The sequence below is a fragment of the Chamaea fasciata genome, unplaced genomic scaffold, assembly GCF_029207755.1.
Source record: "Chamaea fasciata isolate MVZ Bird 193981 ecotype frontalis unplaced genomic scaffold, bChaFas1.0.hap1 SCAF_17, whole genome shotgun sequence".
Classification (NCBI taxonomy): domain Eukaryota; kingdom Metazoa; phylum Chordata; class Aves; order Passeriformes; family Sylviidae; genus Chamaea; species Chamaea fasciata.
This window is the reverse complement of record NW_027094102.1, coordinates 9,328,089-9,462,989: the sequence shown is the minus strand read 5'-3', so window position 1 is coordinate 9,462,989 and position 134,901 is coordinate 9,328,089. Positions and strand designations below refer to the sequence as shown.

The following is a 134,901-nucleotide window of genomic DNA, read 5'->3' as shown; positions in this document are numbered from 1 at the left end:
GTGCCAGGACAAAGCTGGGCATTTCCTGCTGCAGCTGAAAGGGGAGGGTGCTGAGGAGCAAGGGGAGCGATGGGTGGAACTGTTCCCGTGTGCCCACTTGCCTGAGTGGAACTCAGGGACACACAGCCCTGAGGGGGTGCTGCTGCCAGGGGGGACTGGGCTGCCCAGCAACACTCGCAGCTCCACTCTGCTTTGTTTTGGAGGTGGGCACCGGCTTCAGGGAGGACCGGGGGTGGGGGATGTTAACCCCTAAACGGGATAGATGCCGCAGCGGAGCACAGACACCGCTGCGTGCCTGTGATGCCTCCAAAAGGCCCCACAAAGTCCCCGGGTTCCCAGGGAGGCCCAGGACGTGGTTTATCTTTGCCTGCTTTTCCAGCCGAAGTTTTGCCTCCTTCTGACTTGAGAGAAGGGGGAACGTGGGTTGCAGCCCTCTGGGAAGGCGAGGTGTTGGGGAGGAACAGAACCTGACAAAACAGCATTTTCCCTGCAGTTCGCCGTGTGTTAGAGCTGTTGAATAAAAGCGAACCGCGACCCAGCCGGGTTTCAGCCTCCTGAAAATCACTTTTGTGTTACCAGCTCCGGCTTCCAGGTAACACGTCAAGCCGGCCCGCCGGGGCGAGCGGCGCTGGGCTCGGGTGGGAGCACCCCTAGCCCCTCACCAGCGGGGCGACGCTCCCACGCGTGTCCCCGGCGCAACCAGGCGGTTCCCCCGCCGCGGGCCGGGACGCGCCGGCAGCGCCGGCGGCGGGGGCGGCCCCTGGCCCGTGCGCGCCCCGCGGAGCCCGGCTGCCCGGAGCCTTCTCCCTGGAAAAAAAAAAAAAAAAAAGCCACGGAGGGAGGGGAGGGGCTGCTGCTGCCTTTTCCCCCATCCTCCGTTTCCGGTTTGCTGCCATATTACTCTCTCTCTCTCTTTTTTTTTTTTTTTAATTTTTTTTTTATTTTCCCCTCCCCGTGGTGTCCCCCCCCCGCCCCGCAGAAGGGGTGAGCGGGGGCGGGCGAGGCACCAGCGCGCCGGGGCCGCGGCGCTGCGCGATGCTGCTGCCGGCGGCGCAGCCCTGAGCCCGGCCCGGTGCGGGGCGGTGCGGGCACCGAGCGCGGCGGCGGCGGCGGGGGGCGGCGGCCGCGCCCCCGGCGCGGAGACAAAGCCGGGGCCGAGCGCTGGAGGCGAGCGGCGGGGACGGCCCCGCTGCGCGGACGGGCGGGAGGTGAGTGCCGGTGACGGCGGCGGTGCCCCGCGGTGGGGCGGGCGGGGGGTCCCACGGGCCGGCAGCGCGGTCCGGCGGGGGATGTCCAGGGTCCGGCCGTGCGGTCCGGAGGGGGATGTCCGCAGTGGGGACCAGCGGGGCGGCGGGGGGACGCCCGCAGTGGGATGCCCGCAGAGGAGTCCGGCGGGTCGGCGGGGAAATGCCCGCGGCGGCGCGGGCTGGTTGTGGGTCCGGTCGGGGATGCTGGCAGGTCGGCAAGGAGGCGGTGGGTCCGGCCGAGGATGCCCAGGCTGCCGTGGGGCAGCTGGGGGTCCAGCAGCGTGGGATACCCGCAGCCCGGCGATCTGGCTGCGGGTCCCTACAAGGATGCTGGCGGTCTGGCGCCGGGTGTCGGTGGGGCGGCTGTGGGTCCAGCGGGATGCACATGGTGTGGTGGGTCAGCCGTGGGTCCGGCTGGGGGTGTCGCTGCCTGGCGGGGCAGAGCTGGGGACGCGGGGGGTCCGGCCGGGCGGCCCCGCCTGCCTGCAACTCCCCTTTGTTGTGCTCAGGGGCTGTGGGGGACCCCCGGGAGCGCAGGGCGGGGACAGCCGGGCTGTATGTAGGCCAGGACATGAAATATTCATCGCCCCCCTGCTTTGATGTCTCGTGATCCGCTTCCCTTGTCGTGTTTGTTCACCGGTGATTCTGGGGCCGGTGTCCAGCCCTGGTGGACCTGGCAAGTCGTGCCCCTCGCAAGTCGTGCCCCTCGCTGTGCCCCTCCCCGTGCCCCTCTCTGTGCCCCTTGTCATACCCGGCTGACTCGGCTGCTGGGGGGCTGCAGAGCCCCGGCTTCTCCAATTTAAGACTTCGTCCAGTCGGGAAGTTCCCCATTGCAGCCTGGGCGATCCAACCCCCATGGGTGGCTGCAAGTGGCGGCAGTGGCATGTCCCCACTGTCACAGCCCCCTGTGCCATGGAAGAGCATGGTGGTTTTTTGCCCTGAGCCACACTGGGGTCAGGATGAGGTTTTTTCCTGCTCACTGCCCAGACAGGCTGTGCTGCATCCTGGGGCCACTTGGGATGGACACAGGGGGTAACCTGCAGGGATGAGGCTGCTGCACAGGGCTGTGTGCATGGGGGCAGGTGTGGTAGGGGGCTGGCATCTTGTGGCAGCGATCCTGGCATGGTCCTCTCTGGCGCTGGGCTTCGTATCAGGGAGCTGTGTAGCCTCGTGTGTGACCTGCTGGACTGAGTGGGGATCTGCTCCATCGCCCTGTGTTTTGCTGGCCCTGCACTGTGCACTCTTCCCTGGCCCTTCCCCACCCCAGTGGCTGCTGTGGTGTGGCAGGGCTCAGCCCTGGAGTTGGTGCCAGACACTGGTCCTGGTCCTGGTCCTGGTCCCAGAGATGCTGAGCAGCAGTAAAGGTTGTAGGTGGCAGGGAGCAGGTTGCGCTGCCCTGTGTGTGCTATGGCCCATCCTCCTGGTGGCTCCTCAGAAGTGATGCAATGGAAGGGACACGATGTGATAATGCAGCCAGGGGGTCCCTCAAGACAGGTTCCACTGCACTGTGGCATTAGGAGCTGGGGACAGTAGAGGGTGCAGAGCACAGGGTTCCCTGAGGTGAGCTCCTGCCTGTGCAGCGGGGACAGGGACAGGACAGCACATATCCAGCAGTGCTCTATGAAACTGCATGGAGGTGGCAACAAAAGACTTGGCTTTTCTTTCTGCTGCCTGCCTGGTGTTCCCAGAGGAGGAGGTGCTGGGGGTCTTTGTTGCTGTTCTCTCAACCAAGGAGATACCCACTGCCAGCCTGATCAGAGCAAGAACTGAGTCATGACAAACCTTCCCGAGACCCAGCTATTAATGATGGGAACCCTTTTGTCCCTGCCAGGCTTGGAGACCCCTCCTCAGAACACAGTGGCTCAACACGTGCCCGGGTCCCCTGTGCAGCAGGTGTTGGTCAGACAGTCACAGGTCTGCCCAGGAGGGTGTGAGGAAGGGGATGTGGAGGAAGACATCAGCAATCTTGCACTTTAAAGCAATATCCTTTGTCATTTTCACTGTTGGGCTGCTCCTGACGCCTTTGCTGTAGATTTTGATCCTGGCTTACCTGTGCTAAGCCATCAGCTTCGGCTGGCTCCAGATCCAGCCAGAGTAAAACCGTGGCACACTCGGTGTCTGAGCCGAGGCTGGTGTGCTGGCTCCCTGGGGGGAGCTGTCTCTGTAATCATTAGCCAGTTAATGCTTGTATCAGGGAGGAACACCTTTGCTTAGGAGATCGAGGGTCAATTCTCACTTCCAAGCTTTGACCTGGGAGCAGCAGGGCAGGGGCTCCTCTAAACACCTCCTGGCTTTGCCAAAACAGCCCAAGACAGGGTTATTTATGGGCTGCGCAGCAGCAGGGAAGGGAAGTCCAATGTTCCCTGTCTCGATCGTTAGTGGCCTTGCAGTGCTCCCTGTGTGATGGAGATGCCCTAATGATAGCTCTGCCCTTTAATGACTTTGTGCCAGAGTGATGGAAAATCAGGGAGGTTCCGCGGGGAGGCAGAAGGGGCCGACCCAGCCCCTGGCTGGGGAGCAGGGGGATGAGACAAGGAGAGCACTGCAGTGGCCAGCCACTCTGGGGCTCTGCTGCAAAGACAAGAGGGTCGTTTTCTGCCTTGGTGGCACGGAGGGGACATCAGCAATCCTGAGGCATAGCAGCATGGGCAGCTCCTGTGAAGTACTGTCGTTTCACTGGACTCACTGAGACAAGCAGGGGATGAACCATGAGGCTCCCGCGCCTCCGAAATCCCATCTGCCTCTCCCTGTTACTGGTGTGGGATCCTGCCTGGCCTTTGAAGTCACCATGGAGCTAAACTCTTATCTAATGAGACATGAAGGACTTGGTCCCTAACCTCTCATTTAAACAACCAGCAAATGCCTGTAAGATCTTGAAAGAGAAAAGGTAGGAGTGAGCAAGCAGCCTGCACCTCCTCCCAGCATGTCTAAGCAGGGGGGAACCTGCAAGCACCCCTGGGAGGAAGCACTGGACTCCTAGCATGGCTGTGGGAAATTGGAAAGCCTATCTGAAGTGCTATTGTTTCCTGTGCTGTCTATTTTGCAGCTCGGTTTCCAACTTGTTTCTTTATCTCTTGGAACAATTTCCCATCTGAGCTCACTTCCGCAGTGCTCCGCGTCTCTCCCCGAAGCCCGCCTGGAGATGTGTCCAGTGTGCATCCCACTGAAAACAGCCTAGTCAGACAGCAGCACAGCCCTGCACCTCCCTGCAGGAGGGAGCCCTTTAATCCCCTGCCGGGAGAGCAGCTCGGACCTCTGGATGGAAATAGCCATCCATGCATAGCTGTTCCTGGGACAGAAGCGCGGGCTGTCACTGTTTCCAGCCCAAGCTCCTCTTCCCCACTGCCTGTAGCTGTGGGTGGTGCAGTCCAGCTCCCCAGGGCTCGTGTCTTGCTGAAGTTTCCACCCATCAGCAAAAAACGCGCCGTGTGTCACGGGGCTGTTTTAAAGCCTTTGGTTCCTCATCGCTTAAATGGGCAGCAGACTGGGAGATAGTCCAGTATCTCACAGAATCGTGGGATGGTTTGGGTTGTAAGGGTCCTTAAAGCTCATCTAGTTCCAGTTCCCCGTATCATCCACTTTCAGGCTTGCTCAGAGTGTGCTTAGAAGGAGCACCCAGGCCCCCAGCCTGGTCGCAGGTTGGCACAGTGACCTTGGCACTGGCTGTGTTGGGAGCCGGTGCCGCCGCGCACATGGCTCTGCACACGCGCGCTGTGCAAAGAAAACCCTGAAACAGATTTCAGGAACAAATGTGGTTTGAACCTGGGCCAGGAACCAGGACCTGCAAATCTGCGTGTTGCACTGACTTCCCTTCAGGCTATGGATGTGCTGGCTGCTCTCACTGGGGAGCAGGGAGGGGTTTTTGAGGGCTGGGGGCTGGCCGGGCTGGCAGGGGCATCGGCCGCTGGGCAGGGCAGGGCTGCTCGTTGATTTTAACTCAGCCCTTATAAACATCTGCCCAAGCCCCTTGACTCCATGTAGTCTCAGTGGAGAGGCAGCATCTGAAATACCCATAGGCTGGCATGTGGGTTTGGTGGGCTTGTCTGGAGAAATGTGGAGAACAGAACTGCCGGGGCATTTAAGGCAAAAAAATAATAAATGGGGCCCGTGCATAGCGAGCCTGCCCTCACCTCAGGGCCATGGGCCCCATGCCAGGAGGGCACTGGGGTGGCTTTGGGGTCTGCAGCCAAGGGGGACACATGGTGCAGGGACGTGTGTGACTTGGGCTGTGCTGTGGTTCTTTCCCTGAGCTGCAAGAGGCCCTGAGTTTCCCAGCCCATGCTTGACCTGTTGTGGTCTCACTCCTGTGGCCGTGAGGTTTCAACTGGCCCTGAGCCCCCTGTGCTGAGAATGGAGGGATGGATGGATGGATGGATGGATGGATGGATGGATGGATGGATGGATGGATGGAAACCTGACTGCAAGCTGTGCAAATAACTTCCACCCAGTGCAGCCCCTCACATCCTTCCTGACTGTGCTTGGGAACCTTGGCCACCAAAAACTTGGGCAATGAGGATAAAAGCCCATTGCTGCATTGCTCTCTCCACCATGGCAGAGGTTAACAAGTCCAGCCTGTCCTAAGCATTGTGTCCCACTGCCATGCCACGCACCAGTTTGGGGGCAGCATGAGAGGGTCAGGTTGGTGCTAAATTGATCCTAAAAATATCTCACCTTGGGGCACCCTTTTGCCGTTATTTTGGGGTTGGAGGTGTAGCACTGTGTCTGGGTTTCACTTCTCCACCTTGCTTTCCCACTGCATTCCTCAGTTTCCCCCCAGGAGCAGCTGAGAAGCTGTCGTTGGAGTTGGTGAGGTTTTACACAGAGTCTGTGCCTCAGTTTCCCCCTCTCCCAGCCCCAGCTGCACTGCTCTACCCCATGCACACACCACGGGTAAAGACTCCCCTTAGGCAGGGCAGATAGAATCTGATGTCCATGAAGCACAACCACCTTCCTCATCTTCATCCTCAGCTGCAGCTGCAGCCAGTGCCAGCAGCAGTGGGGTTGGGCAGTGCTCTCCATGGGCTCCCAATGTTCCTGGGTGGAACATATGCTTGCTGACTTATACTAAAAAAAACCGACACAGAAAGGCTGTCGGAGTCACTCCCTGCTCAGATGGGCCCTTTCCTTCCCCTGCCCATGGGGCAAGTGCTGGTAGGGCCCTGCTGTGCTGGGAAGGGGATTGGGAATCCTTGGAACAGTGGGAGGGAGATTCCAGTGAACTCCCTGCTGCATCAGGCAGGGAGGGTGACACAGGATCAGGAAGGGTGTAGATGTAGCTGCAAAATCACTGTGACCAGGATGAGTTCTATGCTCCAATGCCATGAACAGCTGAGCTTGGAAGTGTGTGGGGTGGGAAGGCTCAGGCTGCTGGGACCAGTGTGTGTGGCTGGGGCTGGGCCAGGAGGGCAGCTGCCTGCCCAGCTGGCTGCCTGCTGGTGCAGGTGTGTGTGGGGGTGTGCACGTGTGTGTACACACTCAGCTGAGCCCTCTGGGTGATTTGGGGATGGGCACAGCTCTCATGCTCCCATGCCATGTTCCAGGGGGGCTGCACTGAAGGCATTGTGAGCCACAGGTGATGGGAAGCAGAGGAGACGCCCTTCATCCCTTTGTCCCTGCATCCCTTCATCCTCTCCCTGTAGGAGGAGCAGCACAAGCGAGGGCTGGAGAGATGCCGCGGGAGGGTGCAAGGTCCACGTGTCACTGGTCACATCCACCTCACCCACAGTCCATCCCTGTTCCCTGCCCCGACTGCAGTGAGCGGTGCCAGAGGTGTGCAGAGCCCAGCTCTCTGCTCCAGGAGCGACAGGGATAGAAGACACCAGCTCAGCATTTTTCTTTGTTTTTCATCTGCTCCGGCTGTTGATAGTGAGCACCGTTGGGGGCTGCACCTCCCAGCTGGATCCTCTCTGGTGTGAGCATCCCACTCACCCCGGGAGCAGCTGGCAATCCAACGCAGCGTTTTGGGCTTGGAAAAGCTTTTTTGGGGCTGGCTGATCTCCGTTTGCCCCTTAAGACCCTCCGTGGTTGCTTCCTCTGACGCATCCTGAGCGATGCTTTGTTTTGGTGGTGCAGATGGGAGTGGCTGTGGGGACCAGCATCTCTCAGGGCTCTGTTGCCAGTGATGTCCTCGGTGTTCCAAGGCCAGAGGCACAATCCCGAACTGTGATCACTGGTACAGGACCTGCTCCCGCTCCCTTCCATGCCCATGGAGGTGAAAGAAGGAGTCGAGTGCACTGCTGGAGGCTGACCCTGATCATCCAGCCCTGACCTGCAGCCACATGTAGCAAGTGTACTTTAGGAGTGGTGGCCCCACAGTTCCCTAGAGCATGAGGCTTGTGCTGGGCATATGCCCCAAAGTCCCAAAGTAACCCAGGAAAATAATCAGCCTAAATTTGCTCTGTGGGATCCTGCTTATTTATTTGAAAATGTTCAGGGGTCTGCAAAGGGGGAAGTGTTTGAAATCTGCGACAGAAGAGCCTTGACCTCTGCTTGGCTTGTCCTTCATCCCCTCCCATTGCAGTGGACTGTATCCTGCCAAGTCCCTGTGGCTCCAGCTGGGAGAGGGGCAATTCCCAATTCCATGGGTTTGTGTCAAGGGTGCACATACCCACATATCCTCCCAGCATTTTCCCTTTTTTTCCCCATGAGTGTTTCAGTTCCTGTTCCACGCCAGGAGGGCTGTGGGGAGGTTTCCTGCCATGGGGGTCCCACAGGACCCCTCAGCAGGGCTGATGGGGCTGTGGCTCTGGTCCTGGAGGGCCAGTGGGGCCCCGGGAGCTCCTTTGCCTGGCTGGACTGGACGGGCTGGTTTCTCTGAAAGTGGAAATGTTTTAGCAGTGACGCCAGCGTGGCCAGGGGTGGTTGTAACATGCTCAGATCTGGAGCTTTTCTGCCTCCTGCGTTCCTTGCCCCCTTCCTCCCCCTGCCCTGGAGATTTGCCGCCTGCCTGCGCTGCTGTCTCGCCCGGGTCAGAAGGGGTGTGTCAGCCCTGGAGCCATGGCAGACACAGGTGGCACCACTGTTTTGTCCGGATCTGAGACACCTGTGAGTCACATCAGCCTCCTGCTGCCACCTGCCCCTTCCCCAGGAGCCGGGCAGGGCACGGGGTGGGCTGGGTGCTGCCACAGCCGTCCCCAGAGAGCACCCAGGGTTGATGTTCACTTCCAGAAAGCAGAAGGAAACCACATTTCCTGGAGCCTGAGGCTGCCTGTGCTGGGAGAGGCGCTGCAGAAATGGGGAACAGAAATCACCCCTCCTCCTCCAAGGGCCAGCTCGTGTCACCACGTCTCCATCTCCCCCTCCAGTGGGGCCAGTCCCTTGTCCTGGTTCCTTGCCTGGAGGAGGGTGGGAACAGCAGGGCTGTGATGGGCCAGGGGAGGCTGGAGAATTAACTGACAGGCAGTGGGAGCTCAGAGGTGCCAGCATGCCCAGGGGCCAGTGTTGAAAGGGCACATTTTGAGGAGTGCTGAGCCACAGGGCTGTTTTGGGGAAGCATTGCCCCGTGGCTCCAGGCAGACCTGATGGCCAAAAGCTCCAGCTCCTAGTGCCATTCCAGCTCAACATCAGAGTTTCCCTGCCCAGCATTGTCTCTTCCCAGCCCCACGGGCACTCCTGCCCTTGGAAGTATTTCCCTTCAGTTTCCTTCTGCAGGACTTGGCAGGAGGAGAGTGGTGCCCTCATCACCTGCCTGGGAGAAGCCAGCTCAGGTTAATACAGGTCAAAGGCTTTTTGTGCCTTGGAAAGCATTTGCTGGAGCTGGTTGGGCAATTCCTGGCTTTGGCTGGTGTCCTGATGGGAACGCTGGAAGTGGAGGCTTGAGTCAGGCTGGGAGGTGCTGGGAGGCATCCCTGCTCTGACCCAGTCTGGCTGCACAGCACCCAGCCAGCTGTGAGCATCTCCTGCTGGGGATCCCACCACCACTCTGGTCCCTGTTCCTGTGCTGGACCACCCTCAGGGGAAGGAAGCTTTGTTTTCCCTTCTCTAATTGTTGGACACCCTCACAGTACAGAAAGGATGATGCACCCCCGTGCTGGCGGATCCAAAGACGTGGTCCTGTCAGGCCCCAGGCTGCTGCAGTGCAGTGACAGGGATGTGACAAGGTGTGCCAATGGCCACCTTCCCTTCTCACATCTCTCAGTGGAGAAAAAGCTTAAAACTGAGTGCTCAGCTCAGCACCAGCGAGCACAACTTGCAGCACATTCTGCTTCCTCCATTCAGCTGCTTGCATTGTTTCAGGGAGATAAGGCTTGTGGCTTTCTCCTGCCAGCCTTATGGCTTAGGGGGTGCCCAGTGTCAGGATGCCCCTGCCCTTGCCTGGTTTTGGGGTGCTGTGGGGATAGGGGGGGCAGAGTCTGCAACTCTGTGGCCACTGATGTTGGTAGAGCCACTGCCCATCACCCCAGCAAGCCAAAATCTGCCTGTGGAGGGGCTGTGAGAGCTCAAGCTCCCTACATGCTCCCAGCATGCATGCTTGGAGTTTCCCAGTTTCTTGGCCACATGAACATCCAGAATGTGCCTGTGTGCATCTCAGGGTTTGTTTTGGCCTTTTAAACTCCCTGTTTTGACATGTCTTTTTGGAGGCGTTTTGCATCGCTCCTGACCGTGGCTCTCCTCCATGCTTAGGGGGAGTGAATTTGGATGGTTGATCTAATTATCCTTTCCCCTTTTGTGACGCACTGGCCTCTGCTGTCTTGGGCTGTGGAGCTTTAATTAAGATGGTCTTAATTTTAACGGGAGTTGACAGGGTCAGAGAGGAGGGGTTGGGACTTATATCTGTGGGGGTGTGTAGCTGGGCCCCGGCACAGCAGCTGCACTGCCCTCCCTACTCCAGCCATTCTTTCATCTGGAAGAGCTCTCCATCAGCTGAGGGGAGCCAGGGGATGGCTGGGCTGCCTCGGCTCAGATGCCTTCAACATGCTGTTACTGGGTGAAGCAGAGAAACCAGACAGGCACTGGGGACACCTGCCTGTGGCCTCTTCCATCCCCAGACTGGAGCTGAGAGATGAAGTGAGCATCCCTGCATTGTTCCTCCTGTTTTGGGAATCAGTGCAGGTGAGAAATGAGTGTCCTTGTGGAGGAGAAGGGCTGCAGGCACAAGCCAGACATGCCCTCACTGCGTCAGCTGGGCAGGGAGAGGGTCTGCAGCCTCACACCCCAGCTTGTGGGGCTGGGGCAGCAGCTCCCCCTTTTCGCAGCTCCTGGCACTCATTGCAGTGGGGCTGGTCCCAGCCTGGCAGAGACGAGCCCGTGTTCCCTGTCTCGTGTTCCCTGTCTCGTACTGAGCAAAGCCTGATGGCACAGGACAGGGGACAGGAATTGTCACTGGCTGGACACAGTGTCAGGCTGTATTCGGGTGGCAGAGGGGATGGTGGGCTGAGCCGGGGCAGCCAGGCTGTCCCCAAAGCACCGGGGGCTGTGCTGCTGCTCACTGGCCCCCAGCTGTGATGCTTGCCGTGGGAAAGGGCAAAACCAGGAGCATCCCCTGGGACAGAGGGGGAAACTGTTGTGCGAGCATATCCGGGGCTGTGTGTCCTATAAAATGTGGGGAGGGAGCAGAGAGCGAAGCGGGGAAGGGGGCAGGGTGCCACCTTAAGACCACCTCGATGTGGTTATGGCAGCACTGGCCAAGCTGGGACATCACCCGCAGCACTGGCCCCGCTCTCTGGGGCCACGCTGGCAGGGACAGCACTGCTGCCACCCAAGCAGGGGGACACGGGGGACGGCAAAGTGCCCTTTGGCTGCCTCCAGCCTGGGACCTCTGGACCTGGGTTTAGTGGCAGCCCTTGCAGGCAGCTTCCATTGATCCTGCACGGCTCTGCCCCGGCTGGCCCTGCTGGGACGGGGTTGGTTGTGTGCCGAGGGGATGGAGGGGCTGGCCGTGTTTGGGACCGCTGCCCTGTGCCTGTCGCTGTCCCCGCTGCCGGCTGCCATGGGCTGGGTGCCGCCAGGCTGCTTTGTCTCGCCCGCCGTCCCGCACGCTTCATTTTTCAGTCTGGTGTGAGACAGTTGCCGTGATTAATCTCACCGGGGCTCTGCGAGCTGAGGGCACGGCTGAGCTCTTCTCTCTCCATCAGTGGGTGGGTGCTGGTGCTCCCGGCCCCTCTCCCCCAGCACCCCCATCCTGCCTGCCGGCAGCGCTGCTCAGCACCCCCCGGCTCTGGAGCAGCTCCAAGGACACTGCCTGTTTTGCCAGAGACCTTTCCCTCCCCAAAGCTCGGTGTCTGCTGTTGGGCCCCAGCCCGTCGCGGCATTTCCCAAGGTTTCTGCCTCTGCTGTGTTTTGTCTGCTCCCAATCAGTGTCTTTTGTTGGTGTCTTTGCAAAGACGATAAGATCGCTTCCCCTCGCCGCCAGCCCGCCGTCAGCCCGCCCGTACCGCGGCCACCGCATCCTTGAGCGATCCGGGCAGCGCAAAGCAGCCGCAGCGGGGCTCGCCGGGGAGCTGCCGCTTCCCCTCGCTGCTGCCTTTGCGACAGCATCTCTCCACAGGGAGGTAGGGCAGAGGATGGAGCCTTTTCCTGCCACCCAGCTTGCCGGTTAATTTGGGAGACAGCCTGGAGCGTGGGTGTTGGGGGCGTGGGGATGCTGGGCAGTCCAGGTGGCATTTCCAGCGCCGGCAGTGGAGGATGGGGATGCCGCTGTCTCGCGTGCCGTGATCTGATCCGAGCTGAGGTGTGCAGCCGAGTGTGCTTCATTTTTAATTGCTTGTTGGAGAGGGGAGGACGGGGTTGGCCTCTCCTTGCTGCGGCCTCTGCCCCGGGCGAGCTGCGTGGCTGAGCTCAGCCCTGGCACCCTCCCCTCTGTCTGGGGAGGGATGGAGGCCGGGAAGACCCCAAGTGCAGAGCCAGCAGCACACGGAGATGGGTGGGGGTGGCAGCGCTGGCGGCTGTCTGAGTCTGGCTATGGCCGTGGCAATGATGTGCTGGTCAGGATGGCAGCCCCACTGCCAAGAACAGAACTGTGCCAGACGTGCCAGATGTGCAGGGAGTGCCAGGCTGCTGCCACAGAAGCCACCTTCAGCCACCAAACAGTCAAATCTGTCAGCATGAGGTTGCTGGTGTGTCCATCCACCCAGGGACCCGCCCTTCCCCATCCTCGGACCTGGCACCCGACTGACCCCAGGCTGAGGCGTATTTGGATTTTCCTCGTGGCTTTTTTGGCTCTTCTTAGTCTAATCATTGTTGTGGCCCCGCAGCATGAGCCGGTGTCACAGCGTGCCCGGGTGGCAGGGACGTGGGCACCACGTGTGTACACGGCACAGCTTTATTTGTATGTGCTGCAGCCTGGAGTTGGGGCTGCAGCTTCCCCCCTCCATCCCGCTGTGCAATCATTACCAGCCAGTATTTGTCAAGTACAAATTACAAACCATTCAGCGTCTTAAAGAGCTGTCAGTCAGCTCCCACTCATTATCCTAATCAAATGCACTAAAAATAGTGACAAAATTTATTAGCAGGGGGAAGGGGAGGCCATGAAAACAAACCTGCGGTGGGGCACGGCCCCTGCATGCAGACGCTGGGCTATTCCCCTTATATGAGGTGTGAAACCCGGGATGTTGCCCTTGGATGAGGTGTGAAACCTCGGCTCCAGCTGGGACAGGAGCCTGTTGAGGTGCTGCTTGGGGCCTTCCAGTAGGGTCTGAATCCCCTCTGTGCAGGAGCAGGAGCCCCTCGGGGGCGGCTGAAGCCTCTGCCCAGCGCTGGGTGAGCAGGGCTGGTGGGAGAGAGAATTTCCTTTCTTTAGAGGAAGAGGGAGCAGCTCCTGCAGGAGTTGGGGCTGGGAAACTGTTGCAAAGGCAGGTGAGGGGCTGCCCTGGCTCCGCAGGGCCATGTCCTGCTCTGCTTTCCACCTGAAGCTCTGTCCTGAACTGCTGCTGCTGAGAAGGGTACCCCCATCACGCACATGGTGACATAAAACTGTCCTTTTTGAAAAATGTAGCTAAAATATGCTTCTCTGGATGAGTCGGGGCTTGAGCAGCACAGGTTGCTCCCATACCTTGTGCACGGTTTGTGCCGTGGCATTTGTCTATGGAGTTGGGGATGGAGCAGATGACTCATCCCGGGGGACGAGGTCTCTGGTTGGTGGCCGGCCATGCTCAGGGCAGGTCGTGGCTGTCCGGAGATGGAGCAACAGGGTTGGAAATGCTGCTGTGTGTGGAGAAACTGGCTTTTCTTGCCCCCGGAAAAATCCCTCGCTGGGCTGGGGGTGCCTGTGCTCCCCTTCCACTCTGGGACATCGCTCGGGGCTGCTCCAGCCGCCTCCTCTCCCATCCCCAGTGGAGTTGATGAAGTGGAGCAGAGAATCATCCCCTCTTCACACATGAGAGATCAGAGCGAACGGCTGCGAGCTGCCGGCCCCACGCCGGAGGGATGGCGAGGAGGAGGAGGATGAAGGCAGCCCTGGGCACTGGACCGTGCCGTGGGGGCAGAGGCTGTCGGGGCGCGGGTGCTGCCGCTCCCTGTCCCCGCAGGCCGCGGCGGGAGCTGAGCGGAGTTGGCGGGCAGCACCTCCCCACCCCGCGGCGGTGAGACATCGCCCGTGGCCGGGGAGCTGGGGCTGCTGCGCCCTCGGGGGCGCTCAGAGCTGCTGCACTGCGTGCTCTGCCGCGGCCGGACTGGCCCTGGAGCATCCCTGGGTGGGCTGGGGGCTGCGTGCAGGTGGCACAGCCCTCCCCGGGTGTTCCCCGCGGCGTGGCCGGCCCGGGCGGCGGAGCTGAGGCCTCGCGACTCGTGCCGGTGATGGTTTGGTGATGTGCGGCTGGCGCTGCCCCCGGAGCGGAGTGCCGGGAGTTCCCGCAGGCTGCGACGTGCCCGGGGTGCTAATCCCCGCCGCAGGAAAGCTGCCTGTCCGCCGCCTCGCATCGCTCAGAGCCCAGCGCTGGCCCTGCTCCAGCCCTCTGCACAAGCCTCGCGAGGGGGAGAGGGGCAGTCCTGCTGGAAACCAAGGCGCTGGCCGGGATGGAGCGATGCTGAGCCCCCCATCCCGGCGTTATCAGCTGTGAAAAGCACGGCAGCAGGGCAATATCCCACTGGGCATCAGCCGAGCTGCCCTGGCTGGATGTTGGTGGTGCTGAGCATCCCTGCAGTCCGCTGCGTGTGGAAATGCTGTATTTATTAGACATAAATTTATTAGACATGTACGCAGCGTAGCTCCTGGCAATGGGTAGTTTTTGCAGTCTGGCTGCTGTCCCACAGCTCCCAGTGATGCTGCTGGGGTGTGCTGGGTGCCACCACACTTCCTTCCTTCTGCCCTTTGACTCCGGGGGGGTTTCATTGACTGTGCCAGAAACGGGGGGGTTGTCTCTGCCTGATGCCTCCCGAGGACCTGAGTGCACAGCACATTCCTGCTGTCATTAATCACTCCTTTGCCAGGCTCTTGCACAACCCTGCGTTCTCCCAGGGGAATCTGCACCCTTTCCTTCCCCGCTGCCAGGGGGGTGTGGGAGCTGCAAGGGTTTTTTCAGGCCCCTCTCCCTGGGGGCAGGTGGAGAGCCACAGGGCTAAAGCCACATGGTCGTGTTGGCTGAGTTACCTGGGACACAGAGTGGGGATGGTGTGAGGCTGCCAGTGCCTCTGGGCACAGTTTGGGGTTGCCAGTCTGTGTTTTGCACTGGCCAGATTGGAGTCATTGTGCAGTTATGTAGATGCAAAGCAACAGGAGAGCTTGGAGTGGGGCTCTGCAGCCCCTTGCCCAGAGAGCTGTGGGCGCCTGCCTCCTCCTCCTCCTCCATCTTTGGCTCTTGCAGCCAAAGTCCTGAGAGCTGGACTGGGCCCTGTCAGAGCATCATGTCCCAGTGACCAGCTCATCCAGTAAAGCCCTTGCCTGGGAGGGTCAGCACCCCAGTGCAGGGTGGGAGCTCTCCCTGCAAACTGCTACATGAGGAGGGATGAACTCACAGTTCGTGGTGTTCCTGGCCAGGACATGCCTGGAGGTTGTACATCCTGTGCCCACAGGCTCACAGGTGTGAAGGTGAGGATGCCTCTGTTTCAGGGAACTGCCTGGGGGATCCCCTGTCCCCTCTCTGTGCTCTGCTCCTGGCTAATCTCTGGGCATAGTGACTATTTTATACCTTGATTTCCTCAGCACACAGATAAATCATTTTCTGACCCAGGCTCAGAAAATGTGCTTGGGGGACACTTGTGTCCCCAAAGTGCTGCTAAATCCACCACCCTGGCTGGGGTGTTTTCCTCCCTGGGGAAGTACTGCCTCCAGGGGAAACTCTGAGCAGCTCTACTCTTGCTCATGGTCCCGTGGGGAGTCACAAGCCACACGGTCACGGCCCTGCCATGCTCCCACTTTTCTCCCTGCACTGCCACTGGCATCCCAGTGGGTGCTGGAGCCCCAGGCAGAGGTGAGCAAGGGGCTGGCTGGGGACAGGGAGGTGGGGGCTCCTTGTCATCACTCCTCAAGTCTTGCTCTCCCCTGCAGTTCTGCTTCTACTGCAACAAGCTTTTAAAGTGCATTTATTTATGGGACAGAGTCCTTCCCCTTGGCTGCAGGGTCTGCCTCTGGATTGCCAGAAGTGACCATTTGCAAGTTCAAAGCTTTTGTTTGACCCTTATTTTCTCTGGGACCCCCAAAGCCTGGCACAGATATGGGTGGACTGAGTCCTGTGGCAGATAGAGGCATGGTCCCTCCTCATCACCTGCATCCACAGGAGGAAGGACAGCCCTGCTGCCCACTGGAGTAGCTGCTGGAACCTTACCCAGCACAAAAAAAAAAATCAGTTTATTACATTTCCCAAACCATGGCAGGATCTGAGGCTGCCGGCATGGGTCACGCAAGGACACTGCCGGTCCTCTGTGCAGTGTGGGAGCTGGAAAACAGTAGATGGAAATTGTGTCTTTTGGGAAATAAGCCCTGATCGTCAGTCAAAGCCCTTGCTGTGGGAGGGGAGCTGAGGGGGACAGGGAGCAGCTTGTGCCTGGCACCCCTAAGCTTTCCCACAGCCAGGGCCAAGGGCTTTGCCCCAGTGCCACTGGGGCTGTGCAGGCTGCTGGGGCTGCCCATGGCTCTGGGGGGCTCGGCCCGAGCTTCTCTCCAAAGCTGGGCTACAAGAACCCTCTGTTGGATGAGGCTGAGCCCTGCCAAAGCCTCATGGATGGCTGTGTCCAGGTCTGCACCCTGTGGGCAGCAGCTGCCTCCTCTGCTGCTTCCCTGCTTGTTTCCTTATCAGAGGTACTCTCCTCCCTGCTTGTTTCCACCTCCCCTTTCCCTCCTGCCATGCGTGATCTAGCCTAAATATTTCCTTCCATAGCTTCAGGACACTGCTGGGTATCCTGCCATCTTTGGAGACTGCAAATAATTCCCTGCCTTCATTTATGTCATTACCTTGAAGGTATTTATAGAGTGTGGTCTTGAGTGGAAAGGAAGGCTATATATAAACTATTTGACTAAATATAAAGGCGAGATCCCTTGGTCCTTAGCTGCAAACTGCCTGGAACTGCTCCTGATTTAAACTTTTATCCTGTTGGCTGCATGGTTTGGACTTCAAAGGTCCATCTTCAGCACTTAAATCCCCATCCTGGTGGAAACTCATACGTAGGAGGAAACGTGTGGGGACTGAGCTGTGTCCCACGGCAGATGCCTGGCCCCAGAGCTGCCACAGACTCAGCACAGGTCCAGGTTCCGTGCTCAGCATCTTTGCTCTGCGCTCCCACAGCTCAGCGCGCTTCCCTCTGCTCCCAAAGCATGTCCTGGCACTTTCTCTGGCTGCTGCAGCCACACAGGAGGTGTCTCCATGTTAATGAGGGGCGATGGTATCCCAGGGCAAGGGCAGGATGGCCAGACTGCCCAGCAGCTGCTGCTTGAACAGACCCCAGAGGTTGTTTTGTTTCCTGGTGGGCAGGCATCTGTCACTCGAGCCCTAGGAAACAACTTCTTATTGACAATAATAATTGCAATTACAATAATAATAACAGTAATAATAATAATTATAGAAGCCCTCTGTGTGTCTGTGTGTCCTCCAGGCCGGGACCATGGGGAGCAGCAAGAGCAAGCCCAAAGACCCCAGCCAGCGGCGGCGCAGCCTGGAGCCCACGGAGAACACCCACCATGGGGGTTTCCCAGCCTCGCAGACACCCAGCAAGGCGGCTGCTCCCGACGCCCACCGCACCCCCAGCCGCTCCTTCGGGCCCATGGCTGCTGAGTCCAAGCTCTTTGGGGGCTTCAACACCTCTGACACAGTGACCTCGCCGCAGCGTGCCGGGGCGCTGGCTGGTCCGTGAGGGCTGGGGCTCGGTGGGGTGGGGGTGGTGGGTTTGTGTCCAGATTCTTGGAGTCACAGGCTTTTGAGGGGCTCTGGGCTTGGGGGAGAAGCAGGTGTGTGTTATCAGCCAGTGGGAGGGTGGTGGGAGGGGAGCGTGCTGGGTACTGTGCCCCTCCTGAGTGCTCTGTGTCACAGGGGGAGTCACCACCTTCGTAGCCCTCTACGACTACGAGTCCCGGACCGAAACGGACTTGTCCTTCAAGAAAGGAGAGCGCCTGCAAATCGTCAACAACACGTGAGTGTCCCTGTCCCTGCAGCCAAGCCCACGTGCTGAGCTGTCACCTCTGTCCCTCCTGTGGAACCCCCAGCCCAGCCCGCAGAACCAGCTGTCTGGATGCTCAGAGAGATGTGCCGAAATGCACACAGACGCAGTGACTTGTCCAAGGACACTGTCACTGAAAGCGGTCATTTGCCTGCTTCCTCATCCTCCTGGCCCTGCTGCTGGTCACTGTGGCCTCACAGCCTTGTCACCAAGCCACATCCTCTCTTTGCTGGCCATTCTGTGCCCTCAAACGCAGAGCCATGTCCCCACCAGCCCTGTCCCATCCATGCTCAGCTCCCTCTTGTCAGCCTGGACACATCCCTCAGCTTCATGGGTGCTTTTCCCTGGGCTTGTACACTGTCTCTGGTCTCAGCTTCTCTCTTGACTCTTCTTTCTCTCCCTCCATGCTGTCGTTTAGGAGAAAAGTGGATGTCAGGTGTGTATTGCACTTTCTTACTGTTATTATAAACGACCTAAATGATCAAAGCCTGTCTGCTGCCCACTTGAGGGCAGGTTGGGTGGAGCAGGGCTGGGAGGAGATGGTTTCCAGATGGTTTTGTGGTTGGTTGCATTTGTCCTTGGTTGCATTTGTCCTCTCTGAGTGACCAGAACAGAGCAGGGAGTCCCTTCCCATGCTGGGGAAATGTTCCATCCAGAGCTGTGTCTGCACCTGGGAGCTCTGAACCCATCCCCTTTCCTTGTCCATGTGTGGCTCCCCTCTGCACTCTCCCTCCAGTTGGCTCTCCACTCCCCCCTGCCCTTTGCATTTTTCTTTTGCATTTTTAAATTTTACTTTTATATTTCATGCATGGCTCTGGTGATTCAAGTATTTCCTTAGGGGTCTGACTCCCTGGTTTGCTCCCCATCCTGATCACCACAGCACATTCATCACATGCAGGGCACCATGGCCAGCTGGAAGATGCTCCTAAAAATGATCCTGTATTAACCCCATGTGTGGTCTGACCTGACAGAAGGCACACACAGTCCAGAGCCAATGCCCCCAATGTCCCCAGCTATGGAGCTGCCACAGGGTCCCGAGGGTCTGCAGCTCCTGCTCCCCCTCCACTGCTGCCTTCCAACATGGGCACCCAAAAGTCAAAGGGTGGAAAGACAAGGGAACATCCCAGGAGTGAGATTTCTCCTGCCATGCTTGGGCAGTGTGGCACAAACATGTTTTCAATCTGATCCTTGTTCTCATTGTTCTGATGCTGTTTATTAATGGTGATTTGTTTCATCTATGAAGTCTGGGATGTGCAGCATTTCAGTGTTTCAGGAAAAGCCTGAATTTGGGAGTTTTGATGCTTCTTGCTTTCAGTCTCAGCAGTGTGTGAGCTCCATGCTTGAGTTCTGCTTTCCAGCTCTTGCAGAGTGAGCTCTGTCCATGGGGGTCCAGATCAGGCCCATATATGAGGGTTTTTTCTTAACACCTTCCATCAGTTCTGGGGTTTCCACACATTTTTTCCTCTACTGCTACTTGTCAAAGGCTCAGTCAGAGGGAGGGGTCAGTCTGTGATGGGCTCTGCAGTGTCCTGGGGAGCAAAAGGGCTTTTTTTGGTGACACAGTCCTTTGGTGGAGGGTGCAGGATGTAGCTGCCAACCTTCCCAGTGCATGTGTGGGTGAGATGTCCTCAGGGAGAGAGGTGGTGGAGGAAGTTGGGCAGATTGTGCAGTGCTCAGGGGTGAATCACTCTTCTCCAAGACCTCCCAGAGATGCTCACACAGTCTGGGAACAGCTTGGGCTGCTGCACTTTGGGGACAGCAACAGACAGATGTGTGATGTTCCCTTCCTCTCGGCTCCCAGGCAGGACAGTCAGTGCCCTGGAGCTGCAGGGAGGGGACCTGGCTTCAGTCCAGGAAGGGCCGGCAGGTGCTGGGCACAGCGGGAGCCCATGGCCAGGGTGGCTTTGCGGGGGGGCAGCAGGTTTTGGCTGCTCTGATGGGGTTGGGGCTGCTCAGAGTGAGACAAGAAGCCTCCACATCACTCACCTCCCTGCTCTGGGTCATGCTACCAATCCACCCACTGCAGAAAGGCTCCTGTGGCACCATTTCCAGTGGGAAGAAGTCTCCTCCCAGCCAGCCAGCAGCCAGCTGGGATGTGGTGGGATATTTTGGGTAAGATTGTGCAGAGAATTGTTGAAATGCTTTGTTTTGATGATGATGATTATTATTATTTTTTTCCCCACTGAGACATTTTTGGAATAGTTTGTTTTGCTGAATTCCCAGCTTGCAGCCCAAGCTGGAATAAAGCCACAAGTCAAAAGCTGGGCATTTTTCAAGCAGATGTTTGCTCTGATCCTGTGGGAAAGGAGCCCAACCAGCCTCCTGTCCCCTTCAGAGCCACCTCAGTGAAGGTGACTGGGGCAACAGCCCTGGCTGAGGAGCACGAGCTGCCTGCCATGAGATGTGCTGGGGCTGGAAGAAGCTAAAATGTCATCTAGGGCTGCTGTGAGGCTGTTCCAGGGGCAGAGCCTAGCTCTGTGAGTAGGAAGAGGTGCCTGGAGGGTCTCCACCATCCCCACCACATGACACCATTGCAGGGAGCTGGGGGCCATGTCTGGGTTATCCCAGAGCTTTGAAGCATCACTGGTTTAGCTGGGAAGAGCACAGGTCACAGGCAGCTGGTGAGTCTGGAGGAAGGATGGAGGTTTACACGTCTGCAGGGTCAGGGATGGGTCTGGATGCGGTCTGGTGATCCTTGTGGTGGTGACTGAGGTTACTGGTGTTTTTCTGTGGCATGTTTGCAGTGGTTTTCCTGCCAAGTTCTTGTATCCTTACGGTGCTGTTCCCACGAATCTGCACTTTTCCCCCAGCCTCGTCTCCCTTGTGGTCAGGATGAATTCAGTGACTGTCTTTGATGGGCAAGAAGATGCAGGTGGTGGGAGGAAAAGCCCTGCTGTCTGCAGGAAGGGGAAGCCACCTCCTGCTGTCCTCTTGTTCTTCTCTATTTGTTGTCCTTTCCAGCCCTGTCCGGAGCAGGAGCCGGCGGGAAGGAGGGCAGAGCACCCTCCAGCTCCTGGGGACATGCCTGGGGCTGCTGTGCCCAGGGCAGGAGGGATGGATGGTGGCTAAAGCAAAGGGTTTTAGGGACAAGGAGCCTCACTGGTGGCTGTGCAGGCACAGCCCTGGCTGGGGCAGCAGGAGGCTCACTGTTGGAGCCACAGCCTTGCAGGGGCTGTGAATGGGACACCCGGGCTGGACAGATCCCGTTGCACCCAGGCTGGACACCACAGATGGGCAGGGCTCAGCCCCTGCCCAAACCTCAGCCCTGTCCTGCTGCTTCTCTGCAGCCTGTGTTTAACTAACTCCCTTGGGTTTTCCTGGTTCCTTTTTCAATCGCTGCCATCATTCTGTCGCTTCTCCACGTTTCCTGTCCCTCCCTTTGCTGCTCCCTGCTGCCAGGAGCCCCAGTGCCTCCCAGCCTCCAGCCAGATACCTTTCCCATTCAGGTGACTCCAAAGGTATTTTGGCTTGCTGCCTGCCTGCCTGATTCAGGTTTAAAGCATTCCATATGTGGATGGGTGGCCCCAGTAACAAGAGCTCATCCAAACAGAGCCACGGGCAGGGGCTGGCAGCAGGAGCTCTCCTGGCTGGGGTCTGGCTGTGGGGCTGCACCTTTTCTCAGTGGGGCTCTGTGCTGGCTCATCCTCCCCCGGTGCCTGTGGGCGGGTGAAGGGCTGGCCGGGGGGCTCCTGGCTTCACACTGAGTGTGTTTTGGTTCTCTTGCAGGGAAGGTGACTGGTGGCTGGCTCATTCCCTCACTACAGGACAGACGGGCTACATCCCCAGTAACTATGTCGCGCCCTCAGACTCCATCCAGGCTGAAGAGTAATTGCCATCTTTTAGACAGTTTATAAACAAGGGATAGCAAACACACCCCCAGGGCTCCCCCTCCACCTCTGCCCCACTCCTGGGAGAAGCCTCCAAGTCCTCTGTGGTTTTCCTTTTTGTTAGTTTTCCCCTTTTTATGCGCAAACCAGCCTTTCTTTAAGGCCCTGAGTGCAATGCTGCAGCATGCTTGCATGGTGGAGGGGTGAGTGGTGGCATAGCAGGGCTGTGGATGCTTTTGGTCTGGTTTTTATGGAGAGCCTGGAGAAGGCTCCAGGGGAGATCTCATTGCAGCCTTCCTGAACTTAAAGGGGATTCTAAAAAGGAGAGGGATGTTTTACAAGGGCAGAGAGGCCTGTGAAAGGACAAGGAGGAATGTTTTTAAACTAAAAGGAGAGGTTTATATTAGATGTTAGGAAAAAATTCTTTACCTGTTGGATGGTGAGACACTGGCACAGGTTGCCCAGAGAAGCTGTGGCTGCCTCATCCCTGGGAGCATTCAAGGCCAGTTTGGATGGGGCTTTGAGCAGCCTGGGATAGTTGAAGGTGTGACCGGAAGGTTCCAACCCTGATGGCAGGGAGGCGATGCCCAGCCCAGGCTGTACGGGGATGTGGCACACACCGAGGTGCCCGAGCCCAGACACAGCCCCTGGTCTCCCAAACCTGCAGTGGGTGGGCCAGGGCTGAGCCCCCTGCTTGGGCAGGCAGTGGAGGGGGGTAGTGCCAGGTGCTGAGCTGCTGCCTTTCTCCTGCAGGTGGTATTTTGGGAAGATCACTCGCCGGGAGTCTGAGCGGCTGCTGCTCAACCCCGAAAACCCCCGAGGGACCTTCCTGGTCCGGGAGAGTGAGACCACGAAAGGTGAGCAGGGCTGGGGGGTTGCTGGCCTGGAGGAGACCCTCTCTGGGGGCTGTGGGAGTACCCTGAGTCCTCTCAGTCTCTCCTGCTGGTGCTGGTCTCCAGGGAGCCAAAGCTGACGTGGCCATCACATCACCAGTGACATGTGTGTGCCAAATGAACTGTTACACCACTGAGCCTGTGGGCTGGAGGGATGTGGCCACTTCTCTCCCACAGCTACCTACCCAGTGAGTGCCCTTCACAGAGGTGGTTCAGCTCATGACAGGGTGGAAACCAGGGGGCTCACCAGCTCTGGCAAGAGGATGGTCTCTTTTCCTGTTTTTTTCTGTTGTTGGTTCATTTGACTGGGTTTTTGTACACCCCCAACTCGATGGGGGTTTTTTTTGTTTTCCCTGGTCCCTATATAGTGACAAAATCTTGAACATGTTCTTCCTGGGCAGCCAGGCTGAGGGAATGATGAACTTTAGTCCTTTAAGGTTTGACACTTTTTAAAGTGCAAGATGTGATCTTTGAGGTTTGACTGCCTGAGGATGATGTTTCCTACCTGGTTTAGTTTGGCTCCAAATGCACCTTTGGGAAAAGCCCCTTGATGCTCCTTTCTGGTTTTATGCCTTGAACTTATCACTATTGGTTTTATTCTGATGGAAGCAGCTTCTTCAAACAGCAGCATAAGTCTTCCCCATAGCATAAATCTGCTATCTGTGGCCCCAGCAACACCACGGTGTTCTCATGTGGGCAGAGCAGAGCCAAGCTCCTGAAGCGATGCCTATGGCGGGATTTGTGCAGGAAGGAATTGGGCCCACCAACCCCTTAGCTCCTCCCTGAGACACTGAGGAGTTGTTGGTCAGCAGCTCCCCCCAGCCTGGCTCTGCTCCTGCCCCCTTTGTTAGCACATCCCATAGGATGGCTGCTGGCAGAGCTGCTGTGCGAGCAGAGGGCAGGTGGAGGTTGTGATGGGGTGGCATGGCTGTAGCTGGGGGTTATGTGCCGTTCCTCCCTGGCACCTGATGCCAGCTGGTGTAGCCAGGAGCTACTCCCCATCCTCTGCTTTTGGGTGAAGGCAGCACCTCCATGCCCAGTCCTGCCTCCCCCGTGCCCACCCACAGTGGGACCCCATGGGGAGCACCCATCCATGGCACATCTCCTGCAGCCCCTCTGTCCTGCCCACAGGTGCCTATTGCCTCTCTGTGTCCGACTTTGACAACGCCAAGGGGCTCAACGTGAAGCACTACAAGATCCGCAAGCTGGACAGTGGCGGCTTCTACATCACCTCCCGCACCCAGTTCAACAGCCTGCAGCAGCTGGTGGCCTACTACTCCAGTGGGTAGCCATGTGGGTCTGCTTGGGGTCTGGGGGGCACCCTGGGTGCTGTCCCTGCCCTAACTGCATGGGGGGTGCTGCTGGGAAGTCACTGCTGCACTGGGGGACACCAAACCAGCTGTGTGGGCCTGGTGAAAAGCTGGGTTATAGGGCAGAGGATGAGGGTTTGGGTCTCCAAGGTGTTTACAGGAAACATGTGGGGTAAAGACATCACATGCCTAAGTACCCACGTGTCACCCTGCTGTTGTCCCTTCCTGTGCCAGAACATGCTGATGGCTTGTGCCACCGTCTCACCAACATCTGCCCCACGTCCAAGCCCCAGACCCAAGGCCTTGCCAAGGATGCCTGGGAAATCCCCCGGGAATCGCTGCGGCTGGAGGTCAAGCTGGGACAGGGCTGCTTTGGAGAGGTGTGGATGGGTAAGGACCATTCCCAGCCTGCTGTCCCCTCTGTGTCACCACCTGCATCCTGTCCTCAGCCATCCGCAGATGCCTGAAGCCTGTGGGGGAGCTGGGGAGGGACACAGCCCCCTGCCCCATACATGTGTCCTGAGCAGTGTGTCCTGTGCCACAGGGACCTGGAATGGCACCACCCGGGTGGCCATCAAGACACTGAAGCCTGGCACCATGTCCCCAGAGGCCTTCCTGCAGGAAGCCCAGGTCATGAAGAAGCTCCGACACGAGAAGCTGGTTCAGCTCTACGCTGTGGTGTCAGAGGAGCCCATTTACATCGTCACTGAGTACATGAGCAAGGGTGAGCACGGGAGGGACACCGAGGGGGCAGCTGAGGGGCTCTGCTCCTCCGGATTGCTCTGACCATGGTCTTCCTCACAGGGAGCCTCCTGGACTTCCTGAAGGGTGAGATGGGCAAGTACCTGCGGCTGCCCCAGCTCGTGGATATGGCTGCTCAGGTGGGTTCGCACATCCCTGGCCCTCTCTCATTCCTTGTGGGGACACAGGCTGCCTGAGCCCCTCACTGGGCTGTGGTGGCTGTCACTGGTCAGGCAGAGGAGTGCTCTGCAGCCTTGCTTGGGTGGGTGCCACTGTTGAGTCTCAGCCCAGAGCAGAGTTGCACTCTGGGACCATCGTTTTGCCCCTTCCTCTTGCTGCCAGCTCTGGCCAGCAAACCCAAGTCTGCACGGCATTTCTTGAGCAACTGGTGTTTCCCACACCTCAGCTGGGTCCTGCTGCAGGCCTGCTCCCCTTAGTGGTGCCAGGCTCTCCCCGGGGAGCCTCGTGTCATCCTCTCAGCTGCACATGCTGGTCCCCACAGATCGCATCCGGCATGGCCTACGTGGAGAGGATGAACTACGTCCACCGGGACCTACGGGCAGCCAACATCCTGGTAGGGGAGAACCTGGTGTGCAAAGTGGCTGATTTTGGCTTGGCACGACTCATCGAGGACAACGAGTACACGGCTCGGCAAGGTGCGTGCCCAGGGCTGCTGGCACCGGAGCAATGGCCACTGGTCCCCACGGTGTCTTGTGCCTGGAGCCAGCATGTGGCTCTGGTTGCACGGGGCTCCTGGAGGCACCCCCTTACCCTGCCTCTCCATCCAGGTGCAAAGTTCCCCATCAAGTGGACGGCCCCCGAAGCAGCTCTGTACGGCAGGTTTACCATCAAGTCAGATGTCTGGTCCTTTGGCATCCTCTTGACCGAGCTGACCACCAAGGGCAGAGTGCCATACCCAGGTGAGGGCTGGCACTTGCTGGCAGAGGCCCTGTCCCCACTGTGGTGTCCAACAGCAGCTGTCCATGCCCAGTGCTTGCCCCTGATCTGCCTCTTCCCAGGTGGGTCCTGCCCCACGGGGGTGAGCAGATATTGGCCAGGATGCAGCATCCCAGCCACCCTGTCCCACTCTAGTCCCTGAGTAGGGTGACAGGGATGAGTGCTGCTAGGCCAGGGATCCCTCTCTCCCTGGGTCACTGGGATTGCCCCTGAGGCGTGTCCTGGCACAACATCCTTGGTGTCCCCTCTGGGACAGGCAGGGTGCAGGACTGGCCCAGCTCTGATCGATGCCATGTCTCCTCTGGCTGCACGCAGGGATGGTGAACCGGGAGGTGCTGGACCAGGTGGAGCGAGGATACCGCATGCCCTGCCCGCCCGAGTGCCCCGAGTCCCTGCACGACCTCATGTGCCAGTGCTGGCGGAAGGACCCGGAGGAGAGACCCACCTTCGAGTACCTGCAGGCCTTCCTGGAGGACTACTTCACCTCGACAGAGCCCCAGTACCAGCCTGGAGAGAACCTATAGACACGGGGCTCCTCCTGGCACCAGGGACACTGCTGTCCTCACTGCGGGGCGCCGAGGGTCGGCCTCCCCACTTGAGGGGCTGTGTTTGTGGAGCAGCCCTGGAGCAGGACAGGGCATCACCTCCAGATGCAGCCAGGGGAGCTTCCCCCATCGCTCATTAAGACTTGTGGCCCGTGTTTAACGGAGCGGAGCTGTTCTGCTGGCGAGAGGAGCCTGTGGGCACCAACGAAGCCCGCTCAGGAGGGCAAGCAGAGTGTGTCCTGCTGAGAGACTTGGGTCTTGGGAGACTTTTTCCCCCCACAGCTCTGGGGTGAGCCAGGAGGAATTGGGGGACAGCATCACCCCACCTCAGACACACAATCCCAGTCTCCTGCAACCCCTTTCTAAATCAGCACAAATTTCCCTGCCCCTTCACCCTCCCCATCTCCCTCTTGGCTCTGGCTCTCCCGAAGGTGCCGGCAGAGATGTTTTGCCACAGGGATGTCACAGTTCCAGGCTGGCTTGAATGGGGTGATGTGCTGGGGTGGTGATGACAGCAGAACTCTGGTGTTCCTTCTGGCCCCACCATGACCTTAATGGCTGCTGGGTTCTGGGACTCTGAAATGTGACAGCTCCAGGCTTGGGTGACCAACACTGTCCCATCGGAGCACCCGGCCACACGATCAAATCTTCCAGATATGTCTGTTCCCTCAAGGGAGCATTTCACCTCTCTGTGGAGCAGGACTGGGGATGTTAGCAGAGCCCTCACCCTGCTGCCCTTTCTCCCACCACATGCTCCAGGTCTTCCAGCCAGACCCCAGCTGCCCTCCCCAGTTCTGCCACCAGCTTTCCCACCAGCCGAGTCCCCTGGGCTGGCCCTGCCACCAAATCCAGTGCCACTGTGGTGCTTGGGTGCATGGCCCATGTAGCTGTTCCAGGTGTGGGAATGTTTTGGAGGAAGCACTTGACTTTCACAGATGGTTTTGTCCACCTGGTATGTTTTTAGCTGCCTTCCCTCTACCCATTGTGTCTCAGCTTCCAGGCAGCAGTCCCCATGCAGCATCCCCAGCCACATCCCCCATCTGGAAGTGCTGTGCCACATTTGCATCTTCATCTGCCCACTGCTTGCTCCCAAAGGCCTCAGCCATGTCTCACCCCATGGGACTGATCCCTGGCATTGGCAAGGCAACACTCATTCCCTGCCCTCTCCCACCCAGCACCTGCTTGTACATAACCCCTGAGTGACCCCTGCACCATCCCAGACCTTGACTTCATTGCATGTGTGTCGGTTTTCCCTCTCCTGTGGCTGTACCCAGCTGGAAACCATGGTGGTTCACAAAGCTTCACTCCTTCACCTCCTGGGTCTCAGAGAAACCCGGGGCTCTTTGGATGCTCTCCTGGAGCATGGTGGGTTGGGGGCTGTGGGATGCTGTGGGGCAGGGGTGCTGGAGGGAAGGACCTGGAGAGGGGAGGCCAGTGCCTGTGCCTTCCTCTTGGTCCTCAGGCAATAGGCTTTCTGTGCCTCCCCATCACCTTTGGGATGGTGTTTGCCTCTGGCACAGCCTCCTTGCAGGCAGCAGACCCAATTCATTCCTCACCAGCCCCTGCCATGGTGCCACTGTCTTACAAAAGCTGGGTGGGACTCAAGCATGGGCAGGAGGTGGGCAAAACCCCTGCCCAGATCTCCACCAGAGCAGGACCCAGGCAAGCCACTGCCACTCACTCACTCACTCACTCACTCACTCACTCACTCCCTCTCACAGTGCCCTGGTGTGGTTTGACCCAGCCACTTATTTATGAACCAGGTACATGGTTGGTTGTTTGGTGGCTGCTTTTTTAACGAGTAAAACATTTAAAATCAGTTTGAACAGGCTCTTCAGCAGTATGGAGAGATCATGCTGGCTTGAAGAGCAGCAGCTGGTTTAATGGATTTTTTTAAAATCATTTTGGGAGTTGGAGCCTTTTCTCCCCCCCCCCCCCCCCCCAGCAGGTTTGCTGTGTTGGCATTTCTGTGTTTGGGCAGGGAATTCCCAACCCTCAGTGTTCTCAGTCTTCCCATGTTTGCAGCCTTTAGGGATGGGCAGCTGCCACAAATGCCCTGTCCCTTGGTAGCTGTTCCAAGGGCTGGCTTGTGCCATAGTTCTGCCTGAATTATACAAATCCCTGTCCCTGGGAGAAACCTTTTACAAATGTAACATGAGGAAGCCAGATTTGGTCTGGAAGCTGGGGAGAGAGAAGGCAAGCACACGTGTTAAGGTTTGGCCTTTAGTGGCATGTGCAGGGTCTTGGGTGCAGCAGGACAGGAAGGGATTTACCTGGCGAGTTCAGCCTCTGGCTCTTTCCAGAAGGCAGCAAGTGCAAGGAGCACCCCAGGATGGCTTCATTCCCCAAGGCTTTCAGCAAGATCTGGTGAAGGAGATGTGTTGGGGACACTTCAGGGCAGAAGGCAGTAAGGCAATCCCAGAGAAGCCCTCCTCCATGGGGCGCTATGTCCACATGTCCGTGCGTCCATCTGTGTTTCTGTGCAGTGCCTGTGGTGGGACCCAGTGTCACCAAACTCGCCACCACAGGCAGCATGGCCTGGAGGCCCTGGGAATGCAGAGCTTCCCCTCCATCATCATCCTGTCTGCCAATTTACTTTTACAGCCAATAAACTCCAGAGGGGAGCCCCTGCCTGAGGATGCTCTTTGGCTTCCTGGGGTCCATAAAACCCTACAAGTCATTCTCCTCTGCTGTTATAATTTTTTTACACAGTCTTTTGTAAGATCTCCAACTGACTATGCAGAGAACATGTGGATCTGTGTCTCTCTCCCCAGCTCCCCTCACTTGCCTTTTTTGGTGTCTAAGTAAAATATTTAGCTTTTTCTTTTTTTTTTTTTTCTTTTTTTTTTTTTTTTCTTTTTTTTTTTTTTTGATAGTAATAAAACTTTGGAAAAAAAACCTGAAAAGGTCCAGCTTTGTGGGTGGTGGGGGGGTGGAGATGCTTTGAAACTCTAACATTGATGTAAATACTTTGCTATTTGATAATTAAATACAAACAGACCTCACAAAACGAAAGTGTAGCTTGTGTATGACAGGACTTGTTAGCACCTTAGCATACCTGTTAGAGGAGCTGATGCTACCTGGAGCAAGTGCAGTACCCATGTGAAGCTCCTGGTGCTTCAGACGCATTTTTTGGAAGATGCTTCTGGGATCTGGTGGGGCTTCTGTGCCACTGGAGCCATTCCCCAGACAGGCTTGTTCCATGTGCCCCCAGCCTGGGGCACGCTGGCAGAGCAGGACTCTGCCAATGTGTGGCCCAAGGCAAGCACAGGGCAGGACAGGTGTCTGTGCCACCAGAATCCAGGGCACAGCATCCCTGAGTGATGCCACCCAGGCTGGGCTGGGGGGGGACAAGACAGGGACAGCAAGTCTAAGAAACAAGCCTGCTGTGTCAAGGTCATTAGTGGGTACTGATTGGGATCCCTCACTCGGTGATTAAGTAATTGACATACAGCACAGTGCTGGGCACAGGGGGTTTTCTAAATTCAGAGTGGATGTTGCTGCTGTTCTTCATCACTACCATCATCACCACAGTCTGGGGTGGCTTTAGTGCCTCAAGCCCCCCAGTCTGGCTGCTCCCTCCTCCTCAGACTGGTAAGTGACTCAGTCTTATCACCTTAAAAGTTTAATGCTTTATGTTTTGTTTGTCTTTAAAGCAATTAAGCGATTGAGGGATTATCTCTTGTGTGCAGGTCCCCTGGTCTCCGTGCAATGTGTGGGCTGGGGGTGGGCTAGCCAGGTCACCCCAGGAGGGAAACTGAGGCCCTGGTTCTGCCAGCCCTTGGATGTGCACCTTTGGTGTTGCTGTTTGAGAGTGGGATGGCCGTGGGGGGTGAAATGGAGGAGGAGGTGGGTGCTGGGGGAGGCCAGGGGGCTGCTGACCAGCCTGGCCTCTGGGGAAGTGCAGGGGGACTGAGGTGGTTTGCGTACAGGGGATGAGCGGACTGGATTCAGTACTCCCAAGCCCTGCCTATGGCACTGTTTGCTTCCTCCTCTCCCTGTCTTGTCCTCGGCCTCAGTAGCAGCTGAGGTATCTTAAGAGGGTATTAGGGTGGGGCTGTGGCTGCCCCTGAGCAGCTCTGGTGAGGGGGCAGGGGTCCTGTGCTGTGCAGTTTGTCTTGGCAGTGGGCTCTAAAATGGCGAGGACGAGTTATTTGACTCGAACATCCCCTTCACTTACCCAAAACTCAGTGGTAGCACTCCCCAAGAACCTGGAGTCCTGGCTCCCACAGGATAAATGCTTTTGAGTGCACAGGGTCAGGCCTGCACTGCAAATCCTGAGTTGTGCTGAGGGCCTGGGGTCCCTCCCACAGCCTAAATGCTCCAGGAGATCTCCTGGGGCAGGAGCAGGGTGCTGTATGTTAAAGGGTTGGCTCACAGCAGGACTGTCCCCATGTGTCAGGCTCTCAGGTTTTGCTGGCAGTGCCACCAGAGCTCCCACAGTGGCTGTTACTCACTGGTAACAAGGGGTGGACAGGAGGCTGCCAGGATGTGTTCACTCAGAGGACACAGCCTGTTGTCACTTGGATCTCATCCCCTCCAGCAGCAGGTCTGGGTGGCACCTGAGCCATCTGTCCTCCCTTGCCCTGTTACCAGAGGATTTGCCTTTGCAGGAAGAGAAGCAAAACCCTCTTGCCAAGGGTTAATCGTCAGGCTCTGGAGGGGAGGGCTAAAGTCCTTACTTGACTGTAGCTTACCTCCCACGGCTGGGAAACCAGCTGGTGCCAGAGAAAAGCTGCAGGGCTACCTGTGACCCTGAGTGATGTTTGTGGTTTGCCTGGCTCAGGAGATTGGCTGGACCAGCCTGGGTGACAGCATGAGGGGACAAGGCTGGTGCTGTTGTCAGTGGGACTGTGCCTCTGGACTTGGCAGCCTCCCTGGTGCATGCTTCCAGCCCAAATGGCTCCTCCATGGGATCAACCTCTTTCCTCTGTCTGCTGCTGTTTGTTAAGGCCACGTTGTGGGCTTGTCTCAGGGTGTGCAGGAAGAATCCAGGCAGGCGGCACTAATCACCCAGCAAGATCCCTGGATGAGAGGCAGATGCTGGGAGAGCAGGCTGATTCCTACCTGCACTCTGAGCAGTGCTGGGGAGCTCAACTGCCAAGTATCAGATCCTAAGCTGATGCACTATCGTGGATATCAGCCAGATCTAAAGCTTCAAAAACAAGGCAAGGCTTGTGGTATTCCAGCTGCTCATCCTGGGGATGTTCCCTCTCCCTGAGAAGGGTTGAGGAGTATGAAAAGGCCCTGGACCCTAAGGGTGTACTGAGGAGTCCAAGGACTGCCTGAGTCAAGCTGCATTTCTGTTTGTAAGGATTGGAACCTGGGCTGGCTTTTGTTTTGTTTTGTTTTGTTTTTTCCTTTATTGACCCTGCTGTGTCACTGATCTGTGACCTAGAAAAGAAAATGATCTCTCCCTCATAGGGAAAGACAAAGGAACAGCTTAAGGCTCCAGCTCCCTGTATCCAGGGAGCATCAGGCAGATGGACACTCTGTAATTCAGCAAGGTGATGAGACTCACTCAGCGCCAAAGTGTCAAGTGACACTGTGGGCAGTGTCCAGGCTCAGTGGAGCCTGGCACAACACAGTGGTTGTGTCCTAAACCCCACTGGTGAAGCTTCCCATCTGTGCAGACCCCACACAGAGACCCCGTGGTGGCCCCAGCATATCCAGGGACGGAGGCACCCCACTGCTCTTCTGGCAGAGAAGGGCAAAACATCTCGTGTGAGCATTTTTCCATGCAGCTGCAAACACCTGGCTGAGCACTCTGGCCGTGTCTGCCCAGGCTCATCCCCATCTGTGCTGCACAGGCAGGGAAGCTGTGATGCTGCTTTTCAGAAGCCATCGGGTTCGACCTGTTCTGCACAGGCTGGTTTTTCACAGGTTCTTTATGGAGAAGGATGAACCAGGCATTAGCATGGGATGTGAGACTTTGTTGGGTGCCTCCTTCTGCCCGAGGCTTCCTGTCTGACCATGACAAAGTTGCTTTACTTTTTTTATCTTTGCAATGAAGATGGTATCTCAGGGCCCTAAAGAGGATAATAGAGTGTGCTGGGGAAGGCTGTGTGCACATCCAAGAGTGCTCCTTCTCTGCAGTAGGGGTGGGAGGCTTCTTACCGCATTGAAAGCTGTCCTGCAGCCTCCCTCTTTTGCTTTTTTTCGAGCTGGGTTTCATACAAGGCAAGAGCTCACAGCTGTACCTTGTCTTGAACCCCACGTACAAACCATGGCCTACTCTCATCCAAAGGGTTGCGTGGCTTTGTGGCTAGCATTTATTTCAATTGCTGTTAAGTGCAACTTGGCTAGTGAGCAACAGAAGTGTTCTCTTGACAGAACAGAGTGCATTCGCTTAAATACATCGAAACTGAAAAGTTGCTCAGAGCACAGCTGCACCATGGCTTGCAATGAGTGCCTTCCCCTCTCCTTTCCATTTGTTATTTATGCCTGAGCTGATGTGACAGCTACTGGGATTTCCCTCACCCTGACAGGTGACGGAGCTGTCACATCTATTTTTGATGTGGCACATGCTTTTCTTTAATCATGTAAACAATACTATGCCCTGAACTCTTTCCAAAGCCTGTCTGAGCTCCAGCAGCACAGCTCCCACAGCCTTTAACACTCTCAGGTGTTTCTGGGCACTGTTGGATCCCACAGTCTGTCTCTCCCCATTCTACACAGGGGCATGGCCAAGGCTGGGGAAGGGCTCACACCACCATGCGTGTCCCCCGGGATGGCTGGTGGCAGCTGGGCCGCCCGGAGCAGAGGGCCAGGCTGGGGTGAGGTGGTGTCATGGGATGGTCTGACACCACGTGGCCACTCAGCAGACACTTTTACTGTCGGCTCTGGGGATTAGCGGCTTCCAGGACACAGCTCCGGGGGTTAATTCTATAAGCAGCAAGGAAAAGGGGAATCTGTCACGTAAGTGCAGAGACACACACAGCACAGGAGGTGCTTCTGGTTGTGAGATGAGGCTGTTTAGGAATTGCCAGTCTGGCTCCCAGTCAGCCAAGGTCAGCTTAAACAGTCAGGAGGAGTCAGTGCTGGGAGCTACAGGGCAAACAGGCTCTGCCTCTTGCTGGAGACTGTTTGGGGTTGCTGTGCTGGGAACAGCACAATGCAGAGACACGTGATTGCTGGGCAAAGGCATCCACAATGAGCAGCCAATGCATCATGCTGGGCAGGAGGCCACAGACCAAAGTTTATAAAGCTTTATTAAACGTTTTGAACAGCTGTGCAATGAACAAACAATACTCTGGAAGTTTCACAACCTCATAGCTTGAACAGCCTCAGGACAGCAACAGCCACTTCTGCTGCTCTCCACCAGAAGACTGAAGGAAAGACAAACGAATGGCAAAGGGGAGGGAAACCTTCAAAGTTTACAGGTGTTTTGTGTCAACCTCTAAGGCTTCTCAAAAAGCAACCTCTGCCCCAGGCTGTAGGCCTGACCCACCACCACCCTGGATTTTCGACATCCCTCTGCCAGGGAAGCTGGAGACACCAAGCATTTTTCCAGCCTCTGCCCTTCTCCAGTCAGTAGCACCAGCACCTTCAGTCACCCCTGGCCCAAACCCATTATCTCTGAAAATGGCTGTAGCATTTACTGCTTTAAGCCATGCCTCCACCTCATGGACCCTCCCCTGCCCTGCCCACACCCAGCCTTTTGGGCTAGAGTGAGTTTTGTAGGGTAAAGCTCACAGTGGCTTCCAAAACCCTGTGTCTTGCAGCACGCTGGTTCTTTCTCCCTACAGTGAATACCTTGGTAAACCCAGGACATGGAGGAGGAGGGGAAGAGACAGTCTCTACTGCCTGTCAGGCTTTATAAAAGCAGCAGCATAACTGAGGCTTTCAGGCTGGGATCTTGGAGCATAGAGTTCAGAAAGCACTTCAGCAGTGCACACATCTCTTTGGCAGGCTGAGCAGGAGGAGATGACTCAACTGCCTCTGACTCCAGCAGCTTTTGGCCAAGTCCATTTGTGAGCTGTTGCACTCGCCCTTGATCAGCAAGGTGGGAAGGCTGGCTCCCCACAAAGAGAGACTGAGAGAATCTTGTAGCTATTCAAGCAGGATCAGAGGGCCAAGAGCCCTGAGTTAGACCACGGTGGCCTAATGCAGACAAGTGACACACAACTCCAGCACTCCCAGCTGGGCAGGGGCCAGCGGCTCAGGCTTCCAGCAGTTCTCAGTTGAGAGGGCTGGTGTCTGTTCCCGGTGATACGGGAAAGGAAAAAAAAGACTTCTGCTTCTAAAAAAGCAGGTGGTGCTGCCAGAGTTCACACAGTAAACGAGTCGAATTTCACAGGCAGAGTGGGAAGAATCTGCCACTCCAGTCCACGCACAGTTACAGGAAACAGGTTGTCCTTACTCCAGTCCCATACCCAACACCCCCCTCCTCCCCAGCCCCACCCCCTTTTTAAAAGCAAAACAAGAGCCCTCAGCAGACTGGAAGATTATGATTTTCTAGGTGCCCACTATGTTGGGATCGTGAGCTGATTCCGGCAACTGGGATCCTGTGCAGTGATACAAGAAGCAGTTCCCCCAGCAGCTGTAGCAGATGAGGAACAGAGCTGCCAGGAAGACCAAGGCACAAATTGTGCAAGGTTTCCGTTCCAGGAGAAAACTGAGCAGGTAGAATCCCATGAACATTGAGTGACTGAACCACAACGCTGGGTTGAGGGGCTTGGGTATGAGCAGGACAGGTAGCAACCACTGAAGGCAGTACATGGTGCCTGGCTGGGGCCTCGTAGGCAGTAGCAGTCAGATGTGCTCCAAAACAGGCCCCAGCAACTCCTCTGGAGGGCAGGCTGCTCTGTAGGGAGGGGAAAATGACAGACTGTCAGAGAAATGCAGGGAAAAAATCAACTGACATTCTTCTAAAGCTTCATTTACTCCCAAGCATCATATGCTGATTGAACTCTCAGTACTAAATTGTGGTGTGCCTTGGAGCTGGTGGAAACCTTCCTGCACCACTCAGCTGGGGACAGGATCAGCTGATGCTGGTATAGAAGTATGTCCTGTGTGCTCTGTTCTCAGGCCTTTATCCAGACTAACAGGTGAGACCCTTACAACATAGTGCAGGAACAGAAAGGGAGAGGTGGAAATGGGAAACAAGCTGCCAGAGCCTTCCCTCCACACATTGACCCAAGACAGTCCAAAGGCTTGAGTGATGATATAAAGAAATGCAGTTGAGGAGTAATCATTATTTGGTGCCACAGAGAAGCGTTAAGGAAGCGTTAGTGTAAGGAATTGTTCTGCAAACAAATAATAAAGTCTTCCAGCAGGACAGCACCAGACCAGCTACACATCAAGCTACCCAGGAAAGCCCTGGCAGTGTCCAGGCTGTAAAATAAAGGGGAGGACTGTCCCTTGCTTAAGGATTTATAATCCTGGCCAAACAGCTGAAGTCAGATAAGACAAAGTATGTGAATAAATCAAATGGGGGGACAGGCTCCAAACGGCAATTTCCGTAAGTGCTGTAAACACAGGATTTCCTCACTTGGATTATTGTAAAACCCTCTGGAAACTGAGCTTTAAGGGCCTTCCTTGGCAGGGATGGCAGCACACCCAAGTCCAGAAAACCTGCTCCTACCTTTAGCAACCACCTTAAGGACACTGTGTGCTTTTGTTTTTTTCCTTTGAAGCACTACAAACACCTTCAGGAATTTCAAAAGACTTTAGAAACAATAAATGCCTCACTCCCACTAAGAAGAGACTGGTGGGGACAGCTCCTTGCAGCAAGCCTTGTATCTGCAATCACTCAATGGAGCAGTGCTCCCTCAGAAGGATGAAGGGCTCAGCCGAGGCTGTAGGATTACAGCTGGGGGGTGGGAAGGTTAGTAGGATGAAGGAGTGAGAATGTAAACAAACAGCACATTCCACTGGCTCCTGTTGGCAGAGGGATTTCCTGGCTAAGGGAGGGAGAATGAGGGATTGCAGAGAAAAGCCAAGAGAAAACCACACGTGGTTCTCTTCCAAAAGAGAACACTGAGGTCAGACTTGTCTCGCAGGTACCAAAGGGCTCTGCTGTAGGCAGCAGGAAATGCCATCACCATGCACAGCACAATCTATTTTAATGTCAGAAGGAAAACACAGGAAAATATCTTCACCAGCACAAACATTATGTGGGGAAAGCACATTGTGCTGGTGCTCCTGCAAGGGAATGTTCTTCAGCAGGGCAGCTGGGGTTCAATTAATAAAACTAAGCTGCAGCTCAGTAGCCAAAGAGTGAGGAAAAAGTCATTTTATGCTGCAATACAGATAAAGCCAAGTCACAGGAATAAAGCTCCCAATGTTAGTCCAGCTTTAGACAGGCCACTCACTTTAAGGGCAAGTCTAGTCCCAAGCCTTTTCCCCCATCTATAAACTGGAATTAGCTGTTACTCATTTCGTAACAAAACATGCCATCTGCTTGCCTTTGTGAATTGCTCAGATGTTTCTGGAGTAAACAATACCACAGAAGTACTAGAGAACTTTTTTCCAAGGGGAAGAATGGGGAGAAAAAGATCTAACAACTAATATTCGAACAGGAAGGTAATTAAATCCCATCACCCAACTTTTCAGTTCAGATTGCATTGAATGCAACAAAGTTGTACTGAATCAATGATCTGCAGCTGCCTTAATTCTCCTTGAATGTTCCCTTCTTGAAGTTTCCTGCAATTTTTTTTTCTCCCAAGTGCTCCAAGCACTGAGCATTAAAAATCACTGCCTAAACACCATGTCATGTTTTTGCTAGATCCAGCCCTAAATTGTATCAGCTCGACTTCTGTGGCAATTTGTGTCACCTGTTCTTGAAGCTTCAGTTTAAAATGCCTAGGTTGCTTTGGGTTTTCTGTCTCTAGAGTAAAGAAATGGGTAAAGAATTTGTCTTGTTACGTAGCACAAGCCTGAAACAAAGAACTGGAATTTTTCAGAACTAATGTCACAGCTCTCAGCTTTAATAGGGTCATGTATCACTATTGAGCCTTTAGACCCAAACTTTACAACTGACTACAGTTAGAAAATTATGATAATTTGTGTTGTAGCTACACTTTGTACTTTATGGTCTGGCCTCCTCACTCCTACAATGCTCTGAATAGTAACACTCTAAGCATCTAAGCTTTGCTTGAGCACTTCTACAAACACAAAGCCACCTCAGAACAAGTTACTCGTTTTTAAATATTACTATTTCCTGCAAGAACCAGTCACATGTAACAGTCAATGCAACCACTGCAAAATAAAGAATCATTTAATGGTAGTTATTTTTACTATGAAGTTTCAATGCCAATGCCCTTCAACCTACAAACCTCTTGAATCTCTGCCAAATGCAGCCATTCAAACAGTTGCTCTTTGTATCTGTAGTCAGTCTGCCTGTATTCTCACCTGCCCATTCACTACCAACCAGTTCAAGGTTGAGGACCCTTTGCTGTATCCCACAGCTGATCCTAGACAAAGTATTTACTACTAGAAGTTGCTACAGCCCTATCTCCTCAAGGGACTTTCCACTAGCAAGGTAAGTGCTCTTCACTAGAGATTCTTTGTACAGCTGGCATTGAGACTGAGTTTTCTTTACACTCCATTGATCAAAGAGAAACAGCAGCTCCTGCTTATCAGCTCTTTACTGAGCAGGGAACATTCTCCTTCATGCCCAGGACAGGAAGATCCTTCTGGAAGCCACAACAATGTTTGGTTTTGCTTGGTTTCTCAAGCAAGGTGAAATTCGCAAATTAAAGCTTCCTACCTTGTCTTTGTCCCCTCCTCACAATCCAAACCAAACATTACCACGTTCCAGAGCAAATAACAACCTGTCACCCAACAGGACTGGTTTCACAACTGCATCCTGCTTTTCCTCAACCAGTTGCTCTCGTCCTCCCCTGCCTGACTCACCTCTTGCCTCAGCCAGCCCAGGGTCCCGCTATCCCCAAACCTGCTCCTGTGCTGCTCCTCCTGTCACCTGATGTGGTGGCCGCTCATCTTTACCTGACAGCTCCTTCCCACGTCCTCCTTTTGCCCCTCTACAGCTCTTGGAGCCACTTGAACTCACTTCAGACCCCTCAGCAGCAGAGCTGGTGATGCTCCCACTGTGGCCCAGTCTGATCTCCACTGCCAGAGCCTCCTCCTGCCAGTTCCTGCAGGCAGAGGAGCAGCCAGGGGAGGTTCCCTGCACACCTCAGTAAACAAGCACCAATATTTTTCCACATGCTTATTAGCTGGCTTCCATTGCATTCCAAGCCCTCCCTGCTGTCATCTTCCCTCCCAAAAACATTCAGGTCCTACTGGTGTAAGTTTGTGCGAAGGATTTTGGAATTCCAGTGCAAAGGCAGCAGCAGACTTTTCCCAAGCAGAAACAAAATTTCCATTATGACAGGTCTAGAGTGAGTAGCACAGTGCTTTGCAACGGATCAGTCACGTTTTGGAATAAACCCACCTGAGGAGCTAGCAAGCTGTTTCTTCATATTCTACAAACTCAGCAACTAACACACTGAGAGCTGTTCCTACACCATAGGTTTGACACATCAGAATGCCAATACCAAGTCTGTACTTTCCTAAAGAACGTTTGAATTCTTTAACAGTCCATTACCCTGGAAAAAGGAGAATAATCAGCCAGCTTTCCCTAAGCACATCAAGGGTAAGCTTGTTCAGACCTTACTAAGGCAGCCTTTAAGCCAGTGCTGTCCACACAGAACTCCCCCAGCAGATGCTATAGAAAGTCTCCCGGGCTGAGAGCTCAAAGGCCTGCAATAAAACACTGAGTAACCTTTTTACTGGGGCATGCTGGCATCATCCTCCCCCTTTCCCAAGAGCTGAAGTCTCTGCTTGTGATGAAAAGCCACACTGGTTAGACAGAAGTCTCTCAAGTTATCCAGTGCACATAAACTGAAGAGTAAGCCTCAGGGATGTGTTTCTTACCTCCAATGCTCACCTGTCTGCTTAAAATTGTTTTAACCAAAAACCCTGTCACAACTACTAACTGATGTGTGTGGGCAGTGCTTCACCCTGCCAGCTTGTGTTCAAAACCAACTCAAATATCACACGGCACCCAAAACAGCTGCTGAAAAATGCACAACATCTAAAGCACTGGGACAAAAAGAGAGATGAAGAACTATCAAGTGACAAGTTTGAAGAGTTCAGCTAAGAAAAGCAACAGTAGAGCAGCTTCCCAGATGCCAACCCTCTGTCGTAAATCCAAGAACCATAACTGCTCAAACTTTAAAACCTATTTGCAGCAGGGATTAACTTCTCTTGGGGTTTTTTTTCAGCCTTGCCTCCATTATTTCAATTTTTTTAAAAGCTTTATCTGCTGGTATGACTCAGCTGGAAAGAGAGAGTCTATAATTTTTGGCAAAGGCCTTACCCTAGCCTTGACTCATGCCTTGGACACTTGATGTAAACTCAGAAATGGTGCAATGTAATCACAACAGTTTCCAAAAGGAGCAACAAATCCTTTATTAACCAAGCCTTGGGGTGAGTGTTCTGATTTCTCAAGCTAGACACAAGCCAAAACAACTCACTTGGTGAAAAGTGGAGGCTCTCTGTTGAGCCACCACCTTCAAAGCTGCCCTCAGAGCTTCATTCTTGACAGGGGATGGATTAGCTTTTGTCCAGAGGCAGCACCCACTCCATCTGGGCTGCAATGCCCTCACTGCACCAGGTGAATCCTCCTCCACCCACGAGCAGGAAGGCAGAGGAGAGATCCAAACTAAAACTGTTTTTTTCAGAGAGCTTGGAATGGGCCTGGAAATCATCAGGAATCACAGGAGCAGAAGCTTAAGTCAGGCAGTTCTGTGGTGGGAAGAGATGTCAGCAGTCACAGTTGTCATCTGAAGTATTACTACTTTCATTTGGACTAATTCATTAATTTTCAGAGGTCCTCATTCCCACCTTCTGCCTTTGCTTAACTGCCAAAGATCACAACTTCCAGGCCCATTCCAAGTTCCCTGAGAAAAGTACTTTTAATTTGAACCCCTTATCTACCTTTTGTGCCGTCAGCAGGCTTCAGAGGTCCAAATACAGCCTGCTAAGGGTGAGTTTTCTGCATGTCAGATTAGGAAAGGCAAAAATGCTGTTTGGGCAGGTATGAGGAGTTGTGACCTATAGTTTGGAAAGACAAAGGTTACTGCACTATGACAGGACTTGCAAGGTCCATTGAAATGTTTCAGTACCAGGGAAGAACGGAAGAGTTCAGCATCTTGCGGACCACATTTAAGAGCTCGTTTTGGCTCTTCTCTTGCACTTCCATGTGGGGTACCACGAGCAATGCTCGTATGACAGAACAGGCTGTAAACTCACTTTGTAGCTGGCTCAAAGCACGTACGGGGGGCTCGGGGAGGGTGCCTGGCCGCTGTATTCATTGCCTATCACAGAATATCCCTGGCTGGAAGGGACCCACACGGCCCATCCCAGTCCAGCTGCCCGGACAAAAGCCACGCAGAGCATTGCGCTGCCCTGGAGAGAAACCGGCCCGGGTTTCCTTTCCGAAGGCGCTAACGAGAGCTCCGGGAGCAGAGGGAAGGGAGGGGAGGGCACACACAGCGCTGTTTCTTCCACGCCGACACCGAGCTCAGGGTCGGATGAAGCCTTTTCCACCCCGGCGCACGCAGGGCGGCGAGCGCGCGGCTCCTCCGCGCCGGGGAAACCTTCCCCGCTCTCCCCGCGAAGCTCGGGGGTCCCCCCGCCGGGCCCCGGCCCGTACTCACCGCGCGGTGCCGCCGCCTCACGCCGCCATCCCGGGGCCGCCCTGAGGAAGGAGGGAGAGGCCGCCGGGGAGCCGGGGAACGCCCCGCAGGCCCCACGCGGCCGGCCGGGTGTCGGCGGGAGCGCTGCCGGCCCCGGAGCTCGGCGGCTCCGGCAGCGGGACGGGACGGGACGGGACGGGACGGGACGGGACGGGAGCGGCCGCTCCTCAGGCGGGTCCGGGCAGCCCCGCGCGCCGGGAGCGGAGCGCGGCCCGTGCTGCGCCTGCGCGGAGCGCGCTGCGCCTGCGCACGGCGCGGGCGGCGCTGGGAGCCGGGCTCGGCCCGCGGCTGCGCCGGGCAGGAGCGATTCCTGCGTTTGCGGGGTCTCGTCACGGGCCGCGCTGCTCACGGCTTCCGCACGACGGGCAGCTGCCATCTCTTCGCTCTCGTGACCAGTGACAGGAATGGCCTGCAGTTGTGGCAGGGCAGGGCTGGGCTGGATATTAGAAAAAGGATTTTCATCCAGAGGGTGGCCGGGCACTGGAACAGGCTCCCCAGGGCAGCGGTCACAGCACCAGGCCTGTCTGAGTTCCAGAAGCGTTTGGACACCGCTCTCAGGCACAGGGTGGGGTTCCTGCGGTGTCCTATGCAGGGCCGGGAGCTGGACTCGAAGATATTCATGGGTCCCTTCCAACTCAGAATATTCTGTGGTTATTATTGAATTGTGTTTGCACGATGCATTGCGCCTTGTGCTGTGCTGTCTCACAGAGCCATGGAGTCCAGCAGGGCTGGGCAGGGAGCACTGCAGGCCGTCCAGCCGCCCCCCTGCTCCACTGAGTCCCTTCGAGCACAGTGCTCCGGATCGTGTTCAGGAGGCATGGGAATATCTCCAGGGAACGACCTCAGTGGCAGCCGGAGGTCACCCATGCAGTAAAATTGTTCATGGTCATGTGGAACTTCCAGTGTTCTTGTTAGCTCATCCCACTGTTCAGCACCACCAGGGAGAGCCTGGCTCCATCCTCAGAACACTCTCTGCAGCTGCTCCCAGGCATTGATAAGGTCCCCTCTCAGTTGTCTCTCCTCCAGCCTAAACAGCTCCAGCTCCCTCAGCTTTTCCTCCTGAGAGAGATGCCATCTTCACAGCCCTCCCCTGGGCTCGCCTCTGGGAGCTCCATGTGTCTCTCCTATACTGAATAACCCAAAGGAGCCCAAGGGAAAGAAGAAAGATAGTCCAGGAAAAACAAAAAAACCCCAAAGACCAAAATCTGGCATTTTCACAACCATTTCAAACCCACACAGCCACGGTTGGAGAGCCACCCACATTTCCCACGGTTTTCCACTTGGCTGGCCTGTGCATTTGATGGTTATCATAAGACCTGCTCTCCCAATGGCTGGCGAGCGTGTATCCAGCCTGGAATAGTTTCCCTCTGTTCTGCCATTATTCTGGTCTGACCTCTTTATGGGATGTTTAAAATTCCTGGTTTATGGCACTGCATAGGAATGACCCTAAAGCCTTTGGCTGATGCCAGCTCTGATGGTTCATAGCAAAAATAACTACTAGATGGCAGCTGATGATTCCCATGGCACTCCATGACCACTCAGGGGACTTCAGGATCCCACCTAACACCAGCAGCAGGCAGGCTTCATCTGGGGAACTGGGCTGCTCCCATCTGCTCCAGCCCATGCTGCTGGCTGCAGTCTGCAGGACTGATCTTGGATCCAACCTGACACAACTTCAGGTCTCCAAATCGTTACTCAAACTGCAATGTGGACCCTCATGCCTAAGACAGCTGTGGGAGCTGTGTGCTCACTTGGGTTCTGGTTGTAGTTTCAGCTCTCTATAAAGAAATGCCATTTTGCACTTGAAGCCTGGCTGGCAGAGCTGTAGCTGGAAGCAGCATGAGCTCCCAGCCCCACAGCACCTTTTTCAGCGGGCAGGAACAGAGAGGGATCGTCCAAAACTCGTATTTCAGCAGGCTCTGCAGGCTGCATGGAGCCATCCAGTGGATTGGATCTGTAAGGAGCCGCAGAGTAAAGAGCCTCTCTGGCATGGAAGGGAAAGGTAATCTCAGGCCAGTGGGAAGAGATTGTTCTGTGCAGGACAGGAGGCCATGGGTTTTTATGGCCTTTCTGTTCCAGCAGAAGCTCTTAAAGGACCTCTGGCTGTGCTCTGCTTTGGTTCTGAGGAATATTTCTTCCGAAGATTTCCCTGTTCTTTGTTTAGCTGATTGTGAGCAGTGTCTGTTCCAATCACAAAAGCCACATCTGAGATGGAAAGGGCGTACCCCTGAAAGCAGCGCGGTCAGAGGCCAAGCAGCACCACCACTGACCTCCTGCTGCTGTGTGAACCACGAAAGGGTGGTAATTTGTGTTTTGAGAAAATAACTGAGGAGCACAGTGGTGCCAGTGTTCCTGCACTCCCAGCCCAGGGCTGGCTGCAGCTCAGCATTTGGGGTCTGCTGAGCCAAGGCTCCCCAAAGCCTCAGGGGCACTGTGGATACAGAGGAGAATCTTGTGCTGTGGCAGAGGGGTGAGCAGGTGGAGGGTTTCAAAATCCTGCAAATAGAAGTTGGGAGCAAGAGAATCTTTTTCCTGTGAAAGAAAATAAGCCTTTGCTGTTGGTGAGGGGGCAGACATACACTGTGCCCAACAATTGATTTGCAAACTGATCCAATGTGGCCAAGTGTGACAGGACACATATAGGTGAAACATGGCAATTGTGAAGGGTGAGATGTTAGAGCAGATGAATCCCTCTCTTTGCTGCAGATTAAATCCCCCTGCCTGGTCCTGCCTGCATCAAATCCCAGCTGATCCAAGCAGTGTGCTACAGACTTGGCAGCTCACAGTCTTAGAGGGTCAACTCTGCTTGTGAGCTGAGAAAGAAAAAACAGCCAGAAGCAGCACAAACGTACAAAACACTCAAGTTTATTTCCAGCACCATTCCCAGCATGTAAGTAATGCCTCTCCCAAACAGAAGTCATTTACTTTTCCCAGTCCCATAGCAGTGCAGTTCAGTAGTCAATGGGCTTAGAGCCATTTCCCATCTTAGCAATGGAAGTGGTCTCTCAGCTTTTTGGATCCAGGAGAGATCCAGGCAGCAAAACAGAAAAAGCTGCTTCCAGCAAGACAAGAGGCAGCAGTGCTCTGCTCTCTGTGTCCCCACAGAGCCCTGCAGGCAGTGCTGGCTGCCCTGGTTCGTCTCAGAGTGGGGGTACCCCCCTGAATTTTCGGATGACGTTGGCCAGCCGCTTGGCCAGCCCGCCCCGGCTGGGCTCCTCCACGTGGAACGTTCTGGTCAGCAGGTTGTAGAAGGAGCCGTAGCACACGGCCACCACGGTGCAGGTGAGGCAGATGACGTTGTAGGGCATGCTGAAGTCTGGTGTGGGCAGGTTCACCAGCAGTGGCTCTGTGTACAGGCGCACAAAATAGCTGGAGCCATCGGAGGAAGGAAACCTGGAGAGTGGAAGAAGGAAAGGCAGGGTCAGCCTGCACAGGACAAATGCCTCATGCTCACCAGAGAGGATGAGAGCAGCCACAGCCTGCAGGTTGTGGCACAGCCCCACTCCCCGGCACAGGCACAGGCACACTCACAGCGAGGTGAAGAGAGGGCTCTGCTCCACATCCATGTTCTTCATTGCAGTGACACTGGGCACCAGGGCACTGAGCACAGATGAACTAAGAGCAAAAAGAACATGTCAATGTCAGTCCTGACAGCAAAGACATCTCCTGGGCAGAGACCTGGGCAGTAAGTCCTATGCAAAGCCCAGAAAGAGATGAGGAGCTGAGGAATGTCCTTACCCAACATAAAAGCCGTGATTGGGGTCAGGTGGGTACTCTGTCCACTTCAATAAGGCCCTCTCAAACTGGATTGTGATCTTGGTGACAGAGTTGGCTGGCAGCTGGATCAGCATTTCCAAGAGGTGAGGCCGTCTCCGGTCCTGGGCTGGCTGGTAGTGGATGTAACCTAACCCCAGAGAGATTTCAGCAATGGCACCAGGGGGACCTTCTCCAATCTCACACTGCCTAGACAACAACCATGACGTGGGTGATCCTGCTTCCACTGTCCTGAGAGACTGTCCTTGTCTTTTCTGGGCAAGTGAAGATGTACCATAGCAAAAAGCATATGTTAAAGTTAAATTTACCTGGTCTTTAAAGCTAGTGACCCATAAAAGTCAGGTATTCATAAGCAAAGGTATAAATGCAAAATAAAACCCAATCATCAGTTTTAAATTGAGCTTCCTGGGCTACAAAAATTAATTCATGTTGGTTTAAACCCTTGTTGGATAATGAAATACCATCCACGTGCCTCTTATAAATAAAACAGACTTAAGGTTTTCATCGGCTGTGAGCACTGAACTTGGGGCGAGGAAAACATCCTAAAATGTTTTTGTTTTGTCCAGTTCCCCAGTGATCACTGGGGCCCGAGGGAGGGACTAAACCATCTTTGGCATGAGCTGCTCATGCCAAGGGAATCGGGTGGCGTGTGCTGCTTGTGGGCTTTACTTACTGGGCTTGTTTTCCTTCCCTTTAGTGATGATGGTGAGGGTGTCCACGTAGAGCCGCAGGTACCAGGGCACAGTCTCCAGCAGGATCACGGGGAAGGCTCGGTAAGGGTGAGTGTTGTAGATGAGGGTGCAGATCTCCCCGGTCTGCAGCCCGTACCCCCCCACGTAACGCTGGGCGTGCAGTGTGGGAATGGGCATTTCCGCTGTGGGAGAGGGAGGACAGGAGTGGGGTGATTCTCAGCCCTGCAGCCCTGGCCAGTGGTGCGGATGAAGTGAAGCTCTGCTCACTCACAGCTGTCCTGAGGCCGCTTCCACTTCAGCTGCACGTTGAGGCTGCGAGATGTGTTGAAGAGTGAGGGGCTCAGCAGGTCATAGACAGCATAGGTCTTCTTGTCCCCCTGGACAATAGCTTCGTGTACTGATGTTGGAGGGGGGGACACTTCCAATAGCTCCTTTTCCTGAGGAAAGGAAATGGACTGTGAAAGGAAAAAGTGCCCCTTGAAGAAACTGGCAGCACTGGGTGAAGTCCCTCCAGGTAGCCCTGAGCTTTCCCACCCAACAGCCAGCTCTCTGCTCTTGCTAACACCAGCAGGCTCATCCCCTCAGCCCTGCTCAGAGTGAGGAAAGCACCTCCCTTTGTTAGCCCCTGAGGGACCAGGCATGCAGGGGATGGAGGTGAGGACTGTGGGAGCAGGGCATGCTTTCTGGCCCATGAGCTTACCTTGTTCTTAGGGGAAATGTCAACGTAGACTTTGCTCTGAGATGCCAGAGGACATGTGTCAGTCAGCGTGCGAGAGAACATCTTAAAGAGGGACCAGTCTGTGGGAAGCAAGGTCAGGTGGCAAGTCAAGTGCTGCAGGCTGGGAGCGCTTGAGCACAGCCACCAAGCTTACCTTTCTTTCCTTGGCCGCTGGCAAAGAAGTCAAAGACCACAGTGAGGGTCTGTCTGAGCTCCCAGGACATAGCCAGGCAGGAGGCATCCTGGACAAGAAAGAGACAAGCAGCTCTGATCAGTTTCTGGAGGGGGAGGACACCAGGATGGAGCTGGAACTCCACCAGGATTGCAAGATTTCCATTGGGGCTACCAGAGAAGCAGGATGACAGCTGTGTTAGACACAGTGAACCCATCACAGGGCAGATGGGCACACCAGCATGATACTTGCAACGTGACAAAGTGGCTTTGGATTTTCTCTTGGGGTGTTCAGGGAGGGAGCTGAGGCCAGCACTTACCCTGCAGATGGGGCGGATGTGCACTGCCTGGGAGTGGTAGCTGCTGTGGAACAAGCGCTCGGCCTTCAGCAGCACAGCGAGCCCGGCCTGCAGGGAACAAAGGGGAAACTCAGCCCCTGCCCTGTCCTCTGCTCCCACCGAGAGAAAGGCCCTGAGGGGACTTCCCAGTGCACACTCCCAGATTGCTGCTGGGAGCCCAGCTCCATCAGGAGTGACCCAGTTAGGCAGCAGGACTTGTCTTTACCTTTGAGCCACACGGCAGCAGCTTCTTCCAAGGGGTGAGGTTCTCTGTGCAGACGACTTCCCGGGGCAGGACAGCGTAACGCAGGAGGTGGTGATCCGTCCCTGGGCAGGGACAGGGAGGTTAGCAGGCTGATATTGCTGCAGCCATGAGGGACAGCAGCAGACCTCTTCCACCCCCAGTGTACCCTACAAGCCACCACCCTCTCAGTATGCCTGAAATGCCATGAGCTCCACCAGAAGTAGATCCCACTCTGTTCAGAGTGATTGCAAAGAATAAGCAAGAATATATTCTAGTGGATTTTTTTTGTGAGTGCTTTAAATCCTGTAGTCCTCATTGTTTTGTAAAACACTTTTCATAGAGACAGGTAAGAGCCTGGGAGCATCTGCCATGTACTACTTGTGGGTTTCCTCTGTTTAAATCCACGCCTTGTTTATTGGGAGAGGAAATCCTTCCAGGAAGAGGTTAACAGATGCTGTTGAACACACCCAGACCCAGAGTTATTGCAGGATCTGCACCTGGAATGCTGGCAATGGCACGAGGCAGAACTAAAGTGAGAGGCAAGAATGAGAGGGCAGAGCTAGGCTCACCATTGGCTAAACCCAGGGGTTTGAAGGATGCTGTTGGAATCACTGTGTTGGTCGAGTCAATGAAGTTGAGAGAAGCACAGAATATTCCTGAAAGGATGTTACTCAGCTCTTTCCAGGCTTTGTCAACACTGTGTGAGAACAGACACCAGAGATTACTCAGCAGCTCAAATCCTTGAAACAACAAGTGGTAAGTCAGTAACATTCAGTAAACACAGGGGGGTGACCACCCTGGGTTACCAAAGCTGCATGGAGTGTGCAGAGAGACAGCTGGGCTTGCACCCCCCAGCTCTCTTGGTATTTTATTCTGACACATCAGATTTGAGGGACAGCAGGGACACACAGACATCACACAGCCAAGGGACGTGGCAGTGGGCACAGCTGGTATGTGAGGAGAGGGGCCAGGGGAGCAGGGAGCATGCAGGAGGTGTGTGTGAATGGGGAAGGGGCTGTGAGACCCAAAGCAATGCCTTGGTGCAGCTCCAAAGGCTGACCCAACCAGCAGACAAGGAACATGACACTTGCAGGGAGGAGAGAGCTCTGTGAGTCCCCACAGGGCTGCTGCAGCTTGAACAGGGGTGGTGTGCTAAGGGAGATGGTGGCAGGTATTGGATGGGAGTCAAAGGAAGTGAGTCACAGATGAGAGGTCAAGATATAGCCCCACTGTATTAGCACAGCAAGGGGTTTGTCATCACAGAGCCCACAAGGGAATTCCTTGGGCCTTTAGTGATCAAGGATTTTCCCTCAGCACCACATCCTGTCCTGTGAACAGACGGGGTATGTTCCGGGTTTTTTTAGAGCTACTCCTGGGCTCTTCTTTCCAGCAGACATTTTTCAACCCAGGAGGCCCGCTCACACACTGTGGCTGCCTCATGAGAGACGAGCAACAGCTCCTGGGAGCAGCAGCCACAGAGGGGACCAAGAGGGACAGATCCATGGCTGGGGTACCTACTCGGTGACCGTGGGCTGGAACCAGACCCAGAGCTCAGCGCCAGCGGGTGCCTGGAGGGGCGGCTGCCCCCAGTACCGGGTGCGCCAGAAGCCCTGGGTGAGCGCGAGGTGGAGCTCCCGCACGCCCAGCGCGGCCACCAGCCGCCCCAGCGCCTTCGGGAAGAGCCTGTAGTGAGAGACTGTGGGCAGCGTTAGTCCCTGCCCATCTCATCCCCCGAGGCCTTCCCCTGACATCACACCACGGCCTGCCCAAACATGACGTCACCCGGACACCGCCTCTGCCTGCAGCATCAACACAGCCCTCTTGCATCACGGCCCCCAGCCCCGTCGTGTGATGTCACCGCAACCCTCCGTCACCGCAGCCTCGCTCTGCCCGGTCCTGCTCACCTCACCCCCGCCTCTGACGTCACTCGCACCGCTGACGTCATCGATCCAGGCAAACCATCACGTCGCGTGGTCCCTCCGCGATAGCCCCGCCCCTGCGCCGCGCCCCAGCCAATAGCGGCGCGGTCCGCCCCCGGGCCAGCCAATAGCGGCGCGGTCCGCCCCGGCGGGCCCGCCCTACCTGAGCCCCGCTGCAGGTCGGCGTCCCAGCGCGTGCGGAACTGGAAGGTGGCGGCCACATCGCCGGTGGGCAGCGGGCTCAGCAGCAGCTCCTCCCGCAGCGCATCCCGCCGCTCCCGCGACGCGTCCGCCCGCCCGGGCCCTGCCGCCGCCAGCAGCAGCAGCAGCAACAACGCCGCCATCCCGCCGCCCACCCCACCCCGCCCCGCCCCCCCGCTTCCGCTTCCGCCCGCGCCGCCAATGGCGCCGCTTCCGGGGCTGCCATGGAGACGCGCAGCGCCCCGGGCCGCGGGGCTGTCCTGGCCTGGCACCGGGAGGTGCTGAACCGAGCGAGCCGGGAGCCTCCGCGGGGGGAAGCGCCGGCCTGGCTGTGCCTACGCCCGCCCCCGGCCCAGGAGCGAGCGCCAGCGCTTGCACAGAGCGGCAGAATATTCTGCGCCGGAAAGGAGCCACAGGGATGATCGCGGCCGACTCTGGGGGTTTGAGAGGGAATCAAGCGGCTCCCCAAGGGCTCCCTGCCACCACTTTGAAGTTGGTGCTGCAGGGGAAGCCCTGGTGCGCGCTCAGCTTGGGTGGTTCCCTGCAGGGCTTGGCTGTGCCCCAGGACGCTGCGAGGACTGTGCCTGTCCCCCAGGTGACTTCCACTTCTCAGCTTTTCCCTGAGAGAAGAGCTCTCCCTGGCTCCTCGTCTCCTTTGCGGAGGGCAGCGTCTATCTCCGGGTGCAGCCATCCGGGAGCGCTCCGCTTCCAGCATCCGCCAGCCCGGGGCCATCCCCGGGGAGGGAAGGGCAGCCACGGCAAGGCAGCGCCGGCGGTGACGATGCCATGGAGCTCACACCATCTCCTGTTCTCCCGGTGATGATTTGAGTGTGGTGATGATCTGCTCCAGTAGGAAATGAGCATAACAATTATAGCAACTTGTGGCTGTCACTTACCAGCTGCTATACCGTGTTGATTACCCACTTACCTGCTCAGATCTAAGGTCCTCATGCAATGTTAACTTGAAGCTGACAGCGTGATTCGGTGTTTGTCAAGAATAAGGAGTTACTTTATATCTTTTTTTTTTCCCCTCTTGCTAATTAGTGGCATCACATAAAACCAGAAAGTCAGCATGCCCAGAAAAAAAAAAAAAAAGTCATATATACATAATTTTGTTGGTTTGGTTTTGGTTTGTTTTTTCTGTTTTTTACAATGGACAACTCCTTGCAACAGGATATGGTAGGTAATAGAGGTTTAGATGCATTTTGGGAGTGATCAGCCAAATTAAAGGTAAAAACATCCATCCAGACCTGTTAATTACCCTATACCTAGGTAGGGAAGTCCCTGTGCTACAACCTGAAAAGTCATGAAGCCTGGCCCTTTTTTCTTGATCAGTTTCCCGACTTAAGGAAGCAAATGCACACATTTGTGCTGCACTCAGATACGGAGCACTCTAGCTGGTCCCACAAAGTGTTGGTTGACACAGGAAGGGTGCAGTAATGGCTCAACACCAGCTGGGAAACAGCCAGGATAAGGAGCTTTCCCTGGCTTCTGTTGCTTATCTCCCAGGCTCCTTTCCCCGTGGTGATCACGGCTGTGCTGATGCAGGGGCAGGGACAGCGCTTTCCTGGCCTGCAGCCACTGATGATGGCCAGGGGCCTGTGGCCAGCTTTGTGCCTACCTCCTCTGGCCTGGCCTGCAGGGACCAAGGACAGTGGGCTGTGAAGTGGCCTCATGGTGGTGGTTCCTTCACTCCTGTGGAGCAGCTGCTGGTGTTCTCGGCTCAGCCCATTGCGTGGGAAGTCCCCACGCTGCTCCTGGCTGGTGGTTCCAGGTCACGAGCACCCCAGCCCTGCTTGGGCCAGCTGTGTCTGTGCTGGCTCTCTGCAGAGCCTGAGCTGCTCACCATCGTGCCCTGCTGTACCAACAGCCCTTCTCTGCCCAGGTCTGTGTGCTGTGTGGTCCTGCCCTGGGCACAGGAACCATCCCTGGGCTGTGCAGCAGGAGGCTTCATTTGCTCCTGCATGGCACAGTGAGCACACTGGCTTTGCACTGCAATGCACTCTGAGCCCTCATCCCCCGTGCTGTTTTCTCTCAATGACACACACACCCAGTGCTTGGTTAGACCAGTGTTATTTCTCTCTGTGCTGTCGTTAAGTGCTCGTCTGGACAGAACCTTTGTCAGTAGGGCAGGGGGAACCAGGATCCTAAGGGATGGCTTTCTGGGAATGGTGGGGCTGTGGGATGCTGAGCATGTTGGGGGGTGGAGGGATGAAGCAGGGAGTGTTAGCAGCAAAGCCTGAAGAGTTAATTTTGGGAGCTTACAATACCCCTTCTCCTTTGGCTGCCAGGAGAACACATGGAGGGAGAGGAGGGGAAAACCATCTCTCCCCTCTGGCAGGACAGCAGTCCAGGACGGGGTTTACTGAGCACCAGCAGCTTTCCTTCTGGGCTGGCAAGTCCGTAGGGAGGAGGCTGGGAGCAGGGCAGAGCTGGCTGCTAGCTTCTCAGCACCTGCTCTTTGGCACTGTCCTCCTGCAGGTCCTCCTCATCCGACTGCACCACGGGGGTCTCGGCCCCCTCCTCGCTGGTGTCCAGGCTGTTCAGATCCGTGGAGGCAGAGGACGTGGAGGAAATGCGAGACTTGCTCTCAGCTGCGCTGGGCACTTGCAGCGTGATCTCCTCTGGGCACTGGCTGGCATCTGCCCCTGGAGAAGAGAGCAGTATGAGAATGATAAAGGCTTTTAGAGGTTTATTGTTGCCTAAGCTTCATGGGTGGCCCCTCCAAGACTCACTCCTCAGTGGGCTGTGCATTCCTGACTGCTCCCCGTGTGGCTGCTGCAGCCGTTCCCCACCTCACGCCCCCAGCTTGGCTCAGGGCAGTTGCTGCACATTCCTTCCCCGTTTTTGGCAGTGGAGCCTCTTCCATCTTGCCTGAAACACAGCTCAGAGCCATGCTGTGTGAGGCTGTTGGCTGCAGCAGGCGAGGACACTTTTGCTTTCACCTCCCTACAGTGTGTGAGTGGGGAGGAATGTGCTGGCACCCCATGCTTTCCCTGCAGACCCCAGTCCAGCTCCCTGGAGTCTGGCTGGGAGGTGGAGAGGTTCTGTAGCCTTCCTGCTCAGCACAATGAGCTCGACACCATAGTGGGGGCCTTGGGAGTTGTGACAAGGCACTGGCTGCTCCAGAGAAGCTTTGGGAAAAGGGAATTTGACTCACAGACTCTGGAAGGTGCCTGGGTTCTTCAGTCTTCTGCAGCACAAGGTATTTACAGGGGTCTGTATGTCTGGGCTGAGGAGGTGGATACTGATTTGGAACAGCCCAGTATGAGGTTCCTCCAGCTTCACATATCCAGCACCAATGTCTGCCTTTGGGTGGGTATGGATCTGCCTACAGGGTGGCTGGGGCTGAGGAATGAGTCAATGTGGGCACTGGGGGCAGGAAGGGCTTCCAGACTGGCCCACAAAGGTTTGGGACTGCACATACCTGGCAGAGACCCAGCAACGCTGCTCTCCTCGGTCCCACAGCCCAGAAATACATCCACAGTGTCCTGGTCTGACAGGTCCAGCACATCCATCTGCTCCAGCATGTCCACATTCACCTCCATGGAGGAAATGCTGCCTAAGGGGGCTGCAGAGACAGAGGCCAGCAAAAAGGTGAGTGATAGTGCCAGGCAAAAGGCACCATCAGCTCTGTGCAGGCAGGATCCTGAGGTGGGAGACCAGCCTTGCCACAGGGAACTGGATTCTACTTGCTGGTAAGAGCTCCCAGGAAAATCGTGGGTTTTTTAAAACATCCCTCTGGAAGCCCCTGCTGTGTGACTGCAGTCCTTCTCGCTGCCCCAAAATGCAGCCTGCCCAAAGCCAGACGCTACAGGGCACCAGCCTGGGTACCCATGTGCCTTCAGTTAAGGGATGTGAGTACACCCACACACAGCCAGTGTGGTCCCATCTTGGTTCAGGCCATGCATGTCCTGTTTAGACTGGGGATGTCCCACCAATCTCCAACCCCTGTGTCACTGTCCCCTGGAACGCCCCCAGCCCCTGCTGGTGCCCACAGCACATACGTCTCCGGTGCTCTATCTGCAGGTGGGACATTGGGAAGAAGAAATCCACGTCATGCTGGAAAACCTCCTCAAAGAACCTCTGCCGGTCCCGTAGTTTCATCTGCTGCTGCTGCATCTGCTCTGCATCCAGGTTCCTCTGGGCCTGCTCCATGTCAGCTGGGGAGGAAAGGTGAGGACAGGTGGACCAGGCAGGGCTGTCTGAGCCCTTCTGCCTGTCCCAGCTCACACTGCATGGCTGTGCTGGATGCTTGGTGGTTCCCTTCTGCTCTGCTTTACCAGCACACATTGGTTTAGTCACCGTGGATAGATGTTACACACCAGAACAGCAGCGTCACCAGCACTTGCCGTGCTGGAGCCTCAGATCCCTCCCCTGAGGTGCAGGGCAGCCAGGAATGGGGAGCTCATACACTGTGCTCACCACTGCTGAAGGGAATTATCTATCAAGGGGGAAAGGGAGCTGGTGTGAGATCAGCCGTGCTTTGCACACGTTCAAGTTTCAGTTTCCCTGCTACCAACCAGAGGGCTGGCTGAGAATGCTAACGAGCAGGGGAGCTCCCAGGGTCAAGAGCTGGTCTTAGTGCTTCAGGCTTTCTGGACTGAAATATGTATAAGGAATAAAAGGCACCAGCAACCCTGTCACCCCTACCCGTGCAGAGCCGTGCCTGTGCACACCCCCGCCACCACCGTCACTCTAAATGCAGCCGCGCCCACGCTCGCAGGCTCCCGCTCACACCCCCGCTCACAGCCAGCTTGGCTTCTGCCTGCACAAACATTTTCATTCCTGTAATTCCTCGCGCAGTTCACTGCCGGTGCCTGTGTCCCCAGCTCACGGGAGGGAGTGATGGGAGCCCTTGGGCTGTTGAAGGAGATTGTTGCTGGATCCCTGGTCTTGGTAACTTCCTTTTGGGCTGGGTACCCAAAATAGCAAGGACCCAAGTGGCACAGAGAGGCTGTGGCTGGTGGCCCAGCTGTTCCCAGGCTGGTGTTTGACCTCAGCCACTCCACATTTCCTTTCTGCTGCACTTGGCCCAACCGGCAGAAGGAAAATGTGATTATTGGAGCAGGCGGTGTAATAACCAAGGAAACCAAACAAACATCCTGTGCTCTGCCTGAGCACAGCCCAAACCCTCTGCTCCTCCAGGCTGGGGAGGAGAGAACAGAGGGAGCAGCATCCCCACCCTGTCTGGCAGGAACAGGGGCAGGGGCAAGGACAGCAGGGGAGCTGCCAGCAGCATGGAGCAGCACAGGAACCATGTAGGAGAAAGGTGGAGAGCCTGGTGAGATGTCATGGAGATCAATGTCACATTTTCCTGAGAGCTCTTCCAGGGCTTGTCTGCATCCCGTTTCTAGGGCATCCTTCAGTGAAACCCCATAATCTGCAGGTGCCTGCCCCGGCGGGCTGGGCTGTGCTGGCAGCACCACGTGGGGATGCACCGTGACTCAGGGCGACTCACCACACACTCTCTGGAAGAGGCTCTGGTCCTCTTCTGGCTGCTCAGCGCCTTCCTGCAATGCCTGGGGCAGCAGTCCAGGCTGCCTGAAGGGGTCTTTGCCTTGCTGTGTCTGACCAAAGCACTGGTGCCTGCTGTGGTGCCGAGGCTCAGTGCAGGGCCCAGATGGTGGTGCCAGTGAACCTTTCCTCCTGGGAAAGCCAACTCACCAGGTGGCTGCAGCCCGGTGCCGCTGGAGCACAGCAAAAACCTCCAGCCTCCCTGTGCTATCTGCAGAACAGAATGGAGCCAAGAACAAGGAGGGGGTGATCAAGGCACCAATTATGGAGCTGTCTCCCTTTGGCAGCTGGCTGTCCCAGGCAGAGCTGTGCTCCCCAGGCCAGCTGTGCTGAATCCATGGCAAACTGCCGCAGTTCACCACACCGAGGAGAGTCCATCGGGCTCCAGCTGTAAGGAGGCTGGGCTCAGGGCAGAGGCTGTGCTGGCTCTGGGATTCAGGGTGACAGACCAGCTTTCCACGGTAGGTCTTGCCAAAGGGACCTTAGTGTGAGGTAAGGTAAATCATTCTGCAGTGCAAATACGAAATAAACCAAAATGCTCTTGAGTGCTGTCCTGAGTGCCATGAATGTGGCTGATCTGGGCTGTTAATGCTCTCTCCAGCACGTGACCGATACTCGGAGTAAGTGTCCTTGGGGAGAGTGATGACGGCTGCTGGTGGCGGCATTCCTGTGGGCGCCAGGGTTTCTCTTGAGGGAGAAATTAGCAGGACCTGTTTATGAACTTGTTTTCGAGCTCTGGTCGGGGAGCTGGGCACGAGCACTGAGATCCCATTATGTAAGGAACGCCGGCAGCGGGAGACAGCAGCTGGGGCTGTGCTTGGCCCTGCCTGACCCGTGACCGCGGTGAGAGTCGGGGATGGAGCCTTCCCCCCTCGCAGGGCTCTTCCGGGCCCAGGGGGAGCGAACAGCCCTGCCAGTGTGGCTGCCCCTCGGCCACCCTCGCCGGGGAAATAAAGGAGCGCGGCGTTCCCTGCCGCGGCCCTTCCCCATGTGACGGCCGGTCACACTCCGTGGCTGTCAGGCGCGGGGATTGTCTCATCCGGCTGGCATGTTCCCACCGCGGGACACGTTCGTACACACAATGCGGCCCCTGTGCACCGTGGGGGATCTGTCGGTACCTGCTGGTGGCCTGGCTTTTATTACTATTGTCATGGTTATTACTCCAGCCCGCTCAGCCAAGGGGCTGGAGGGTGATCAGCATTCAGAGCCAGGCTCTGCCCCGCTGGCTGAACCGCCCAGCGCGGCTGCGGCGGCTCCGAGCGCCCCGCTGCCTTCAGATCCTTCCGGCTCTCACGGCTTGTTCGCCAGCGCAGTTTGGAGAGGAACTGGGGCCAAACACTGGGCCAGAGTTTGGGCGGGCAGGACAGGGCAGGATCCCCAGCAGGAAGGGCAGGCAGGGATTTCCTTGTCACCTGCTGCTAGGCGGATGGCCACAGGGTGGGCTGTGGGCGAGGACGATGGCCCCAGCGGTCCCTCTGCCCTGCCAGGGCACACCGAGCAGCCAGCACCCCTCACGTTGTGTGGGCTTTGTGGCCACGCTGTGGTGGGGAAAGACGTGGGAGAGTTGGCTGAGGCAAGGCTCTGTCAGCTCTCCCACCCACACCTTCACCAAAGCAGGCTTGGGAGAGGAGCCACTCCTGCGATGCAGTTTGGATGGGGCAGGGACCAGACGGGGCTGGAGGGTGCTGGGTGCACCAGCTCGGGGTGTACTCGGACCCAGCTGCCCTTCCACTGGGAAGGAATGAGCTTTTCTTCCCTCGTGGCCAACAGGATCCCGGCACACCCCCCTCTGTGCCGGTAAATAGGAGGGGTGTGTTTGGGTTGGGAGAAGGATTGTTACTGAAGGCACGAGGCCAAGAGAGGATGGGAATGGCCTTTTCTGGAGGCCACAGCTCTGCAATATCTTGCCGAGATTTCGAGGGTTTTAAAGAAGGTCCTGAAAAATAATATGGACTGTGGAAAGAAGCAGCAGCTGCTGGGGAGGTGAGCAGAGTTTAACCAAGCATGGGTCAGTTCTCTGATGAATGAAAGGGCTGGAGTAAGATGGCTTTTGCCCTTCTCCCTGAGCCTTCCTGGAGCCCAAACCCCTGACTCTGCTCCTCCAGAGAAGCCCAGTATGGCCCACTGCTCCCAACTTGCCAGAATGCACCTTCCCCCCAGCGCCTCCCCCCCCAGGTCTGTGAGGAGATGGGTGGGGGGCAATGCAGCTCCTCAGCTGCCACGGCATCTTCTGGGAGGCTGTGCAGAGATGGCAATCCTTTCCCTGTCACCCTGCCCCAGCACAACCCCTGCGGAACAAGGATAACCCCGAGGGCTCTCAGCTCCTTCAGCGTTGGGAGAAGGGGCTGATGAGAAGAGCTGGGAATGCCCCAGAGAATCACGCAGGGTCAGGCCATGCAGAGGTGGGATGCTCAGACGCCGGCTGCCTGAGTGTTAATGCCCTGAACAGTTCTCCATCGGCACGTCTGACCTCGTGTTGCAGCACAGCAAAAAATAACCCTAGTCCTGATGAGAGGAAATGCACCAGGCGAGTGCGAGGGAGGCAGTGGTTTTGGCAGGGCTGCTTGCTGGGAAAAGCGGGGGGGGGGGAGGGGGGGGGATGGAGAGAGAGGACATGGCACCTCGTAACCCCTGTGTGTGCCGTGGTTTCATCGCCTGCACTCCTCCGAGCGATCTCCAAATCCCCTGCGTCTCAGCACTAAAAATATCCTTCCCTGCCGCCCGGAGCTCTTCCCCGGCAGAGGCTGTGTCATAAGACCCTGCTATTTGCGGGGCCCTGCTTCCTTTCATGCGAGGAGAAGCATGAGAACGGGGCAGCGCGGTGCCCGAGGCACGGCGGGCACGACCCGGGCACGGTGCCTGGCAGCCTGCTCCTCTACAAGCCCCTCTCCCCCGGCTGCCGCTCGCCCCGCCGCTCGCCACTGAGTTTGCTCTGCTCAGCATCCTCAGCCCTGCGGGTACGGGGGGATCCGCTCCTTCCGGGAGCCACGGGGTTCTGGGGGCTGCCGATACCACTCCAAAACAAGCCCGTGACCCAACAGGTTCCCGAGATCTGCCACTTCCCAAGCAGGTGTTCCTCAAATGCCCCCGCGCCCCGAGCATCCCCGTCCCAGGCACGGAGCTCCCCGGGCAGTCCCTGCCCTGAAGGAGCCGGGCAGCGCGGCCGGCAGCAGGTTGGTGCGGCGAGCGGCTCGGGGGCGGTAGGGGCTGGAGGCTCCGGGGGCGGCAGGTGAGGCACAGCCGCTTTGCCAGGGGCATCAGGTGGGCGCTGCGGGGAGGATGGAGGGGATGTGGCACCCGAGCCCTGCCCGCCCGCCCGGTGCGGTGCCCCGCTCCCATCCCGCCCAGCCCACCCCGCGGCCGGCACTTACCGGGCAGCCGCCGGCTGCGGCTCTGCGCCCCTGGCCCCGACATGCGGCTGCTGCGGCCGGGCCGGGCCGGGCCGGGCGGGGGGACGGGGCTCAGTGCGGGCCCCCCCCGCCGCCGCCGCTCTCCCAAGGCGCGCTGCGGGGCGGCGCTCGGCGCGGCACGGGGCGGGCCCGGCGCGCCCATCACCGCGGCACCGCGGCCGCGCCTCCCGCCCGCCGCCCCGCCGGGGTCCCGCACCGCCGCTGCCGGGAGTCCTGCGGCGGGGTGGGGGTCTCCGCTCCTCAGGGAGAATCAGAAAGTCCCCGTGAAGGGTCCCTGGCTCCATGGAGAGCAGAGTCTCCGTGCGCGGTGCCCGGTCCTCTGCCTTGCCGGGACACACAGAGTGTCCCCATGCAGGGTTCCTGGCCCCGAAGGGTCCCTGCAGAGGGTCCGGCCCCAGCACAGCCGCCCCAGGCAGAGATCCGTGCCCGCAGCCGTGGGCGGCAGGTGCCCTGCTCCGGCAAGAGCTGTGCCCCGCGTGGCAGGAGCTGGGCAGGGGGAGGTGGGGGGAGGCAGGGGCTCTGCCTGGGCAGGGAGGACAGTTACCATTCGTGCTTGCTTTTTCTTTGCTTATCTTCTCAAAATGCCCAGCTGGCGCATTCTCGCGGGAGAGAAGACAGCATGATGTATTGATGGGCCTTCCCCATCTCACTCCTGGCCCTGTGAGACCCTTATCCCCAGCAGACTCCACTCTGGAGTGCTTTCTCCCACGTTCAGCCCTGCACATCAGGGCTGCTCCTTGGCAGAGCCGAGGACTTGGCCGGCGCCTCCTTCCTGTGTCTCAGCAGGGTGAGTCAGTGCCTCGCCGTGCCCAGCGCCAGCTCTGCCCGGAGCCTGGTCACTGCCAAGCCAGAATGGGGGACATCCACTGTGCCCTTTGCTGTGGCTGGAAGGGAGTTTCCAGTGTCGGTGGTGTGTCCCGCCCGTCCCGATCTCAGTGTGTTCCTCTCACTCTCTGCATAACAAAAGATAACTGGGTATTGTTTGTGTCCCAGCTCTATTTTGGCTACTGTTGCTTTGCTGTCCCCCCGATGTCTCCTGGGACCCCCCCTGCTGCCGAAAACCGGCTTTGTGCTGGGTACCCGGAGCCTGCACCCTGGCCCTATCCATAAGCACTCCCAATCCTTCCTGCCTGATGTTTGCACGTAGTGTGGGATGCCAGCACTGCGGTTTGGAGGGACCAGGCTGGTGTAGCACGAGTCGGGGTTTACGGTCTCTGAGCAGCTTCATGACCAAATCTCTGCGGGGCACCTGCCGGCGCTGGCTTGTTCACAGATCCGAGTGGCCTCCGGGCAGCATCAGCCTTTCGGCACCGTCCCTACCGCCCCCCTGCCCTGCCCTGGCCGGCCCTGCCAGCGGAGGGCCGAGGAGGCAGGGCCGGGGAATTAGCTCAGGTCTCTGCTATGTGACACGTCTGTGTCTTTTGGCACCAGCCGCTGCTGCGAGGCGTGGAGGCTGTTTGTGCGCACACGGGTTTCCGGAGCACCCCGAGGTCCCCAGAGCTCAGTGCATCCCGAATCCCCGCTGCGGGGACGGCACATGTGGGTGCTGCCCGTGCAGAGTGACACGTACCCAGGCCCCTCGCTGTCGTGGCCCCTTCATCCTGCCTTGCCGGGGGAGCGTTGGAAAAGCACTGATATCATCGGCACCGAGCCTGACTCATCCTGGCTCTTCAGCACAAGCCGTGCCGCTCAGCGGGGCACACATTTTATTCCAATTAAACCATTGCAGGCAAGTCAGCTCTGCATAATGATTTTTTTTTTTTTTTAAACTCGCACCAAAGCGTGCTTGCCCCGGGCCAAAAGGTGAGAGGGGACAGAAGTGACGCTGGAGTCAGTGGAGAGTCTCCACTTCTGGTACGGAGCCCTTAGCGTAAGTCTTGCCAGAAACCTGCAGGGTCTGTGTCGGCTGCCGCAGCATCTCTGCCTCCCTTGTGCCTCCAGAGCAGGCTCACAGCGCTGTCTTGTGTCAACAGCCCTCGCCCTGACCGCAAATGCCCAGGTCACGAGCCCAGATGGGAATGTCACCTCTTCTCTCCACGACACGGAGTCCAGCTCCTGCCAAAAGACCCCAGGGGGGGCAGCATCAAAGTGCCCCTGTCAGTGTGAGAAAATGTGAGGTGACTTGTTCCTCCTGCCCTTCCTGCTCAGGTTTTTCCCGTTTATTAAAGGTTTGGGAGGTGAGTCAGTGAGCTGCGGGGTGAGGATGGAACTGGGGAGGAATCAGCAGCTAAGGGAAAGGCAAACCATTTCCAGGCACAGGTGAATCACTTGTTGGTGTAAATGCGTCTTATTCTCTGGGAGGTGTGTGTGGATGGGGCTGGGAGTGAGCTGCATCTTGACTCCATCAGAAAATTGTGGAGTCAAGAGAAAAAAAAACAAAACAAGGCAAGGCTGCTTTTCCAGTAAATGAGGCGATACACTGCAAAGGAGCAGCCTGCAGCCGGCAAAGCTCCAGCAACCCGTGGTCCTGTGGCTCCCTTAAAAGGGGCGATTTTAGCCTGGGACAGCGGGGAGACAGAAAAGCCATAAACACCCTCAAAGGAATGTGGCTGCCGAGAAACGAGAGTCTCCGCAGGCGAGGCGAGGTGGGGGGAGCCTGGATGGGGTTTGCAGCACCACTCCATGCCTGGAGCCAGCCGGTTCCTTGGCCATGCCCTGTCCCGAGGGAAGAACCCCTGTCCCAGTGCTAACAGTCCCTGTTTGGTGCTGAGGGAGGCTCCTGCCAACCCCCGGGGGTGTCATGTCCCCATGTCCTTGGCCCCCACATCATACCGACGTCCCTGCTTGCCAGCTGCTGGCACGAGAGCAGGTAGAACTGGGAGGTTGTGTGTGGGCAGCAGGAGACCAGCCTTGGCCAAAGAAGGAGCAGGCAGGGCTGGTAGAGGGTACCTGTCCCAGAGGAATTTCTCCTTGATCATATCTCACTTCTTTACAGGCAGCTGAGCTGTTCTACACAGACTTTGCTCTTAGTGCCATGGAGCAGCCCTGTGTCCTGGGACATCCTGCAGGTTTTTGGGAAGAGCCCTTGGGGCTAGCTTGTCCCTGCAGGTAGCTGTGGCCATGTGGTGACACCTCTGGGCTAGGCTGTCCCCTGCATGTCCCAGGCTGGTGTGAAATGGAACGTGCATCACTAGCCTGACTGAAATGACCTTGCTGCTTGCTTTTCTTCCAGGACTGATGAAGATGCAGCACATGGCACTCATCTGTAAATAAATGTTGTAGTTTGTTGTTTTTGTTGATCTTTTGTTAAGAAATAGTCTTTGGTTTTCACACCCCATCTCTTTGGGTAATGCAGTGTTTGCAGAGTTGTGGTTTCCAATTGCTCTGGGTTCCTGGGGCTGGAGGTGTCTGGGTGTGGTGGCACAGCTGCCCTGGGGATGAGGGTACCTGTGCACAGAGGAGTCCCACTTATGAAGGTCCTGGTACTTGTCATGTTCATGTGCTGATGCAACAGTGTCCCCAAGAGCAAAGCTGTCACCAGCAACAAGAGGGGTCTGACATGGCCAGCTTCCACAGCAATGCCACCAAAGCAGGCAGGAAACTTTCTGTTCCCCTTCCTGCTGCATCCAAAGGGATTCCTGGAGTGAGAGCTGGGATCAGGCCACAGACCTGCAAAATCCCAGTTGATGCCACAAAGGCCATGCAGCCTTGGGAATTGCTGGAGCCAGGGTCTGGGCAGAAGGTTTTGGAGCTGTAGGTGTTGATGGTTAAGGCTTTGACTCTTCAGACGCTCTGGGCTTTGCTTTCCACCCTTCATTGTGCTCTCTTGTGTAGTTCAAAAGACTCAAGCCGGGCGAAGTGATCCTCGCCCTGCCCGGAATCCTGCTGCTGGCAGCGGGCACTGTCCCATGTCCCCGACTCGTGTCACGCCTGGAGTGGGCAGCAGAGGCTGTGGTGGGCAGGGGGTGGGGGCCTTTGGGGTGGTACCGGGGCGCCGTGGGCGTTGGTGCCTGGAGGTGGATGCAGAGTGTGGGCAGCGGTGGGTGCTGGCGGGGAGTCCCGGCGAGATGCGATGCGGAGAGCTGCAGGGCTGCGGCGTCCCGGGGCTGCGGGCTGAGGGGCCGGGGGTGCTCCTGGGCGCTCCTTAGCCTCGGCCCAGCCCCTTCCTTAATTAGCCGCGGCCGAAGCCGCTCATTAGCGGCGACTGGGGACGGGTGCCCTCCCCGCGGAGGCGGGAGGGAGGGGAGCGCTGGCGGCCCCGGTAGTGCGGGCACCGGCACCGGCACCGGCAGCGAGAGTCGGGCTGGAGCCCGAGCCCGGCGGAGGGATGGGGCAGCGGCGGGGCCCGGCCGTGCTGCTCCTCGCCCTGGGTGAGGGGATGCCCGGGCGGGGGTCGGGGCGGAGGGACCGGGCGGTGTCTGGGGTGTCTGTGGGGAGGGGGCGATGCGATGGGGTGTCCCTTTCTTCCCTCCCTCTCTCCCTTCGTCCGGGCAGGGTCCGCGCGGCTCCCCCCGGCGGGTCCCGCTGCTGTACCCCAGCCGGTCACTGTCCCCCGCCCCGGGCCGGGGGTGCCGCTGTCGGGATGGCAGCCCGGGCTGGCTGGGCTCGGGTCGCCCGGTGTCCGCCGGGATCTGGGCAAACCCCGACCACGCCGGGCACAGCCGGGGGGCGGCGGGGGATCGAGGCTGTCCCTGCATGGAAGGGGTCGCACGCCGAGCCGGGACACCGCGGGGCGGAGGTGCGCTCTGTCCCCAGAGGTGCCGGTGCTCACTTCGGCCCCCGGTGCTGGCAGGGCACCTGGCCGGGCTGCTGGCAGCGGGACCCGCCTGCGCCGACGCTTACCGGGGCCTCTCGGACTGCGTCCTCAAGCTGGGGGACAGCATGGCCACGTACGAGGAGGAGGAGGGCATCGAGCTGCAGGGGCTGCGCCGAGTCTGCAGGTGAGTACGGTGCACGGCCAGCCTGGCTTTTGGCATTGCCCCTCTGAAGTCTCCTGCCCTCCTGAGTCCCGTCGTGCCTGCACACACACATGTGCTCCACACCTCACTCCGGTGTCAGATAGACCCAGTGAACTTTTTTCTGTCCGTCCATCCATCCACCTCCTGCCTGTCTCCCACCGGAGTTTGTATCCCTGGTCCTTGGCAGTAGCTTCAGCCCCCAACAGTGGTCCCATCAAACCCTGCATGCCTGCAGCCAGGAGGAGCAGGGCTGGAGGGACCTGACCTGCTCTGCACCCCAGGAAAATCGCCCCTGGAGCCCAGGTTTCAGGCGGTGCTCTGCCCCAGTGCTGCCGGGAGCAGCCTGCACCGGACACCACTGCTGCCCAAAACAAGCTTTCTCCCTCCCTGTCTAGACCCTTCATCCTTCAGGCTTGGATTTGTCCCGGCCCTGGTCTGCCCGAGTTTGTAGTGATGCCCTGAGATGACGATATTGGGAAGATGTTAACTTTAACAGAACTGAAGAAGAACTGGGTAATGAGGGATGGTGTTGGGCAGGTTTGGGAAAAGGTCCGCTTAAATAGCAGATGAGCAGAAGCAGCAAGGTGGATGTAAAATGTTTGCAGAGCTAAATGGAGGCAGCTTTGCATCTCCAGAACGAGCTGTGGGGAGTGAACAGGAGTTACAAGGTAATGCAGACAGCAGTGAAGGGAAAACCCACGTACCTGGGGGCGGTGGAAACCTGGCAGAGCAAGGGGGAGGGCTGAGTGCCCTGGGGTCATTCTTTCTGAGCTGCTGGAAACCACCCTGCAGGCTGTGACCTGCTCTGTATTCCCCGTTCTCCAGGAGACAGCCTGGATCAGGATGAACAGCCTCTCTGGGGCCTGCCTGTGGGTGGGCTGAAATGAGAACTGCTCTGGTTTGGACAGATTTGATATTTTTTGGGTTGTTTGGGGGTTTTTTAAAGGAGGCTTCTTGGTCTTAGAAAACACCCAAGAAGTCAGCCCAGCCCATGCTGCTGCTGGCTGGAGGAGCGATTCCTTTGCTGAAGCTCATGTGAAACGTGTGAGCTGAGTTTTTCTTACAGCTCAGAGGCACAGGCCATCGCTGGACAGGTCCTGGGATCTTTCCCAGCCAGAAGCTTCCTGCCAGGAAATATTCCTAAATTTTTTGCCTTTGATGCTCAGCCTTATCCACTGCTGTTTGCATTTCTGGTGTCGTGGTCCCCTCTCCTGGAGGGTGGGTGAGGGATGGATAGGGAGCCAGGAGCTGCTGTGGGGGCTGCTGATGTCTCAGCTGGGTGTGCAGCGCTGCCCCAGAGCCGGCCGGGCTCACCAGCAGCCTGAGCAGATGGGCTGTGAAGGGTGAATCGCTGGGAATTGCCATCCCAGCTGAAAGCAGATCCAGGCAGGAGCTGCCATTCCCCTCCACCTTCCCCGAGCTTATTTTGCCTGGAGACATGGGTCAGGTTTAACTCTTACCTGTCAGAGCTGCCTGCTGCAGCTGCAGATCGGGAGCGAGCACCGGAGGTTGCCAGGGTTGGCACCAGCTTTTCTCATTATCTGGGGACGTTTATTCTGCCACAGTGACTCAGTTTAATGAACTCCCTCACAGCTGGCGTTCTGACGTAAGCCCCGGCTCCAAGCAAGCAGAGTGCTCAGGTTTGCCTGTCTGCACAAAGTGTCATCTCCAGCACGGTGCACATGGACAGCACCGTGCTGTCCTTTTCAGGTGCACAGTGTCCCCTCTCAGCCAGCTGGGCTGCATCCCCTTCCTGACGGGTGGCATGTGTGCCTGGTGTGTTGGCAGACACAGGGAAGGTGTCAAGAGCAATTGCTCCTGTCCTCCAGACTCCTGTCTCCCAGCTTGCAGGGAGCCGGGCGTGGTGCCCAGCCCCAGCCCATGTGGGACAGGACAGCAAAGCAACTCCCGCTTTATTCCCGCAGGACCACGGGTTCTTTGCCTGTTTTGTCTTTTCCCTCTGGTACTCCCCAAAAGTCTCTTTCCACTGAGCAGCTTCTACTTGTGAAAGCAATACCCAGCAGACAAATGGAGATGATTCTAATGAGAACACCGTGAATAACTCCTCCTGCCCCTGCCCGTACCTCAGTAAAAGCTGTGACAGCCTGTGGGAGCTCTTGTCCTTCTCCGTGCTTTGTGCTCCCAGTTGCCCTTGACTCTGCTTGGAGAAAGCTTGCAAAAAGTGATGAATGAGATGTGCTGGGTCTTTGTTTGCAGCCTGTGTGAGATACTCAGCTAAACATTTGTTGATGGAAAATAATGGATTTTATTGACTTCCAGAGAAAAGGCGGGGGGGAAAAAGAATAAATAATTTCAGTGTTTTGAGATTTGGAGTTTTAGCCAAGATGCTCTGGTAGATGATGGAGGGGATGAATAGTCTGGGCAACTTGCACAAAACACAAGGGTTGTTGCTGCTCAGAGGGCAGGCTCAGGGCAGCAGGGCTCTGCCTGGCATCCATCAGTGTGGGAGTGCAAAGGGACTGACATTGTGGTGTCTCCATGGCTGCAGGTATTGGGATGAATTCCACACCTGTGCCCTGACAGTGCTCTGGGAGTGCCAGAAGGAAGCAGCAGCTGTCTGGGAGATGCTGAGAAGGGAGTCCAGAAAAACCAAATTTCAAGGCAGCTTGTTTGACCTGTGCAACCCCAGCATGGCCCAAAGCTTTGCCTGGACCCGCATTCCCAACATTTCCATCCTCAGCATCCCCCTCATCATCACTTGGCTGAACTTATAAACTGCAGCTCTGTGAGTATCCCAACAAAAGTGGTGGCAGTGTTGGCGTGGCATCTTTCAGATCTATTTTCCAACCTTTGAGGAACGCACTGTGTGGAGCTCAGAAACTCCCGGCTCCATCCTGCACCTGTGAGACATGGAAGAGCTCGGCAGCATCTACAGGGTGTTGAAATTTCTCTGTAATTTGGAATAACTCCTGTCCCCTTCTGCCTCAAGGCACAGGCACAGATCTGGCTGTTGGGAGATTTGGGAACTTGTAAACACAGGGCACAGGATTCGGGGAGAAATGATTAATTCTGGAAAAAGGATGAATGCTGGACAGTTCTGCACTCTTCTACGGTAACTGGAAGAAAGTCTGTTTACTTTGCTGACTCTTTCCACCAGATGAACTCTCTAGGGTTTTGATTTGGGCACTCAAAAACAAGATGGGTATTTTTCCCACTGCTCCACAAGGTGCAGGGGATGGTGTCTGTCCTGTCACAGGCTGAAGGGAGACCTTACTGCCCTGTACTGGCCTTTTCTCTTTGAGGACGCAGTAAAACCCCTGCTGAACAATAATCACAGTTGCATGACTTCTCTTGCACACATCTGAATTGCCGAGTAACTTCTGTGTTATGTGCAAATCCCTTTTCTAAGGACAGAGGTGAAAAATATTTAGGGGGAGGGGGAGCATCAAGCTAGGAGGACAAAAGGGATATATAGCAACTCTTCTGCTTTAAAGCTTACCCCAAGATACCTGTAAGCAGCTGTGGGTAGAAGTGTGTAATTCCAGAGTATTAAAGCTTGTTGTAGAGCCAACAGCATGGCAGAAGTTATTTGTCCTGGCTCTTGCTCAACAGCACAGTCTCCTCGTCTCCTTTGTGGCTCAGAGTGCGGTCAGTTTTGCAGCTTCAGTACAAGCATGGGAGCATTGGAACAGAGAGATGTTTGCAAATGATTTCTGAGTATGTTGGAGAAACACAACACTATTACTGGTTAGCCTAAGGCAGTCTGTGTTTTAAGGATGCCCGTGGATCTCTGTGCCCTGCCTGGCAGCATGGGGCCATGGGGTGTGTGCTCACAGTGTGAGCAGGGAAACCAGGGCCCTGCTGACTCCACAGATCCCACCAGAGACATTCCAGGCAGTGGGCAAGCTCCTAGAGCAAAGGATCTTTTTCCTGACAGTGGTGTTGGGTCATGCTGCATTTCTCTGGCATTCACGTGTTCTTCCTCTTACCTTCACTATCCCTCAACACACTGCTCCTGCAGCAGCAGCAGGAGAAAATGAAGAAATTGGGGCAAATTCCAAGAAATAAGCCAGGACAGAGCAGCTGGTGTTCAGACAGCACTTCAGTGCATGAGTTATTACTTATGTATTCAGTACTCAGCATCTGGGGCACAAAGCCTTAGGGTGAGTAGTGGAGAAAGGGTAAATCAGAGCACTGTAAAACCTGGAGTGAACCACTCAGGTGCTTCTTTTTTTTCTTCTTACTCCACGCCAACAGCACTGTTTGCTGTTTGATCCTGTTCCCCCTCCCCTGTTACCTCTTGTGGCTGTGGAAAGCTGGAGCAGGGGAGAGTCATGTACAACCAAGACTGGAATATTTTGGCTCCAAATCCTGTACCTGTTCTTTGTTTAGAACAGCTGATTAATGGCTTTAGGAAAAGAAGTAGGCACAGCCTCCTAAAAGCCCACATTCCTTGCCTTCTCTTTGAATTTGGCAATTCCTCTCTTAAAATTTTCTATGTTGAAACAGCTTTGGGGAAAGGTAGGGTGAAAGTATCAGATCTGCACGAAATCTTTCTGCAAAACCATGGATGCAAATGGCTGACTGCCACTGCCACTGTCTCTGAGAAGAGCAGGTCTTGGGACATATCTTCCCTGGAAACAAATCCCTCAACTATTGCACACACAAAAAAACCCAAAAAACCCCCCCAAAAACAAAAAACAAACAAACAAAAAAACCCCACAACAAAACCAAACAACAACAACAACAACAACAACAACAACAACAAAAAACCAAACCAAAAAACCCCCAAACCAACTCAAAGATTCATTAAGAAACAAAGACCATCTGCCACTGTTCTGGTATGGAGCACCAGATTTTTTTTTTTTAAGCCAAAGGTGCTTCTAAATCTGACTGAAAGCATGTGAGAGAAAACTAGGTCTCACAGTATGGGAGTGATGAGTTTCCTCAATCAGTATTTCATTTTTAGCAGAACTTCCTCTATGACTAGGACAATTACATTAGAAGTCCTTAAAAAAATAATAATACACAGATTCACTTCTCCTAGGCAGTCAGCAGCCTTTCAGAAAGATCTCTGATCCTACAGCACACTTCATGCTGATGCAGTACAGCTCCTGGGATGTCCTGCAGCCTCAGTGTCAAAGCCCCATTTGTCAAGGGTTCTTCTCATGGCCTTGCTGTGACTTTCTCACAAATACAAAGCTCCCCAGATTTCATCCCCCCAGGGAAGGTGCTGAAGTGGTTACAGCATCTCTTGTATATTCAAAAAGAAATGGGTTAAGTATTCCTTAGTCCAAAGTCTTCACCTTTGTTCTTGCAGGGGAACAAAGGTGGCAGATCTGTTAATACAGACCCACAGCAGCTCTGGGAGCAGCTGGAAGAACGTGGCTTTGTCTCCTTGCTCTCAAATTCACTGTAATTAATCTTTACTTCCACTTGCCTCAAGAACAGCCCTCAACACAGGAGTTCACACCATGCTTTGGTGTGGTATTAAGCCTTGAAGTAAACCTGTAAACTTTCCCTGTCCCTGCAGGACTGGGATGTTCTTTCTCAAGAATAGCATCAAGAAGCAGCAGAGGACAAAATGGCCCTGAAGGAGTCATAAAACATGACTAACAGCACGCCAGTGCTTGTCACCCCGAGGCAGCACTGCCCTCTGCTCCACGCCCTGATCCAAATCATATCCACACTCCCTGCTCCTTCCTGAGGGAGATACTGGCACCTACTGGAGACCAGCTTATATCCAGGCTGGGGAGACTGGGAGAAAGGCAAATATGCTTGTATGTGAAAAATGAGCAGATCTCGAGAAGGGATGGACTGTCCTGCTGCAGAGGCAGCCTGAGGAGGTGACCTCAGGGTGGCCCTCCAGAGAAACACTTGGGTCAACTCTTCCCTCTGAAAGGCTGCTGCTATTTGAAACTCTGCTTACAGGGGATTTGGTCAGGAAGGGCTCCTGGTCAAATCCCCCCAGATAAAAAGTGCTGGTTACATTTGTTTAGACAGAAATCCTCCTCTGGAGACCTGCTGAGTATGTAAAGCAGCAGGATGTCATCCTGCACCAATTTACAGTGTCTGAGTGTGAGAGCAGGGACTGAAATACAGCTCAGCTCCCCTGTAACAAAAGTCAAAAGTGCAGCTTCAGACAGCCTATCAGTCTCACATCATCCCACCACTTTTCAACAAACTGAATTAGCAAACAATTTATGCAAATTAAAACTTACAAATATTAACATACAAAGGGAAGTTACTGCAGCAAGATGCTGCACAGGAGAAAAATCTGTCTCTGGACCTGGCTTTGCCCTCGTTTGGGACTGCACAACATGGCCATCCCTCAGTGGAAACCAGGCAGGATGTGGAGCTGCTGGCTTGGGCTGTTGGATCTGGAGGAACAACCCAGCTCTGGACCCTCAGCAAGAAGAGGATGTCCCTGCCTGGTGAAGTTTATTTGAAGGGCCTCTAAATATTCAAGAAATAACAGCAGTCTCTTACTTAATATCACCTCTACCAGGCCAGATCTGTTGCTGGACTGCTGAAACCTGATGGGAAAGCCCATCCAAGGAGGAAGAGCATCATGGCTCCAGGACACTTTTGCAGGTTTCCCCAGGGCAGCTGCAGGCTCAGGCTGGACATGTGGAGATCCTGGACTGCTGACACTCCCTCTGAAGTGGGGTTATGCCAGCTGATTTCCCAAGACAGCACTCAATGATGCCTTCCTTTCAGAGCAGAGGTATGAAATGTTTATTGTAAGAAATTTTATGTGTCCCATACAGTGGGCACCTCACAGCCAAGTGTTCTCTGGCTGCATCCTTCTGTTGCCATGATACAGACACTCGTGGTATTTCTTGAAGTGCTCAGCTTCCCAGGAGAGCGGTAACACTCACAGCAACATTATATTTTTATTATTACAAAAGATTTCTTCAGCAAACTGCTGTCTGTCACCTCTATGTATCAAACATGGAAACAGCAAACAAACCCATCTAACGTTACAGGTTATTTAGTGTCTCAGCTGGTGATTCAGGTAAGTACAACTATTTTCCTTCTCCCCATCCATTCACTTCCTTGACTCTTTTCCCAAGCAAAGCCCAAACAAGTCACAGACTGGAAGCAGCAGCTCCCAGCCTCACTGCTCACCGTGCCAGTGCCAGCTCCAGCAAGAAGAACTGCCCATTGTGTTACCCATTCAGGGCACTTCCACATCGTTAAATTCCAAATGCTCCTCAGGCACCAAGTTCTGCCACCTGGCTTTTAACAGTCTCATGAGCGAAGAGTTTAAGGGCACGCCCTCCACACAGTCGTGTTAATACTTTGTGTTAACAAAATAAACATCTGCTCCTCCCCCGTTGTCAGCTGATGCCGCAGAGGAGACGCTCACACTCATGCAGTCACCGAGGTCCCAAAAAAAAAAAAAAAAAAACCAAAACAAAACAAAAAAATCATAAAGTCTGATCAGACCTGCTGTGCTTCTTCAGGGATGATTCTGAGGCCTTGGATGCGTTGTGCTGGGAACGGTGACACAATGCAGCACGCTGTTTGTCACCAGAGGCAGTCTAGACGTTGGATTTGGGGGCGGAGGCGAGGGGGATCTCCCGCAGCTCGATCCTCATGCACAGATACTCGCCGATGGCCGCCATCAGCGCCGTGCACACGATGTGCACCAGCCACCACGTCAGCGTGGCCGGGAATCGCGAGTTGTACACCCAGCAGCCCAGCAGGTGGAAGAAGTGCACGGTGACGGTGAAATCCAGGCACTGCTTCCCTCGTCGGATGAAGTACAGCAAGCCCAGAGCACTGCAGAGTGAAGACAACAGATTAATTAACTCCACCAGAGCTGTGGAAAAGGTGGTGCAGCTAAAGCGATCAGCAGGTGTCAGTGCTGATTACGCAGTGGTTTAAAAAAAAAACACTTCAAATATTTAAAACTTCTTCTAATATTTTAATAGGTTGTTTCTGACCTCTCTCCTGGCCACTGCAGCAAGACTTACAGGCTCACAGCTTTTTAATTACATGATGGCAGAAAAAATGAGATTTTAGTGCAGAGAGCAGGCAGGAATGTATAGACTATCTCCTCTAGTAATCTCTGTGCAGTGACAAAATACATTAGTGTTTACAGATCAGTGTTTGCTGAGATCCATTAATTCCTCTTACTAAAATCTCCCACAAATGCAAATCTCATTCCCAGCAGGGAAACTGAGGCAGTGAAGTGAAATGACTTTTTCAAGTTCTGGAAGGCCAACAGTCAGCAGTTCCCAGCTGCCGTCAGCAGACATGGTTGAGAAGGCACAGGGATTTTGGGAGATGTTTGGAGAGAGGCAATACATCACACTGAATTCTTTTACAGCTTAATGGTACGAAAGGACAAGATGCAGGTGCTCCAGCTAACTGCAGACTTACCAGGTGAGTGCATTGAGGATGAAAGCCATCATGGAGAGCCTCCCCGGCGGGGTTGAGAAGCCTAAAATCTACATGGGACTATTAGTAGGAACACGCGGCACAAACTGCAGCCTGAATCTCCCGTGGCACAGCCCTGCATGGATCAGGATCTACAGGAGGAGCTGGACATGTCTGTCTGTCTGTCTGTCTGGGGCCACCTACGGGAAAGGGAAAGGTCTGGTTCTGTGCTGAGGGGAACCACCTAAACTGGGGGTGGAGGGTATGTGTCCATACTGGGTTTATTTCTCGGGGGTAGGGGAGTTGTTTTTATACCGGGAGTACCTATACAGGATATCTCTGTAAGGGGGCATCACCTATAGAGTGAGGTGCTCTCTCTCCACAGGGCTACCACCTGCACAGGGTGTCTGTCTTTCTATGGGGGCACCACACACCGAAGTGCTGTCTCTGTCCCGGGCTACCACCTATTCAAAGGGAGGACTTTACCTCCATACTGGGGCACCTACACAAGACAGCGGCTCTATGTACTGAGGGGCAGCTACACGGGGTAGGAGAGCTCTGCGCCCACACCAGGGTGCTCCCTGGGCGGGGGGCTGTCCCTCACACCGGGAATGCCCACACGGGAGCGGGGACTGTCTCCCCCGGAGAGCCCGAGCAATTCCCCTCCGCTCCAGGGGCCTGTGCCCACGGCGGCTTCCCGGGGCGCGCCCTCACCTCGTCGCTGAAGACCTGCTGGAGGGAGGGCCCGGTGCTGCCCAGGGTGCCGAGGAGGGCGAGCCAGAGCCCGAGCGAGCTGTAGTATCCCGCCTGCAGCAGCACCATCTGCGCCACGATCAGCGCGGGGTCCCACACGTAACTGCGGAACTGCGCCGCCATCACCCGCCCGCAGCCCGCCGCCCGCGACGGAAGCGCCGCCGCCGCCGCGCCAGAGCGCCCCCTGGCGTGGGGGAGGACCCGGTGCCGCCCCCGAGCCCCGCCCGCTGCCCCGGTCCCGCTCGGTCTCGGTCCCGATCCCGGTCCCGGCCCCGCTCGGTCCCGATCCCGGTCCCGGCCCCGCTCGGTCCCGATCCCGGTCCCGGCCCCGCTCGGTCCCGATCCCGCTCGGTCCCGATCCCGACCCCGCCCGCTGCCCATGATTCCCAGCTAGGACCTCTGACCCGCCCGCCCTCTGTGCCCGGTGTCCGGCACCAGCTCTCTCTCATCTGCCCGCCAAGGGCGTCCCCAGCCCTGTCCCCTGCCCTGGGGGACCCTGCCCTCGGTGCCTTCAGTAACTCGGCGAAAAGTTGCTAAAAAGACACAGAGTCCCTCATGCTTCCCCGTACTCCTTCTGTGATCAGCTCTTGGCTGCGAGGGGGGCTCGGTTTGGTGGCCTCAATGAGCCGCGGTGTTTGCTTGGCTTCAGGTATGAGAATTGTCGCTGTGTGAATGGTGAAATTCCCAAGGCTGTGGGACAACAGAGGATTTTGGAGATAACGCTTCCCCAGCCCCTGTCCCTGCCCATCTGCACCGGTGTCAGTGTGTCCAATAACCTGGCTGAGCAGCCCTCGCTAAAGACACAAATACCAACCATACAAGAAATTATTGTCCCCGGGTATTTCCTTTCATTTCCAGGCCCGTTCCTGTAGGCGCCGAGGCTCTTGGCAGCTGTTGCCCAGCTGTGCTCATTTTAGCTTTAGGCCATCGGGTACCAGGATGTTGTTCTGAGTCCTGGTATGCCCTGGCAGCACCTTTCCGTTACTGGGCTGGGTTGGCTTCTTTTGAGAGGTTTCTTCTGGTACATGCTGATTTCTTCTGTTTAGCCTCATGAAATGGCCAAGTGCCAGACACCCTCATGCTCCACTGTACCCCTTCTGTGATCAGCTCCTGGCTGCTGGGGCTCGTTGTGAGCCATCCTGCTTGCTTGGCTTCAGGTATAAGATCTGACTTAATAGCAAAATCCCCAAGGCTGTGTGGGACAACAGCATTTTGGAGATAAGATCTTTGGAAAAAGGAGAGGAGGCACCCACGGGCTGTTTCCATGAACGGGGGAGTTGCCACAAGAGCCGTTTTCACCTGGAAAAGGGAGGAGAAGGAATAAAAAGGGGAATCCAGGTTCTATGGGAGGTGGTAGGCTCACATCAGTGGTGGGTGTGGAATATGCTGGCTATGGGAACTCAGATTATGATCTCTGACAGGCTCTCATGACGTTTTTTCCATGCCTCTTATGGGAAGTTCCCTATGCAGCTCTGCTGTATGTTTTTCTTTCCTCATTCTGTGATTTCTGTGCTGAGCCAGGTTTGACACATTTTGTTCCCTGTTCCAGGACCATCTCCTAGGAAAGATTGCACAAGGCAGAGGCACATGCGTGCTGGACGTGGGCCACTACTGCTGAGTTCTCACTTAGACCTTTGGAGAATTTATTTTTGCAGAAGCTCCAGCCTTAGCCAGTGCAGAAATGAACAGGGGAAAATCCCAGCCTTGTTGGGCTGTGTGCTGCCAACACATTGCTGAGCATAAATTGTGACACTCAACGCTTCCTCTGTTAATTCTTGGTAGAAATTGGTTTCCTTTCCTGAAATCTGCTGTGTTTGGCTCTCAGAGATAGGCAAGCCGTCACTTAGATATTAATTCCCAGTTATCTCTTTCTTTTATAGTCCCTAGTAGAACTCACTTTGCCTTTACAGCAAAAATTTTGCCTGTTTAGACAAAGCTGACTAAAAGTTCAAGATAGTGTAAAGTAGGACTGTTCGTATCATTGCTGGCTGTCTTTCCACAGCCAAATATCTAATTTATCAAGAAGTCCATGATATCACGATATTCAAGCTGGTGTTTTGGGAGGTGTTGACTGGAATTTCTTTGGAATTTGAGGCTCCTCCCTGCTTGGTTGCTGCCCTGTGACTGAAAGCATTGAATAACCACGGCAGCAGCCGAGCCTGAGGTATGGTTTGAGGCTCCCTCCTGCCCTGGGCGGGCAGAGCACCCATATGGACACAGGGAAGTGCTGTGGCACAAAGACATTTGTGCTGCGACTCAGCTGCGACTCAGTTTGTGAACTTATTTCCTGTCTGACTTTGTGATGGTATCTTTATGGTCATGTTTGTTTGTTCCTGCTCTTGATTTGGCTCTCTCTCCTCTCCAGGCTGCTCCAGCATAAGGGACTGTGTCCTCCTGGAAAAGAGGGTGTTCTGTCTATGGGGTGCCTTGCCCCACATCCCTGCTCTGTGGAATAAGGTTTAAAGTGGACCTGGAAAGCAAACGCTATTGGGGAATCAAACAGCTTTCTTAATTCCTCTTTTCTTCCTCTTTAGTTTAAACAAAAAGTTGGAGACAGCTGTGAAGGAAACGTGTTAGAGAGGAAAAGGATGTTGAAACACAGAGACTATGATTTCTAGGGTGCCACAGTGTGTGCTGGTCGCCTGATTTCTGGTTAGAACATCCTTTTTAAGCAGTGACTGTTCTGTGTGTGCCACCTGCATGTGAAGAGCAGCAGGTGGAGGAAGTGGGATATGCCCAGGACTCAGCTGATGGCTTAAGGGTGTAGCCAGATCACATGAAACTATTGTGGTCACTTCTTTATCAGGAGTATAGAAAAAGATACTTAGCCACAGATTCTTTACATTAAAAATAGCTGTCTAGGAGGGTATTGTTTTTCTCCCCAGGAATTGTTGCCTAAAACAGAAAGCTGTTTATTTAGGTGATCTGTATTTTACCAGCTGGTGTACAAAGGGCGGTGCTGTCTGAATGACCTTTGCTGGAGTTCATTTCCCTCTTGATAGGAAGGTAGGAGTTGTGCTAAGGTCACCTTTGCTGAAGGGACAGCAAGGTAAGAGCATACATTTCCAGAATAATTCAACATCAGGTGACTGAAACCATGGGATGAGAGTTTTCAGTTACTCTTCTTCCTCCACCCACGTGGTGTCCAGGTGTGTTTTTCCAGAGACTTCAGTGTACTGAATGGACTTTGGAAGTTGTTTTTTTAAAAAACTCTACTTAAGGTTTCTTTTTTCTTGAGAATACTGCTCTAAGCTCTTTTTAAAAAATTTGCCTGTAGGAACTATGCTGAGCTTGGCTGGAGAATCTCTTTTCCTGATTAGTACAACAGAATTTATGATTGAGTTGTCTAAAGGGCCTTGTGTGTGGCCTTCTTGAGATTATCTAGACATTTCTTGATGTGCCATGTGAAAGTATGATTCCCCTCACCCTCCAAATGTGTTGTATTTGGACACTCCATTCCACTTCCAGCATGTTTGTGCTGTGTTGGTAACTGACAGCTGTTTATTTTGATTTTCAAAGTGAGGGTTAGGTAATCCTTCACCGTTGAGCACTAGGTTAGGAACAATGGTGGCCAGCCTGTGTTATTTCTCTGCCAACTGTCATTTTTATATGGAGAATGCAACTGACACACCTTGAATATGAGAATTCATTACCCAGAACAAATGTGTTTCTCAACATGCATTTTATTTTGCACCTGCTTCTCTCCCTTGTGGTGAAGTTTTGGGAAAGGACATTTCAGTGGTGCATTTTTGCTCTCTGGGCCCATTTGTCCTGTTGTTGTCTCTGAGTGTTATATACCCATGGATTTTCTGCATTATTCCAGAGAGGAGAATGTCAGTGTTTTGAAAGGAAACTCTTGAAGGGCCAAATGAAGGCAGCTGTTTTCTGACCATGAGTTTACAGAACTGTATTATGATTTTCATGACTGCATTTCCTCTCATTCTCTTGAGATGCAGTCACAGAACGTTTCCGTGTGTGTGAGGAAGGGAGGTGGATCAACACAATGCACTTAAAAAAGTCATCAGGTAAAGTCACAGGAATTTGTTCTCAAGGTTGAAAAGTACATTAGGGTTTAGTTTAATTTTCTCTTCTGTTTCCAGAAGCCCAAGATCAGTTTGCCTGGATGATTGTTCATGCAGGTGTGACATGGATGGACACTGTGTGTGGTCCCCGGGCCAGCCAGGCTGACTCCTCTCCAATCTATCACAGCAGAACTTCCCTGGGAGGGAAGACACTGTCCTGCACCATGCAAGGGGATTTTTTGGTGGAAGGGGTATGTGTTGAGGGCTATGATAACCAGGAGCTTGGCATATTGTGCTTGTTTGGAGAGGAAGTTAACAGGTGAGTGAGCAGTATTTGTAGCCACAATACAGAAAGCTGGTTTTGAAAGCATCTTTGTGATGGCTGCTTTACCTGGAAGGATGTGTAGAGAGGTCATGGCCACATTCACACAAATACTGGTGACATTTAGAGGGCTGGGGGGCATGGAGTGCTTCTGGCCACTTTGTACTGCTGAGGCTGTCTCCTGTCTGACAGATGTCATGGTATGGACCACTCTGTCCACATTTGACCCAATCTGTGTGCTCTAGTTCCTCACCATCTACTGCTCCCCACCTCTGCAGAGTGTCCAGAGCTGGAGATTTATGGGGGCTGGGCTCCCTGGCTGCACTAGCAGGGATTTTTATCAGTTCCTGTGTGTGATGAAGTGAGGGTAATAAGGAAGGGTAGTAACCCAGCCCGCAGCACAAATCCCTCCCTCATGGCCTTGGGTGCTGAGGTGAACTAAAGGGTTAGTGACACATGGCTGTCCTGAGCTCAGCAGGTCAGCAAACTCCCCCACAGCCTGTTCCAGATTGGTTCTTACCATTACCCACATGTGTGCTCTCTTCAGATCTTAACTATTTTTTAAACCCTGAGCAGTACTCCGTGTCACTTCAGTTATGCCAACAGGCTCCACAGCCAGCTCAGCACGGTGCTGCCGGGAGATCCCTCCTGCCAGTGGTCATGTGTGTAGGCACAGTCCCGGTAAATATTTGGGACACATCTGGATCTCAGCTCACACCATCTGCAGCTGTTTATTCCCAAAGGAACAGGCAGTCAGAAAAGCTGCTTCACCTTAGGGATCTTTTTGGTTGGAGGTGGGGCGTGGGGAAGGCTACAAGTTCTCTTGGGATAACTTTGTAGTGCTGGAGGAGGCTGACAACCAGATCAAGTGAAGCTGGCATCCATACCTGGCAGGTGGGATCATGGCACATATGCTTTGCTATGCATTGCTTCCCTGTTAAGAAAATATTTTATTCTCTACGAACCAGAACCTAAGTGCAAATTGATGTGGCTGTAGTGTTATGGGGGCTGTGGTGTTACGGTGTTTCAAGTGCCCCTCGGGTTAAGAGGCTGAAACTGCTATTGTCAAGCAAATTCTTACGGTCAGGCAAAGTTTTTAATGTGAGAAGAGAAACGGAAATAGTTAAACTGTGCTGTTGGGCTTTCCCACTCTCTTTATCAGTGTGGGTTTTGCGCTTGCCGCTTCCATGGAAGACGGAGGGAGCGGTTTCGTGTTCCATCCCCGACGAGCTCCGAGTGATGCAACACCCGCCGGCTAACCGCGGCGGCGACACGCTGCCAGGGACGGGCTCGCTCTGGGTTTTCTGTAAATGTGCGATTGCCACTCGTGGAATGCTGCAAAAGCGGATGCTGTGTGCCCACTCCTCCCACTTTCCCTTTTCCTCCTTCTTACCCCCGCTTTCCCTTCCCTTTTTTCCTTTCCCCCCCTCTTTTCACTTCTCCCCTCTCTTTCGCTTTCCCTTCCCCCCTTTTCACTTCTCCCTTCCCCTTCCCATCCTTTCCTTTTCTCCTGACCCCTTACTCCCTGCCTTTTTTCCCCTTCCCTCCCTTTCATCCCCCTCCCCCTTTCTCCCCGTCCCTCTCTTTTCCCCCTTTCCCCCCCGCTCTCCATAACGCAGTGACTGCGGCCGCCGGCAGTGCGGGTGTCCCAGGGGTTCCGGAGCCGGTTCCCCTCCGTGTCTCGGCCCCGGCCCCGCAGTGTCCCCGCTCCGGCCGCGCTCCTCCGGCAGCCCCGGTGTCGGTGCGGGGCAGTTCGCAGCCCCCCGCGCTGGCGGCCGGGCCGGGGCATTCCCGGCGGGGCGGGGGCAGCTCCGCTCCGCCCCGTGTGCCGCCCTATAAGGGCGGTGGCGGCGGCAGGGTACGGCCACATCCCGCTCCGCTCGGATCCGCGTTTGCGTTTCTCCGTGTGTCCCGACCCAGCCCAGCCATGCCGCTGCCCCGCGTCCCGCTGCTCGCCGTGCTGCTCCTCGGCCTCCTCCTGCCAGCCGCCGCCGCCGAGTCGGTGAGTGCCGCCGGGGACACGGTGGGGAGAGGGGAGGGTCTGCCCCGGCAGCGAAGGACTCCCGGTGCCGGGGGGGCGTGGGTGACCCGCGGGGCTCGGGCCCCACTCTCTAGCAGCCTGAGAACCGGTGCCACCGCTGCCCCCCAGGCGGTGTGCCCCCGCTGCGTGCCCTTCTCCAGGGAAAGGGAAGGGTGGGCGAAATAGGGAGACGGCGGTAAGGCCGTTCCTGTTCTTCTCCGGTTCCCTTGGCTCGGGCGCCGCTTCCTCCGGCAGATGCCGAAGCAGCGCCGTGCCGGCCCGGCCGTGCCCGGTCCGGGCTGTCCCCGCGGCTGTGCCGCTGCTCACGTATCCCGTTCTGCCCCGTGCTCGCGGTGCCCGGCTTACGGCGCTGCAGGGGACCCGGCTACCTGGTGAAAATTAGCTGCTTTCCATTACAGTCTTAATCTCCAGCTTTTGGTCGTGAATACCCTTTATTTCTTCTTTTCTCGTGCGCGTGTGGTGGGTTGCATGCCCGCGATGCGTTACAGCACCTGAACAGGCTTTCCAGCCTTACCGGAGTTTGGTTGTGCGGGTACCTGGTGTCTTTCTGTGTCTATCAAACCTTCCTCGCGTCCACATGGGAATGAAAAGTAATGCATTTCCGTGGAGGGTTTAAAAATCTCTGAAACTTATAATGAGGTGAAACCTTTTGCGTGCTTCAAGCCGGCACATGTGGGGTCTTCGTGGTGAAGCAGAGATCTGGGGATTCTGGCTTCCCTGCTGTTTGTTTGTTTTTGTGTGTGACTATCTTGCTGATAGTGCATCGGGTCAGATTCCTCTGTCGGTGTGAAAGACCTGACGAGATTAAGGTAACTGCAGGTGATCAGAGGTTCTCAAAGTAGGTTTAATCATCCTCATTGATTTGCTTTGGACTGAAGGCTGGGTGGGCAGATCAGAACTGATAAGGCTCTGCTGCTTTCTAGTAGGGGCACGGGGCTGGGGGGTTGCTGATAGTAGAACAGGAATCTCCCACAGAGAGCATCTGTAGTAGTTGTCAGCTACTCTCTAAAACCAAGCAGCCCAAATCCACTTTACTCTAATCTGCTGTGTTTATCTCTGCCATTAAGCACGTGAATCGGTCGTTTGGGAACTGGCCCAAACTAGTAGGGCAAACCTTTGGGGCAGACAGCATCTGGAAGTTGCACTGACTATGTTTGGTATGAAATGCAACTTGATGTCCCTGGGGACTGGACTGCTCTGCAAGCATCAGGTTTCTGCAAAGACAACAAATTTTGCACAGATGTGGTCTGTAAATCCTTATATAGAATTTACGTGGAATATTTATCCGTGACTTTTAAGCTACCTAAGACTGAGTGTACGCTTGAGAAGTAACACTGGCCTACTATAAAGCCTAATCCAAACAAATTGTTTGGGTTACAGCCTGTCGGGGAGGAGACAAGGATGACACACCGTTTGGGAGAGTTCTGCTGGCACTCCTCCCATTTTTTTTTTTTTTTTTTAATAGCCCTGCCAAAACGTGCAGGGCTGCACAGCATGTGGCTCTTGGTTTTTCTGTGCGGGCAGGGTGAAGACAGGTAGCTGTTTCTTAACAAGATGGGGATTGTATTTCTTGTGCTTATGTAAGAGCGTGGACGTTGAGAGTGATTCGGTGCTTGAATATTTCCCCAAGCCTGTACAAACAAAAATGCCTTGGCTCTTTTCCCCTTGAGCAGCTTTCTGGTGTACACGGGATTTCTCCGTGTGAAGCAATCCTGGATGTGTAAGAGGGTGGGGAATATTACTGAAGTGCCTAGGTGTGACGTTGGAGCTCAGGCGGTGGGTGGGTGGGTTGTGTTACAACAGCCCCGCAGCTTTGTGTGAGAACATTGCCTCTTCCCGTGGGGCCGAGAGGGGCTGGAGCCTCTGCTTGGTGTCACCAGGTGGTCCCCAGCCCTCTCCGCCTGAGCGCCTTGGAAAGCAAAGGATGTGTGGGCAGGATGCTCCCCTCTGTGTGTGCAAGGATGGGCTTCCTGCAGAAGGTGCTTGAAGGGGGGATGGCCAGAAAGTCACCAATGCGTCCAAGATGTGGGATCAGTGGAGTTAACAAAGAATGTGAGGTCTGCCTTGCTTGGGCAGAGTAGCATCGCTGAGCTTTCCCTGTGCTTTTTTAGCATCCAGAAGTGCCCCTGGCAGCACAGGAGGGGGAAGCAAGGGGTAATTCCCGCATGGCAGGGGGTATCCCTCCATGGCTGAGGGTTTTCCCTCTGCTGCAGGCTTGGGCTCTGCTCAGTTCATCTGTGCTGCAAAAGGACTGAGTACCCGCAGCTCAGCAGGGCTGTAGCAGTGCTAATGGGCTGCAGGCTTGTTGCAGTTGTCCTACTTTTGTGCCTTGAACTATGCAGGAAAAGTCTTCATGCAGCACCACATCGTGTTTGTGTCCTCAGCAGTACAGAGGAGCACAAATCCAACCCAGAAGCTGTTGGCAGAGGATTGCTTAGGGAGAGGCGGGGGAGGCTTCGTGCTGTTTGTGGGCTCTGTTTGCTGGTTTAAAGCAATCATGCTCCGAGGCCTCTTGATTGGCAAAGCTGGTGTCTTGTTGATGATAGCTGTGTTTGGAAAGTAGTGCAGCATTATTAATGTTAAAACCGGTTTGGCTTGTCCTGCTGCCATTGATCCCCGAGGCCTGTTCTTTCTGCTCTCTGCCCAGTTTCTCATCTGTCCCTCCCAATCAAATCAAGACATTGCTATCTGCACGTTTTACTTTATTTTACCTTTACTTGCTATGTTCGCATTTAGAGCAAATCTCTGCTTTGCTTCAGTCTCCCTAAAACACAGAGCAGCAAAATGACAGTGTCTGAAGTGACTTCCCTTAGCCCTGAAGGGGAAGGAGCTCGTGACTTCTGGAAGCCAAACCTATAGCTGTTGGGATGAAATGGCTGTAATGTGTTGGAAAAAACAACTTCTTTAGGAGCTTGTACTTTCTTGAACTGCTCGCACAACTCCTGGGGTGGGAGTTCAGGGCTGCACGGTCCTTCCACAGCTGAGCACTTTGGATGTGGAGGCTCCCAGGGGCAGGAGCAGTCACCCTGCAGCCCTTGGGGCACAGTCAGGGAAACAGCGCTGCTGCCCAGCTCTCATCTGTCCCAAGTGCTGCCAGCTCCCATGCTGGAGAGTGCTTTCCTGTGGTTCAGAGCTTTCCCGAACATCTTACGCAAGAGGCAAACTGGGGCTGAACTTGGTACTTTTCAGAGTTGTGATACCAGAGGCTCATTCCTGGGAAGTAAGGGCTGTTAGCCAACCTGATTGCTCTCTTTGCTGCCCCTCCTGTTGCTCTCTCCCAAGGTCTCGGCACTTTGAGATCTTGCAAAGGCCTGCATCCAGTCCAGCAACAGGGAAAATGCTTTCCCTATGTGTCTTCCCCTCTTCCTTCCCTTCCAAGCCTCTGTTAATGGCTGTACTGTTGCCTAGAGCTGTTTGAATGGCATGGGGAGGCCATTTGCTCTCAAATGCCTGAACTAGAGCCTAGGGTGACCTTGCCATGATTTTCCTGTAGTGTCATACTGCCTTTTCAAAATGCTTGTGTCCCACTTCCACCACAAGCTAGAAGCTGCTAACCTGACTTTCCAGTTGATGATGGAGGGGGGCACACTGACTTGCTGCTCAGCATGCAGGCTTCAGCACAGCTCCTACAGCTACTTTTCCTTCCCTTTTGATTCCTGGTACTGGTAAATGCTGTGTTGGAAATATCCTGATTGCTTGATTCCCCTTGACTTCAAGTTACCACTGGATTGTGTTGTACTTTTTGTGTAAGTTGTTTTTCCTCAAATGAATGGATTGATGGATTTAGGTTTAAAGACTTTTCTTGATTAGTGATAGTATCTGTACCTGTAAGGGGCATGGTAGCTGTGGTTCCACAGTCTCCAATGTGAATTACCTGGGTTGACTTGCAAGATTACTTGATTAAGTTACGGTGGCTCTGTCACCCCAACAGAGCTCCCCAGCTATCACTTCGGCCAGACTAAACGCAGCCTCCATCCTTCAAAACACTTCCTAGCTCTTGAGTTCCCATTTATCCTCTTGAGCCTGCTCTTAGGTCTTGCAGCTGCATTCTCCCCCTCTACTCAGTACATCCTGTTCCTTTATGCCGTGTGACAGCAGCCGGGCTGTGCTGCTTTTGCAGCCTCAAACGAGAAGCTGATGCAGTTGAAGCGCTACAAAACCGGGGGGACAAACCCTGCACACGCCTGACCTCCGGGCTGCTGTTGAGGAGCATGTGTGGCTGTTTGTTTGAGACTCGCTGGAATGCAAATGCTTGAGATTAAGGATTCAAATGATTTGCGCTAGAATGAGACTCTTGTGATGAGACTGGGCTTGGTGGCTCTGAATAGACAGGGCTGCCTAGTTAAAAGAGTTTCACTTGTAATAAGCCTCTGCTCCGAGGGGCTGTAAAAGATCCTACACTAATGAGCAGTTAGGGCTGTGCTGCCAGGTTAGTTCAGGCATTTTTTTGTCTTTAAGCGTGTGCCTGAATGTTTGTCCGGTAAATGCTGCTGGTCAGAAGACCAGCTCTGCTGTGTGTTGCCCTGACTTGCAGCAGTCATGCTGTGACTCAGGTTTCTGGCACTTGGCTTGGCATCCCAGCTCCCGGGGACACTGCTGTCACCCTCTGAGTAACGGCCCTGGCCCCTTACCCACAGCAGTGACTCAGACTTCTGAGGCACTGCAGCACAGAGGTGGATCTCTTCTTCTGGGGCTAGAAAAGGGGTGACAGGCAAAGCTGGTGCTGCTGCTTGGCACCCAGTCTGTGCTGCCCTTGGCACCGAGCGCCTTTGCTGCTGCCTCCTGTTTAATCTGGTTGTGGCTTTGGTGGACAGAAAAGCTGTCGGGCTCTGACATGTGACTGCTGCCAGTAGCCGAGTTGGTGTTGGCAAAGACAGACCAGAAAATGCCCCTGTCTTGAGCAGCCGTGACTCGCTCTGGCAGCTCCGTGTTTCCTTCATTTTCAGGCAGATATTGTTGGAAACAAGAATTGCATGGGCGAGAGGAAAGCAGCAGCATTATCCGAAATGACTGAAAGCATTCAAAGCGAGCTAAAGGAGCATAAAGTCTCAAAAGAGGGGGTTAAATGCTTAATCCTGAATCTGGAGAAAATGTCAGCGTAGGAGGGGAAAGCGTGCAAGATGTAGCTGCGTCCCTCTCAGTTTCTGAATGCTGGCTGACTTGAGAAGTGTGCTTCCTGTAAAAGTCTTTATTTTTGCTGGAAGTATGCACTCTTGTCAGTTTTATCCTTAAATCCTTTGAGGCCGAGACTCTGCTTATGAAATGCCAGGGGGCTGTTGTTAGACAAATTATTGGGATAACTTAAAAATCAAAGCAGCTAATTAAAATCTCAGGGAGACGCTCCTTGGGGCGGGAAGGAGACTGGGAGACCCATGGCACTGTTACCCAAGCAGCAGGTCTTATGTCAACCAAAACCACGGCTGCTCCTTGCTTAAACAAATCGTGTTCTGTCAGGGAAAGCAGAGCCTTCCATGGGAAGGATTTCTCTCTTGATGTTGCTGTGCCTTAGCTGCTGAAGGGAAAAAGGCGTCTTCACCATGGCTCCTGTAAAACTGTGCTGCTGTCAAACTTAAATACAGAGAGATGTGGCCTTGCTGGGAGGCTCACCCTGCCTCCTGCCCTTCAGCTGCTGTTACAGTCAAGCTAGAGCAATAAAAAGCAATGCTAACGTGCATTAATGACTGTGTAAGTGCTTGGACTTGCACTGAAGTGGCCTGCACAGCACAGCAGCCAGAAATCTCTGTGCAGAAGGCGGAGTGACCGAGAGTGTGGCTGGAAGGAAGGCACCAGGTGTGATGCTGTGCTGGCCTGGAGAGGAGTGAGACCCATAGGTGGAGGGGCAGATCCTGACTGGTGTGGTGCTGGGAGGGTGACAGGAGCTGCTTTAGTGGGCTAATGTCCTGCTTTAAAAACAGAGAAGCTCCTACTCTCCTCCAAATGGAAATACAACCCTTACTGATGTCAGGAGCTTTTGCTTGGAAGATTCTGTTCCCCAGCGAGGTAAATATTTATTGCAAATCCACAGTGTGCAGTGGAGCAGAGTCTGGAGCCAGGATCTTGCAGGAGACTATTTATGCGCGGGCTGTTCTTGGCGCTAATTCCAAATTTCCTGAGGCTGAGTATGAGGAGCTGGTCCTGCGTGTTGCTTACTCACAGACTCGCTCGTCCAGCCCAGCGTGGGCTCTGCAGCGCCGGGGAAGGAGTGACCAAAACAATAGCTGTGTCCCTCTGCTCTGGCTGTGCCAGTGCAAGTGCACAGATTGTGGCCAGGGAAGGCTGGAAAACTGCTGCTGGTTGCTCAGCCTCTGCTCGGAGAGGGGAAGGAGCCTGAATGGGAGTTCAGAGCCCTCAGAAGGAGGAAAATGCTTCTGGAAGTGACAGGTTTCCTGAAGTACAGCTGCGTTATCCCGAACAGCACGTGCTGTGTCTGCTGCTTTCTGGGCCCGAGCCAAGCCATAAGTAGGCAACGTCTTCGTGAAGAAACAAACCAAAAAAACCCCCACCAAACCCCATGCCCTGAAAGCCCAGCCTCTGGTGTTGCAGCTAGCCAGGAAAATCCCTGCTGTTGAAATGTTTGTTTGTATAAATGCTCACACCGGTATGGCTGATAGCGGAGCAGCAGCACTCCACTGTCTCGAGTGCTTTTGTGCCGATAACTTCCTCTGCTGCTGCTCTTTGCTGGCACCTTTGCCAGCAGAGCGAGGCTTGAAATAGCATAACTGTGCTGGCAGAGCTCAACTGCCTGGGCTAAGCCTAAATCTCTGGGCTACTACTTCTGATTAGATTAAAATGGATCGTGGGAGGGGGAGCATTTGTAGGGCGCAGCATTGGGAATCTTGACTGTACAAACAAGCTGAGATTAGCTGCATGGTGAGCCAGATAGGAAGGGCACTCTTTGAAGTTGTGTGTCTGCTTGGCTTAATTTTGCTAACGCTCTGGCATGAGGGAGCATAAAGATCCCAAAAATGCACGTCCCACATTTCTTGCCAAGTGGAAATTCTGCTTGTGTGTGTGTTCGGGGAAGCATTGGGGTGTAGCTGTATTCTAGGAAAGGGCAGTGAGGGCAGGCCTCTTCCTGGCAAGAGGGGGAAGTATGACATGTGAAATATCCCAAGCCTGAGGTGTCAGCATGAAAAATCATCCTTGATGGAAAAGCTGCTTTGCTGGGGCATTTATGTCCTTTTCTTCTTCCACAGACAGGGATGCAATAGAAGCATTTATTACAGACTAGGGCAACTCAGAGTGAATTGTGAGCCGGAAAAACTGTGAATTCCTTTTTTAAGCTTGAACTGAGTTTTTCCAGCTTTTGAGCTGAGCTCTGGATAGTGAAGCATATGAACTATTTACGATTAGGTTTGTAAATACCATTAAAAATGTATAATCTCTTTATGAACTAGGTGTGTATCATGGCCTGTGACTGGGAGAACCCTTCAGGGGTGTGATATGTCTCTGTCACAGTTGTTTTCCCCCTGAGTCACATGAGAGCTCCTGCTTTTTCCTCCTGTAGTTTTCCTCTGAACTTTCTTTATTTGCGTCGGGGCTAGTGATGGACACACAGCCATCAACAGCTGCCTGCTGAGCTTTATCTCCCTGAGCTGGAGTGGGAGGTGGTCATCTCCTTCCCACTCGGGCTCTGGAGCTGGGAACTGAGTGTTTAGAGCAGCTATTTTGCCACCACTGAAGTAAACATATCCCAGCATGTGCCTGTCTGGCAAAGGTCTCGATCTTTATGGCTTTGCTCTTGGCTGATAATCAGGCAAAAGCAGTTAAACAAGAGTTCAGGGAAAGGAATTTTTAATCTCTCAATCCTCCTCCTGCAGCGCGGCCGGTGCGCGATGTGCGCTGGAGGGAGCAGGCTGTGTGTAAGCAGGAGCACAGCAGCTCCAAAGGTAACTGAGGTTTGACTTTTTAAATGCAAGGAAGCCTACTTTGAGCAGGCAGGGCCCGGCAGGATTCGTCCCTGCTGCAGGGGAAGCAGCCGTGACAGCGAGTTGGCTCTGCAGAGCCCGGGATTACAGTGTAATTGTCACGGGGATTACGGCTCTGTGCCGCATGAGCCCCCGGGAGAGCTGCTTAAAGAATCACCCGGGGAATGGGGCCGAGGGGGGAGCGGGCCAGGCTGGCTCTGGGATGGGGCTGGATGTGCCTTCTGCACGTGGGCTGTGAGCACACTGGGCTGCCAGGAGATGCAAACCTGCTTGGACAGGGACGGGGCAGCCTTCCCTTAACTCACCTTGAACAAGCGATGCTCTAAACCAGCTGAACAGCTGCCCAGCCTGCATGTTGCTTCTGCTGTCTTATTAAGCAAAACCCTTTTTTTGTTACTGAGAACAATTTAAAAAAAATATTTTCCCCTTCTTTGGGATGAGTTGCAGACTGTGCAGTAAGTTCTGTGGGTGCTGGAGCTGCCTGCAAGCCCTGATCTGTACTCCACTCTGATTTCCCCTCAGTGCTCAGAGTGTCGTGGATTTTCCTTTATGGGTCACTGGTGGGAGTGCTGAGCTCTGGCTGTCAGAGATGGGCAGGGCTGGCTGTGGCCCTGCTGTAGGACTGCTTGGAAACTGTTGAGCAAAGGTAGTATTTAACGATGTCTGGAAGCCTCAGGTGATCCTGTCATGCAACTAAATGCAAACATATGCCTGGATGGGAGCTGTTTAACTTTTGTCCCTTGGCACAAAGGCCAGTGCAGGCCGTGTGTGCTGCAAGTTATGTGGGACAGACTGACCAGGAACGGGTGGAAAATGGTACTGCCAGGCATGGTCACAAGCAGCTGGCATAAGTGGGTTTTTTTACTGTTTCACTGTGGCTGCTGTGTTAAGGGAGTTAGGTGTGACTTTGGTTGAAATGTTGATATTTGCTTTGCTCTCAGGACTAAAATCACTTTTGTGCATTTATTTTCTTCTTCCTTACCCAGGACTGAAGCATGGAGTGAGGGAAGGGAGTGAAGGGTATTTTCGGGAGTTATATAGGCCCTTCTCTCACTTGGCTGGATGGAGCTGCCTCTTCTGGAAGCTCATGTCACTTCAAATAAGGTTTTTTAATGCTTATTCAGATGGGAAGATAGAACAGTCTTTGCCTGTTGTCACTGCACACCCCCCTGCTGTGGGGATCAGCTCTGTTTGGCTGTTTCACACTGGTTTGAGCTGCCCTGTTTCAGTGCTGTGTGGCTCCTCTGCTTTTGGGGGACTGCTGTGGCTTCAAGGGGGTGAGCTCATTCCTAACCACTGCTCTTTCCCGTGCTCAGTGTGATCTTTAAAACCTTCCTGGTTTGCGGGCTCCTGCAAGAGCTGGGTGGAAGTGACCTGGATGGAAATCCCCTCTCTTGGGCTCGGTGGTTTACAGAGCTCTGCATCCTTGCAGCTGCTCGTGTTGTTCAGGAGCCCTTCCTGGTTGTACTGATGGTTGTGCGTTGTGGTGGTGCGAGGCGCCGTCTGTCTGTGACAGCACAGGGTTTGGGGAGGATATTTTGTGTATTGCTGCTTGCTGCAGTGAAATGAGGTGATCTGTATCACTGACCCTGTGTGCAGAGCACCTGAGAAGCCTTGGGAGCAGCTTACACCTACCTGTCCCTGCAGGCTACACAGAGTTAACAGGTCCGTGCCTCTGCCCTCTCCTGCCACCTCCCAGGCTGCCCCAGCTCTGTCTGCTTTTGTCTAGGAAAGGTTGACTTTCACCTTGCTCCTGTTTACTCCCAGGTTTATGTACACAGTGCTGGGGAGGGAGGCCAGGAGCAAGTGCTGGGTCTCCATGCCAAAATTATAAACTTGATAAAGGGCTCTGTACACTGTGAATACCCCGGTCCCTGTAGGTCTGACTCCCTTTGCAGCTTGCTGGCTGTGACTCTTTAAAGGAGCTTTTAATGAGCTGTGTTTGATCAGAGACAAGGGACAGCTGTAAGAGCCAGTTCCATGTCCGGAAAACCTTGTCTCTGCCCCCAAACACCGTCTGGGTTTTTTTGAAAGTGTTTACAAAGGCTGGGGTGAGGACGTGTGGGCTGGGGCAGGTGAGTTGCCCGGGTTTGTAATTTCCCAGAACCTGCCAGTGGCTGGGGAAATTCACACATTGCGTAGAAACTTTGCTCGATGCCTCAATAGCTGATCTTGCTTTGAGTAGAGGTGAGTGGTATTCTGGGGCTGTAAGGGGAGGCACCAGGAGCATGAAATGGAGCAGGATGGGTTAGGGATGGAGCACAGCAGGGCTGCTAGGGTCCCTGGGGTGCTATTCTTGCACCACCACTGAGCAAGGAGTGTCTGGCTTCATCCAGTAGTGCAGCCTGACTCAAAACATGAGGTCTCTGTGTCCAGCTTTTCCAGGAATGACACTCACAGTTCATGTGCCTGACGTGCTGGTTGTCTGGCAGGGAATAAACTCTTATTTATTTATTTTGCCGCTGGCAGGCAGGAAAAGCCTCTGCTCCCCAGCACGCTGTTTAATCTCCCTTCGTGCTTACTGGGGATAAAGCTGCTTAACATGAGGAAGAAATCCTTGAACTAGACTCCTGCAGGAAAGGTTGGTTCCTGTACAGACCCCTTCTAGAGAGGAGCACATTAATAGCAGGACTCTCCTTCAGCTGCCAGGGTGAGGTGGGGCTGTGCAGCCGCCCAGTCCGACTCTCCCAGCAAGTTCCTGGCCTGGCTCCAGTGTGGGGAGAGCAGGTGGTGGCAAGCAGGCTCAGAGCGGTGCTGGTGCCCTTCTCCAGCTGGCAGCTGCAGAAGGTGTTAAGCTGGATGTGGCCAGGGGTGACTTGGCAAGGGCTGACCATCCTCTTGTGGCCGTCTCGGGGCTTTTCCCCTCTTGGCTGCAGCCTGCAAGCCTGGAGGAAGTCCGGGCCCTTTCCATGGTGCCTCTTCACCAAGCAGCAGCAGAGCTGCAGGGAGGACAGCGTACTCTTGGAAAAGGATGCACTTCTTTTAAACAGTACTCCAGGGAGCTCTTCATGTGGCACTTGGGAAGCCCTAAGCTGTTGCTTTTAAGTCCTGTGAAGTTGCCTGTGTGCCCTCTCACAGGTGTGTATGCAAGGAATGTGCCTGCTCCAGACCTGCCCTGTGAGCACTGCACTCCAGTGTTAACTCTTCCCAGCCTGCCCATGCCCAGCCAGCCAGCCTGCCCATGCCCAGCTCCCTGGGCCTGCTTCCTAGAAGTACATGCCTTGAAACCTGGAGGCTAATTGTGGGGGTGCCCAGCAGCCCTCTGACTTCACTGTCAGATGAACCTGTAATGTGAGGCCACTGCCCACAAGAAAAGTTTCCTGTACAGTTTGAGAAGTTCTTGCGGCTCCCAGGAACTTCCTCATCCCTTGCTCAAGAGGATGATGAAGAATGAGTTCAGGGAACGCTCCCATATAATCTTATTTATGCTTGTGAGTCAGTAATTTCCTTGCTATGTGCCCTGCTGATAAATACTGCCTGTCCTGATTTAAATAGAGGTTTTTGATAGCCAGACCTGGTGTGTTCCAATTACTGTGGCTGCGCCACCACTCACCTTGTGGCCGGGCTGATCTGATAAGGCCAGTGGGCCGTCCAGCCACCCCGGGCTTAAATCTGGGGTTTTTTTGAGCTGCCCTTGCTTGGACATTACTGGCTGTGACTCATGGTGAAGTACAGGATGAGCTGGCACCGGGGTGTGGCTCGGCACAGCACTTGCCAACATCAGTCTGCCCCGTGCAGGGCTTTCGGATCTGCAGCAAATGTGCTCCCCAGCCCCAGGAACTGGGTTCTTCCTGCCCCTCGATGAAATGGCCAGAAGCTGCCCTGGGAACAGCTACTGCATACTGGCAAGCAGTTTCCATTGCAGGGCTGGCTTTGGCTGGGTTTCGAGTATCTTGAAATGAATTTGCCTTGGAGCAAGTGATCCCTAACGTTAGGAATGCCTGATTCGAGGCTGGGAGAGGATTTCTTTCAAGCTGACTTTCCTCCCAGCCCCCTTTTCAGCATCTAGTGCCAGGCTTGGCATAGCAGAGAGAGAGGGTCTGGGAGGAGGACTGGCCTCAGCATTTCATGCCCTCTGGGCTGTTCATCTGGTTATCCTGTAGCAGGGTTGCTGGGGAAACCAAAAATGCCTCAATGGGCAAGGAAAAGCACATCCAGTGCTGTTGCTCCTGGTGCAAAATCAAAAACATCTTGTGTTTGTTTGTGGCAGACCCCGTGTGGCAGTGGGCAGGGGAATGGGGCTGGAAGCAAGGCTGGGGCTGTGGGCAGAGGAAGCTGACACATGGCTTGTGGCTGATTGCTTGCCTTGGTCGGAGATCGATAGCGGATGTAATTCATCACCTCTGGGCTGTGGGATGGGCCACACCTGGCCAGGTGAGCAGGAGGGCTGATCCCAGCTGCTCAGGGCTCAGAGGTGCTGCCATGCAGCTCTCCAGTCTCTGATCCTCCTCACCCCGGTGAGGCTGTAGCCTGGTGAGCTTGTACACTGAGAACCCCTCAGATGTGCAGGACTGTGGAATGCTCTTCTGGGTAGATAAAACCTTTGTCGAGACTTCCCAGTTGTCCTGTGAGGACAGCACAAAAGAATGTTGTCAGCTTAGCCCCCAGCTAGGGGACCCATTCATCTGCATTGTGCCTCTTGCCTTGGGGGAAGGGGTTGAGTCCCCCTCCATGGTGATGATTTCAGGTCTGTGGAAGCATCTGGAATCTGTGGGGTGGTGTTGAGCAACCCCAAAGCTCATACCTGTGGTACCCTCACCAGCCTGGCCCCAGGGCTGTGGGGCGAGGAGAAATAGTTCTGGGAAGTTGCATAACTTCAGAGAGGGCAGGAGATTTAGGCTTGTGGCCCCTTGAGGGTCCAAGTGCAAATGAGCTCTGGTGTGCAAGTTGCCATTGTGGCCAAACAGCTGATATCTGGGAGGCTCTCCAGCTTTTGTGCTGTAACTGCAACTCCGTGGGCCTTTGGATCCTGGAGATATTTTATAGGTTTGTTTGTTTACATGCTTTTAAAAAAGGTGATGCAGGGGAAGCTGTTCCTTCGGGCAAGTCATTATTGATAGTGAGTGCTCTTGAACTCAGCCTGTATTGCACTGCAATTCAGCTGAACTAACAGACCAGCTTTTAACCCTTGGGAGATAAAATAGGCTTGCTCTCAGTATAAAGAGTGAGGAAAGAATTGCTTTGGTGCTATGCAAAAAACTGACCTACACGTGACAGGCTTTTTTCCTGGGAATAACAAGTCCTCCCAAACTCTCCCTTATCACAAACTGAAGGTATTGCTTTGCCACAAACTCCTGACCAAGATCCTGTTGTGCTGTTTTCACCCTGTGTGTTCAGATGAACCTCTTCAATGTGTAACCCTCAGGAAATTCCCCTCCCAGACTGGCTCTCACTTCTGTTCTGAGAAATTCTAGGGAAATCCAGCTGGTGAAGATAATGCTTTTGGTGGAGAGGAAGTTCAGCATTTAACGTTTTTCTGGTGGAAGTGATGTGCTGAGGCTCTGAACCTTCTGTGAAATGCTTCTGGAGAGTTGTCTCATATTTAACATGTCTCCTCCACCCCCGTTTACAGGTGAGAGAAACTGAAACCATGGATGCTGGATGGCTTGACTACCCTGCTTCTGGAGACTTGCCAGATGATGAAGACATTGGTGAATTCAGGCCTCACTTACCCTCTGATGGGTTAGATCTAGATGAGGCATCTGGGTCAGGAGGTAAGTGGATCTCCCTCAGCTATTGCTGTGAAATTTCTTTCAGCACTAGCCTTGAGTGATGGGCTAAATCACAGCCAGAGCTCCAGAGGAACCACATTGTCAGGTGGAGATGAAAACTGTGACTCGTAGTCACTCAGATGAGAACAGTGAAAGTAGTGGTGCTGTGATGTTGAATCACTCAGGGAGGACAGATGGAGTCCAGCCAAGCTTGTCTTGCTGCAAATGAAAAGGCCTTGTGCTGGCTGGATCTTTTTCCTGTTGAACTCCAAAGAACTGCTGAGAAACTTAAAAAAATAATCCATTGTTGAGGCAGTGTTAAAAGGCTTAAAGTTAATGTCTCAGCTGAGGCCAAACAAGGTAAAGGACTAACTGGTGTTCAAGTGAACTCTCTGTGACATGCAAAGCTCCCTGCCCAAACCAGTTTCTGTAGCTCTGTGTCCCTTTATGTGAACATTTGTTCTCTAAAAGTAAAAGAACAAATGCTGAAATCGGTGCCTGACATGTTTGGGCAGATCTGGAGGGTTGGTGAAGGATCCTTTAGGGATGGGCGGTGGGAGCAGTGCCCTTCATTGGCATTACCTTGGAAGCTGTGGCAGACCTGCTCTGCAGGGGCCATGGATCCAGCTGAAGATCCTCCCAGCAGAGAGGTGTTGGTTTCAAGATTACATCTGGTGGTCTTGTGCAATCCAAGTCATTAAATGATAAATAGTATTAGTAGATAGAAGGGAATTGTAGAGGACAAGAGTCCTAGTTGGTGTGCAGTTGCTGGTATTGCAGGAAGTGTCTGAATTCTGTAAAAACAGTGTGTAATGAGACAAGAACTTGAGAGCCCTTTCTCTTTTTTTTTTGCTCCTTCTGCAGACTACCCAGACTCTGAAGATGGCTTGTATCTGACCACCATGGATACCCCTGTGGTAGGTATTGCCCCTGTGTGTTTTTAAGCAGCATTTAGCTCCTCTGGTCTGTTTGTGAAACTTTCTCGACACCCTCCCCCCCCGCAAGACGTGGCATCAAGACGAATCCACCTGCATGGGCAGGCACAGTGTACTCATAATGCACTGAGCAAACTTTCAATTCCCTGCACACCCTCCTGCTTTCAGCTGTGGGAAGGCTGGGTGCTGCTTGCTGACGGGTGTGGTTTGTCTGTGTTCTGTAGATATCTGACAACTATATCCCTGGAGATACTGGGAGAAAGATAGAAGGTGAGAAGAAAAACACCATGGTGGACAATGAGATCGTTCCAGACAAAGCTCTACCTGTCGAAGAGAACCTGTCCAACAAGATCTCCATGGCAAGCACAGCCAACAGCAGCATCTTTGAAAGAACAGAAGTCCTTACAGGTAATATTCCACCTTGTCCTGGTAAATCATTAATACTGAAAATCAAAATGGCGTCTGTTGTTCCCTGTTTCTCTGGGGAGCAGCTCCCTGCGGACAGGGGAATGAGTTGCTTTACCTCTGTGGCTGCTTGTAGCAGGGTGACTTCTGCTTCCCGGTCCTTAAACAACAGCAGAGCCTGTTGCTGTCTTTGCTGGGATAAACAGCTTGTTTTTGTGCCTGCCAGCTGGCTGTTGGCTTAACTCATGTGGCAGCTGCTCTGCACCCAGATACTGCCTTCACAAGAGGCCATAAAGCAGTGACATTATGGACCTTCATATCAAATACAGGCATTTTCCTTCCAGCCTCTGCCCAAGTTCTGCCTTTTCTGAGCTTTGCCAGGAGCCAGGCAACCCCTCTAAGGGATTCCAACACGTGGTCAGCTGTAGGAATCTGAGTACCAATGTCTAGAGCAAAACCAAGCGACTGCCTTCCCCCTCAGCCTGTGGGCCAGGTCTGTCTCCAGCGTGTTGCTGCTTCAGGCACTCGTCCTGGTAGTCCAAGTACAAACCCAAGCCCTTTGTGCTGATCTGTAGCCATCCTGTCAATCAGAGAAGAGATTAGAAGAGTGGATTGCAAAACATCTAGCCAAGAAAGCTGATTTAGTGGAAGGAATAGGTGTTACAACAAGGGATAAATGTCAGTGAAATCTTGTGGCCACCCTTGGTGTGAGGAGAGAGGAAAGCTTAGTGGTTTTTTGCAGGTTTATGGGTTTTGAATTTTGGGGCTTTCTGATTTTTTTTTTGAGGGAAGTGGTGTTGGTAATTGGATGTTGATGAATTGAAATACAGATTCCCCAGGGTGTGCTCACACAGGTAGTTAACAAAACACTCATATTGGAGCTGTACCATTTTCCTGTGGGTTGTGGTGGGGCTTTTTTGGGTGGGTTTTTTTTGGTTTTGTCTCTGTACAGGGAGAACATCTTCTTGTCAACATTTCTTTTTTGGACTAAACTGGAAAATTAGCTCAAACTGGTTAATGTGGAACATATGATTATTCAGTGGTTGGACTGGAAGCTGTCCTGGCCTTTCCCAGTAATGTCTGCTGTTGCTGGAAGTGCCAGCACATACAGTGGCAGGCATAGGGACACTGGGGCAGCTTCTGCTACTCTTGAAGCAGATTTTGCCATGTCGCTGGTGGTTTGGAGTTGTCCAAGACTTATTCCAGTCTCTTTCCTCCCCAGCTCTCATCGCAGGAGGAGCAGTGGGTCTCCTGTTTGCCATCTTCCTGATCCTGCTCTTGGTCTATCGCATGAAGAAAAAGGACGAGGGCAGTTACGACCTGGGGAAGAAACCCATCTACAAGAAAGCCCCCACAAATGAGTTCTATGCCTAAGGCTCAGCAGCACCTTGTGCCCATCAAGGGACAAACAGACTGTATGGAAACACTGTGCCCTCAGATGAGATGTGCTGAACAAATGCTTTATGTTTTGGATTGAATTTCAAAGTGACTTTGAGAAAAAACAAACTTCCTTCGTGACCCTTCCCATCCCGCTCAGCTAACAAGGGCCCAATGAAATACAAAGAGTCTGAAAAAAACCTCAGTGTATTTTTTTTTCTAAGTTAGTGTAAAAAGAATAAAGATGCCAAATTTTCTGCTTGGTTTTATAGAGGGTATATAAACACAAACCAGACTGTATGGAAGCAAACACCATGTGTTTGCATCCAGCGTGCCGTGCTGGGATTGGCTGCTTCTATAGAAGATGGCTTTTTTTATAAATCTTGCTACTAGATGTCTTGCAGCAGGCTGTTGATGTGAAGCATTTTTGTGGAGAAGTATTTATGAATCTCTTACACTACAGATAATGTTGCCTTATCAGGGAGTAAAAGGCCCACAAGGGCTCAATATCCCTGAATGCCATAAAGGGCCTATGGGAATGTCTTCCCCAGGAGACTTCTGTCTCTTCCTCTTGGCCCCAGGGCAAGGGTCATTAGTCCTTGAAATCAGGACAGCCAGTTGTGTTTGGCTATGGCAACACCCTTTCCTTGCCTTCAGTCTCTTACCTTTTTTTAAGGATTGCTTGTAGGATTTTTTTTTATAACAAAATTTTAAAGAAAATAGCCTAATGTTTATATAAAGTTTGTAGAGATTGTTTTGACATAATAAAAAAAATAATCTACTTTTTTAATTTCCTCAGATTTATTTTTTCAATCCCTTTGTGTTTCCTTTGGCCGGGCATTTCTTTAGAGATGCTGTTTTATATGATTCATATTCTGAACTGAAGCAGAGTTAGCTACAGAGTGTTACAGGTTTCTTCTAGTTCTATAGCAGCTCCTATAGAGGGTAAAGATATTTATGGTTTTCTCATAACTTTTCTAGGAATTTTTTTTTAATAGAATTATTTATAGTTTCTGAAATGGCTGCTTTCTCATTTGGTAACTTTTATCCTTTTTATGTAAAACACTAATATAATGAGTCTCTGTGAAAACTATTTAAGCTTTATTCTGTGAATTTCAATTACAAATTCAAGGCAATAACTTCTGTATGCAAAGTTGGATGCATAAATATGATTGGAGTAGGGAAAAGACAAGAGTAATTCTAGGCTGTAATATATTACAATCAGTCCTATAGAGCTATATATTATATATTTTACTGAGATATATACAGATGAGAATGAAAAGGCTGGAGTTAATTCTTCAGCAGCCTTATGGTGTGGCGTGTAAGAGGCTTTTGATCTTGTTTGTGCTGCTCTTTGTCCAGTGTCTTGTGTAGAGCACCAGGGGCTTGTGCCTGGGGAGGAGCCCGGGGAGTCCTGGCTCCTGGAAGCAGCTGTGGCCAGGATGTGCTGGGTTTGATCCGCAGAGTCAGAGCAGAGCCCTCCACCTCCGGCTGCCCTTGGGAGCCTGTGTTGGAAGCTTGCAGTGTGGAGGTGGTAACTTTGTCCCCTGCCTCTTAGGGAAGGCTGGATCTGAGCTCTGCCTGGGTGGTATCTCCCACCAGGAAGCACCGAGCCTCCACAGGGGCAAGCTCTGAATTCCCCTGCTGTGGATCTATCTTAACATCCCCTGTATATGGCTCCTGCCTCCACTGAGAGTGGGGCCAGCCCCCCAGTCTCCCAGAGCAAAGGGTGCTGTGTGTCTGGTGCCTCTGTGTCAGGAAGGTGTTACAGAACCATGAGCAAGTTGGGTCCTCCCACATCTCTGAGTCTGATGCGGTGTGAGACACAAATCTCAGTGTGGGCCCCCAAACTGAGCACCTGAGCAGGCAGCACTTAACCAGGCAGTTGCAAAGGCTGGTTGGAAATCTTCATGCCTCCTGAAGCCTCTTTGCTGTAGGCTTGAGGCCAAATCCAGAGAGGTGATAGAAAAAAAATATGTCCCCTTCTTGGGGTGAAGTGGGAACATGTGTTGAGACATCAGTGCCAGAGGAGAGTCCTCCTCCGGGTGACTCACTTGGTCCCAGTACGGCTGTGTTCAGGGAAACTGTGGGTCTGGGAGGCTCTCAAAGCTGCACAGAGTTCACTGGAGGCTGGAAAGGAGAAGGGAGGACTGCACTGCCTGGGGACAGCACTGCCAGGCAGGCAGGAGCTGTGCCTGCTTCTCGGGATATTGAGATTCTCTTGTGTAATTGCTCTTGGGGATTTTCCACTGTTACTGGTTTTTATTTTTATTTTAATTTTTTTCTCAAATAAATGGTACTTTCTAAAACTGGCTTTTTGGACTGTCTCTGATCTGAAATTACTTTTGGGAGCTGGATAACTGGGAGCTAATGTTTGTGTAAGTACTTGGTTTACTGAAGGGGGAGGCGTGCGGGGACCTGGTGTGGTGGCCTGCAGCTCAAAGGGGCTTTGTCAGCAGCTCCTGAGCTGCCTCCAGTGCCTGACCCACGCATGATTCCCATAGGACCAGCAGCCCTGGGTCTCTGGAGCTGCTCAGCTCCTCCAGACAAGTAAAGCAGAGACAGCACAGTGCCATGGGCTGTGTCCTGCCTCGTGATCAGTTTTGTGATGGCACTTGGAGAGCGCTCTCCCCTTGTACTCAGGAGGGGCAGAGGGAGCTAGGAAGAGGCCTGGGCCTGTCCCCTGGGGGCAGCAGCACATGCCTGTGCCCTCAAATGAAAGCAGTGTACTGGGTATTTTGCTTAACCAAGTTTCAAGCCAGCCCTGTTTAACCAATGTAGGCCTTCCAATGGGTGCAGAGCTGATCAGCTGCTCTGGGAGCAAGTCCACAGGTGACTGCATGCTGTTTGGGACTAAAACAGCTGCACTTTTAGGCAAGCTCTGGAGGAAGCTGCTGTTTGTCCAAGCCCCTCTGCTCTGTGAGCTTGGTGCTCTCAATGGACAAGAGCCCCTCTCCCCAGGCAGGGGGGGGAGCAGGGGCTGTTTGCTGGGAACAGTGCTGAGGCTCCTCAGGAGTGCTGTATTTAAATGGATTATCATCCTCGAGAAAATCTAATTCCCTTCTCCCCGGTGGGAATTCCTGCTCCAGGTGCTTTGGATTAGCACGGACAGAGGAAACAAACTGGGGCCAGTACACAGGCTCCCTCAGGGTGAGGGAGTAGCACATGCTCTCCTGCTCCTTGTTGCCTGCTCTGTGCCAGGTGCGCTCTCAAAGGTCCTCTGAGAATCTCATCCAGTGCTAAGAAAAGCAGAGCCGTGTGCTCCCAGGGCCCTCCTGTGCTCCGTGGGAGCTGCTGTTTGTCAGCACATCGGTGACGCACTCCTGCGATCTCCATGTTCTCGTGGCTGTGACAGGTTCTTGGAAGTGCTGCTTGGAACGGCCGATGTTTGTCGCTTCCCCCTCCCCCCCCTTTTTCCTTTCTCTCCTGGGCTTCGTCTCTTGGTTGCAAGAATCCTGTGTACTTTCCAAAACTGCCCTCAGCGTAAAAGTGCCTTGTTTTCGCAAAGCAATCTGGACGGGTAGTCTGCAAATCCCCAGAGCACAAGCCGGGCTGCCTGCCTGTCCTTGCAGAGCCCCAGTTCCTGAGGTGGACTTGTCACCATTCCCTCCACTTGCCTTTCTGCCCTTCCAGCTCGCCTGCCTGTACCTGGCTGTGTGCTGAGAGGCACTGATACCTTGAGAATTCCTGGTCTTCATCTCTCACCTCACAGATGACACTTTTTGTTTTTCTTCCTAGTGCTGCTCTGGTTTTAAAACCGAAAGGCTGAGGAGCTGCTTTATCTGGCTTGAAAACAGCTGGAACCCTCCCAGGTACTGATGTGATCAAGTGGCTGGGGAAAGTCTGTTATTCCCAAATGCTCCCTGAATGAGGGGCATGAAGGAGCTGGCAAATTAGGTGTAACCTTGCTGACCCCCTTTGCTTTTTGGCTTCCAGGGGGTTTTGATGTGATGTTTGTGGGTGTTTGGGTCCCTTGTTTTGCAGTGTGAGCTGAAGCACTGGGGTCTGTGCTGTGCTGTGTGTCAAAGGTGCCAAAATGGGTCACAGCAGTGATGTGCTGGTGATTGTGGTGCCTGTCCCCAACACCTCGAACCTGCAGAGTCTGGGAGGGCACAATTCCTGCGCCCTGGAGATGCGGTGTGTCCCATGAGCCTCCCCCAGCCCCCTGGCTACTGGTAGTTGGGCTCCCTGTAGCTGCAGGCAGGGTCAGGGGGAGCCCAGGGGATGGAAGTCCTGGGTACAGTCCTCCTCTGCCCACTGGGGCTGGAGTGGGGCATCACTGGGCTCACAGTTAGCTGGATAAGCTGGGGCTGTGTGGGAGGTAACAGAGCAAGTAGTCTTTAGGGCTGGGGTCTGCCAGGTGAAAACCTTCCTCTGGTTTCCTCTTCCACTGGGTGCAGGTGACCCTTAGGGTTGCTGTAGGGATGTTCTGGTACTTGGGGCTAAAACCTTTCAGTTCCTCCTTCCCTGTCCTCTGTCCCATCTTGTTTGGTGCCAGTCACGGTGCAGGTGGGGATGCCCAAAGTTCTGGTCTCTTTGGGGGGTCCAAGCCTGTCCCCTGTGCCAAAGTGGCTCCGGGAGGGTTGTGTTTCATAGAATCAGAGTACGACTTGCTTTGAAAGGGACCTCAAAGTCTGATCCTCCCCCTGCCAGGGGCAAGGACAACTTCCACTAGACCAGGTGGCTCAGGGCCCCATCCAACACGGTTTTGAGACTTCCAGGAGTGGGACAACCGTGATTTCCCCTCCGAGCCCCGCGGCATCCCCGGGCCCCGCTCAGCCCGGCTGCCTGCCCGCGTGTCTGCCGCCCCCTCCTGGGCACAGCGGGCACTGCGGGCGGGGCCCGCGGCCGGCTCTGCCCGCCGCTCCCACCGCCCCGGGGATCCATCTCTGGGGGGCTTTCCCTGGTTTCTCCCACCGCCCAGGGGACCCATCTTTGGGGGGCTTCTCCCACCGTCCAGGGGATCCATCTTTGGGGGGCTTCCCCTGGCTCCCACCGCCCAGGGGATCCATCTTTGGGGGGCTTCCCCTGGCTCCCACCGCCAAGGGAATCTTTTAGGCGGGGTCCCTACTGGTTACAGGCTGCCCGACCGGCCTCCGCTGCGGGTGGGAATTCCTCGGCGTCAGCGGCTTCTGCCATAGGAACTACGGTCTGCGATCTCAGTAATGGTGGTGAATCCTGCTGGATGCGGAGTTCGTCTTCTTTCCTTTTTTCCCCTTTCCACACTTCTTCCCCGCCTTTTTATTAAGAATTATCTTTTTTTTAAGAAGCCCCGTCTTCCCCCCTGCCCCTTTCTGCCCCTAGGGTTTGCCATGGGCAGGGATGGATACCAGTCCCCATGGATGTCCCCATGGATGTCCCCATGGATGTTCCCATGGCTCTGTGAAGGTCCGGGGTGCTGGGGATGTCCCCAGTGCCAAAGACACCGGCTGACCTGCGGGCCCTGCCCTTGCTGCCACAGCGTTGCCCTGCCAGTCCTGGGTAGGGCGGAGGCTTGGGGCATTTTGCCCACAACTGGAGGGAAAAGACCTGTTTTTTAATCACAGGCTGCTTATTTTGGGGAAGAGGGGGGTGTAGGAAGGTGGGCTGGCTGCTCGAGGCACACAGAAGGGAACAATGGAGCCACTGTGCAGCCAAACGCCCCGGCTGCTGTCGGAAAGGTCCAGTGAGGGCTTTTCAGCACGTTTCTATTCCGCTGCTCAGGTATAATTACACGGAGGAACAAAGAGCCCTTCAAACCCTCCCGCTCCCCCAGCCCGGGGCCGTGGGCACACACACGTGTCGGCTCTCGGCGGGGTGCGAGGGGACGGCCACCACGCACACACCCACAAAAACAGCCCAGAAGGGCTGGTGACACTGGGCAGGGCCTTGGGGACAAACCCTGGGTGCATCCCCAGCTTCCCCGGGAGCCACAGCTGCAGTGGGGAGGCTCCTCTCCCAGAGCCACACTCCTGGTGAGCACCCCAAGGCAGAAAGCAAAGGGCAAATCTCACCTTGCCTCTTGGCACCCACCCTGATCTTGCCGTTCATTTAGCCATTTGCTGGAGTGGGTTTATGAAGTGTCTTTCCTTCTGCCTCTGGCCAAGTCTGCTGCAGAGGTGAGGGGCACCCATGGGGCAGCTGAGGCTTCATCCCTAAGCTGTCCCAGCCCTAACCAGCCAGGGCAGGAGGCTAGATTTAGCAGGATATGAGGCATGGGGGTCCCTGCAGGCAGCACCACCATGGAGCTGGGTGCCAGTGAGCTCCATGCACGGTCCTGCTTGCTCCTCTGGGCAAAGCCATGCCAGGGTCCTGCCAAGCCCCACAGCCTTGGGGCTGTGCATGAGCAGCCAGGGGTGCTGCACATCTCCTCCACTGGCAGCTCCACCGATGCCAAATCCCCCCTGGCCTCACAGCGAGGGAGCTGCATCCAGTCCTTTCCTTCTCAGTGTTGATCTGTTCCTGCCTGCCTGGTCTGCACCCTGATTACTACAGCAGTGCATGGAAATCAGGGCCATGTTTTCCAAGCTCCGTTGTTTATTTAAGCTGTTTCAAAAGCTGCTTTCCCTCCCTAGTGAATCCTGAGAAAACTATCCATGTGTTTCTTTTGAGAACAGGATGAAAGGAGATTTCCAGTGCCCTCCATCCGGCCCCAGCTCACTGGATGCCCAAACCCCCCAGCAGTGCTGTGCTGTGGGGCTGACCACAGGCAGCTGTGTTCAGCACTGACCCTGCACCCCTAATCAAGCCCCAGCTTCAGCCTTGGGGAAGTGACCCAGCACTGCAGCCCTGTGGCCCTTGGGCTTGGTCCTTCCCTGAGTCGCAGGGAGTCCAGAGCTTGACAGGAATGAGTTTGTTTTCAGCTTGCTTTTAGTGAAAAAAAAAAAAAAAGCCACTGACAAAAAGGAAGCCTAGTTTTCCACAGGGTTTTTGGCTGCCTGGGCAGGGCTGAGTGCCCAGGGCTGTGGGCACAGAAGCGTGGCAGTCTCCACCCCTTAACCACCCATCTCAGGCCTGGGGTTAATAGCACCCACTCCTGGCATTGCTGGTGTCATGGGCACCCATGGGTGCCTCGGGCTCACTCTGTCCTTGATGCTGTTTGGGTTTATTTTAGAGCCTGGCCAGCAGGGCCAGCACGCATGAGCTCCCAATGTGCTTGGAGCCTCTCGAGCAGGTAATTGTAATTCCTCAGCAGCCCAGCTTGGCTTATTTTGGCCCCAGCATAGTTTTGCATCCTGAGGCCCAGCTGGGTAATTTATAGCTCTGTCAGAAAAAAGGATAAAATCAGCACAGGGTTTCTGGGCACTGTGCAAATCTATGGCCCTGTGTGCTGGGGTCAGGAGTGCCCTTGGTGGGATGCTCAGGGACCCCACTGGGGTGTGTGGGTACTGCTGGGACCAGGCTTGGTAAGGGAGAAGGATTTTATGGCTTGTAACTGGCCCCTAGGTTCAGCCTGCTTGGCTGAGTCCCTTTTGTGCACTGCATCAGCCCTGGGTGTCAACACCTTGGGGGCAGTTTTCAAGAAAAGGTTTTTCCCTTCTCCTTTCCCTTGGCTGATGGGCAGAGCAGGATCCTCACATCCCCTGTTCCTGAGGGCCAGGGATACAGACACTTACACTGCACAGTGTGGGCCATGGGCCCCCTGGCCTGCCTGGAGGCTCTGCCTGGGGTGTGGGGCAGGGCCAGCCCCAGGCAAAGGGCTCAGAGCAGGGGAGACAGGCTGCTCTCAGTGGGTGTCTCCAGCACTGGCTGCAGCAGCTCATCCTGATGCAGACTCCCTGGTGATACCGGCCTACAGCTCTGTGTTTCCCCACAGGGGACGGGAGAATTGCCACTGCCCTGGCCACACTCTGGTCAGGGAGGTGAGCAAGTCACAGCACAGCAGAGGGACCTGCCCTGGGGCCGTCCTTGCCGAGGCAAACACCTCACTGGTACAGAACAGCCCCACTCTTTGCCACCTCCTGGCCAGCTCCTCCTTTGCCCACCCCTTGCACTCAGGGGTTGCAAACACCCAGCTTTAACCAGAGTTTTTCTGGTCTTCCTGCAGGTGTTGTTACAAATTGCCCTACAAGCAGCCAGCCCACCTGCCACCTCAGTGCCAAGAGTGGTGTCACCAGCGGGATGTGGGCTGAGTGAGCGCACAGGGGACATTGCCCACCCTCCACGTGTTCCACAGCCGCCTTCCCCTTTCTGAAAAACACCCTACCGACCCATCGGGAAACCTGCTGTGTGATGTGGGGCAAAATGCAGTGCAGTGGCCGTTTAAAAAACAGCCAGAATCTTTGATTTGGACCGAAGATGTCCCCCGGAGATGGGCGGAGGTGCCCAGCGTGTCTCCCGGGCTGGCCTGAGCCCCGGGCACAGCGGGCAGTGTGATCGCTGGGCTGGGCTCACTAGATGGCAGCAGCTTCTTTCACACGGGCAGCACAGTGACAGCTCAGGCAGGGCGGGAGACCCAAAACGGGCTTAGCTTTCCTCTGGGATAGTGTGCCATGGCGGGAAAGCCAGGATTTCATTTTCTTCTTGATGCTTTTAAAGGTAATGCTCTTCTCCGGGACCTGAAGTGGCTGCTTGATGTGGTGGAGCTGCTGGCAGCCCCATCTGCACCCCGGGTACTGCGAACAGGGGATTCCCATTGCCTTCAAGCCTCACAATCACCTGGAGATGCTCGTGCAACACCACGTCTTACACATGAATTATCCCGTGCATCCCTACAGCATTCGATGCTTTTCCTAAATCCCCAGCTCTTGGAGCGATGTAAAGGTTTTTTTCGCGCTCGATTTCATACTCACCCCTGTTTCCAGCTGCCTGGGGGACAGGGAAAAGCTGCAGGCAGAGCTCAGGAGCACAGAACAGAGCCGTCAGACGGGCTCTGCGGGCAGCCCAGCTCGCCAGAGCCGGCGGGACTGGCCGTGTTTCCTTCCCGGACGCATGCTGGATTATTGTGGGATCCGGCAGAGACAGGCGCTGCTGACTCCTGAGAGAGAACATGCAACTGGCTGGCTGGCGCCTGTCCGAGACATTTGTGTTAATCAGCGATTATGCAAATAAACAGCCCTGCCACGCTCCCAGCTCCGCCGCGACGTGGAGCATATGTTCCTCGTGGCAGGCGAGTGTCGCCTCCAGGAGCTCAAAGCTCCTCGTTCCCAGTGTGGGACCTGCTGTGAAAAGCAGATTAAAGGCAGCCTGTGGGGGAACGCAGGAGCCCCTCGAGGTCCCCCAGCCCGCCGCTGCCACCTCTCCCCTTTCCCCATGTGGCTTGAATTACTGCGGCTGTTTGCTTAATCCATCAGGCTTCAGGAATGAGCCACTCAGTGCTTTCTTGGCCTCTCCATCCAGCAAAGTGCTGCAAACATAACAAGGCGGGCTTGTTCCAAGCCCCTGAAGTCAACAAGCAGTGCTCCTCTTGCCCTTTGGGTCTGGGTTAGTGCTAAATATAACCCAGGGTGCTTTCCATTCATAAAATGTGAATTGTGCCCTGGCCTCTGAGGGAGGGGAGCAGGTTGAGGAGCCGGTGGGCTCTGGGCACTCCTGATGCAGGCGGCAACCAAAGGGCTTCACCCCATCATTTCACAACCCTCCATCTCTTCACTGAGTAGGTGGGGGAGGAAATGCTTTTGAAGGAAATATGGGGGATCCACTGTTTGGGTTAATTAAAGTATTTTCTTGTACCTCACGCTCAGGTGCCTTAGGGCTGGGGTGGATTGACTGAGGAGGTGAGTGCTGGGGATGGCCAAGTGTGGGCTGATGGGGTGGCCCAAGCAACAGCAGCACTGGGGAAGCCCCCACGCTTCTGTAAGATACTCCAGCATCTTCCAGAAATGGGAGCAATATGGTCTTGTACCACTGCTCCCAACAACTAATGAGCACATTAGGACTTTGCCACCTGCTCAAGGAACTTGCTTTTGAATCCCTTGTGGATCTCCATGTGATCACCCTTCTGTCCTCCAGCCTTTTCCTCCCCCAGCCCTTGGCTGTTGTCATGTGCTGTAATATTCTCCCAGTTTTTCCACAGCAGCTGCAGATGCAGAGATGTGTCTGCCAACAGCTTTTTACCCTCAGTGAGCTTCCTGTTTTGTTGAAGAAGGAACCCCATCTCCTGGTGGAGTTTAGGGAGGTGCTGCCCCCTGGGAAGCCCTGGATGCTGGGGACCCAAGCTCTTGTGTTCCCATGGGAGCCAGGGACAGGTACAAGCTGCAGAGGGAGGAGGCCAAGACTCCAGGCACATCTGAACATCTCCCTGCTGGGTGGTATGAGGCTGCAAGTCCTCTGCAGCCCCAAATTCAGCACCTGGAGCCACAGTGTGCCATGGGGTGCACACAAGGCTGAAGAGGGACTGCATGCAGGGCAGTGCTGCATCTGAAACATTCCAGATCACAGAAAACATGGAAATAATCCAGATGGTGCTCCAGGGATGCCCATCTGTGCATCCTGGGATGCTGCAGGTCACGGGGGGCTGTGCTTCCCCTGCTCTCCTGCCCACTGCCCCGAGGTCAGGGTGGGTTGACTATCACTGTAGTCTGGTTGCTGGGCTGTTTCAAACCCCAGCTCAGGACTGCCAAACCAAAAGGTTTCCAGGTACACCATGGGCCTTTGGATGCCAGGGAGATCTAAATAAAGCCTTTAAGACCCACTCTGCAAAATGCTTGTGTCCAGCTCCAGGAAACCTGACTGCTTTTTATGGCATTTAAATCAGCAGTTTCCTGCTGATGCCAGCACTGCATTTCTGCGTGTGTCTAATTGTGTAAAACAACAGAGCTTGGCAGAGCCACGCCAGCTAGGGAGGAGCTGGGTTTCACACTGAAGTTTTTTTCTCTCTTTTTCCCTTTTCCTTCTTAAATAACCCCATTTGGGCCTCCAATAAAAAACCAAAACATCTGGTGCTGGGTATTTGGCTGGTGGGAAGCGGCTCCTGCTGAGCTGAAAAGCACAGCAGCGATGCAGGGATTCCTGGTATGGATCAGTAACACTTAAGGTCGCATTCAGGCATTATCCCTGTCCCTCCTGGCCTTTAAATATCTGGGCTGAGGGGACTGAGGGAGCTGTGGTGCTCTAAGCCAGCATGCAGGTAAATCATGCAAGTCAGTAAAAAGGCAATTGAATCAGTAAAGAGTCCTTCAAGCCTGATTTATTGATGCTCTCAAGTGAGATCTCAGCAGTGTAAGATGCTGCTGTGGGAAAGAGATAAATCAGTAGATCACAGGAGCATGGTGGGTGTTCAATGAGTGGGGGGCAGAGTCACCCCAAGCCCTGGATGAGCCCCCCCAGCATGACTCAGGGCTGTTCCCCTTCCCTAGGCCAGCAGCAAGGCCAAGCCTCTGCCTGCCCAGCCTGCTAGGTCTGCATGAAGAGGTGGAAGTTGGTCCTGGTGAACTCCTGGTGGATGCTGTCGAGTAATCTGTCTGAGTCCTGGGGAACATCTGAGAGGACCTGCTGCCCTGGGATGCAGCTCTGCTCCGGGGTGTAGGTGAATGTGAAAGAGCTGGAGTAGATGAGGCCATCGTCCCTGATCAGCAGGAGCGGGACCGTGATGGGATAGCGCAGCCACCTCCAGTCACTGCCAAAGGCAGAGACATCAGGGACGACACACACCAGGGACTTGGGGCTCCTGGTGACAGTGCAGGAGAGGAAAATGTGCATTAACCAAGGAAGGTCCTGTGCAGGGGCAACCAGCAGTGAGTGACTGCACTTCTCCTCCATCCTGGAGCTCAGTGTGAAGCCTCCAGCCAGTCCTCCTCTCTCCTCCCAGTCTTCCTCTCTCCTCCTGGCCTTTCATTCCTCTCTGCCAGGGTTGCTTGGTTGTTTGCAGTTCCCTGAAATCCCTGTTGTCGCCCACCCATGGCTATCCCCAAACTGCAGCCAGGGCAGAGAGCAGGCACCAGACTCATCCCTGCCTCTGCTTGCAGTGCTCGTGCTTGCTTCTGCAGGATGGGCAGTGCAAGTGTCCTTGTCCCCAAGGTCTGCAGCCACATCCTTCCCAGATCTGCCCAGCACAGCCCACACCTGCCTGCTGTTCCCTACCTTCTGCCCAGCTCCCTCATCCACGTTACCTGTACATGGTCTCTGCTTCCACATCTCCAAACCAGACCTTGAGGTGTGCATGGAAGTACTCCCCCTGCACCTCCAGCATGGCCACGTCCCCGCCACCCGTGAGCTGTGACAGGCAGAGAGTGTGGCAGGGTTATGTGGCAGAGTGAACAAGGCTCCTCACAAAGGGTACTCTGCCTGTGCATCATATTCCCACAGCATCCCAAAGCTGGGAGATGCCACAGGGGCTCAGGAGCAGGAGGTAGGGGGCAGGCAGGTGACAGGGAGGGGACAGCCCGTGGCTGTGCCGACCTGCAGGGCAGCGATGAGCGGCACGGGGCTGACGGGCTCCCGCACGCAGGCCAGGCTCTCACTGAATGTGTATTCCACCGTCTCCGTGCTGATGATGGTCCAGCACGAGCCGTCGTTCAGCAGCTCCCGGTTGGCTTCCTTCGGGCAGGGAGATGCCTGTGAGAGGTGTCAGAGCTCCAAACACGCTGCAGTGGAGATGGTGGGGAATGGGGCTGGGATGCCTGTCTTCTGCCCACAGTGTCTTGGTTCCAGCAACTGACTGCTTTCCTCATGGGGAAATGGGGATCAGGATTCCTTTCCAAAGACCTCAGTTTCAGTCTCCCCACCAAAGCTTTCCCGTGATAATGGCCTTAGTTTGGATGCAAGACCCCTCCCAGTGACACGCTCCCCAGCCTGACGCAACACAGGAGTTTGGAGAGATGACAGCAAGCAGGTCACCTGCTCCTGCACTGCCATACCTGGAACTGGATCACTTTGTCTGTGGAGAGACACAGGTACATGCGGTCACTGCCTTGGAACTGGAAGGCGCACTTGTGGAGCTGGGAGATGGGCTCATCCACGTCCAGCATGGCGTACTGCTTCATCACCTTGCGGATGATCTGCGGGTGGCAGCACCCCGGCATGGCACGGCCGCTCAGAGCCGTGGGGCGGCCAGCTCTGTGTGAGCCTGGCACCCGCAGGGACAGAGCTTACCAGGGGCGGCAGGGTGACGCCGGTGGCCGTGCAGACCAGCTGGACCACGGAGCCGTAGCGGATGTACCCTTCCCGCAGGGGGAACTCGCTCCGGGGGCAGCGCTCGTCAGCTGCCGGGAGGGAGAGAGGCAGAGTCACCGCCCGGGGAGCAGGTTTACCCTACCAGGCACGGATTTGGCCGTGCTCCCGCTGCTTTCTTACTGCTTTCTTTTGGAGACACCACCATTCCCTGGGAGCCCAGCACGGGAGAGCAGGATGGGGATGCAGTACCTTGCAGGGACACTGCTGGAAGCAATGTGGGCAGGAATACTGTTGAGTTTTGGCCTCTTCCAGGCAAGTCACTTGCTTGGATTTGTGAACCTCCAGACCAGTACAGCTTTTACTGCCTTGGTTACAGTCGTGTGCCCTCAAAGCCAGTGGGAAACGTCCAGGGACACACCAGGAATGCCAGGCAGAGGTGAGACTGAGCCAGATTCCTGCACCTTCAGGCTAATACTCACACCTTTTGTCCCCAAGAACTGGCTTTGCAGGATGGGAGAGCCAGGGCTGGAGGCAGGCAGCCCTGTGCGTGGTGGCATCAGTGTCCCCTGAGGGTGCTTACCCAGGTGGAGGGTGAAGGCTGCCCACTGCCTGGCGCTGGCGATGAAGGCTCCCCCCTCCACAGACAGGTACCGGGTGCTGACGGTCTGGGAGCGCAGGCGGTTGAAGAGGGACACTTTGGAGCCCGAGGAGATGCAGACTGTGGGGAGAGGTGGGTAGGTTAGTGCTTGCCAGGACTGAATGATGGCTCTGACAAGCCCAGCGAGGACAAGCCCTGGTTCCTGGGGTACCCAGCCTGGCAGCAGCCAACACCCTCTGCCTTCACCAACACCACTGCCTTCCTCTCTGTGTGAGCACAGGCGAGGCCCATGGTGTGGGGACCACACTGGCATCAGGGCATTGCACCTCATGATGGCTGAACCATTTGGAAATGAGACATCTCTGTGTCAGATACATCCTCTTTTGGGAGCTCCCATGGGCTCTGGACCACCCCAGAGCCAAGCTGTGAGCAGAGAGCATCCCATCCTGGGCAGGCACCCACCTCCCTCCCCACAGAGCCATTCCTGTACTCACGGTCCGTGTTCTTCAGGGACTGCTTCTTCTGTGAGGGCTTGGAGATGACCTTGATGAGTTTGCTGTGGAAGGTGCCAATCTCCTGCCCGTTGCTGAAGAAGAGCTTCAGGACAAGGCGGAAATGCTTGCGCTTGTCCGAGTCCGAGATGTACAGGGCCTTGGCACAGCTGAACCCCTGCCAAGGGCACAGAGGGGTGCTCAGCAGCTCCAGCCCAGCCCCACCAGCTGTCCTCACCCTCCTCACCTCCCCACGAGGACATAATAGCGCCCTTTCAACCAGCCCTGGGTTCATTTAAAGGGAGAAACAACCAGAGATGTTATTACAGGTGGAATGAAGAGCTGGGGATCGGCAGAGGCTTTATTTACACTGGGGGCAGAGTATTCCTTATGGAAATGAATGTTATGTGTGATTTATCCCACATAACATGAGAAATCACCCTGGGTTTATGGTTTCCCTCATCCTGGCCGATATGCTGTGCCTTAGCAGCAAGGCAAGCACTGCGGACAAAGGCTCTTTCTGTGAGGTTCCTGGCCTGCCTCAGACCCCATGCTCTTTGGGGACCCCAGATAATGCTTTTTTTCCTTTTTTCCCCCTCCAATCAAAAGATGCCAGAGCTCTACTGAAGCTTTTGAACTTCGGGATCAGCTGGGGTTTTTATTTAGCTGTTTATCTGTAAATGAAGACCAGGCTTTCATTTTGTGACAAGCAGCAATGCTGCTCATCAGGAGAAGGAACCAGGGCTGAGGAAACTGTGCAAATTTTGGCAGCCACTGGGCTGTCAACCTGAGAGGTGGTTCCAGAGAAAGACGGGGATCTTTGGGCTACTTGGATTGCTGCACATGCCACAACAGGCTGGCAGAGTGGGAGTGGAGAGTTATGGCTAGGAGGAAAGAGCTGTGACATGCTGAGGATGGGGAGGGTGTGACATCTCAGGGTGTGGGGTGATGCTGGTGACAGCCCAGCCCCTCCACGAGGGGGATTCCCACAGCCCCAGGGAGTCACGGGCTTTACCTTCGCATCTGGCTGCTCCTCAAAGCTGAGCTTCTGGGTCTCCATCAGGCTGCTGCCCATGCTGTCCAGCCCCATGTACCCACACACCCGAAATCCAGCCTCTCCCAGGTCCCTGGCTGGAACAGACAAGGAGAAGCCCCCTCCAGCCCCCCGCACAGGCTCAGCTTCTCCAGGAGAGGAGTGTGGCCAAGCTCTGGCCCTTCCTGGGTCTGGGTTCCAGGGCGCTCAGGCTTGAGCAGGAAAGGACTTTGGGGAGCCAAAACCAACATAAGCGGACACACTGTCCCCTTTGCAGAGGCAGAGGGCAGCTCTCCATGGTGCAGGAAGGGAGGGAGGAGAGGTCCAGGGCTGCTGCCCAGTGCTCACCTTTTATCTGCTCCTGCTTTAACTTCCATCCTGGACCGCTCAGGTAAACACAAGGTGGGGGGCAGAAAAACCTGCAGAGACAAGAGGGCATTTTCTCACTGCCCTTCAGCACCCTGAAAAGGTGCTCAGGAGTGGCTGGGTGGCTGTGCTGAGAGCAGAGACCTTCACTGGGGGTCACCAGCACTGAGGCCAACCCTGCAGCCCAGGAGGTACACGGAGCTCAGCGAGGGTCTGGGGACCCTCTGCCCTGCACTGCCTCCACTGCCATGTTCCAGCCTCAACAGCTGCCACACCTGGTGGTGCCACTGGTGGCCATGATCCCCCCAGTGCCAGGATGGCCCTGGGATGGGAGGACAGGGACCCTGGCACCCATACCTCCAGCTGCCCTAAGGACAGGGAGCAATCACACCCTGCCTCTACCTGACTGCCATGTGGGAGCTTCAGCAGGCTGGGAACAGAGTTTACATTCACAATCAGTTTTGGGGCCCAATGCAAATAAATCTATAGCCAGGAGTTTGGAAACCCATTTTCCTGTGTTTTATTTGGGTTTCCACTGTCTTTGCACTTGTGTGAATGGTGTAAATTCATCCTCTATTGATACTGGGTAAAGCACTAGCAGAGAAAACACCAGTGCACGGGGTTGGATATTTTGGAGCCCTAAAGTCCTGGGTACAGGTTTATTTAAACAACTCGTCCACAGCACAGGCCCCTGACTGCCGCTGTTAAGGAAAATGGCAGCAGCACCTTCAAACTTTAACCTGGGAGCTGTGTGCAGGTTTTCTCTCCCTTTTCAGACCCGGCGTCTGATTTTCACGCTCATCCCTTGCACAGGGTAGGGAGCAGAGAAAAGAGGCTGTGACGAGAGGGCTCCCTCCTGGCTGGGAGATTCAGTCCTGAAATAACTTTTTTACCTGTGGAGCAGCAGCCCCTGGCAGGAGACTGGATGTGGTGAGAACTTTGTAGGCACAGCCAGCCCATCCCAGAGCTGTCTCCTGGGGTTGCTGGGGTCTGGGTGGTTACACCTTGGAGGCAGAGCTCGTGGCCTCACAGCTATTCCATACTCAGTAATAACGGAGGAGTATTTATATCACAAGGATTAATGGGGGATTAATTACATTGCAGTGCCGCAGTCTGACGTCACTGCCAGGGAGTGGCAATTTTGGAGATTCAAGCCAGAACCTCAAGGTGTTTTTGCAGTGTGGGAAGGATTTTCAAATATAGCACCTTTTAGGAGACCACTGGCATTGAGCGAAATGCCCCAGCCCCTGCTGTGGCGGGGCAGATTTTAAGACAGGAGTTACAGGGCAGTTAAAGCACTAGCCTTTCCTTCTTGAGGGGTGAGATTTGAATGGAATCTTGACTTCTTTTACTTCATCTTTCTTTATCACTTCATGGAAAGAACCCAACCACTGGGAATGTCTAACTGGAATGGATGCAGGTTAGAGCTAATACCTTTCTTGCGTTATTTAGCCCATGGAGACTAAATGATGGCTTTGGAAGCAAAGATGTCATGAGTGAATGCAGAGGGGATATGTCAGACAATTTGCTTCACCATCTTGGATCAGCAAAATCCAGCAAGGCTGAAATCAGGTAGCTGGGTTTAGAGGTGGCTATCAGGGAAGCTGGAACCGTCTCCCACCTTTTTTCGTTGCCGTAGGATTTCTGTGCAACCTTGGCATGCAGGATCAGCACAGTCTGGTCTGCTGGCAGCTGCAGGTACCTCCTCACGCTGTCCTGGAGCAGGCTGCCCTGGTACGGGTTGGATCTACGAGACAGAATTTCCCTGGCACTGTGGCACCAGAGCCAGTTCCTGCCCAGTCCAGCAGGGAGCAAGGAGCTCCCTCCATATCCAGCCTGATGGGGTGGGGAAGGTGGAAAGGCTTTCCCATCAGAGAGCACTGCAGCACAGCTGCTCTAAGAATGGGGCTAGCATTGAAAAATACAAAGTTTGGATAATTAATAACTGTCTTCAGTTTCCCATTGAACACACACATGATATTTCTAAGACTTCCAGCCCCAAGCAATGGTGGCTGTGCTCTAACTGAATATTGATTTGTTTTTCCACCTGATGTGCTTGTTGCTGTATGGCTTTTGGGCGAGTTGGGAAGCGATGCTGCAGAGCTGTGAGTGCAGCTGGGGAGCTGCCATGCCAGGTGAAGCCACCCGTTGGCTTCTGCAGGGGATGTTGGGTGAAAATAGCTGCATTTTTCTCTGAGACCTAAGAGGTAGGTGGTTCTGCTGATTGTTTCTGCTCTATTAACTAGAAGGTGTTCCCAAGCACCTGGCATTTATCTCTGCTAACTCCATAGGTTGGGTGTTAACCAGCGGGAGAGAGATGAGGTGGGTCCAAGATACTCTGCTCTGCCACCTGGACACGTGTGCAAGGACTGGGGAGTGCAAGGGGGGGAGAGCTCTGGGATGTCATGTCAGCTCTGGACACCTTCTGTAGTGCTGGCTTGCCTTCAGAGGAGGTGAGACCACTCACTGAACAGCACCAGCCCCTGCCCTGCTGAAAGCCCCTAAACCCCCTGAGTTTGGGGCAGGAGCATTCTCTGAGTTTGGAACATTTGACCGGATAAGATGAAATCAGAGGATTAGGAAGAGACTCCTGTGTAGGAGTCTCTCCTTGGCACATCTATTAATGTGGCCACTGGGAACATTGCTCCTACTGAGGGGACCCAGCCTGGCTGGTGATGACTCTCCTATCAGACAGAGGTAAAGCAGAGGCCAGGGAAGGCTGTGAAGCCCCAGCCCCAGTGGAAAACATTGCAGAGTAACTGTGAGAGAGCATCTGGGGGCTGTGGGTAGCACTGGGAGATGACTCAGAGGAGAAGGGGTGACAGTAGGGGCATCAACCACAGCCACCCAAGGAGGAACTTGCAAGAGGTGTGCAGGGAAGCATTGCCATTAAACACAGTCTCTCTCTCCCTCAAATGGGGCTAGAAATGGAGAAAAGTTGAGAGCATAAATGATCAGATGTGTGAAGAGAGGTAAGCCTGGTCCTGCCATCACCCCAAGGCAGGCTCCTCGTGGTGAGCTCCTCTGGGCTCAGAGGCCAGAGCAAGCTCCCAGGGAGAGAGGCTGCAAGCAGTCATCCCAAGGAACCCTCTGGAAGAGTTGGCCTGCAAACTGTGTTCTTCCCAGTGCAATACTTTTAAAAAGGCTGTGCCCTTACAGCTTTTAGCTCCCATGTTGCAATTCACTTTAAGACATATCACTTCAGTTCCAGCTTTCCCACCTTTGGATGGAGCTGATGCTCTCCTGTTGTATGAGGAAGAAAAACACATGTCCCACACAAGCAAATATTTACCCAGTGTCTTCTCTGAACATTGCCACAGGGACCTGACACTTTGCACTGCACAGATGTGCTCTGTTTGGTTACTAGAGGGGCAGTATAATCTCCTGCCCTCCTTGTTCCCCGTTCTTTATGCTAGATGTGATATTGGATTCCTAGTAAACATAAATCAACAAAGCCCTGCCAGAATCAGATTTACAGTCAGGGCCAGTGTCCGTGTCACCCACAGCATTAACTGCTACTCTGTGCCTGGAAAATGAATATTTTATGGCCATTCCTGACTGCAGAGCACAGGCTGCCACCAGGCTCTGCTCCCGTGGCAGCCCCAGAGTCGCTGCCAGCACAGGGCTCCGGGCTTAGCCCTGGCTCACCCCACAGCACTCATGGCAGGGCAGGAGGAGCTCCTTTGCCAAGGCTGTACCTGTTCCCTCCATGGTGGTGCTGGGAGACTCCTGGTCCAGCACTCTGAAGCAGAGCTTTAGCAACCAGCATCCCACCAGTGGCTGCCCCAGGGTGGGTCACTCAGTCTTGCTGAGAAGCTTCACTCCACTTTCTAGCCAATGAACAGTTTATATCTCTGCACAGCCAAAGAGATCCCATAAGAAAGTTATTTAATCTTTTTCCATAATGGCAATCTGCAGCTGTTTCACTCCTCTGCTGCCAAGCCATGGTGTGATTTCAGCTTTGATCCGCCTTTGCTATTTTTCCCTTCTTATAAAATCACTATTTGGGAATCTCTCAGCAAAATTCTGGGTTGGTTTTGGGTTTTTCTTTTTTTTTTGGTTGGTTGGTTGGTGTTGTTTTTTTCTTTTTCTTTTTTTTTTTCTTTTTTTTTTTTTTTTTTTCAGAACAACTGATTATGATTGGGATAAATGTGGAAATGTATCAAGGAAATTGGCCTGACCCTGGATACTCTTTTACACTAATGCAACAGAGTGTTAAATGAGTACTGAACCTTGCTGGCTCCGTTCAGCAGCATTTCACCCTCAGTTTGTCAGAGACAACGGGCACACAGCAGGGAAGAGCCAGGCTGGGTGTGTGAATTTTTTCCTGGTGAGTCTCATCGTTCAATGTGCTGTGTAAAATTAGGAGTATAGCTTTAGGTCCTTGTGTCTCAGCTGCAGAGTCACATGCTGCGTCCCTGTTAGTGTCACAAACGCAGTGACCAGTGCCCATCCACACAGCCTGGGGTCTCCCTGTGGGGCTTCTCTACCATTAACCCCTTGGCAAAGCAAGGAACAGCCTGGTACGGAGGCCAGCCAGTGGCAGGGAGTGTTCAGGAGTAAATTGCCAAACCCTGTGGATTAAGACGTGTGCTGACAGTGTGGGCTGCAGCAATGCCTGCTCTGCAGAGCCTCCCGCAGCACTGGCTCAGGGCAGGGCCAGGCTTGTGCAGGTATCACAGCTCCCTGACATCCTGCATAATGCCAGAGGCACGTGGGTCACTGCCTGGAGCTTATTAAAGAGCCTTCTGGAACAATTACCCACATGCTACTTACTGCTTGAAGTGGGAATGTGCGTGCCAAAGGCAGGTAAACAGAAGGTAGCTCTTCAGAGTTGATGTCCAGCTGGAGGAACAACTACCTAGAAACTTGGCTTTCTTTTCTTTGTCCATTCTCTGCAGCCCTTGCCTTCCAAATTTTGGGGCTAAGTTGTGTCAGTGACGCACTTCGGAACAGTGCTTGCCATTCTGCCCACAGAGGCGACCACCCAGCATCCATCATCTGGTTTAAATTTATCTTCAGAGAGTCAAAGGGCTATTGCTAAAGCAGCTCAGCATACCCACTTGGCTCCTTCTGGCACCTACAGCCTCCTCAGGGTTACAGAGAATTATTCACTCCCTTCTGACATTTATTATATTAAATTATTAAAATGCTTTGGTTGTAGTGCAGTGTTAGTTCAGTGTCATGTTAGCAGCACCACACGCGCCAGGCTCTTACAGCTCTCACTAAAAGCTGCCTTTTCAGAGCCTGAGGTCTTGGCTGGGGCTCGGCTGCTCTCCACACAGTTGGGCATTATGTAGAATGAAGGGGGGGGGAGGGAGGGGGGATCCACCACTTTTCTCCTACACTGATTTCTGTAAGGTCTTCTCCTTCCCTGCTCAGTCTGGCACCACTTACCAAGGCTTTTCCTTTGCTTTAGGTCGGGAAGTGCCTCAGGAGAGGGTGTGAGTGCATTTGTGGTGCATCTCTAGGGTGGCTCTGCCCTGGTGCATCTGTGCTTGAGGTGGGAGAGACCCAAGGTACACCGGGGGATTTGCAAGCCCTGGCCAGGTTGCTGTGCCCACTCCCAGGGGAAACGAAGCAGAAAAGGAGGAGTGCTCTGTGTGCTTTCCACAGGAGACACACAGCTGGACCACCTTGCAAAGGGCTGTTTCATGTGGGCACGCAGGGATCCCAGACAGGCGCCGAGAGGCTTTGGTAGGGTTGGACCCCACAGTTCCATTGCTGATTTTAGGAGAACTGATGTTTAACACCACAGCTGAAAATTATCCCTCTCCCTCCCAGCAGCAAGTGTTCAGGGACATCACTCAGTGCTTTGTCCTGCCTCCAGCTGGGGAAGGCTGCTCCCTGTGTGGGACATACCCTGGTCCACACATCACCTCTGTGTGCGCACCCCTGGGCAACTGCAGGAGAAGAAAAAGCTCTTTACAAGCACTGGGAGAAGCGAACTGCCCTCTGCCCTGCTCCTTTTCAGTTCAACAAGCTTCACCAGCTCAGTCTGCTGAGGAAGGGATCTGATATATTTGGTCCCCTGGGAATGAAAGTACCCGACTCTGGAGACCAAAATACAATCCTGGCAGCTATTGTTTAGAAACTGGGTCTTCAAATCACCTCTTTATACAAGAACTGGAACTCACAGTAACAGTGTTCCCAAGTGCAGGTAGCACTGAATTGAAGTGCAGAGACTTAATTTGCTGCTTTCCACCCCCCAAAAAAGGAGCTGCAGTTTGCCTAGCTCAGGACACAGCTGCCCTGAAGCTTGCTGGGGACTCGCTGCCACAGAGGGCAATTGTTCTTTCTTCAGTTTGGGGAAACCAAACATCCTAATAAAAAATATCCATTTTAGAGGTCTGGGTTATATTTTGTGCAGATCAGGGGAGAAAATGCCTGCAGTGCTCTTGGGTATGGAGTCAACGCAATGTTTATGCAAAAGGAAAAGCCATTAGAAATCACAGAAATGAGAAGCCTGCAGTTTCTGGCTTCCCTCATTTTTCAATACCTCCTTTAATCCAGACCAACCCAACCCACAGCCCTTGTATATGCATGGATATTTATAAATCCCGTATTTTCCTCACTGCACACACAAGTGAAATTCAGCCTTTTCTAGGCCTGGGGGTTTTATCGACCACACCAAGGGCAAACAGTGGCAGAGAGCAGGAAGCATGAAAAGCCTGTGGCAGTGAGCTCTGCAGGGAGCAGGGGCCAGCCAGGGTGGGCACCCCAGCAGCACCAACACCCCCAAAATGCCCAAGTTTGATAAAGCAGTATTGGCACATCTGCTAGAAAATTCAGACAGTGGGAGTAATTTACTGGAGTCTCCTTTCTCGGCTCCTGGTGTGCAGAGAGGAAGGGAAGTGCTGTTAAAGCACCACAACACAGTCCTATAAAGCACTAAAGGTGGATCCTGCCACCACCAGATTGATCTAAGTGCTGGGAGAGGTGGAGGACTGGGAAGGTCTAGTCCAGGGTTTCTAAGAAGCCTCTGCTGATGATCTCCAACGCACATCAGTTGACCTTCTCAATGGAAGCTTAACCTGAGCCTCTACAGCCCTCCAAGCTCTGGTCTGCAGTTTCCTGGTTCAAACTCACCTCCCCACACTGCAGCCACTGTCTGCTCATGTTCCTAAACTTCCAGGACACTGTGGGTCAAATGGATGTAAAGCTTAGACTCTCCTTTTCCCATGAACTTTTGAGTTTAAGGGGCTCCCAGGTGCACTACCCCAGCAGGGGAAGAGACAATAAAAGTGAAAGAAAAAGAGAGAAAAAAAGGAGGAAAAATAGATAAAAGAAAGAAAAATACAAAAAAAGATAAAAGAGAACTGTAAAATAAAGAAAATAAAGAAAAAAATTAAGAAAGAAAAGTGAAGGGGTAAAGAATAAAAAATAGAGAAAAATAAAGAAAAAAGGAAAAACAAACCACTAAAATCAGCAGGGCCCTCCACACCAGTGAGCCCAGGGCCGTCCCGGGCCGCGCACCCTTCGGTGCCGGCTCCACCTGCGCGCAGCCCCCGCGGGGACCCGCACGGCGGGGCGGGGGCAGGTGGGAGCCCCCGAGTCCCCCCGCCGGCACAGGCGGCCGGACCCCCCCGCTCCCAGCGCTGCCCCGGGGCCGGGCCGTGCCCGCCCCGCCGCCCCCCCGCTCCCCCGCCCCGTTAAATGCCGGCGGGGCCCCGCCGCCTCCCGCCGCTGCTGCCGCCCCGCACCGCCCGCACCGCGTACCTGAGCCAGCAGCGCGGCGGGGAGCGGCTCCGCGGCCGGCACGGGTGAGTGAGGGGCTCCGCGGGCACCGCCGCCCCTGCCGGGAGGGAGACCAGAGGAGAGGAGGAGGGTGAGGAGGGTGAGGGTGAGTCCGGTCCCATTCCCGATCCCGGTCGCGATCCCAGTCCCGATCCTGATCCCGGTCGCGATCCCAGTCCCGATCCTGATCCCGGTCGCGATCCCGATCCCGGTCCCGGTCCCGGTCCCGATCCCAGCCCGGCCCGGCGGGGCTGTGCGCAGCCCCGAGCGCTGCCGCGGAGATCGGCAGCGTCCGAGGGGGCTTTTCCTTGGAGCGGGGCTGGCAGGATGGGGAGCGGCGACCCTGGGCGCCTGGAGCAGAAAGCAAAGCCGGGAGGGGGGGAAGAGCATAACCTTTGCCCCAAAGGATTTTTCCTCCCGTATGTGGACCGGAGCCTTGCCCCGCAGCCGTGTCGGGGTGTGCTCGGTGGGGCATGGCACCCGCTCGGCCCCTCGGTGCTGTGTGTGTGAGGGATGTGAACTCTTCTGCGCTGTCGGGATGGCTCAGACTGCCTGCCCTGCTCACCTTTTGCCTAGCTGTCGGGCAGGTCCCTGCTTATACAACTGAGGATCTCTTAGCAGAGAATTATAGGGTCTGGTACACCTGGGCAAGGTGTACTGAGCAACAGGAGATCGAGATCCTGCAGGAAGATAAGCTCAGAAGTGTACTCTAAGTTTGTTATGCACCGTTTCTGCACGACTGGAAAATTGGGTCTGTGCATACTCGTTTGCACAAGAATCACCCACCTTTCGGCTTATCATTCCAACTGTTTCACAGGATAAAATTAGCTTTGGGCACTTCTGTTCCAGGCAATTACATGGGAAAACTTGTTTGGAAAATCAGATTACTCTGCACTCATGATGTTTGTGCAGACACGCACTTGCGTGAGCTAAGCAGAGCCGAGCAGACACACTGTGTGGTGCTGTGTCCTCTGCTGGGGTTGTGCCCCTGGTTCTGCAGGGACAGCCTTTGCTGTGGTGCAGAGAGCTGCTGAATCCATTCAGGAGGCAGGCTGCAGAGTGGGAACCGGTGTGGCTGAGGAGGATGGCAGGGAAACAGGACTGCCCCGTGTCAATGGAAGCCACCACATGTGTGCAGTGGGGCTGAGAGGAGCAGAGGTCCACGAGAGGGGCCTGTTCTCAGCCCCAGCTCTGAGACAAGGCACAGGTCTTTGCCTCTTTTGCTTAAACACACTGGATTTTTGCTTCAATTAAATCCAGATTATTTATAAAGTCATTATGAAGTTCTCCCTTTGGGACCCCTCCCCTTGGGACCCTCTGTAGCATCTCTTGATAGTAAAGGGTTTTCTTTTTACTTTTTCGAGAATGGGAGCAATTAATCCCAGGCAGTGAGTGTGCAGGTCCGCAATAACAAGCAGAAACTGCATTTCACAAGCAGATTCTTGCGATCTCTGCAGGAATTCATTAGATTGCTGTTGCTATCAGCAAGAAGATGTGTGTGGGGAAATCTCTCAGATCTCAGCCCTGATGTTTGCCACCAGGATATGGATAAATTCAGCCTCATTCGAAATGCAACTTCCCTTCTGGAAACCACGTGAACAGATCTTGGTGTCTGCAGTAAGACAATACTTTTCATCGAAGCAGGCAGGGTATTGCTGCATCCAGTGGGAAAAGGCTGTTGTTGATTTTTGTGGAAGTTGTAACTTTTATTTGTTGTTGAAGAATTAAAGAAACCATATGTGCTCAGCACAAGATGGGCTCGGGAGCTGCCCTGGTTGGCAAACAGAGGAGCTGTGGCCAACAAGGCAGCTCGTTGTAGGCAATCTGTGGTCACAGAAGATGTTTGTGCTCTGATTGCTCATAACATAGCATTTCCCTTGAGGTTGGCATTAGGGGTTAAAGGTTTTCAAGAGAAATCTTTGTTTAAACATCTTTAAAGTTTCCAATAGGGGCCCCTTTGTTCGCTCTGGAGCAGCGTGCCTGCCTTGTTAAAAACTCAGCACTCATAAAATGCCATTTACAAATGCCTGATGAATAGGGCTGAAACATGGAGGGGAGATACACAGCATTTGTATCTACACACACACGGGACTTAGAGACAAGCCCTACCGTGAGTGAATAAATGGGACCTAGAAAAAACATGGCAAAAAAAAAAAAAAATAGATGGAATGGTACTTATAAAAAAACTTATAAAAGTCAGCTACTCCCCCTGTACCACTTGGGCCTTTTCATGCCAGATGAAAAGCCAGGAGGCTGAGTGGCTCCTGACACTTGTCATTACCTCTCAGTAATTGTGTTTTCTCCACTTTGGGCCCAAACAGTAGCAAATTGAGCACTGGGCTCCCTCCGGTGCCCATGCAGCTGTCGTGAGGGCTCCTGGTCTGCTGGGCACAGGGACCCTGACCCAGTGCTCTCCATTACCTGCTGTGGGCTGGTCAGCATCGTCCCTCTGTAGCTAATTACAGCACAGATGTACCTTTAGGTGCCAGGTAATGTTTTCAGCTCTTAGAAGGCTTTGGTTCTCTCCTGTCTTGGCTAAATAGAAAGGGTTTAAAACCATCTCTGTTAAAGCAGGAGAGGGTAGAGGTGTGTGCTCAGGAGACCCCAGAGACTGGTTCACAGTGATGGCAGCGTTTCCATGTGTGATGCTCCACACTGCTGTGTCTTATCCTCTGTCTGAATCTTTAGTGGTTCTCACACAACTTGTCCTTCCTGGTGTTTTTTACTGGAGTCAGAATCCATCTTCCCCATCAATATTCTGTCTTTGCCTGTCTATCTGCAAACTTCTGCAGATCCTCTTGCCTTGCAGGCCCCTCCTTGCACAGGAGTCCATCCCAAACCTGGTCTCTCTGGTGCTTCTCAGGGAGATCCACAGGGCTCAGCTGTCGTCCCTTGCAGGGAGGTGGCAGTACCTTGGTTTCTCTACAGCTTTTCTGTCCCTGGGCTGTGTTGTGCTTTGCCAATGTGTAAGTTCAGGAGTCTTTGAGTGTAGTCTGTGGACCCATAGGAGTCCATGGTCTGTGGCAGGAACCAGTGGGAGCAGATGTGTTGACAGCAGAGATAACCCCTGTACAAGAGTCTCTGTCTGGGCTGGAAAATTAGGCAAGCTCCACACATGGAAAAACACTGCCTGTGGGAATTCACAGCTCGCACACCTGCAGCTGGACTTGGATGTCTTCCCCAAAGTGTTACCTGCTCTTCAGCGTGGGCAGAAGGGAGGCCACAGCCCACTGTGCTGCTGGTGAAGCTCTTCTCTGGTCCACCTCCTAAGGGGTGATGGCATTGCAGTCCCAGGACAGCAGATCTCCTGCTGCCAGAGGGACGTGGAAGCTGTGAAGTTAGGTGTGAGACATTTCCTGTGTTACCTTTGAGGTTCTCCCTGTGAAAAGCATCTACACAAAGCTTTTCTGTTCTGAGGAGGGACAAAAAGTCCCCGCGTGCCTTTCTGCAGCTGCCAAACGCTGCTCGCTTTCTGCTATTTCAATTAAACACATAGCAGGATGGGTAGGATAAAGGGGAGAGGCACAAGAATATTCTCCTGGCGTGTTTTCTTATGCCAACACATTGAGTCACATCTCTAGAGTGAGAAATATGATATAAAGATTTAGAGAAGGAGGTCAGGCAATGAATCCATGATTGCTGGGCTGGAATAGCAGGCGGTCTCTGTGGTTGTCTGTGCCATGTAAACTTCCTGGAGGTCAGCTGGGGATAGTGGTCCTAGCAGATCTGGGAGACAGATGTCCTGCTAGTAACTATCAGTCTCATACCAGCCCTGCTGCATCAGGAGCTCGGCTGACAAACTCTGCACCAGCCCAGGAGCTGATCTAGGCCATGACTCCTTTCCTTTGTGGTTGAACATGCACATTTCTGGTGAAAAAAAATGCTCTCTAACACCTTCCTCCCAAAACAAGAACTTGGGCAGCGGATTGCTACGTCAGCTTCTGGATGGCCAGGACATCCTTCTCTCCAAAGTTTGAAGTCTCTTGGCCCAGCTCAGCTGTCCTCCAAGGACTTGTTTATAGAAGAGCATTTGCTTTTTAAAGAGAGTCAGGAAGGTGGATCTGTCTCCTGTTGATCATTCTTCATCAAAATCAGAGTATTCCAGTTTTGTTGAAAATAGCAGCTAGGAGATGGGCTGAGTTTGCCTGTTGTGCAGCTCAGGGGACAAGTGCAGCCTAAAAGTCTTGAGTGGGACAGAGAGAAACAGAGAAATGGCACCAGCACTCCTGAAACGGGAGCCATCTCTGACATGATTAGTTGAACAAGGAGATTTGGCAGACGTATTTTCCTCTCGCCTGTTTGCCTCTTGGCTAGATCTTTAACATTTTAATTTGCAAGTGAATGGGGCTTTTATTTGTGGCAGCTGTTGCCGAAGCCGCCCAGGTATACAGCTTGTTTCAGTGCAGGGCTATCTGGGCAAGAGGCTTTCCTGCCAGGTGAGTGCCAGAGCACTGGGAGGTCTTTTAGAGATAGACTGATAGCAGAGAAAGATGCCATGTGCTATTGTGGAGAACATCTAGAAGGGGATGCTCTGTCCATTGCTATACCCAGCATTTCCTTCCCAAGGGGACTTCAAATGTCGTGTCACAGTATAAACCTGCCAGGACTTGTATGAGTCTGTGAGCTGTGAGTCTAAGACATCTGTTACTGCAAACGGACCTGGTCAAGAAATCCATCTTCCTCCGCCCCTCCCTGTGAATATACAGGACTGGGTTCCATAAAATGGGGAATAGGCTTTTGTGGAGAGCAAAAGAGAAGTTCCTTCTGCATCCAGCAAGGTTTTCCTGTTACAGCACTCCTGCTGATTTCCTCCTGTTGGGTTTGGAGCCTTGATGTGCTGTTGGAGAAATACAGCCTTGTTTTTCAAACAACGTGTCCTTCCAGGTGGCACTTGGCCCAGTAAAGCTGCCACAGAGTTGTAACTGGAGAGCTCTGTGATGTCCTGGAAAGAGTCTGCTCTGGTTCTCCCACATGTGTTTGGGAAAAGCCAAGGACACATCAGTCCTTAAACTGGGGGAGAAAACCCTTCTGGGCTGGAAATTCATGCCATTTCCATGGTCTTGATGTGCCTGTGGTCCCTGAGTCTTCCTTGCTCTGAAAACTGCATTGCTGTCCTCTCTGGTGGGATTTGCTTTTTGTCACCCAGCTGCTGTGGGTGATGAGCACCGAGATTTTGGAGCTGTGATTGAGTGTAAGGTCAGTTCTGCCTATAAAATGGTCCTGAGGGTGGATTCAGTGCTTGTGAGCAGCAGAGGTAACACTGAGCCAGGCATCTGCAAGCAGAGAGCACCTGGAGACTGGGGAGAAACCAACCTTTGGGCAACTCTCCAGGAGAGGGTGGATCCAGCTCCAGGGCTGTCCCGGGCCTCATCCTTTCACACTGCTTGCAGGTCTTGCAAATACATGGACAATGTGCCAGCAATTGATCCATGTTTCTACAACAAATTTTGGCATCAAGAGGTGCCTCCAGAATGATGTAAGTTGTCTGCATCTCTCCAGGTGGCTCTGATTGCTTCATTGTCCCCTGGGGCAAGACACACATCAGTCTTCCTCCCTTGGTCCCACGCATTTTTGGGCAGCCTTTCTCTCAGGCATGGACTGGAAGGATGGTGACTTAATGCCCTGCTGAGGACATCACAATTTTTCTCCCCATCCTCCAGCCTGAGGGTGCTCTTGCCGTCTTTCTGCTGTTGCCCTGGCAGAACTCAAGTGCCCTAAGTGAAAGGACTCAGAGCTGGGATTCCTGGCCATATTTTGATTGGGTTTTTTGGCACTTTCATCAAATAACACTGATTGAATTGAATTTCTCAAAAGTGCCTGGTTGAGTCCCGGCCAAGAAAAGCTCTGCAGAGCAAAGGAGGGTGCATGGAGAGGCAGATGAGGAGGGTGAATCTCAGCAACTTCATGTCTATGGCCTCTCTACCATTGGCCAAGGCTTCCAGCACAGAAATAGATGCTGTTCACTGGTATCACGCGGCACCAGTGCCCTGCACCCTGCCAGGTGTGTCTGGACCTGTTGTATGTGCCTTCTCTTGTGCACAGCCCAGCTGCATGGGACAGCCCTCTGGCTTGGCTAGTGTTTACTCACAGGCTCCCTGCTCTTCCCCACTTCTTGCAACTCAGGGTGATCCCTTGTCCTGGCTTCTTGCAGGGTCTGGAGCCAGCATGGCTCCATAGCCTTGGTCCACAACCTGCTTTCCTCCTTGTGACACTACAGTCAGGCTTCTCCTGGGCTGTGAATGCACTGCCACCTCTCCCTTCTCCATCTGCTTCATCCTCTCTACAGTTCAGTCAGAAAGCCCCCATCCCTGTAACAGCAAGGAGGGTAGGGAACTGGCAGCATTCCTCACCCTGCTCCCTGCCTTGTCCTTTGGCCTTGCCCAAGGCAGGGTGTGCTCAGGTCCAACTGCCATCATCTGGATGAGCCAGAAGGGGAATATTCAGAGTATTTCTGTTAACCTGTAGCCAGGAGAGAGCTGCCAAGGAGGCCAGGCTGAAACCTGAAGCGGCTGTTTTTCCTGAGACTCAGCATTTGGCAGGGAGAGCAGACAGACAAGTGCTGGAGCAGGGAGGGATGCAATTGCCCTGGGGAGCAGCATTGCCAGTGGAGGTGCCCAGGGAAGGTGTACTGGCTTACCTTCTTGTCTCTGGGGATCCATCTCCATGTCCTCCTTGGCTGAGATCATGTGTAGAGTCAAGAGGAGGTGACCTCTGTCCTTACATGTGGCTGTCCCCTTGGTCACCCTCCTTGCATCACGCACTGAGCATCTCCTTCAGCACTGAGAAGCAATAACAGTTTCTCTCCTTGTGTTGCTCAGAAATGACAGGAATGGTCCAAGTGTCCCTCTCAGCTCATCTGCAGGGTTTGGCTGAGCCAGCCCAGGCAGCAGCACTCACCTTGCCTGGACCTTTTTTCCTTTATAGCTCAGTGTTATCTCAAGGTCTCTGGCGTTGCAGCCGGCGCCGTGTTTGCCTTGCCCCGCAGCACCTGCCTGCCAGCCGCTCGCTTCCCACCCATCTCCCTCCCACTCCTGCACGGCTTGGAGGGGGTGGCGTGAGCCCTCAGGGGGTGAGGGGTCCCTCCACAGGGCTGCAAGTCAGCCCCAGGGAGGTGAGGGTAGAGGGAAATTGCCAGGTGCGGGATGGTGGGAGAGATACTGGGAGACATCTGTCCCATCATCTTTGCTTCCCCGTCCCTTTGCTGCTGGGGCAGGACTGGACATTAAATTGAATCAGGGACCAGGACTGTCCCAGCCTGGTCTCTGCTGCCAGGACCAGCATATGGCTGAGCTGCCATGCCCTGCCCTGTCCAGGCAGCATCAGCCCTTCCAGCTGTGGGGAGAGCCAAGACTTCATCCAAAAGCTGAGATCCTGTTAAAAATAGATCAGTCGTGAACTGGTTTTCTCCTTCTTGGTTCCTGGCCCGACAGCTCATTCCTCCCTCTGGGCTGTCTTTGAGAACTCTCTGGATGCTGTGAGACGCAGGTTCCATAGCAGCCTGCCACTGCAGGGAGGTGTGGAGAGAAGAGAGCTGCAGAAATGTTCTAGGTGGCATTGCTGTCCCAAAAATATTTAGTGGTTTGTGAGTGCTTTCTCCCAGGAAAGAAGCAGCGCTGAAGAAAGAATCTGCTAAATAAATGGGGACACGAAGCTGGGGGAGGAGCGCTGTTTGCCCCTCTGCTTGCATGTGGTGAAGGGACACAGGTGTCCGAGCAATCCTGGCCACAAAGCAAAGCTCACCTCTGCCCCCTGGAAAAGATCTGTCAGGTTGCTGTCCCTGCTCATCCCCTCAGCCAGAGCGATCTCACTGGTCCTTCCCCTCCTCGGCTCTGCAGGAGCTCCCGGCACTGCCGCGGAGTCACCGTGTCCCGGGCTGGTCCCGGGCTGGTCCTGGGCTGGTGGGCTGCTCGCCTCCACGGAAGGGCCACGTCTCTCATTTTGAGACGGCTGTTCTGGATCTCAGTATCCTCTTGCACTCCTTTTCTGTCCTCCTAATTCTTTAATACAGTTTTCCAGGTGTGAACACTGAGTCTCGAGACAGTTTTAAGATGCAGCTGTTAAATCTATTATCAGTGTCCCTGCTATCAAAGACGTGGTGTTCAGGGCTGCACGTAACCACTGAGCAATTAAACAGCAACCCTGGTGATGAATTACTACTGAGACCTCCTGGGGCTAAATAAATATTGGCTGATAACTACTGATAAAATGAATTTTTGTGTGTTTTTTCTTAAAAGCACCCTTCCAGTATCTGTGCCCAGTCCTGGCACTGCCCATCTCCTGAGGAGTGTCATATTATCTGTGGCATTTCCATCCCTAGCACCTTGGGTTTCCAACCAGAGCTGGAATAAAAATAAACTAAATAAATCCATGTCTCTGCAGGAGCCAGGAAAGGCAAGGCAAGACAACACAGAGGTGGGCAGGGACGGAGAGAAATGACAAGCTGAGGTTTTGGGTAACAAGTTGAAATATCTTTTCCCCTAATGATCCCACCCTAAAGACATGAAAAAACTGTTGAGGTGCAGAGTATCCCTTGGGAAAACCTTTGGGACAGGGAGAGCTGCAGAGTGCTGGTGGCAGAGTGGTGGGGACCCCGAGGGGATGTGGAGAGCAGCAGGCTGGCTGGGGAAGAGGTGTGAGCCCACCTGCACAGGCACCCTCATGCCCTCTGCCTGCAGAGGCTTCTGCTCTCCCAAGGGAGTTTGGAAACAAGCAGAGAATGGAACTTATTGGAAAAATGATCTTTGCCAGTGACTTTGAGAGTCTTGTGAGCAGGTTTTGTCTGTGCTGGCATTTCATCTGGGGGCTTCTCTTCCCGTGCAGGAGTTTCAGGAGGGCTGGTGCTCTGCATCCCTGTGTGCAGCTTTCCCACTCTCCACTGGCTGCACAGAACAGTCACACAGTCAGGGAAAAAGCATTTGGCTGAACATCCCATCTGCCTGGTTTGCAAGTGAAAATAAGGCTTGTCCAATGGCCAGCTCCACCCAGAGCAGAAAATCAGACCCTTTGGCAGTGTTGCTACTGTAATGAAATTGAGCTGTGCTAAGACTGTCAGTCCTTGGAACAGGAAAGATTCCGTGGGGGTTCAGAGAAGTCTGGGGATGGAGCTGTCAAAACTGCTGCTGTTTAGGGTTTTTGGAACTGCCTGGGCACACCCACCACAGGAGAGTGTTGCCCCTTGGCTGAGCTCACCCTCAGCCCTGATTGCACCTCGTCTTCTCTCTGCAGCACATCCTTCCAGCACTGGAACTGTGTGGTCCCTCAGAGCCATGATGAAGCTCCTGCCTGTTGCTCCTCTCCTCCTGCTTGTCCTGACAACACTGGAAGCCAGACCAAAGCCTGGAGGTGAGCTCTGGCTGGTAGGGAGTGGATGGAGGGGAGAGAAGTGAGAACACAGGGCAGTGGAGCCCTCAGAGGACAGTTTGCTGTGTGATGTGGGGGAACACGATCCTCTTCTTTGGGGGCATCCCCAGGAGGATGGAGGATCCCTTCAGCAGTGGGACACAAACTTCCTGGCCCCAGCATGGTGGCTCTGGGGCTGCTTGCTCTGGGCACCCCCTAAGCTGTGACACAGCCCTGCCCAGGGCTTGTCACCCTCCAGGCCATGGGCTGTGACCTTGGCAGGAGGCACAGCTGTGAGGGGAAGCCTCCTCCTTGCTTGACTCCCCAGATGCAGGGGACAAAGCAAACCCAGAGGTGTCAGCCTCTCTCCTCCCAGGACAGAGGGATCTAAATCAATTTTAGTTTAAAAACAGTGAAGGCACTAAATGGAGAAAGGAGCAGGTATATCTCAGAGACCTTCAGAGCAATTGAGATTGGCATCATCCCAAAGGGACTCAAAGTGTTTCCTTATGATTAGGGCCCAATTCTCCCAGGCCTGGGTGCACACAAGCCAAGCAAAATATGTTCATTGGCATTTCACTTGCTGAACACTCCCCCAGTTTGCACTGGAATTAGCATTCTTATGCTCAAGGGAAACTCTTTGGCTCAACCTCTGCCAGGTGCATGCCCTTTGTTTTTACCGTCTCATTTTCTGCCCTTAAAAAAACACAACCACAACAACCCACATCCAGGGGATGTCTCCCCAGCCTGTTGGCCCTTCTGCTCTGCCACCATCTTATGTGGATTTACCGGGCAGTGAAAGGTGCCAGTCTGTGGGGGCTGCCCAAACCTGCTCTCTCCATCCTTCATGAGCAGCCCCCAGCCAGCGGGCAGAGATCAGCAGACAGCCACAGAACTGAGCCTTCTCTTTGCCTTCTCCTCAGCCCTGAAGTGCAGGACGGGTCCCCTGGACGTCGTGTTTGTGATCGACAGCTCCCGCAGCGTGCGCCCCTTCGAGTTCGAGACCATGCGGCGGTTCATGATGGACATCATCAGCAACCTGGACGTGGGCCCCAACGCCACACGGGTGGGGGTGATCCAGTACTCCAGCCAGGTGCAGAACATCTTCTCCCTCAAGACCTTCTTCACTCGAGCAGACATGGAGAGGGCCATCAACAGCATCATCCCGCTGGCCCAGGGCACCATGACGGGGCTGGCCATCCAGTACGCCATGAACGTGGCCTTCACCACGCAGGAGGGCGCGCGGCCCCTGCACAAGAGGATCCCCCGTATCGCCATCATCGTGACGGACGGGCGGCCCCAGGACCGCGTCACCGAGGTGGCCACCCAGGCCAGGAACGCTGGCATCGAGATCTACGCCGTGGGCATCCAGCGGGCAGACATGAACTCTCTGCGGGCCATGGCCTCCCCACCGCTGGAGGAGCACGTCTTCCTGGTGGAGTCCTTCGAGCTCATCCAGCAGTTTGCCAAGCAGTTCCAGGACAAGCTTTGTGGTGGGTGAGAGCCGCTGCTGTGGAGTGGCAAGGGGGGCCTGGGTGTCTGCTCCTCACCCAGGCCAGAAGGTGACCTTCAGAGGGGTGTTTGGGGTGGCTTCCCATGCCAGAAGCAAGGGTGGATGGGGAAGCAACCTCCCCAGGACTGGGCCTGCACAGTGTCTGTGCACTGGAAATCAGTGAGTGAGCACTGGGGCTGGCAGGGCTGGGGCTGTGTGGGTTGTCACACTGGCTTCTGCTGCAAGGACAGGGCGAATCCCAAAGCCAGGGTCCCCATGTGTTTGGTGTGCCTGTGGGCCACTCTGATGCCCATTCTGTCTTGCAGGGGTGGACATGTGTGTGGAGAGGGAGCACGGCTGCCAGCACAGCTGCATCAGCACCCCTGGCTCCTTCTACTGCGAGTGCAACCCAGGCTACAGGCTCAATGTGGATGGAAAGACCTGTTCTGGTAAAAACCCTTTTTATTATCTGAACTTTCATAAGGAGTTTGTAGTTATGGGTCCCATGGAGGGAAGCTGGGACACAGCAGAGGATTCAGGGAGGCCAGCAGCAGCCTGGGTGCTCTGTTCACTGGGCCAGATGCCTCTTGGGTGTGTAATGACTTCAGACATTCAGCATTGCTAAATCCTGGCCATCTCTCTGAGATGGGACACTCGTGACTTATGTGGGCACAACCAGCTGCCTGTCAGCTGAGGGGGTCCAGGCAGTGAGTACCAGAGGATTCACATCCCAGCGCCAAACTGCGCAGTGTTTTTTCCCTGGATTTTAGTGCAAAGCCATGTTAGTTGGTCTGACCACCACACCAGGACTTTTCCTTCTTGTTTCACGGTGCTGGGAGCTGCTTCGAAGCCCTGGAGCAGTCCTGCCCCGTAGCCCCGGGGAGGCTGGGACAGGAGGGTGATGGGTGTGGTGTTCCCCTGCAGCCATCGATGCGTGTGCAGACGGGAGGCACGGCTGTCAGCACCACTGTGTCAGCGTGCGGGGCTCCTACTCGTGCCGCTGCCGGGCAGGTTACTACCTCAGCCAGAACAAGAGGAGCTGCATCAGTAAGTGACTGTCCCTCTCCCTGTCCCTTCTTCATTTGCTTCCCATTCTCTCTCTTCATGTCTTTTCCTTTCTGCCGTCGCTCTCCCTGTCTCTCCAGTGATTGATTACTGCAGCTTTGGAAACCACAGCTGCCAGCACGAGTGTGTGAGCATCCCCAACGGGCACTACTGCCGCTGCCGCAGCGGCTTCACGCTCCAGCCCGACAGCAAGTCCTGCAGGGGTAGGTGCCAGCGTGCTGCACGGCACAGGCTGTGTGTATAGCACCTGCCTTTATGTCCCGCCCCATCTCCAGGGAAGGGCTGTTCCCAGCCCACCCTGAGTGGGGATAACCCTCGGCTTGTCTTCCAGCCACTGACCTCTGCAATGGGGTGGATCACGGCTGTGAGTTCAAGTGCGTGAGCACGGAGGGCTCCTACCACTGTGTGTGCCCTGAGGGCCAGCAGCTCCAGGCTGACGGCAAGACATGCAGCAGTGAGTACTGGGACACTGCCCTTGACATTCTCCTTCTCTGGGTTCTGTGCTTCTGGAGAGAGCTCACCTCAAACTGGGCTGGGGGGCTCTGTCCCCACTTGGGACTCTAAGCTAGGCTGGAAGAGGGTGGAGGGCTGGCTGTGTTTGGGGGAGCACCCTGGCTGATGTGGGAATGGATGCTTGTGTCCTCAGGCACATGGCCCAGAAGATGCAACAGCTTTAAGGAGAGGTTCAGGAAAAGAGAAACCTAGGAAAGGCTTTCATGGGGTGTTGGGGTGCCAGTGGAGGTTTTTGGGCTGAGTCACTTGGGCATAGTCTCCTCTCCTTCCCAGCTGCAGTTCCAGGGTGTTCCCACAGTGTCCTGAAGCCCCAGATCTCAGCCCCAGCCAAGGCTCCTTCACTCTGACAGTGGCCATGGCCACGCTGCTCCTCTCTCACCTTCCCCCTGTGCCTGCAGAGTGTGGAGCTGGGCATGTCGACCTTGTGATGGTGATCGATGGTTCCAAGAGTGTCCGGCCCCAGAACTTTGAGCTGGTGAAGCAGTTTGTGAACCGTATCGTGGACCTGCTGGAGGTGTCCCCCCAGGGCACACGGGTGGGGCTGGTGCAGTACTCCAGCCGTGTGCGCACCGAGTTCCCCCTCAACAAGTACCACAGCGCCGATGAGATCAAGAAGGCAGTCATGGATGTGGAGTACATGGAGAAAGGCACCATGACAGGCCTTGCCCTCAAGCACATGGTGGAGCACAGCTTCTCTGAGCTGGAAGGGGCCAGGCCTCTCTCCCACAACATCCCCAGAATCGGGCTGGTCTTCACAGATGGACGCTCGCAGGATGACATCTCCGAATGGGCCAGGAGAGCAAAGGAGTCAGGTGCAGGGGGGGCTGGGAACCCCAAATTACAGTGTTTTGGGCATCCTGGGATGATGCCTTGGGGTGGCTGTCTCAGGGAAAAGCTGCAGCATCCAGCCTTGGGGAGCTGCATCCCACGGCAGACGTGCTCTGTTGTGGCCACAGGGTGCTCTGAGCAGCATCCTTCATGCAGCAGCCTGCACCACCCCAGTGCTGCCATGCTCCTGCCTGTCCTTCCCAAATTCCTGCTGTATATTTGGGAAGCCCAGAGAAAATCCTGCATCCTTGGCTTTGCTCACTCTGGGCTTGGGGCTACTAGCTGTCAGGTGGCCTTGCAGTGGTCAGGATCTGTCCTTGCCACACAGGGATTGTCATGTTTGCCGTGGGTGTCGGAAAAGCCGTGGAAGAAGAGCTGAGAGCGATCGCTTCTGAGCCAGTGGAGCAGCACTTCTCCTATTCAGCAGACTTCACCACCATGACCCACCTTGTGGAGAACTTCTCCCTGAATATCTGCCCAGGTGGGTTCTCCTGGCCACACCAGGGGACTTGACCCCAAGCCAGGGAAGGCCCTGGTGTCCCCACAGAGCCAGTGGGGTGGTTTGTATGTCTGTCATGCTGTGTCAAGTACCCCCAAGGCTGAGCTGGGCTGGTGTGAGCCTAGGCTATCTCAGGATCTCTCCAGGCTCTTGTGGGAATAGGTGTGCATCTCTGGGAGGGATTTGGAAGAGGAAAAGGTGAAGCTGGGGGAATAATTAAAAAATGGGAAGGGTTAATACAAAAGTATTAATGTGAGTAACCACTCCTGTGCTATTGTATGGGCAGAATTTGGGAGTGGCACCCTGCCCTGTGGGATGCTCTGAAGGTGGCCTGTGTACCTTGTTCAGACCTGTGCTTCTGCTGATGCTGGGTGCAGGGTACCGTGAGGGTCTCCCTGTCCTGGGACAGGCTGGGGCTCCCCAGTGCGCTTGAGACCCCCACAGGGCTGCAGGCATGGAGTCAACCTGTCCCCTGCCACCCCAGCTTGAAGGCAAAGTGAAGCTCAGCACTGGTTGTCCTCATCTCACTGTGGCCACATGTGTGACAGCTCTGTGGGATGCCTGGTAGAGAGCTTGCTGGATCAGCAGGGCAGCCTGACAGAAAGCAGAGAGGCTGAAGAAAAAGGGCAAAATGATGGGGACAGCCCTGAGCCCTGGTGGGTGGATGCAGGGACAAGGGACCTGTCTGGGAGGAATGGGCACTGTGGGGCCATGGTCTGACTGCAGCCAACCAACCCCCCCCCCCCCTTCCCCCCCGTCACAGAGGAGGGCAAAGGGGAGACGGAGATCCGCAGCCCGTGCGAGTGCGAGGCGCTGGTGCAGTTCCAGACCAACACCGTGGCCATCCTGCAGAGCCTGACCGAGAAAAATATCCTTTGGGGTGATGCCTGGGCTTGTCAGGGGGGGAGAACAGCTGAGGACAGAGCACACATAGGGGAGGGAGGGATAGATAAATGGGAGGGGGGAAATTTTAGGCTTTTTAAAGGGGATAAAGCCCTTTGCCCAGCAGACTGTCTGGCTCACGCTGTTTCCTTAGCACGTGCACTCGCTCAGATGACAGTCAGGCTTGAAGACTTGGAAAAGCAGGTTGCCAACAAGAAGTGATCCTGGCAGAGGGCTGCTGTGCTCGGCAGGGCACAGGGATGGATGTACAGTAGCTACATGACATTGTTATTGCTAGGTTATCCTAAAGCATCAGTGTTTGTTCTTGTATTGCAAAATCCCCAGGGGGGCGTGGACTGTATTTAAAAAACCCCAAATTCTAAGAACACACGAGAAAGGAAGTTGGACGAAACCCCTGCCGCAAAACCAAGGGGTTCAGTTGTCATTCCGTGGCAGGTCTGGGATGAGGGAGAGCAACTATGTGGGCAGACTTGTCATTGGACAGACATGACACCTGGTGTCCCTGAAGAGTGACTGGGATGGCACAGTCCCCCTGGACCCTGGAAGGCTGCTTTGCAAGAGAAAAACCTACAGTGGTGTCACCCTGAGAGCTTCTGTTGTCTCAGCATCTGCTGCCAAGTGGTGGGGCAAGGAGAGCTGGGTGGTGCAGGCAGCACAGGGGTTGCCTGATGCCCAGCTGGCTCCCAGTGTGGTGCCCAGGTGGGCTCCCATGGGAAGGTGGGCGGCAGGAATTCTTAGATGCCCTTGCCCTGGTTTGGCGGAATAGTTTGGAAATTGGTATTATTCTTGTTCAGTTTTATAATCACATAGCAAAATGGTAATTATTCTTTCTATCAATATCTCTCTGTGTGTGTATATATATATATATGTGTGTATTTAATTCTGAGAGCAGGGTAGCCCTATTTTTAAACTCTTGTTTTATGTAAAGGAATTTCTATCCTGACAATAAACACCCTGAAGATTTGTATGACATGTCCCTCTCCTTTCAGCTGGCCTGCAGGGTGGCAGAGGTACCTCTGTGCCAGAAGTGGCTTTTGCAGCAGCTCCTGTCCCCGGGATCCAGAAATCCTTTGGGAAAATCTTTGTTCTGTGGCACCCCAGGGTGCTACAGGCCCAACCTCAGCTGGAGGGAGCCAGAGTGGCACGGACACTGTGTCCCCATGGGCAGGGTTTGCTTTGGAGCCTGTGCTTGTGGGAGCACTGGGAGCTGAGAGCTGGGCATGGACCCACAGCCTGGCCAAGGTGCCCATTGCAGCTGCTCTGGGGTGGGTGCTGAGGCAAAGGGACACCTGGGATCTGCTCCTGATGGATCCCTGCAGACTTCACAAAGAACCTCTGCTGACAGCAGGACTCTGCCCAGGGCAGTCTTCATTCTCTTGATTTTATCCCTCAGCAAAGAGTGCATTTAGTTCCTTTCAGGGGATAACACAAAATTCCCCTCTGCCCCCCATGAAGCTGCAGCCCCGCCCAGGACCCATCCCTGCCCCCAGCTCTGGGGTCCTGAGCACAGGAAGGACCTGGAGCTCTTGGAGGGCGTGAAGAGGAGGCCATGAGGGTGCTGCAAGGGCTGCAGCCCCTAAGCTCTGAGGAAAGGCTGGAGGAGTTGGAGATGCTCAGCCTGGAGAAGAGATGGCCATAGGGAAGCCTCACTGCAGCCATGCAGGGATGGAAGGTCCCACAGGAAAGACAGGGACAGAGTGTTCAACAGGGTCTGTGGTGGGAAGAGAAAGAGAGATGGCTTTCAACTGAAGGAGGTTGATTTGGGCTAAAAGGAAAGTCACAGGTGAGCCACAGGCCCAGTTTGTATGTTCTCATCACAAAGTATGACACAGGAAGTTCTACAGCTGAAACTTTCTTCTCCCAGCAAAAAGCACAAACCCACCATTGGCCCTTGTGTTACCCCACACTGCACCCTGCTCTGAGAGCATCCCTGTCACCCTGATTGTCACCAGGTGCCTGACACTGCCATCAGTCTTGAAGGGTCTCTGGTGCCTGGATCTTGCCATCCATCCCTGCAGGATGCCCACTTTTGTCCCAATAAAGGTACAGTGCCATTCCATGGAGGTGGACACCCCCAAGTGCCTGGGTGGGCTGGAGCTCTGTGGGGATGGTGTGGGACAGGGACCCCACCGTGAGGTTTTGCTCCCTATGCAGGCTGGCACAGACACTGAGGAAGTGATGGAGGTGGATGTGCGGGAGGAGAGGGAGGAAGCGATGGAGGTGGATGTGCAGGAGGAGATGGAGGAAGCGATGGAGGTGGATGTGCAGGAGGAGATGGAGGAAGCGATGGAGGTGGATGTGCAGGAGGAGATGGAGGAAGCGATGGAGGTGGATGTGCAGGAGGAGATGGAGGAAGCGATGGAGGTGGATGTGCAGGATTACATTGAAGACATGGATGTAGATGAGGAAAGTGAGGAGGAGAAGATGGTCTTGGGATGAAGAGGGAGCCCAGCAGCAGCACAGGTAGGTGCTGGCCATGCCCTGCCCACAGGCAGAGTGGGTGCCCTGCTGCCAGGCTGGGGCTGGGC

At 54.5% G+C, this 134,901-nt stretch overlaps 9 protein-coding genes across 16 annotated transcripts; 4 read left to right on the top strand and 5 right to left on the bottom strand.

The window, feature by feature from the left end:
* Positions 1-1,159: 1,159 nt before the first annotated feature.
* SRC (SRC proto-oncogene, non-receptor tyrosine kinase) lies at positions 1,160-29,039 on the top strand. 2 transcript variants are annotated; one of them, XM_066198798.1, is made up of 13 exons: positions 1,160-1,208; positions 17,211-17,460; positions 17,645-17,744; positions 18,190-18,207; positions 21,498-21,596; positions 22,352-22,455; positions 23,623-23,772; positions 24,036-24,191; positions 24,346-24,525; positions 24,606-24,682; positions 25,045-25,198; positions 25,331-25,462; positions 25,815-29,039. In XM_066198798.1, exons 2-13 carry the CDS (start codon positions 17,220-17,222, stop codon positions 26,021-26,023), a joined length of 1,620 nt encoding a protein of 539 aa, XP_066054895.1. In that variant the 5' UTR covers positions 1,160-1,208; positions 17,211-17,219; the 3' UTR covers positions 26,024-29,039. The 2 variants fall into 2 exon arrangements, with proteins under 2 accessions (XP_066054895.1, XP_066054896.1); XM_066198799.1 differs by lacking the exon at positions 18,190-18,207.
* Positions 29,040-33,234: 4,195 nt separating this feature from the next.
* Positions 33,235-40,959, bottom strand: BLCAP (BLCAP apoptosis inducing factor). Of its 2 annotated transcripts, none has more exons than XM_066199139.1 (2): positions 40,714-40,959; positions 33,235-34,850 (listed from the first exon to the last, which is right to left on the bottom strand). In XM_066199139.1, exon 2 carries the CDS (start codon positions 34,763-34,765, stop codon positions 34,502-34,504), a length of 264 nt encoding a protein of 87 aa, XP_066055236.1. In that variant the 5' UTR covers positions 34,766-34,850; positions 40,714-40,959; the 3' UTR covers positions 33,235-34,501. The 2 variants fall into 2 exon arrangements, with proteins under 2 accessions (XP_066055236.1, XP_066055237.1); XM_066199140.1 differs by lacking the exon at positions 40,714-40,959 and adding an exon at positions 37,324-37,338.
* Positions 40,960-43,597: 2,638 nt separating this feature from the next.
* PIGT (phosphatidylinositol glycan anchor biosynthesis class T) lies at positions 43,598-48,964 on the bottom strand. 2 transcript variants are annotated; one of them, XM_066198641.1, is made up of 12 exons: positions 48,772-48,964; positions 48,208-48,385; positions 47,259-47,386; positions 46,672-46,772; positions 46,428-46,514; positions 46,091-46,178; positions 45,919-46,016; positions 45,490-45,673; positions 45,200-45,400; positions 44,491-44,656; positions 44,284-44,367; positions 43,598-44,145 (listed from the first exon to the last, which is right to left on the bottom strand). In XM_066198641.1, the coding sequence occupies exons 1-12, from the start codon at positions 48,950-48,952 to the stop codon at positions 43,893-43,895; spliced, it is 1,749 nt and encodes a 582-aa protein (XP_066054738.1). In that variant the 5' UTR covers positions 48,953-48,964; the 3' UTR covers positions 43,598-43,892. The 2 variants fall into 2 exon arrangements, with proteins under 2 accessions (XP_066054738.1, XP_066054739.1); XM_066198642.1 differs by having other exon boundaries at positions 45,490-45,655.
* Positions 48,965-50,866: 1,902 nt separating this feature from the next.
* DBNDD2 (dysbindin domain containing 2) lies at positions 50,867-58,495 on the bottom strand. 2 transcript variants are annotated; one of them, XM_066198643.1, is made up of 4 exons: positions 58,281-58,495; positions 52,817-52,972; positions 52,237-52,380; positions 50,867-51,457 (listed from the first exon to the last, which is right to left on the bottom strand). In XM_066198643.1, the coding sequence occupies exons 1-4, from the start codon at positions 58,459-58,461 to the stop codon at positions 51,249-51,251; spliced, it is 690 nt and encodes a 229-aa protein (XP_066054740.1). In that variant the 5' UTR covers positions 58,462-58,495; the 3' UTR covers positions 50,867-51,248. The 2 variants fall into 2 exon arrangements, with proteins under 2 accessions (XP_066054740.1, XP_066054741.1); XM_066198644.1 differs by lacking the exon at positions 58,281-58,495 and adding an exon at positions 57,698-57,829.
* A 3,484-nt stretch (positions 58,496-61,979) lies between these two features.
* Positions 61,980-67,733, top strand: LOC136298194 (neuritin-like). The gene is made up of 3 exons (XM_066198759.1): positions 61,980-62,046; positions 62,469-62,616; positions 65,144-67,733. Exons 1-3 carry the CDS (start codon positions 62,004-62,006, stop codon positions 65,367-65,369), a joined length of 417 nt encoding a protein of 138 aa, XP_066054856.1. The 5' UTR covers positions 61,980-62,003; the 3' UTR covers positions 65,370-67,733.
* Positions 67,734-69,573: 1,840 nt separating this feature from the next.
* Positions 69,574-71,861, bottom strand: SYS1 (SYS1 golgi trafficking protein). Its single transcript, XM_066198678.1, has 3 exons — positions 71,698-71,861; positions 70,987-71,054; positions 69,574-70,383 (listed from the first exon to the last, which is right to left on the bottom strand). Exons 1-3 carry the CDS (start codon positions 71,857-71,859, stop codon positions 70,143-70,145), a joined length of 471 nt encoding a protein of 156 aa, XP_066054775.1. The 5' UTR covers positions 71,860-71,861; the 3' UTR covers positions 69,574-70,142.
* On the top strand, positions 70,964-96,791 carry SDC4 (syndecan 4). 4 transcript variants are annotated; one of them, XM_066198675.1, is made up of 5 exons: positions 70,964-70,989; positions 91,622-91,763; positions 92,625-92,677; positions 92,920-93,103; positions 94,323-96,791. In XM_066198675.1, exons 2-5 carry the CDS (start codon positions 91,640-91,642, stop codon positions 94,472-94,474), a joined length of 513 nt encoding a protein of 170 aa, XP_066054772.1. In that variant the 5' UTR covers positions 70,964-70,989; positions 91,622-91,639; the 3' UTR covers positions 94,475-96,791. The 4 variants fall into 4 exon arrangements, with proteins under 4 accessions (XP_066054772.1, XP_066054771.1, XP_066054770.1 ...); XM_066198674.1 differs by lacking the exon at positions 70,964-70,989 and adding an exon at positions 74,767-74,785; XM_066198673.1 differs by lacking the exon at positions 70,964-70,989 and adding an exon at positions 77,940-78,082.
* Positions 96,792-105,596: 8,805 nt separating this feature from the next.
* On the bottom strand, positions 105,597-124,613 carry RBPJL (recombination signal binding protein for immunoglobulin kappa J region like). Its single transcript, XM_066198791.1, has 12 exons — positions 124,372-124,613; positions 117,717-117,792; positions 111,619-111,744; positions 109,980-110,050; positions 109,614-109,729; positions 108,602-108,776; positions 108,090-108,227; positions 107,489-107,598; positions 107,254-107,394; positions 106,796-106,951; positions 106,507-106,610; positions 105,597-106,064 (listed from the first exon to the last, which is right to left on the bottom strand). The coding sequence occupies exons 1-12, from the start codon at positions 124,418-124,420 to the stop codon at positions 105,791-105,793; spliced, it is 1,536 nt and encodes a 511-aa protein (XP_066054888.1). The 5' UTR covers positions 124,421-124,613; the 3' UTR covers positions 105,597-105,790.
* Positions 124,614-127,000: 2,387 nt separating this feature from the next.
* MATN4 (matrilin 4) lies at positions 127,001-133,324 on the top strand. The gene is made up of 10 exons (XM_066198842.1): positions 127,001-127,076; positions 127,997-128,566; positions 128,892-129,014; positions 129,490-129,612; positions 129,711-129,833; positions 129,962-130,084; positions 130,542-130,955; positions 131,300-131,452; positions 132,234-132,338; positions 132,516-133,324. Exons 1-10 carry the CDS (start codon positions 127,001-127,003, stop codon positions 132,572-132,574), a joined length of 1,869 nt encoding a protein of 622 aa, XP_066054939.1. The 3' UTR covers positions 132,575-133,324.
* The last annotated feature ends 1,577 nt before the right edge of the window (positions 133,325-134,901 follow it).

Bases quoted from the DNA above. Each gene is read 5' to 3' on its own strand.
- LOC136298194 (XM_066198759.1), top strand. From the start codon at position 62,004: ATGGGGCAGCGGCGGGGCCCGGCCGTGCTGCTCCTCGCCCTGG. The intron at 62,047-62,468 runs GTGAGGGGATGC...CGGTGCTGGCAG, and splicing joins CGTGCTGCTCCTCGCCCTGG to GGCACCTGGCCGGGCTGCTG. The intron at 62,617-65,143 runs GTGAGTACGGTG...CCATGGCTGCAG, and splicing joins GGGCTGCGCCGAGTCTGCAG to GTATTGGGATGAATTCCACA.
- BLCAP (XM_066199139.1), bottom strand. From the start codon at position 34,765: ATGTACTGCCTTCAGTGGTTGCTACCTGTCCTGCTCATACCCAAGCCC.
- PIGT (XM_066198641.1), bottom strand. From the start codon at position 48,952: ATGGCGGCGTTGTTGCTGCTGCTGCTGCTGGCGGCGGCAGGGCCCGGG. The intron at 46,017-46,090 runs GTAAGCTTGGTG...TGCTTCCCACAG, and splicing joins CAGCGGCCAAGGAAAGAAAG to ACTGGTCCCTCTTTAAGATG. The intron at 45,674-45,918 runs GTAAGCTCATGG...TTCCTTTCACAG, and splicing joins ACATTTCCCCTAAGAACAAG to TCCATTTCCTTTCCTCAGGA.
- SRC (XM_066198798.1), top strand. From the start codon at position 17,220: ATGGGGAGCAGCAAGAGCAAGCCCAAAGACCCCAGCCAGCGGCGGCGC. The intron at 21,597-22,351 runs GTAATTGCCATC...TTTCTCCTGCAG, and splicing joins GACTCCATCCAGGCTGAAGA to GTGGTATTTTGGGAAGATCA. The intron at 23,773-24,035 runs GTGGGTAGCCAT...TTCCTGTGCCAG, and splicing joins GCTGGTGGCCTACTACTCCA to AACATGCTGATGGCTTGTGC.
- RBPJL (XM_066198791.1), bottom strand. From the start codon at position 124,420: ATGATCTCAGCCAAGGAGGACATGGAGATGGATCCCCAGAGACAAGAA. The intron at 110,051-111,618 runs GTGGGAGACGGT...TTGTCTCTGCAG, and splicing joins TCCTACGGCAACGAAAAAAG to GTTTTTCTGCCCCCCACCTT. The intron at 106,611-106,795 runs GTCGGCACAGCC...TGCCTGTCACAG, and splicing joins CGCTCATCGCTGCCCTGCAG to CTCACGGGTGGCGGGGACGT.
- DBNDD2 (XM_066198643.1), bottom strand. From the start codon at position 58,461: ATGTGCAGGGCTGAACGTGGGAGAAAGCACTCCAGAGTGGAGTCTGCT. The intron at 52,381-52,816 runs GTATGTGCTGTG...CTGTCTCTGCAG, and splicing joins GCAGATAGAGCACCGGAGAC to CCCCCTTAGGCAGCATTTCC. The intron at 51,458-52,236 runs GTATGTGCAGTC...TCTCTTCTCCAG, and splicing joins CGTTGCTGGGTCTCTGCCAG to GGGCAGATGCCAGCCAGTGC.
- MATN4 (XM_066198842.1), top strand. From the start codon at position 127,001: ATGATGAAGCTCCTGCCTGTTGCTCCTCTCCTCCTGCTTGTCCTGACA. The intron at 129,015-129,489 runs GTAAAAACCCTT...GTTCCCCTGCAG, and splicing joins GGATGGAAAGACCTGTTCTG to CCATCGATGCGTGTGCAGAC. The intron at 131,453-132,233 runs GTGGGTTCTCCT...CCCCCGTCACAG, and splicing joins CTCCCTGAATATCTGCCCAG to AGGAGGGCAAAGGGGAGACG.
- SYS1 (XM_066198678.1), bottom strand. From the start codon at position 71,859: ATGGCGGCGCAGTTCCGCAGTTACGTGTGGGACCCCGCGCTGATCGTG. The intron at 71,055-71,697 runs GTGAGGGCGCGC...AGTCCCATGTAG, and splicing joins AGCAGGTCTTCAGCGACGAG to ATTTTAGGCTTCTCAACCCC. The intron at 70,384-70,986 runs GTAAGTCTGCAG...TTCACTCTGCAG, and splicing joins ATCCTCAATGCACTCACCTG to TGCTCTGGGCTTGCTGTACT.
- SDC4 (XM_066198673.1), top strand. From the start codon at position 78,008: ATGCCGCTGCCCCGCGTCCCGCTGCTCGCCGTGCTGCTCCTCGGCCTC. The intron at 91,764-92,624 runs GTAAGTGGATCT...CTCCTTCTGCAG, and splicing joins TGAGGCATCTGGGTCAGGAG to ACTACCCAGACTCTGAAGAT. The intron at 92,678-92,919 runs GTAGGTATTGCC...TGTGTTCTGTAG, and splicing joins CCACCATGGATACCCCTGTG to ATATCTGACAACTATATCCC.